General features: G+C 49.3%; 4 protein-coding genes, 3 long non-coding RNA genes and 1 other non-coding gene across 16 annotated transcripts; 4 read left to right on the top strand and 4 right to left on the bottom strand.

Annotated features, from left to right (window-relative positions):
- Positions 1-7505: 7505 nt before the first annotated feature.
- Positions 7506-22868, top strand: Dpf2 (double PHD fingers 2). Of its 2 annotated transcripts, XM_005333444.5 has the most exons (12): positions 7506-7849; positions 11635-11795; positions 12412-12519; positions 12817-12980; positions 13888-13980; positions 14077-14155; positions 14650-14691; positions 15697-15834; positions 16194-16322; positions 16472-16584; positions 17918-17999; positions 21591-22868. In XM_005333444.5, the coding sequence occupies exons 1-12, from the start codon at positions 7818-7820 to the stop codon at positions 21665-21667; spliced, it is 1218 nt and encodes a 405-aa protein (XP_005333501.1). In that variant the 5' UTR covers positions 7506-7817; the 3' UTR covers positions 21668-22868. The 2 variants fall into 2 exon arrangements, with proteins under 2 accessions (XP_005333501.1, XP_005333502.1); XM_005333445.3 differs by lacking the exon at positions 14650-14691 and having other exon boundaries at positions 7511-7849.
- A 145-nt stretch (positions 22869-23013) lies between these two features.
- Tigd3 (tigger transposable element derived 3) lies at positions 23014-27567 on the top strand. Its single transcript, XM_005333443.4, has 2 exons — positions 23014-24872; positions 25770-27567. The coding sequence occupies exon 2, from the start codon at positions 25786-25788 to the stop codon at positions 27199-27201; it is 1416 nt and encodes a 471-aa protein (XP_005333500.2). The 5' UTR covers positions 23014-24872; positions 25770-25785; the 3' UTR covers positions 27202-27567.
- A 1327-nt stretch (positions 27568-28894) lies between these two features.
- Slc25a45 (solute carrier family 25 member 45) lies at positions 28895-48926 on the bottom strand. 3 transcript variants are annotated; one of them, XM_078045627.1, is made up of 7 exons: positions 47843-48923; positions 46785-46828; positions 46505-46576; positions 46022-46207; positions 43379-43637; positions 43149-43288; positions 28895-33545 (listed from the first exon to the last, which is right to left on the bottom strand). In XM_078045627.1, the coding sequence occupies exons 1-7, from the start codon at positions 47877-47879 to the stop codon at positions 33471-33473; spliced, it is 813 nt and encodes a 270-aa protein (XP_077901753.1). In that variant the 5' UTR covers positions 47880-48923; the 3' UTR covers positions 28895-33470. The 3 variants fall into 3 exon arrangements, with proteins under 3 accessions (XP_077901753.1, XP_077901752.1, XP_005333623.1); XM_078045626.1 differs by lacking the exon at positions 28895-33545 and adding an exon at positions 41703-41942 and having other exon boundaries at positions 47843-48926; XM_005333566.5 differs by lacking the exon at positions 28895-33545 and having other exon boundaries at positions 41703-43288; positions 47843-48921.
- Positions 48927-51530: 2604 nt separating this feature from the next.
- On the top strand, positions 51531-72084 carry Frmd8 (FERM domain containing 8). 3 transcript variants are annotated; one of them, XM_078045625.1, is made up of 11 exons: positions 51531-51714; positions 52031-52115; positions 53774-53941; positions 57775-57876; positions 58172-58230; positions 58341-58507; positions 61492-61719; positions 63182-63305; positions 64127-64270; positions 67836-67879; positions 68146-68289. In XM_078045625.1, the coding sequence occupies exons 2-11, from the start codon at positions 52031-52033 to the stop codon at positions 68153-68155; spliced, it is 1131 nt and encodes a 376-aa protein (XP_077901751.1). In that variant the 5' UTR covers positions 51531-51714; the 3' UTR covers positions 68156-68289. The 3 variants fall into 3 exon arrangements, with proteins under 3 accessions (XP_077901751.1, XP_077901750.1, XP_077901749.1); XM_078045623.1 differs by lacking the exon at positions 67836-67879 and adding an exon at positions 70360-72084 and having other exon boundaries at positions 51533-51714; positions 68146-68350; XM_078045624.1 differs by lacking the exons at positions 67836-67879; positions 68146-68289 and adding an exon at positions 65491-66213.
- A 579-nt stretch (positions 72085-72663) lies between these two features.
- LOC106145130 (uncharacterized) lies at positions 72664-80876 on the bottom strand. The gene is made up of 2 exons (XR_001230002.4): positions 79389-80876; positions 72664-73135 (listed from the first exon to the last, which is right to left on the bottom strand). It is a non-coding gene; the product is annotated as an uncharacterized LOC106145130 (long non-coding RNA).
- Positions 75063-75135, bottom strand: Trnaa-ugc (transfer RNA alanine (anticodon UGC)). Its single transcript has one exon. It is a non-coding gene; the product is annotated as a tRNA-Ala (tRNA).
- Positions 80477-104071, top strand: LOC101970270 (uncharacterized). The gene is made up of 3 exons (XR_005733441.2): positions 80477-80491; positions 80575-88897; positions 90184-104071. It is a non-coding gene; the product is annotated as an uncharacterized LOC101970270 (long non-coding RNA).
- Positions 103950-105757, bottom strand: LOC144376974 (uncharacterized). Of its 4 annotated transcripts, none has more exons than XR_013437419.1 (2): positions 105054-105757; positions 103950-104069 (listed from the first exon to the last, which is right to left on the bottom strand). It is a non-coding gene; the product is annotated as an uncharacterized LOC144376974 (long non-coding RNA). The 4 variants fall into 4 exon arrangements; XR_013437416.1 differs by lacking the exon at positions 103950-104069 and adding an exon at positions 104125-104283 and having other exon boundaries at positions 104750-105757; XR_013437417.1 differs by lacking the exon at positions 103950-104069 and adding an exon at positions 104125-104283 and having other exon boundaries at positions 104808-105757.
- Between the last annotated feature and the right edge of the window lie 10419 nt (positions 105758-116176).

Genomic DNA, 116176 nt, shown 5'->3' with positions numbered 1-116176 from the left:
GCAGGCCACAGTGGCCCCATTCTTTCCTTCTCCATTCTTATTTATTCTTTCCGCCCTTGAGCCCAGACCCTGACTTAGCTCCCACCCTTTCTTGCCTCCAGGAAGCAACAGAATTTGACCAGGAGACCAGAAATTGTTTGCACAACTCTCTCTCTCTCTCTCCCCACCCCCTCTCACTTTTCCTGGTTCCTTTCGGCAATGAGAATTGAACCCAAGGGAGCTCTACCGCTGAGTCACATCCCCATCCTTTTTCTTTTTCTTTTTTTTTTTTTTTTTAATTTTGAAATAGGGTCTTGATAAGTTGCTTAGGCTGGCCTCAAATTTGTGATCCTCCTGCCTCAACATCCCAAATTGCTGGGATTACCGGAGAGTGCCACCATGGCTGGCTGCATTCTTTTTTATTTGTTTTAATTAGTTACACATGACAGTACAATGATCTTGACAAATCATACATTTGAATCAGATGGGATATAATTTCTCGTTTTTCTGAGAGTACAGGTTGCAGAATTACATTGGTCATGCAGTCACAGTTATACCCACAGCAATAATAATGTCTATTTGCTGGCTGCATTTTTAAAAAAATTGTGGTAAAATATGTGTAATGTAAATTTTTTTTTGAGGTGCTAAAGATGGACCCTAGGGCCTTGTGCATACTATAGGCAAGTGCTCTATCACTGAGTTACATCCCCAGCCCCCCAAAATCTACCATTTCAAGTGGTCATTTCAGTGGCACTGAGTACATTTACATTACTCTGCAACCATCACCACCAATCATCTCCAGAACTGTTTCTGTTTTCCCAGACTGAAACTCCATCCCTCCAAACACTAACTTCCCTGATCCCATAGACACCCCATTCTACTCTTGTTCTCTGTGAATCTGACTATTGTAGATACCTCATATAAGAGAATCATACACTGTCTTTTTGTGACTAGCTTATTTCATTTATCATAAATCCTCGAGATTCATCCATGTAGTAGCTTATTTCCGAACTTCTCTCCTTCTTAAGGCTGATTAATATTCTGTTGTACATACATGCCTCAGTTTGTTCATTCATCCATAGATGGACACTTGGATTACTTCCACTTTTTTTTTAAAAAAAATAAATATCCCAGAAATTTATTTGATGTTTTCTTTAATACATTTTATATAGAAAGATTGGGATTGTTATTGTTTGCTTTGGGGGCTCTGGATTACTTCCACTTTTTAGCTACTGTGAATAATGTGGCCATGAATGTGGGAATTCAGGTATCTGTTCAAGACCCTGCTTTTAGCTCTTTCAGGAATACTGCCAGAAGTGGAATCGTGAAATCACAGGGTAATTCTATTTTCAATTTTCTGAGGGAACCCCCTGCTGTTTGCCATGGCACCTGCACCATTATACATTCCCCCCCAAGCATTTTATTTTTCATTTGAAAGTTTTGCCCTCATTCAGAGGTTAGGGATTCACTCTCTGGAGTGGGATTTGACCCCTGGTCAGTGGGACTCATAGCCTGTTCTTGACTGCAAACCTCTGCCCCACAGGGCTCTAGCTGAAGGCCCTGGTGAAGTCTGTGAAGGCCAAGGGTCGGGGGGAGCCACAGGACGAGCACCTTCTCACCTGCAGCCCTCTTGGTGCTTGAGGGGCCTGTCCTCTTCTGCCTGGGGACCTCTTCTTGAGTGCCTCACCCAGCCAGCCTCACCCTGGACCTGAACTGAGACCAGAGGATCCATGGAAGGAGAGGACATTGTCTTCCTGTGTCCCTAGAAGTGCTCTTGACTCATCTTGCATCAGGCACCAGCACAGGAAAACCACTCAGGGCTGCCATGTTGGAGTAATGACCTGAATTATCAGATTTACCTGATACCTCCTTACAGGTAGCTGAGGATAGAGAGAAGAAAGACTTGCCCTCTTCAGCTTGTCTGGGCACCATGTCCCACAAATACGATGCTCAAGAGGACTTCCCCGAGAAGGGAAGAAGTTGTTGAGCAGACAAAAAAAAAAAAAGAGAGACAAATGTCCCTACATTCTACTGTTTTAGATGCTCAGCCTTGATGCATGTTCTTATTCTAGTATTTATTTTTAAAACAACAGCAACAATGAAAAACATATTAACTGGACCTCATTGTCCAGTTATTTCCAGGACCCCTGAAGAGCAAAATCCTTTGATGCTCAAGTCTCTTAGGTAAAATGGCATAGTATTTGCATATAATCTACACACACACACACACACACACCACACACACATGCATACCCCTCTTCATACTTTTTTTTTTGTGTGTGTGCCAGGGATTGAACCCAGAGGTGCTTCACTACTGAGCCACATCCCCAGCTCTTTTTATGTTTTGTTTTGAGACAGGGTCTTACTAAGTTGCTCAGGATCTCCTTAAATTGCTGAGACTGGCTTTGAACTTGAGATCCTCCTGCCTCAGCCTCCCAATTCACTGGGATTACAGGCGTGCACCATCACACCTGACAGTAGCTACAAACTTTTACTACAACAAAACTATAACTGGTTTGAATACTGCTCCTTCATAATCCAGATTTTGTTCCCTTTGCTTTCAGCCTGTGCTTTGACTGTTAGCAGTTGGCATGACTCAGAACTTCATTTAAAAAAAAAAATGGGGGCTGGGGTTGTGGCTAAGAGGTAGAGCGCTCGCCTAGCCCTCGTGAGGCACTGAGTTCAGCCCTCAGCACCACATAAAAATAAAATAAATATATTATATCCACCTATAACTAAAAAAAATATATATTAAAAAAAATCTGAGCCCTTGATGACTCTCCCTGTTTAGAGTTAACTTTATTCCAAAACTTTTTTTCAAAAGATTTTGAACTTACAGAAATGGAAAGAACAGCACAGAGACCTTTTATGTGACTTTCATCTAGATTTGCCAATTATTATCATTTTGCCTCTTTGCTTTCTCTATCACCACATAAAAACTTTTTCCTGGCCTTTTGAAAGTATGTTGCAGATGTTGTGTTATTTTATATTAAATGTACTAGCACTTATTTCCATTAAGTCCTGTTTTATTTATTTTTAATGGACACATAAAATTGCACATATTTAAGGGGTACCACTGAGGTTTCAATACATGTATACATTGTGTAGGTTCAAATTAAGGTAAACATATATATTTCCTCAAACATTTATTATTTATTTATGGTAAAACATTCAAAATCCTTTCTTCTAGCTTTATTTGAACCCTACAGTACATTATTATCTGTAGTGCAATAGAATACCAGAACACATTTCTCTTATCAAACCATAATTAATACCCATTGACTGACCTTCCATTAACTCTTATTTAGTTTGCTTGTGCTTTATTGGGCTTTTTCTATTTGTGGACTGGTGTCTTTCATTATTTTGGAAAATTAGTAGTCATTTTCTTTAAATATTGCCTCTGTCCTTTCTCTATTTTACCTTCTAGGACTCCAGTTAACATTTATTAGAGCTCTCATTGTTTCCTCTTTGTCTCTAATTCTGTATTTTCTGTTATTTTGTCTTTTCATGCTATATTGAATGTAATTTCTTTCTCTCTTCTATTTCATTCATTCTCTCTTCAGTTGTGTCCAATCTGCCTTTAACCCATTCATTCATTGTGCTCTTTATTTTGGTTACTGTATTTTCTGGTTCTAAAAGTTCTATGTGGTTCTTTCAAAAAATGTCATGGCACTTTTTAATACATACTTGTTCCCTACATATATTTCTGTGTTTGATTTTAATTTCTTTAAGTAGGCAGTGTTATTTTATGGTTGGTGCCAGACAATTCCTATATGTTAATTTTTTGTGGATTAATTTATATTTTCTATTGTTTGTATTGGTCCTTGTACAAGGTTTCTTATTTGTGTGATTGATCATTACTTGCTTTTTTTTTTAAGTTATAAGTGGACACAACGTCTTTATTTTACTTTATGTGGTGCTAAGGATTGAACCCAGTGCCTCATGCATGCTAGGCAAGTGCTCTACAACTGAGCTACAGCCCCAGCTTGATCATTACTTGCTTTTTAATATGGGTTGGCCATTGTATCTCAAAATATATTTTTAGAAAGGATAATATTTATTTAGGATGTTAACACATTCCTTCAGGAAGGAAGTAATTTCTTCCTGCTTGCTTTTGCCAGGTAAGTGGGAGCATTATAAGAAAAAGTTCACATTAATCCAAGTTCAAGGCTTGACCTTTCCTGAACCACCCAGATAATGGAAGTCCATAGATGTTGGGGTTCCCTCTTAAAGTGCAGTGGAAGAGCTTCTGACTTCTCATCTTGGGCAAGTTCTGGGTTTTGATTTTTGTTCCTCCCCCTAAAGACAGACAAAAGAAAGCTAAATTTCAAAGTTCTATCTTTCAGATTAGTAAATGCCCCAGGACTAAAATTGTTTTGAATACGGGGCTTACTCCCTAGGTTTTAGCCTCCACCAACCATTCCTGTTGGCCCAGGAATGCTTCACTGTATCTCAGGGGATTCACTTTGTTTCATTTTTATTTCTCCCTGCCTCCTAGATTACAGAAATCCTCTTTCCCCTTGACAATCAGAATCAATCACCCCAGCCAGCCCTGGACTCTCTTTTATGTTCTTCCCCAGTGGCATGTGGAACACAAAATGGGCCATTGACAAACTCAGCTCATGATTTAGAGAAATCGTTATTGTGCTCCCTGGTGGAAACATTCCTCCCTCAAATCCTAAAGACTAAGTCAGCCAGAGTCCACAGTTGCAGGAACAGGAAATAAACATTTTGTAAAAGAGTCATAGTTGAGATTACAAGAGACAGCACTCCTATGTTCACTTCTTGCTGTAAGAGAAATACCGTGGATTCTTGTTCAGAGCATGAAGAGTAACTATTACTGGGCGATGTAGCATTTCTTAAAAGAAGCTGGGTATGGTGGTGCACACCGTAAATCCAGCTACTCCAGAGACTAAGGCAAGAGTATCCTAATTGAAGGCCAGCCTGGGAAAATTAGTGAGAAACAAACAAAAATAACAAACAAAAAGTTTTTCTGTTAGCAGGGCATAGTGGTGCACACCTATAATCCTAGAGACTCTGGAGCCTGAGTCAAGAGGATCCCAAGTTCAAAGCAAGACTCAGGCACTTAGCAAGATCTAAACAACTTAGTGAGGCTCTATAGATAGATAGATAGATAGATAGGACTATGGATGTGAATAAGCACCCCATATTAAATCCCCAGTATCACACACTCACATACACCTACAACAAAACCCTAAAAGAACTGAAAGCTATTGATGCTGGGTTCATCAGCTGTTTCAAACTTTTTATTGAAATATGCACACAGAGAAGTACACAAACCTGTGTGGCTCAATTAATTTTTTAAAAAGAACAAACATGTGTAACCCTGAAACAGATGAAGAAAAAGAACATAACTCAGTAGCCAACTAATGCCCCCTCTCCTGACTTCTACCCCCATAGATTAGTGTGTCTGTTTGTGTAACTTTACATAATCATACATTATGTCCTCTTTGAAGGATACTTTGCTTCTTTTGTTCAATATTGTTCTTGAGATTTATTCATGTAATTATAAATATACACTATACATACATTGCTGTTTTTGTCTTTGGTGTTTTGGATGGAACCCAAGACCTTGTCCATGCTAAGCACACACTCTACCACTGAGCCAAATGCTATTTAATCTATTCTACCATTGATTGGCAGCAGAGTTTCCAGTTTGGAGTTATTACAAATAATGTCGCTGTGAACATTCTCTCACGTAGTTTTCTGGTGTATGCATCAAGAATAGACTTGCCAAGTATGTTTATGTTGAGCTTTAGGGCTAGTATACTTTTTTTTTTTAAAGGTTGTACCACTTTGATCTTTATTTATTTATATGTGGTTCTGAAAAATAAACCCTGTGCTTCACATAGGCTAGGCAAGCACTCTTCCACTGAGCTACAACCCAAGCCCATGGGCTAGAATACTTTTGATTCCTGCTTTGGAGTCACCTCTGATATCCCTCATCTGCATAATCATTTGGTTCCCTGGGGTAAAAAAGTGCACCAATGTCATCTCTGGATTATTCTTCCCAACTCCTGACACCCATTCTGAAAGTTTTGATGCTGGTACAGAGTCAGTATTGACAAATACCTCAGAATTCACTGAGCACGGTGGCACATGCGTGTAATCCCAGCAGTTCAGGAGGCTGAGGCAGGAGGATCAGCAAAATGAGCAAAAATGAGGCGCTAAGCAACTCAGTGAGACCCTCTCTCTAAACAAAATTCAAAATAGGGGTGGCTCAGTGGCCAAATGTCCCTTGAGTTCAATCCCGGTACCTACCCCCGGGGGGAAAAAAAAAACCCTCAGAACTCTGACCTTCCAAAAATGATTTTAAAGTACAATGATAGTAAGATGCATCCTGATTCGGAAATACAACAATGTGGATGGGGTATGTGTGCATCTTGGGATTGGTAGAATATGGAACATTTGGGAAATGAAAAGGACCAAGGACCAAGTCCTGGGGATCCTGGCAAGTTGAACAGGGGAGAGAGGCTGAAGGAACTGCCAGGGCAGTAGGACAGGTGATAATGCTCAGCCATGTCATGTGGATTGACAGACTCATGAGGACAGTGAATTGATCTCCAAACCTGGTGAAACGGAGATTGTGATAACTTTGTAAGCGCTGTTTTAGATAGACAGGTGAGAACAAAATCCCTATTAAATTGGGTGAAAGAGAGATTGAAAACAAGGCAACAGAGAGGGGAATATAAGCAGAAAATCTGCTTTGAAAGGGTGAAGAGAAATGAGGTGACAATCAAAAGCTGAATTGGACATAAAAAAGGGTTTTTGAGTTTCTAAAAGGGGATATTAGCCATGTTTGCACTCAGATTTTCATGAATCAATAATGAAGGAGAAATGAAAGGTACAGAAGAGAGAGACATAGTTAGTAGCATCAGGCAAATTCTTCAAAACCTCAGGGAACGGAATGAGCTTAGATAGAAGTAGGAGGCAAGGGAGAGGAGGTAGGTATCAGTGAAGTTGGGTGAAGGAGCTTAGTGGCGGGAAAGTAAGGCATCTTTTCTCAGCTCGCAAAGGTCAGACCAAAAATGCCTAGATCTGGGTGTTCACGTTCCTGTCTAAAATGGGCACATGTGCTTGCCTAGCAGGTGCGGGGCCACCGGGTTTGATCCCCAACCCAAGAAGTTTATCTTTGCCAGTCGGTGGCACACACCCCAAATCCAGCTTCTCAGGAGGCTGAGGCAGGAGAATCCTAAATTCAAGGACAGCCTGGGCAACTTAGTGAGACCCTGTCACCAAGTAAAAAGGACTGGGACTGTGGCTCAGCGGTAGAGCACTTGCCTAGCATGTGCGAGGTCCTGGCTTCAATCTCCAGTACCACTAAATAAATAATTAAATAAAATAGGTACACGCTTGGGAGCACAGGTGGACTTTAGCTACTCACCAGTCCCTCCCCTGGGAGTGAGATCAACAACCTGGCTAAAGGTCAGAGAGGAAGGCGCTTGCGTTCCAAACAGCCCATCTCCGGGCCTCCCAACTTTCACTAACCCTTGCTTTCTCATTTTAGCGCTAGGTCAGACCCTCCCTCCTTTCTCCGGCTTCCCTAATTGGGAGAGGCGAGGCACCAGCTGTAGTTGCCTGGTGCGCGGGGGCCTCCAGTTGCGCCTGCGCACCGCGCACCCCATTCTCTACCCGACTTTTCCCTCCCAGCGCCGGCGGATAGAAACGAAGCTGGTCCTCCAGTGCTCGCTCTCGTGCGCGCTCACCCACGGCTTGCGCCTGCGCAGAAGGACGGGGAAACCGTGCCTCTTGCGGTCCTGGCGCTTGCGCGCAGCGGGCTCCGGGGCCTCCCGGCCTGAGGGAGAGGAACAGGGAAGATGGCGGCTGTGGTGGAGAATGTAGTCAAGCTGTGAGTGGCCGTTTCTTTCTCTTCTGGGCCGGGAGGTCTTGTAAGGGTCCCCGGAAGGGCGGTACGGGAGACAAGATGGAGAGGGGGACATGCCCGGGAACGCCACGCTGCGACTCCCAGTGGGGCTTGCCACCGGAGACTCCGGAGAAGACGTTGCGCTTCTTTGGAAACTTGTGGAGGCCCTGAGGGGGGCACTCGGGGCCCGGACCGACGGCCTCTTGCGGGGCTGGGTGGCGGGCGCTGCCCAGGAGTCGCGGCTTCCGAGGTGGCGCCTGGCTGCTGGTGACTCCCGGTCCCGGCCCGTCTCCCCTACGCCCGGGTCGGAGGAGCCCGGCGGTCCCCTCCCCACCGCGGCCCGCGGCGCCCGGGGCCGTCCGCCCGGCCTCCCCTGCGGGGTTGGAGACCGCCGCTTGCGTGACGTTTGGGGGTCGGGGAGCGGGCACCCAGGATTAGAAATCATTCTTGGGAGGAACTGGCCGAGGAGCACGTACCGAAGGGAAGGGACTGGGGGGAGTGGGCCTTTGCGCCGTCCAGAGCCGGCAACGGGACCGAAGCCGTCCGGGGCGACTTAATAATAGCCCACGGGGCCTCGGGTGGGCATTCCCCGCACCCTAGACAGCGTCGTGCTGGTCAGTTTCGAGCAGAGTTAGTTACTGGTTGTTGGGAACACGGAGACTGGTTTTTTAGCTGCTTCCTGTAAATTAAAGGTGTTTGGGGACTTCGAGGTATTCCCAGCTGCTCTCTTCCTGGAGAACCCAAATGCATTTTCAGATGGATTGGTTCATTAATGCCCGCTGGGCAAATGATGCAAGGGTAGGAAAATCCTAGAGTTGTCTAGATGTCCAGTCAGGGCTTTTGGTTTGAATGGATGATAAGGCGAGGTTTGGAATCCATACTCAGGGACTCACAGCTTCTTATCTGTCTTTGTCAGTAAACTAAACCCCACTCTCCCAAGAGCCTTTTTTTTTTTTTAAGGTTAAGTTGCTTCTTCCCCACTGCCTGGAGCCTTTTTCTTCTAGAATGCTTTCCCACTTCCATTAAGCTAAGTGCCTTTTCCTCTTGTGGGTTTTTTTTTTTTTTTAAACTTGCTTTTTGCTCTATCCTGCTCTTTCAACCACCCCTCCTCCCAGCACTATTATCTTTTTGATCTGCTCACTTCAGTTTCCCCAGCTCTCTTCAGGCTGACGTTTTCCTCAATTTAGAAATGATGCTGTGGATCTACCATTTTTATAGTTATCCATCCTTATTCAGATGTTCTTTGTTTCCCTGCCTTTCTCTTTGTTGACTTTCCCCATCCCATTGTAAGGGGAGGATTTCACACAGATTTCATGATTGCCAGAAAAAGATCAAAGCTTCTAGGTTTTGAGAGTTACATGTAATGAAGCTCCTCATGTTGAAAGACTTTCTTCAATAAAATGGGTTGTCAACCTTTTCATGGAGTGTTATAAGTTACTGGTTGCCTATTTAAATAGAGTGTGGCTTTTCATTTCTCTTACAGAGCTGTGGAGATTGTGGGGGTCACCAGCCACTGACTCTTGAGTATGAATAATGAGAAAGCAGCTTTCTCTTCAGTTGTAGCTGCAGAGGACTGTGGGCCACAACTAATACCTTCTCCCACAGAACTTTTGCTTTAAGAAGGGGGCTTTTATTTCTCTTGTACCATTCTTGCCATGGAGAGAGATGCTTTTCTGAAACTTCTCTTGATTATAATGTGACTAGTTTTCTGAAAGTTGAGGGTTATGTGTTGAGGTCAGGGCTTGCTAGCTCATCTTTTCCGACTTTCATCTTGTCCTGAGAGAAAAATTTTTGTATTTGCGAATTTTCTATCCTTCCCAAATGAGATGTCAGAATTGAAAGTCTTTAAGGAGTCTTACTAGAGTAAGATACTAATGTAAAATAACCGATGGCCGACTAGTTTGGGAACTTTTCAAGTTAGGTAAGAAGATCTAGAAAATAGTGTTAGCCTGAAATTTCTTCTTATAGCAGCTCTGAGTTCATAAGAGCTCTCTCATTCTCTTATCAGACCCTCCCCCAACACATTTAAGTATTTCATTTCCAGCCCTCTAACCTAAATGATTGCTTATCCCCCCTTACTTAATAAGAGCTCTGACAGAAGAGCTCTCATCCATTCCCCCAAACCACTTCCAGCCTCCTTGCTCTGATTTTGCAGTCTTCATCCCGCCTGGCCTTTCCTTCCATTTGACTTCCAGTGTCAGTATCAATTCCCATCAGCAGAAACAAAGGAGCTGCTGCACTCAGCCTTGTTTATCCAATTTCCCTGTGTGATGAGGACGTGGCTGCCTCCTAAAGGCGAGCAAATGTGAGCCTGTTTCCTTCTCCACTTTGCTCTCCAACACAAGATTCATGTCTACCTCAAATTACAGTCATTACAGCACTTCGAATCAAGCCAGGCTGTGCTTGGTGTTACTGACTGTGTGGGGTGTTTTTTTCACTTGCTGGGAACGGGCTAAACTGTGCAATGCTCTATTGCAGCCACACAATGACAACCCACTCAGATATCAGAGCAGGATTTGTAGATGTAGCTTAAGTTACAGACAAAAGCCACGGAGCCTTACTCTTTCCAGCTTCTTAAGCCTGGTTCTCTCCCTCAGAATCCTTATAATGTTAGAGCTCATCTAGTCCAATCTCCCCAATCCACAGAAGAGCAACAGAGATCCACATAAGTTGATGAAGTGTGCACATTCATGACTTGTAGCCAAGCCAGGTCTTTTTACTCCCAAGTTCAGCCTGATGTGTCCCAGACATCTTCATGGGTAATGAAGACATGATGGGAAAGAAATCACCTCTGCCCTCAACAAAGATTGATTGAATATTGGACTGGGGGGTGTAGCTCAGTGGTAGAGCATGTGCCTACTGTGTGGGAGGCCCTAGAAGATTGATTAAATATAAAAATGAATTTTTGCAGTTAGTTTACTCTCTCAATACCAAAGTAGTTGTTAAGCCCTGAAGGACCAGAACAAGATTGATTCATTGTTCGTACTTCTTAGAACCACATAATTCCTGGCAATGTACAATTTTCCAGCTTTTTAAGGCACTTATGGATTTCCCCTTGCTTCAGCTCTTATGTTATGTCTTAGTGTACTTGTCAGTAGTGTGCTCAGTAAAAGCTTCCAGGAACTTCAGGTGTTGAGGGCCTGGAGGCCTGCAAGTTCTTATCTACTTCTTGGTTACACTAAAGGTAGCATCTTGTGACACCTCAACACTGTAACTTGCTTTTTCTTCCTAGTTATCTTCAAAATTGTTTAATATCAGTACATGAAGAGCTTCTTTTATATGGCTAAATAGTATTTCATGGGGAGCATTTTGATAAGTCCACTAGGTCTTGGTAAATTCACTTCCCCATTTGTAAGATGGGCTAGCATCTATTACTAAAGTCATGAGGGTTAAGAGAATTAGCATCTTAGCTAGCACAGGGCTGGATGTATTGAGAAGCATAAGAACATTTTATTTCTCCTTCTTTCTTTTTTCTTCAGTGCTGGGGCTTGAACCCAAGGCTTTGCACATGCTGGGCTAGTATTCCACCACTGAGCAACATCCACTAACCCCATTTCCACTTCTTGTTGGTTAAGATTTAAGTCTGATTAATTTGTAAAGTACCTTTCCTCATGATAACTTAATGAAGGGGCTTGGTTCCCAAGAAGCAGAGATGGAGACAAAAAGAACTGAAGAGGTAGTCTCCCATTCTCCTGAGCCTTTTAGAAAGGCATTTGCAGGGGAGAGGATGGCTTAACACCCCATGCCCTTGCTTTTTGTCTTTCCTGCAGCCTTGGAGAGCAGTACTACAAAGATGCCATGGAGCAGTGCCACAATTACAACGCCCGCCTCTGTGCTGAGCGCAGCGTGCGCCTACCATTCTTGGACTCACAGACTGGAGTAGCCCAGAGCAACTGTTACATCTGGATGGAAAAGCGACACCGGGGTCCAGGTGAGAGTACAGACTCGGGAAGGGAACTCAGGAATGCAAGGAGGAAGAATTTCCCTTCTCTTAGGTGATGGGGTAGTTGAGAGTTCCCACACTGCTCCCTACCTGTGTATGAACATGGTCTTCCCATCATTAGAAACCAGGCAGGATGAAGCAGATGGGTTTATACCAGCACCTTTGTTTTCTGCCCTGCCAAAGTCATTATTTGGGTTTTGGAGAATGATATATTAGCCAACGCCCCTAAACTTTTTTTTTTTTTATTTTTTTAATACTGGGGATTGAACCCAAGGGTACTTAACCCCTGAGCCACATCCCCAGCCCTTTTTTTTTTTTTTTTTTTGAGACAGTGTCTTGCTGAATTGCTTAGGGCCTTGCTAAGCTGAGGCTGGCTGGCCTCTAACTTATGATCTTTCTGCTTCAGGCTGCTAGGATTACAGGCATGGACCACCACACCTGGCTTACATCTATTTTTTTTTCCCCCTTAATATTCTGCCAACCTTGCACTCCTGCTATCAGTATTTCTCCCTTGCTGTAAAAGTCAAGGGAGCCTACTCAAGTGGAAAGTATTTAGTGTTTTCTAGGACTGGGTTAGGGCATAATTTTTGTCTTCCTTCTATAGGATTGGCCTCTGGACAGCTGTACTCCTACCCTGCCCGGCGCTGGCGGAAAAAGCGGCGAGCCCACCCACCTGAGGATCCCCGGCTTTCCTTCCCATCTATTAAACCAGGTAAGGGACACCTTGCCTGAACAGGAGCATGGTTTGCTGTATGGCAAGAGGCCTGCTAATCAGCTGTCACTACCAGGCCCTGTGCTAGGATTTGCAGAGGTTAAAATGAACTTGAGTATGATTTCTTCCTTCAGAGAATTTAGTTTAGTAATAGAGACAGGTAAACATCTAAGTTGCAAGCCAACTAGGGTGTCTTGATTCCTGGGCAGCCAGAGAATAGAAGACCATAGGTGTCCTTTTGTTGATCCTGGCACTATGTATCCTTCTGAACTTTATGTCATCCTGACCATGTTTCAGACACAGACCAGACCTTGAAGAAGGAGGGACTCATCTCTCAGGATGGCAGCAGTTTAGAGGCACTATTGCGCACTGACCCTCTGGAGAAGCGAGGCGCTCCAGATCCCCGAGTTGATGATGACAGCCTGGGCGAGTTCCCTGTGACCAACAGTCGAGCACGGAAGGTATGAGATTAACCCTATTTCTAGGAGAGCTTTTATGAAGTCCAGCCTCCTCTTCATGGGAGGAAGGAGGCATCTAGTTAGCAGAACTAAAGTAGATCAGCGGTAGAGTGCTTGTCCAGCAAACATGAGGCCCTGGATTCAATCCCCAGCACTATAAAAACAAAGCAGAAGCTGAAGCAGCCTCTTCAGTTCTATTCTTATACTCAGTGGATTCTCTGTTGCCATCTTGTCGTTCCTATTCTTTCCGTTTAAGTATGGATTTGCACTCATTCATCCTCTTTTGCACAAAAGTTTCTGTCAAAAAGTTTTTTGGCATCTGGGGTTAGATAGGTGAAGCAGACCTGGTCTCTGCCAACTGGGAAGTTAACCCTAAGTTTAGAATTAAGAAGACCTAAAGATAATGCCAGGTACCATGCTGAGTGCTTCTCCACATCCTTTCCCTTTAACCCTGTACAGCTTTATGAGGTAGGTCTAGTAATCCCCATTTCGTGGATAGGGATGCTGAGGCAAACGTGTTTTAAATTTTACCACAAAGTCACACAAGTAAGCAACAAAGTTCTCATTTAAAGTAGGTTGTGAGTGCCAGAAAGGAACTACCAACAGTGTTCTCCCATGGTAGCCAATCAGAGACAGGCATGGCAGGGAAGCTTTGTGGAGCATGACATTTAATTTGGCCAGAGATGGTGGGGAAAGGCATTCTGGGTAAGAGAACAACATGAAGTGGCACAGAGGAAGGAAAACATTGAAGGGACCAGGAGTGTAATTGTAGGGAGAGGAACAAGGCTGGTATGAGTGGGGCCAGGTCACAGGGGAGGTCTTGGGCAAGGCCATGAGTGGCCAGTCCTTTGGTGAGGGAGCTTTAAAATGTGTGCTGTTTCTGCTCATTCTAATTTTCCTGTGCTCTCAGCGGATCCTAGAACCAGATGACTTCCTGGATGACCTTGATGATGAGGACTATGAAGAAGATACTCCCAAGCGTCGGGGCAAGGGGAAGTCCAAGGTGAAAGGCCAGTGTAGGGCCTGCAGCTTGGGACAGTGTGGCCTCAGGAGGTCCAGGTTTTATTTAGTAAGGCCATCATTTTTCTTTTCTTGGCAGGGTAAGGGTGTGGGCAGTGCCCGGAAGAAGCTAGATGCTTCCATCCTGGAGGACCGGGACAAGCCCTATGCCTGTGATAGTGAGTGCCTCATGAGTGGGTGGGTAGTCCCTGGACCCAGCACCTGCTCTGGATGTCAGAGGGGGAGGGTTATGTTCTTGCCTTGAGTGGTAAAACAAGCCTGGGCTTTCATCCTGCCTGCTGACTGGTTCCCCCCAAAACCCCAGGGAGGCCTGGGCCTCTGATGATGGGTGGGACCTGCATGCTCTGGGAGAGATTTCTGCTGTCCCCTGGGATGGGGGAGTGGGGAGGACTCCAGCAGACAGGATTGGCCTCTCAGTGGGAGGCATCCAGATCTGCTGGCCCATCAGGCCAGGGTGCAGGGGGCTGGCCCTGAGGTCTTCAGTGTCTGTTCTCTTTCCTTTTGCTTTGGCTCGCCCCACTTCATGCCTCCACCCTGGAGCACCATCGCTGCTGGGGTTCTCTCTCGCTTGCTCCGCTTTCCTGCTGCTGCTGCCGCCCCGTCTCAAGTGTGTCAAGGCCTCCTCCTCATGACTTTTCTTTCTGTCTTTCAGATAGTTTCAAACAAAAGCATACCTCGAAAGCGCCCCAGAGAGGTAGCTCTCTCAACTTTTCAGACTTTTGGTTTTCCTATCCCTTTTTCCCTCCTCCCTTGTTTCTCCTGCCTTTCTCATCTCCTGTGATGCTAGTTTTGAAATGTCTGGAGTGGCATGGGGGCAGAAACCATGGAACTGCAGTTGTGCTCCACTTCTCAGAATCCTGGAAACTGCCTTTACCACTGCTTGTGACCCACAAACTTATTCCTGGGGCCCATGGGCCTAATGCATGGAGTAGCTTCAAAAGCATTTAAAGAACCCATTACAGAGAGATCCATCTGTTCCCCCTTTCCCAACAGGTGCTCGGTGGTCAGCTAATGTTCCCACCATCCCTGCACCTCCTACTCCCATCCTCTTCATTCCTTCCGGCTGGCCCCTTAACCTTCTGGTGTCACTACTCAAGATTATAAGTTGCCTTGTGGGGATCTGCTTTCCTTGTTGAACAGACAGGGCACTGATTGGGAGTTTGTTTCAGTGTGTTTGGGGACCAGCTACCTCAGCCGGTTTAGTTGGTAGGTTGTCCCCAAAATACCCACTCCCAATCCTTTGTCCATTCAACAGGTGTGGACTCGATGGTACATGTGGGGTAGCATGAACCTCCCACATTTACTGAGGAGTGAGAGTTTGAAGTCTCTTCCTTGCCTTTCCCCTTCTTGTCATAAAGCAAGACCATAGATACTTTTCTTCCCTTTCCTAACTTGAAGCTTCCCAGACTGTTACTATTCCCAGGACAAGTAGTGATGCAACAAGGGCTGAGCCCCTGCAAAAAAGCCAACATGGAAGAGTAATAGTGACCATGCAGTTGGTTTTTAGTGAGGGAGAAGAGTGCCAGAAGTTGCAGAGCTTCAGGGACTGCTGTTCCTGACTAAAGGTGGGGGTGGGGGTTACTGTCAAGGTTTGTCCCAGAACAGAGCTGCTGGCTCAGGGGTGGTTGCCGTATGTTTCAGGGGTAGGGATGTGGCACTCTTGTATCCTAATACCTTTCCCTACAATCTTCTCACTTAGTTTGTGGAAAACGTTACAAGAATCGACCTGGCCTCAGTTACCACTATGCCCACTCTCACCTGGCTGAGGAGGAGGGTGAAGACAAGGAAGACTCCCAACCACCCACCCCTGTTTCCCAGCGATCTGAGGAGCAGAAATGTAAGCTGAGGTGTCAGAGGAGGTGGGCAAGCGGGAAGGGGAAGACTGCTTATGATTGCTCTTCGTTGCGGGGATGCTGAGCAGCTCAGCACCCTCATAAGCATCATCAGAATTCTCTCAGCCCCACGTGGTGGTGCACGCCTGTAATCCCAGCAACTCAGGAGGCTGAGGTGGGAGGATTGTGAGTTCAAAGCCAGGCTCAGGAAAAGCAAGGCACTAAGCGACTCAGTGAGACCCTGCCTCTAAATAAAATACAAAATAGGGCTGGGGAGGTGGCTCGGTTGTCGAGTGCCCCTGAGTTCAATCCCCAATACCCAGAAAAAAAATAATTCTATCTCTTTCTTTCTCTCTCTGTCTAGCCAAGAAAGGTCCTGATGGATTGGCCTTGCCCAACAACTACTGTGACTTCTGCCTAGGGGACTCAAAGATCAATAAGAAGACAGGACAACCTGAGGAGCTGGTGTCCTGTTCTGACTGTGGCCGCTCAGGTACCTCTACCACCAAGGAGAGGGCTGCCACAGCACCCATTCCCTGTGGGGCTCTTGGCCTGGTGACTTCCAGCACTATCTTAGTCAAGCAGCTCATCTCGCTTCTCCCCACATTTCCAGCCACCTGTTTCACTCACCTCCCCCTACAGGGCATCCATCTTGCCTCCAGTTCACTCCTGTGATGATGGCTGCTGTGAAGACCTACCGCTGGCAGTGCATCGAGTGCAAGTGCTGCAACCTCTGCGGCACCTCCGAGAATGACGTGCGTGTCCCACCTGCCCCAGGGTGGCTCTTCCCAGGCCTCTGCTGCTCTCCCCACAGTTCCCTACAAAGCGAGCTTTCGTTTCAAAGGAGCAAGATCCCTCCCACAGCCCCTACCCAGCAACCCCATGGAACTTGGATTTGTCAGCAAATTCAAGTTTCTTGAGCTCCAGCTTTAGGTCAGACACTGTTCTAGGCTCCAAGGATACTAAACAAGACAGACAAGATTCCTGCTTTCATGGAATTTGTGTTCTTGTGGGAACAGCAATAAGCAAGGAAATGAGAGCTTTTTATGATGTGCCTTGAAGAAAACGAAACCAATGATGTGGTGGCGAGTAACTGGATACTGATTTAGATTTATAGTCAGAGATGACTTTTCTGAGGGGGTGAGGTTGGTGTTGAAATTTGGATGATACCAAGGAGCCAGTCCAAGAAGGTTTGGAGGTAGATCATTTTCTTTCTTTTTTCTTTTTTTTTTTTTTTTTTTTGTGTGTGTGTTTTTGGTACTAAGGGTTGAACCCAGGGGCACCTTACCATTGTGCTACATCCCCAGCCCTTTTTGACTTTGAGACAAGGTCTTACTAAGTTGCTGAGACTGGTCTCGAACTTGTGATCATCCTGAATTGCTAGGATTACCCGTGTGTATCAGTGTACCCGGCAGGAGTTAGAGCATTTTCAAGGAAGCAGCAGCCAATATGAGGCCTTCAGTCTGACAGATTGGGTATATTCAGAATCTTGATGTGGCTGACTGGAACCTTCCTGTTCCAAGGGAGAGCGTGGGAGAAGATAGATCAGAGAAGTAGGCACTACCAGACCTTGGGACCTCAGAACCTTGGGCTCTTTTGAGGGTGGTGGGGATGTTCTGGAGGTTGAACCCAGAGCCCCTCATACTTGCTAAGCATGTGCTCCACTACTGAGTACCCAGGGTCCTGGTCCTCATATTCTAATCCAAATACAGTATAATGATGTTAAAGGCTTTTAATTGGAAATGACGTGTTCTGTTTTATGTTTTAAAAAGATAACATCAGGTACTTTGTGGAGAATAGATTTTATGGGAAGGGTGGAGGCCATTTGATCAGTTAGAAACCCTGATAGGATCCAAGTGAGGGATGACTGAGTTGACCTGGGTGGTGATAGACAATATTGTTTTCTACCCAGAGATTCCCACATCTATTCTTTCTTATCTGCCACTTCTCCCTGTCAGAATTAGCAGCAGTATTCTCAGAAGCCCTCTTCCTGTCCCTGCCTCTGTTCTCCCTCGACTCACCCCTCCCCACCTTACTAAGGCACATAAATCATTGAATCCCCTTCCTCTTCCTTCTTGTCTTCTGTAGGACCAGCTGCTCTTCTGTGATGACTGTGACCGTGGCTACCACATGTACTGTCTCACCCCATCTATGTCTGAGCCTCCTGAAGGTAGGCAGTAAGATATTTTATTCAGAAAAATCATTTTATTAGTAACTTAAAAAAATCACCTGTATAGTAAATACTGAGTTCTGTTTCTTTATGTTATTAGTTATTTATTCTTCCAAGTTAAGAAGTAAGGAACTTTGCCATGACTGAGTTCAGGATGTTTTCCTAGCATTTCAGCCTGAATGGTTTAATGTTTGAACATTATCATCAGTTACATTTACAAATAGCAACCCATGAGAAAACAGCTGATCAGAAAATAGTCACCCAGAAGGGGAGCTTGGTCTTCCAGCTAGTCCAGAAATTGAGTTGGTAGCTTGTCTAATGTGAAGCTTTTCTTTCATCTCTCTGAACTTGACAGATTTGAGTGTTTGCTCCCCCCTCCCCCAGTAGTTTATTTTAATAATGCTCCAAGTTTAATGTTTAATAATGTTGAGAGTTTATGTAAGCTCCTCACTGAAACTAGTGGCCCTAAGAAGCAGCTACTTTTCCACTAGTCCCCCTCCAGCAGGATTTCTGTGCCTAAACCACCACCTATGTAGAAATTCAGGAGCTTACTGAGAAAAACACTACTGCCCAGTAGCTGCACTGTGCACAGAGGATGGGAGCCAGCATATAGGCAGTAGAAGTGGTTCACTGTGTGCTGAAAGCAAACTTATAGGTCAAACTGCTGTCACTTTATAGAAAATGAGGCTACTAAGAGTCCTTTAGTAGTGCAGGGGAGCATTCAGCTGCAGCCATGCCTAGTTTATAAATTGACTTGGGAGGAAGTAGTGTTTTTTGTTTTGTTTTGTTTTGTTTTGTTTTGTTTTAGGAATAGATGGACACAACACAATGCCTTTATTTTTATATGGTTCTGAGGATCGAACCCAGGTCCCACCTGTGCTAGGCGAGCGCTGTACTGCTGAGCCACAATCCCAGCCCCTGTTTTGTTTTTTTAACCCATCAAATAACATATTTCAGATGAAGTTTGCATTAACCCCAAAAGGACTTTCCCATTGACACCAGGTAGTGGAGAGCTGCAGCTGAGTGTCCTCTGGAGTGTCCAGGCCACTGAGTGACAACTCTGAAGGACACATACCCCCAAGCCCCTAGTTTTTACATTTTTTTTTTTTTTTTAGTTGGACACAGTATCTTTATTTATTTTTATGTGGTGCTGAGTATCGAACCAGTGCCTCACACATGCTAGGCGAGCGCTTCACCACTGATCTATAGCCCCAGCCCAGTTTTTACACTTTTTAAAAAATATTTTTTTAGTTGTAGATGGACACACAATATCTTTTTTATTTTTATGTGGTGCTGACGAATCCAGTGCCTCACACATGTGAGGCAAACACTTTTCTACACAGCTCCAGCCCCTAGTTTTTACATTTTTAAAGGGAATTTCAAAAAGAAATGGAAGATGGGAGTGAAACTGTGTGGCTCAAACAGCTTAAAATTACTAACATTTTTGCTCTTTATAAAGAAGTTTGCCAACCTCTGCTCATTGACCTTGGGGTTAGAAAGGACTCTCCTATTTTAACTTTTTTTTTAAAGAGAAATTTTTTTTTTAATATTTATTTTTTTTAGTTTTTGGTGGACACAACATCTTTATGTGGTGCTGAGGATCGAACCCAGCACCCCGCTCAGGCTAGGTGAGCGCTACCACTTAAGCCACATTCCCCTCTTTAACTTTTAAGTCACATATCTTTGAAGAGTTAATAAAATCTGTGAATCCTCTCCCCCAGAATAATGTCCAAATTCACACATGTACAGTTACGCTTATAATTTTAAAACATTAAGGGCTAATTTTTTGTCCCCCTCTTTAAAAAAAGAATAATCCAGCCATAGCAAATAGATATTTTTTAATATTTTTAGTTGTAGATAGACACAATATCTTTATCATTTATTTTTATGTGGTGCTGAGGATTGAACTCATGCCTCACACGTGCAAGGCAAGTGCTCTACCACTGAGCTACGGCCCCAGGCCCTTAGCGAATATTAGTAACAAGATCTGAGACTTTTTTTTCTTTTTTTTTTTTTTTTTCTTGCATGAGACAATAATCTCCTGTTTTTATATGAACTTAGTCTTGGGTCTTAATGTTTGAATCATCAGAGTTTACCCACTTTTCACAGAAAGCTGTTTTTTGTTTGTTTGTTTGTTTGGGGTTTATTTACGTGTGTGTGTGTGTGTGTGTGTGTGTGTGTGTGTGTGTGTGTGTGTGTGTGTGTTTAGTACTGGGGATTGAACCCAGGGCCTGGCATGCACTAGGCAAATGCTCTACCATTGAGGTACATCCTAGCTCTTTTTTATTTTGAGACAGGGTCTTGCTAAGTTGTGCGGGCTCTTTGAAATTGTGATTCTCCTGCTTGAGCCTCCCAAGTAGCTGGGATTACAGGTGTGTGTCAACACACCTGGCAGAAAACTATCTTTTTTTTTTTTTAATATTTATCTTTTAGTTGTAGTTGGACACAATACCTTTATTTTATTCATTTATTTTTAAGTGGTGCTGAGGACCGAACCCAGGGTCTCGCAGGTGCGAGGCAAGCGCTCTACCACTGAGCTATAACCCCAGCCCTGAAAGCTATCCTAATGTGGAAATAGAACTGGTTTCTCTGAAGCCTTTTTATTTATTTATTTACTTACTTATTTTTTGGTACTGGGAATTGAAACCAGGGCCTTGTGCATGCAAGGGAAGCACTCTACCAACTGAGCTACATCCCTGGCCCTATCTATCTATCTATTTATTTATTTATTTATTTTTGAGACAGGGTCTTGCTAAGTTGCTGAGGGCCTCAGCCTCCTGAGTTGCTGGGATTGCAGACATGTACAGTTCTGCCCAACTCTGAAGCCTCTTTTCATGACTTTTGTTCTACTTTTGGCGCCATGAAAACCATGTCTGATTATTCTGATAATAATACAGCTAAAGCTGGGGCACTCTATCTGTCTGTCTATCTATCTATCTATTTATTTATTTATTTTGGTGCCAGGAATTGAACTCAGGGGCACTTGACCACTGAGCCACATCCCCAGCCCCATTGTATTTTATTTAGAGACAGGGTCTCACTGAGTTGCTTAGTGCCTTGCTTTTTTTTTTTTTTTTTTTGCTTTGAAGTTGCAATCCTCCTGCCTCCGTCTCCTTAGCTGCTTGGATTACAGGACTGCGCCACCTTGCTTGGCAAGCTGGGGCACTTTGAAAACTTGTCTTTGCCAAGGCTCTCCTGCTATTCCCAGGGCATCTGATTTATCAGGGCCAAGAGGACCTGGGCATCTGTATTTGATCCTATAGCTGATTGTTACTTTCATCTTCATGAAGAATTTTTTCATGGTATTGAAGACCGAGAGGGTCATCATGAAACTGCTGCTGCAGAATTACTCTTATCCCACCTAGAGATGAGGTGTAAAGAGTGGAAGGACAGGGCTGGGATTTTGGCTCAGTGGTAGAGCGCTTGCGTAGCTTGTGTAAGACACTGGGTTTGATCTTCAGCACCACATAAAAATAAATAAAGATATTGTGTCCCATCTGCAACTAAAAAAAAGAATTAAAAAAAAAAGTGGAAGGACAGTAGATACGGGTTTTATGGGGCCCACCTTGACTTCATTATGCTTCTCTGCAGGAAGTTGGAGCTGCCATCTGTGTCTGGACCTATTGAAGGAGAAAGCTTCCATCTACCAGAACCAGAATTCCTCCTGATGTGCCACCCCCAGCTCCCCCACATATCTAAGGCTGTTTCTCTCCTCCACCTTGTTTTTTCATACCTTTCCTTTCCTCCTCTCTTTCACAAGTCCAGAACCTTGGGGTGGTCATGCCAACCTGTCTTTGGCAACAACAAGCAGAGGTGGCAGCTTGACCACCTCTGGCCCCAGGCCCTCAGGGAGAAAGGAGCAGCACGCTGCCCCAAGGTGTACCCGTGGGCCCAGCTTCTCTCTGCTCTCCATGAAGTGCATTCACTCTGCTTGCCTTGGGCCCAAGCCTTGGTGATCACAGGGTTCAAACCGTATCCTCCGAGAAAGAGTGGGAGAGCAGCTCACTTCTCTTGGCCCAGCTTCTGCTCTGGTCTCCAGAGTTTCCTCCCCAGAGATGAGCCAGGCCGGGCCTGCTTGATGGGAGCAGCTGAGAGTCAGCAAGCTGAAGCTACACACCAGGAATCTTCCATGCCCTTTGTGCTGCTTAGCTTTGCCTCCTCTCTCCAGGGTGGCCCTGCTACAAGGGGTCTTTTGCCTGAGCCAGGATGCTCTTGGTCACCTTCCTGGCTTTGCTCTATCCTGCCTCACCCCATCCAGGGGAGTAGCAGCTTCACCTGTCCTTCCTGTGCTTGCCTGGCTCACTTACCAGTGGTCTCTGGAGACCCAAGCATTCCCCACCCTCAGAACCTCCTGTCTTCTGCCTCCCTCTTTGTTCCCTTTGCTTTTGTGGGGAGAAGGGACACATCAGGGGGCCAGACCAGCAGTTTGGGGGCCACAAGGAGACGTTGGATAATGTGCCTGTTTTTTAACTCGACAAAAAAGCCTACCTCCAAAATCCCCTTTTTGTTCTTCCTGGACCTGGGCATTCAGCTTCCTGCCCTTTACTGAATTGGGAGCTTCTGCCTCCTGCCTGTGTATCCTGACTCCTAGGTCACAGGAATGCATAGATGTCCCCTTCTTCCCTTGCACGCTCGCTAGCAGCTGGTAAGGTCTTCATGCCCTGATTCCTTGGTTTTCTGCTTAGTGGCGCTGACGCTGACATTAAGTAGAAGGGGGATGGTCCATGCCAGGACACCCTGGAATGACCTTCCTTTGCTTGTGGGCAGGCCCTAACTCACTGTCGCTTTGGAGTTGTGTCTCTTCTCCCCTCCCCCTTTCTTTAGTTCCTGTATTCTAAACATTAGTAAAAATAAACATTTTTACACAGAGCCCTCTCTTGGATGGTTTATCTCCTAACTCTCCTGGTTAAGAAGGCCATGTTATCTAAAACTTTATTCCTTCAGTGTTTTTTTGGTTTTTTTTTTTTGTTTGTTTGTTTTTTTATCGTTTTATAGCTTTTTTTGCCCAAAATCCAAATTTTTGAACATGTAAGCCGATAAAAAAAATTAGTTGTTTTGTTATGTAAATTCAAGTTTATAACAACTTCTTATAAAAAACAATGAAGCTGTTTTCATCAATACAAAATTTGGGTTGAAATAACTAACATCCTGTTTATTTCTGTGCTTTGGTTGGTTGAGAATATTCTGCTAGACTTGGATAGAAGTGGTGACAAGTTTATAATAGTTTACCTTGAAATCTCAAAGATACTTAAAATGGATCCAGAAGTTTGATTATTATATAAATTTAAGTGACAGTAACATAGGACATAAGTAACATCACCATGGGGCACATGAAAGCATTTGCATAAATAATGAGGGCAACCTCCTTCAGAGGGGCCTTAGTCTTGGTCTCAGCCCTGTCATAATGTTGCTTCCCTACAGTATTCCTGGGGCAAGAACTGTCCACAATGCAGCTCTGCAGTCTTTCCCAGGATACATTTATATGCACAAAATTAATCTCTTGCAACAAAGTAAACATTTTGATGCTGTGTAGAGGATCTTGTTATGTCTCACTTGAGTGTGTGTTGAAGTTTTAAATTTTGTTTTTGTGGTGCTGGGGATCAAATGCAGACCCATGCAAATGGTAGGTAGGCAAACACTCTAACCACCGAGCTACACCTTAGCCCTTAAATACTTTAGAGAAAGATTCATTTATTTATAGGTCCTCTGAAGTCTTCTTTGGTTTGGTTTTGCTTCTGGGTCATCCTGAAAGTCGCCTTTTGGAAGACTGAACTCTGGACTGTTCTGTTACAGTAAATAGGGTGTTCTGAACTGGGATGTGAGGAGCTGAGCACGTACATCCTTGAGTACTTAGACTAAAGAGGCCAGGAATAGAGGGAGGGAGTGGGGCCACTGTCCTTGGCGGTTGAGTAGCCAGGGCTGGAAAAGAAAGGTGATAATGAGAACACTGAAGCCGGCATGAGGGAATGTGAGAAGGGTTTGCAGGACTTGGAGCGGTGGACAGCAGCTGGTAGAATGCAGTGGTACGGAAGCCTATAAGCTAGGCAGGCTGGGAAGGGGGGAAGCTGGGGCTGCAAGTTAAAATACCCAATTTTGTTCGGTTCTGAAAGTTAGCAAGGAAAGGAATATTAGATCTTGAGTGTAGGAACTTGGATTTTGTCAAGAGGTACTAAAACATACAAACGAGTTCTTACGCCTTGAATCAGAACTGGATCCAGGCAAATAATTTTCGGTAGCCGGATTGTTAGACGTGAGTCCCGCGCTGTCCATGGTAACTAGCTTTTGTGTGGCTTAAAGCCAGCATCCATTTTCTCCTTTCATCATTCTCTCAAAACAACTCCGTGAGGGGCATTCGCTCGGTCTAGTAGAGGAAGGAGCCAGGCTGTTTCAGGTGACGGCCAGGAAGGTCTAGGACGCGCGACTGCCGGAGGGCTCACCTGGCTCCTGGGCTGGTCCCGCCCCGGGTAGCTCCAGGGGAATCCCGCCGGGTGCTGGCTCCGCCCCCCGCGCCTTCACTCTGGGAGCCCCGCCTTCAGGGGGCCCGGTGAACCGCCACTTCTGCGGCCTCCAATGAGACGTGGTTAGGGGCGGGAAGGGGCCCCGCTGGGGGCCAGTCTGATCGGTCAGGGGCGGGGCTACGGCGGGTGGGAGCGGAGGAGCCGCACCGCGGTCTTCCCAGCCGGGAGAGAGCCCGGCGCGGGCGGCGCGCGCGGAACCTTGGTGTGCGCGCGCCCGCCGCCCGCGCAGCCCCTCAGCCCGCTCCGCCCTCGGGGTCGTGGTGCCAGTCCTTCACCTGCTGTGCACTAGCTCCCTGGACAGGGGCTGGGGAGCCGGGTAGGGGCAGAGGCGCGAGCCACGGGACTAGCGCCTGAGGTGGGTGCGGAGCGGGAGGCCCGGCGGGCGGGCGGGAGGGTCGCGCCTGGATCTGCGCCTGGGTCGATCTGGCCGACCGACTGTGGGTCGAGGTGGGGAGAGGCCGGCCAGGGCGCAGAGCCGGCTTCTGGCCTGCCTGAATCTCGGGAGCAGGTTCTCGCTCCCTGGTACCCCTCCCAGACCACCACCCTCCCCGCGGTGGACCCCCGCCCCTCTCGCTGCCTGCAACCTCCTCACCCCTATCGCCCTTTGTCGCCTGTGCACCTGCACGCTCCCTTGCCCTTCCACTTCCCTTCTAGGCTGGACCCTCTCCCAGCCTTACCCCTCTCCTTGCCTTCCCACACAGCCCCAAATTAGACTTGCCCCAATTTGTTCCCTAGATCCATCTTTTTCCCCCTTTGTCGTCTGTACACCTGTCTGTCTCAGCTCTGCCCATTCACCCCACCACCCTGTCCCCTAACATCATCTGAGTCCAGCCCAGGCCATTGTCCTCATCTCCCTCCCATGGTACACACACACACACACACACACACACACACAGCCCTGATTGTCCCCTACACCTGCCCCAGCCTCAGGCCCTCTCCAATCCTCACTCCTTTGTTGTCTCAGCAGCTGTCCCGAACTCTATTCATCCTTCTCCCCCAATGATGCCAGACTCTCCTCTCCCTCTGACCAGAGATGCCCCCTCCCAGCTCTGTTCTGGCATTTCCTGGGGTGGTGTCCAGCCCACTCCTCAATCAGCCAGTTCATTTCCTTTCCTCTTTCAGCTGGTCCAGTCTCCCCTGGTCTCCCATACTCCAGCCCATTCCCCTATCCTCATGTATCCTCTCTTCCTTTCTGCACTCTTCTCCCATTCTTCTGGTCGCAGCCACCATACCTTATCTTCTGTCTCCACAGGTGCTCTGGAGGAACCATGGAATTGAGTAGCAAGAAGAAACTCCATGCCCTGTCCCTGGCTGAGAAGATCCAGGTGCTGGAACTCCTGGATGAGTCTAAGATGTCCCAGTCTGAGGTAGCTCGGCGCTTCCAGGTGTCCCAGCCACAGATCTCACGCATCTGCAAGAATAAAGAGAAGCTGCTGGCAGACTGGTGCAGCGGTACAGCTAACAGGGAGCGCAAGCGCAAACGGGAGTCCAAGTACAGTGGGATTGATGAGGCCCTGCTCTGCTGGTACCACATTGCCCAGGCCAAGGCCTGGGACGTGACAGGACCCATGCTGCTCCACAAAGCCAAGGAACTGGCAGATATCATGGGGCAGGATTTCGTGCCCAGCATTGGCTGGCTAGTCCGCTGGAAACGCCGAAACAATGTAGGCTTTGGGGCTCGCCATGTCCTTGCCCCTCCATTCCCCCCTGAACCACCTCCCCCAGGGCTCACATCTCAGGCCCAGCCGCCTCTTTCCCTTAAAGACTTTTCCCCAGAGGATGTTTTTGGTTGTGCCAAAGTGCCCTTGCTGTATCGGGCAGTGCCCGGCAGAGCAGTTGCTTGTGATCAGGTACAGGTACTGCTATGTGCCAACAGCAGAGGCACAGAGAAACGACGGGTATTGGTTGGCGGGCTCCGGTCAGCTCCAAGATGTTTCTTTGGGGTCAGCAGTGAAGCGCTGCCTGCCTCTTATTACCCAGACCCAGGCATCCCCTGGTCAGAATGGTTAGCACAGTTTGACCAGGACATGGGTCAACAGGGCCGACAGGTAGCCTTGCTGCTGGCTGACCAAGTGATGGAGGAGTTGGAGGGCCTGCCTGGGTTCCACCACGTGAGGCTCTTGCCTCTGTCTGCCTCCAGCACCACACCTTCCCTGCCTGGCTCTGTAGTCTGGGCCTTTAAGGCCCACTACCGACACCGACTGCTGGGCAAGCTGACTGCTGTCCAGAGCGAGAGGGATGGCACCTCACTGGCTGAGGCTGGGGCCAGCATCACAGTGCTGGATGCTCTGCACATGGTGGCTGCTGCCTGGGCCAAGGTGCCTCCTCAACTCATTTTAAGCAGCTTCATTCAGGAAGGGCTGGCCCCAGGGAAAACACCCCCATCCTCAGACAAAGATTCTGAGATGCCACCAGTCCCCAGTGGGCTGAGCCAGGAGGAGTTTTCCCGCTTTGTGGACCTGGAAGGTGAGGAGCCAGGGCTTGGAGTTTGCAAAGAGGAGATGGGCACTGACAATGAGGAGGGGAGCAAGATGGACAGCTTTGAGCCCTTGCCCACCAAAGCTGACGCCCTGCGGGCCCTGGGTACCTTGAGGAGGTGGTTTGAGTGCAATGGCACCTCCCCAGAGCTTTTTGAAAAATTCTATGACTGCGAGGCAGAGGTGGAACGGCTCTGCTGCCTGTGAGGGTGCTCGGCTGCCACCAGAGCCCTCCTGCTCTGTTTCCCATGGAAACGCCTCTCCAGAAGGCAGATCGGCCCTTTCCTGTGGAAATACAGTGTGTGGAAGAGAGGACTTGCGACTTCAGGTCTAAGTTCAGAGCCAAAGTGCCCATGCCCTGAGAAGAGGCTCTAAAGGTGGGGCCTGGAGGTTGGGAGTCTGGCCTATATAGTTTCCAAACTCTGTGAGAAGGTTCTAGAGCCTAGGGAAAGAATTTGGAGGAGCTGGGGCTTGGCAAGATAGGACTTGGGCTTTAGAGACAGTGGCTGTATTCCTTGAACACTATGTTAAAAACAGTTCTGCTTCTGGAATAAAGTTTTTAACTAGAAAAAAGGCCAGGGTGTGATTTTTATCAGAGGAGGGTAAAATCTTTCAATTCAAATTTTATTTTAATTTTTTAAAAATATTTTTAGGCTGGGGATGTGGCTCAAGCGGTAGCGCGCTGGCCTAGCGTGCGTGCGGCCCAGGTTCGATCCTCAGCACCACATACAAACGAAGATGTTGTGTCCGCCGAGAACTAAGAAAAAATAAATAAATGCTAAAATTCTCTCTCTCTCTGTCCCCCTCTCTCTCACTCTCTCTCTTTAAAAAAAATATATATATATATTTTTTAATTGTAGATGGACACAATACCTTCATTTTATTTATTTTTTAAATTTTTATGTGGTGCCAGGGACTGAACCCAGTGCCTCATGCACGCTAGGCAAGCACCCTGCTACTGAGCCACAACACCAGCCCTCAATTCAAATTTTAAAAACCAACTGCTGACAGTTGCCCCAGTGAAGCTGTGGGTGGGGGGCTAGTTGGATTCCTCCTTTTGGAGGTCCAGCAGCCAGGATTCCTAAGTGTGGACAGTCCTATGGCCCACCCTGCTAAGAAGTGAGGCTTGAGGACAGACAGATCTGGAGGATTGTCCCAGACATTCTATAGCTCTGATCATTTTGATCTGATTGCATATGTCTGGAGTGGAGGTGGGAGGTAGGCCAGGGGTGCAAAAAGGAGACAGAACTTAAAATAATAAATATTGATTGATTTTTTTTATCCGTTTATTCATTATACAACATTCTTCAGCAAGGCCTCCTGTGTGACAAGATTGCAGAGTTGTGTCACAAAAGCTTGTGCAAAGTGCTGTGGAGACTCCTTCCTGGTGGAGGTGAGCTTTGAGCTGCAGCTAGAGGGGCAGACAGAGGAGTGGGAAGGATGTGCCAGATCAAGGGACAGCAGGTACAGAGGCTGATTGTGAGTGAGGGAGCTCGTCAGAATGTGGAATGCATGGGAAGGAAGGGGGTTCTGGGAGTCCCCAGGTAAACTGGGGTTCTAGTAGCAGAGCAGCTAGCAACTCTGTCCTAAAGGGAAATGTAGGGGCTGGATGTGGGTGTTTGCTGTGTGGCTTCATGGGACACTTCACCTGGCAGACTGCCTAATGCCTAGTTTCCAACCCATGACCAAGTGTTTCCCACTTACATGGGAAATTGTTTATACTGGCAGAAGCTCTATGGCTTCTTGTCTGACCAGTGTTCATTCATGCCTGCCTGATTATAGCTCTGGTGCTGCAAGCTAGATCTGTGGTCTCCACAGTGTCCCGGGGAAAAATCTGCCTGGAGCCACCCTGGTTCATGAGATGAAAGGTACAAATTCAATATACCACCACAAGAGGAAATAAGTTCAAAAATTTATTATTTTCAGATGTTGGGCAGGGAGGACACAGTGAGTAGGGAGGGCAGTTCTCTGTCTCTACATCACTTGAGGCAGGAATTAAGAGATAGACTCACAGGGGGAGGGGAGAAACTAGCATTATATATAGTGAATTAGGTGTGGGTCACTTTACTTTTTATTTTTGTTAAGAGTTGGGGTCTCTCTGAACATGTTAGTGCACACCTGTAATTTCAGTGGCTCAGGAGGCTGAGGTAGGAGGATGGCAAGTTCATAGCCAGCCTCAACAATTTAGCGAGGCCCTAAGCAACTCAGTGAAACCCTATTTCAAAATAAAAAATAAAAAGGGCTAGGGATGTTGCTCAATGATTAAGTGCCCCTGGGCTCAATTCCTGGTACCAAAAAAAAAAGAGAGATGGTCTCCCTGTGTTGCCTAGGCTGGCCTCAAACTCCTGGGCTCAAGAGATCTGAGGCCTCAGCTTCTCGGGTCACAGGGACTGCAGTGTGGAATTGTACTTCTAATGGCAGGCAGTGACCTGAGCTGTGCTGTTCTTGTAACATGGCAGTAGTATAGAGGAGACCCCAAGAGTAGGAAGGACCTTTATAGCCCACCAAGTTTACTGTTGGAGCACCATCGAAGAGTCTTAGGGAAGAAATGAGTCATTCTTGGGACTATAGGATGAAAATGGAGACAGTGCAGTGTGGGATCGAGAGGCAGAGAGACTCTCATGGAAGCAGGTAGGAGATGGTGGAGGCAAGGCAGATCCCCAGCAGCAGGATGAGAGGATGTGGTTGGCCCTGGAAAGGACAGGGGCTTTGGATGCAGGCAGGCTAGCTGGGGAGGATTCTGGCTCCAGCCCAAACCTCCCAGTGACCTTTTGGCCTGGACCTTAAGCAAGAATTTGCCAGACAGGACTGGTGGGGGAAGCTGTCCCCCATCTCTGGCTAAGTACTAGGTAGGCCCATGTGGTGCATTTTTCTGAAAGGAGTTACAGTCAAGGCCTCAGGCCTAGCCCATGTCAGCCCTGCATCCCACCTAGGGACCTCCTCCTGAGGCCTCCTGTGGGAACCTAGCAGAGCACTTTCCCAGCCTCTACCAGGACTTCCTTACTGAAGGACATTGAGGTGACCTGGCTCATTCCTTTCTCTCCAGCCCTTCTCCCTGTCTCCCAGCCCACAGGTTCTTAAAGAGGCAGGAGCACTAACTGGTGCTCCTTGATGGTGAGATAGTCCCTTTGCTCCTCATCTGTCCCTCATCCAGTGCTGTTTCACGAAGGAACAAGAGACCCAGAGGCTGTTTCTGCCTCTTGCTTGCAGGCTTCAACAAATGAGGAAAGGCTTTGTAGTTCTATCTTTCGGCTCAGCTTCTTGTCCTAGTAGGTCTGGCACCTGTCTGCTCTGACGATAGGACTCACTTTTTTGGTTGTTGATACTGAGTTTTGAACCCAAAGGCATTTAACCCCTGAGCCACATTCCCAGCCCTTTTTTATATTTTTATTTAGAGATAGGGTCTTGCTGAGTTGTTTAGGGCCTCACTAAGTTGCTGAGGCTGGTTTTGAACTCGTGATCCTCCTACCTCAGCCTCTAGAGATGCTAGGATTACAGGCAAGGATTCACTTTTAAACCATTTTGAAACTGCCTGTGAACCTTCCATTTTCTGGCTTAAGATCCCAAATCATGTAGCTTTCCTTGTATTCTGTTTTCCTTACCCTGTGTTCATTTAGATTGTTCTTTTCTGAAATCATCCTAGTTCTGACATAATTCTTAAAATGTTGAAGTCCAGGGGCTGGGGATGTGGCTCAAGCGGTAGCGTGCTTGCCTGGCATGTGTGTGGCCTGGGTTCGATCCTCAGCATCACATACAAAACAAAGATGTTGTGTCCACCGATAACTAAAAAATAAATATTAAAATTCTCTCTCTCCCTCTCTCACTCTCTCTTTAAAAAAAAAAAAATGTTGAAACCCAGACCTCTAAATATCTGTCCAAAGCCAACAAAGGGGACAGATTAGCCCTCTCTTCTCAGGTGTCATATTCCAGCTGTACTGCTAACTTCTTCCCAGAGATTTTGCTTATTTTTATTTTTATTATTTGTTTTAATCTGTTTATTTTGCTGTGCTAGAGATTGAAACCAGGCCCCATGGATGCTAGACAGACACTGAGCTACATCCTGAACCCTTTAAATAAAAAATCCACAGTTCCTCTATTCCTCCCTCTGAGCCTTGTTATAATATATCATAACTTTCCTGTCTGTGATTTTGTTTGCTAGTGTAAGCGGGATTTACAGGACTCTTGGCTGGTGGGTTGGGCCCTGCTCTAGGACTCCAAAGCTAGTGCTAGAGGATCCCTCCTCTGCAGGCCCTCACCTCTTGAAAAAGGAGATAAAGAATAGGTATGAACACAGTCATTTTGGATGGCGTTAAGTAACGAGACAAAAATCAAATAGTGATGTCAGAGAGTGATGGGGAGGCTAGTGGGGGAGTGCAGTTCCCGATGTGGATGTGTTGGGACCTCCCCTGCTCCTGCTCTTTATTTCTCTGAGTTTACCTTTTTAGGTCTCACATCATAGGTGAGATCATACTGTATCATCACCCAGCTTTTCAAAGCAAGAGTATTCTCTGCAAAGGGAAGAGCAGTTCAAACATCAGAGGTTAGCCGGGCAAGGTAGAGCACACCTGGAAACCCAGCTACCCAGGAGGCTAAGGCAGGAGGATCACAAGTTAGAGGCTGGTCTGGGCAACTGAGCTAGATCCTGTCTCAAAAACTAAAAAGGACTCTGGTAAAGTACTTGCCTGGCCTGTGCCAGACCCTGGATTTAATCCCCAGTACCAACCAAACAAATATCCATCAGAGTTTGGGCTGGGTTCAGCAGTGCACACCTGTAATTTCAGCAACTCTGGAGGCCAAGGCAGGGGAATCATATGATCAAGAGCAGCCTGGGCAACTTACTGAGACCCAGTCTTGAAAAATTAATAAATGAGGATATAGCTCAGTAGTAGAGTGCCCCTGGGTTCAATCTCCAGTACCACCCCATGAAAATCATAGATTAGGAGTAGCTTGGCAGACTGAAGGCATGGAAATCAGTTCCTGAAAGCAAGAGAGGCTAAGGAAGGGAAAGCGTGGAAAGGTGGGCAGGGGCCTGGGGCTGGGCAGCATTCAAATTTAAGTGAGATAGGAAGTCTTTTTCTTTGGTGGGGGGTAGTTTAGACAAAGGGACAACACATGTTGTATGTTTTTTTTAAATCTAATTCTTGCCAGGCACGGTGGTCCACACTTGTAATCCCAGTGACTCAGTAGGCCAATGCAGGAGGATCACAAGTTCAAAGCCAGCCTCAGCAACTTAGGGAGGCCCTAAGCAACGTAGTGAGACTGTGTCTCAAAAAAATAAAAGGGGCTGAGGATGTGGCTCAGTGGCTAAGTGCTCTGGGACTCAATGCCTGGTACCAAAAAAAAAAAAATCTAATTCTCAGGCTGAGGGTGTGGCTCAGTTGTAGAGCACTCATCTAGTATGCGTGAGGCCCTGGGTTCAATCCTAGCCCTGCAAAAAAGAAACAAATCCAATTCCAGTTGCTTTATGGAGAGCAGTGGGGGAGGTCAACACAGGAAGACCAATTAAGTTAGGAAGCTACTAAAGGAGCGCCCAAGTAAAGGTGATATCCGCTCTTCCCAACTGATCTTAGACCTTTCTTTTTTCTCTCCTGGTACGGGGGACAGACCCCAGGGCCAACTGCAGATAAGCACAGACCCTACCACTGAGCTATACCTCAGATCTAATTTTTTATTTATTTATTTTTTAGCTTTAAGTGGACACAATGTCTTTATTTTATTTTTATGTGGTGCTGAGGATTGAACCCAGTGCCTCACCCATGCCAGGGGAGCATGCTGCTACTTGAGCCATATCCCCAGCCCCCAGATCTAATATTTAACAAGCTCAGGCAGCCCTGCCCCCTTTATTTATTTTTATTTTTATTTTATTTTTTTTAGAGAGAGTGAGAGAGGAGAGAGAGTGAGAGAGAGAGAGAGAGAATTTTTAATATTTATTTTTTAGTTCTCGGCAGACACAACATCTTTTTTGGTATGTGGTGCTGAGGATGGAACCCGGGCCACACGCATCGCATGCCAGGCGAGTGCGCTACCGCTTGAGCCACATCCCCAGCCCCGCCCTGCCCCCTTTAGAAGGGGTTGCTATGTGCAAAGTCAGGGGAGGGGACAAAGAAATGAAGTGCTTGACTTCAGCTCATTTACAAGCCCAGAATGAATGTGCTCTGTGTCCAGAAGGCTCCAGGGCAGCAAAGGCAAATAAGAGGCAGTCCCTGTTCCAAAGATGATCTCAACACTGCTAGTCACCTGTAATGCAGGTCAGAGAGCAAGACGGCCAGCACCCTGCCTCGAGGCCCGTCCAACAAATTGATATTTATAAAGGGTTTACTATATATATAAAATTAGATATTATGTATTAGATATTCTTGGTAAATTATATGATTAAACATGTAGTAGATATTCATTCCATTAGACACAATTATTATCATCATCATTAGTCTTGACAAGATGATGATCTGGATGCAGAGAGCTCAAAATAAGAAAGATTAGTTTCCAACTTCATATAATCTCTTCATTGCACTTTGAGTAGTTTCTTCCCATTGGCGGTGGCTGGGGTTGTTCTTTTTTTTTTTTTTTTTTTTTTAAAGAGAGAGAGAGAGAGAGAGAGAGAGAGAGAATTTTTAATATTTATTTTTTAGTTTTCGGCGGACACAACATCTTTTGTTGGTATGTGGTGCTGAGGATCGAACCCGGGCCACACGCATGCCAGGCGAGCGTGCTACCGCTTGAGCCACATCCCCAGCCCCGCTGGGGTTGTTCTTTGGTTGGTTGAATGCTACCCCTAAACTATCCTCCCAACCTCCATTTTTTTTTTTTTTTAGTTATAAACATTTTTTTTTTCTTTTTCTGTACTGTGGGTTGGGGTGTTTTCCCACTGAGTTTTATCCTCAGCCCTTTTCATATTTTAGTTTGAGACAGTCTCACTAAGTTGCTGAGGCGGGCCTCAAACTTGCCATCCTCCTGCCTCAGCCTCCTGAGTTGCTGGGATTACAGGCATTAAGCTCACCTGGCTTATTTATTTATTTATTTTTTAAATTCTGTTGTATATGTCAATATTTCATGAGTAGTTACTTTTTACATTCTATATCTATTATATCTAATATCTGAAATCCTTGAGGAACTACATCTTTTGCTTTGGTTTCTACTGATACTTTCATGTTGTTTCCCCCCTGCCCACTGGGGATATAGCTCAGTTTATTATTGTGGAAATTTAAAAATATATTTAATTGACAAAAAGTAATTGAATATATTCAAGGTGTACACTATGATAATCACATATATGGGTACATTGTATCACCTCCACAATCAAATTAGTTAAATGTCCATCCCTGCCAAGCATTCGATCCCAGAACTTATCCGTCTCATAACTGTAAGTTTATACATTTTGACCAACATCCCTCGTTTTCCCCGCCCCCAGCCCTTGGTAACCACCATTTTGCTCTCTAATACTGTGAGTTTTACTCTTTATTTATTTTATTTTTTTAATATTTATTTTTTAAGTTGTAGTTGGATACAATGTATTTATTTTATTTATTTTTATGTGGTGCTAAGGATCGAACCCAGGGCCTTGCACATGCTAGGCAAGTGCTCTACCTCTGAGCCACAATCCCAGCCCAAGTTCTACTCTTTAGAGACCTCATGTGAGTGAGATCATACTGTGTGTCTGGCCTCATTCACTTAGCATAAGGTCCTCTGGGTTCATCATATTGTTGCAAATGGCCAGGTTTCTCTTTTGCTAGTTGAATAATATTGCAATTTTTGATCCTGCGTGGGTGGATGGCATTGAAGATATTTCCGTATCTTGGTTATTGTGAATAATGCTACAGTAAATGTGGGGTAGATCAACAAATTCCACTAATACGCATAATTATGATTATCTCTTCAAGATACTGCTTTCATTCCTTTGGACATATACCCAGAAGTGGGATTGCTGGGTCATGTGGTAACTCTATTTAAAGTTTTTGAAGAAACTTTATACTATTTTTCATAATGGCTGAACTAAGTCCCTTCCCCACCAACAGGATATAAGCTTTCCCTTTTGATCTCCATATTCTAGCCAACACTTTAAAACTTTTTCTTTTTTCTTTTTTGTGGTTCTGGGGATTTGAAGCAAGGGCCTTGTTCAGTCTAGGCAAGTGCACTACCACAGAGCCATAGTCCAGTCTTCTTTTGTCTTTTTGATAATAGATATGCTAAGGTGATAGCAAGGTGATAGCTCATTATGGTTTGTTTATTTTTAAAAATATTTTTATTAGTTGTTGATGGACCTTTATTTTATTTACTTATTTATATGTGGTGTTGAGAATCCAGCCCAGTGCCTCACACATGCTAGTCAAGCGCTTTACCACTTGGCCCCAGCCCCTTATTTTTATTTTTGAGGTGCAGGGGATTGAGCATAGGTTCTTGTGCATGCTCTGCACCCCCAGGCCTCATCAGGTTTCCATTTTAATTTTTCTGATGATAATGATGCAGAACACCTTTCTGTATACCTGTTGGCCACTCCTTTGTCCTCTTTGGCAAAATGTCTAGTCAGGTTCAGGTTCTTTACCTTTTATTTATTTATTTATTTATTTGAAACAAGGTCTCATTAAGTTGCTTAGGGTCTCACTAAATTGTAAGGCTGACTCTCCTGTCTCAGCTTCCTAGGATTACAGGCATATGCCACTGCACCGAGCTCCTTTGCCCATATTAAAAAAAAGTTTTTAAGTTGTTGATGGACCTTTATGTGGTGCTGAGGATTGAAGCCAGTGCCTCACACATGCTAGGCGAGCGCTCTACCACTGAGCTACAGCCCCAGCCAATCATTTGCTCATATTTTAACCAGGATTTTTGGGGTTTGTTTTCCTTTTGCGGTCAAGCGGTGATTTTTTTTTTTAAAGGGGTTGAATTTAATCCCCAGAACACCTGACTTTGCTGATTTGAAATGTTCAAAAGAAAGAAAGTCCTCAGAAAATGTGCAGTTACTCCTTCTAGGCACGAGGAGGCGCTACTAACATGATAAATTAATTTCTCAGCGACAGACTGCCTGGAGCTGAAGGGAGCAGGGATATGGTTCCTAGCTCTCTGGGGAGCCAGATCTCATTAAAAATTTTTTCCCACCACAAGGGAGAGATTCCCTTTGCTGACAAGTGTAGGTTTTTTTGTCTACCCATTCACTGAAGTTGCAGCCCCTTTCAGGATCTTGGCCTAATTTATGAGAGTTGGACTCGCCTCCCACTGGACAGTGAACTCAATGTCTGCTCAGTGTCTTCTGTTCCTTGTAGTTCTTTACTGTCCAAGGTCATGGAGTCAGTGTTTTCCCCATGGTCAGCCCCAGCTCCTACACCTTGGCTTCCACTCACTATTTTTGGTTTTCAAGGGACCTATGAGAAGTTCTCTTACCTCTTGCTAATTTAGCAAAAGATTTATTAGTTGTTTATTGATTGAACCCAGAGGCACTTTACCACTGAGCTACATCCCAGCCTTTTTAATATTATTTATTTATTTTGAGACAGGGTCTCACTGAGTTGCCCAGGTTGTTCTCAAACTTGCAATCCTCTGGGGGCTGGAGATACAGCTCAGTTGGTGGACTGCTTTCCTTGCATGCACAAGGCCCTGGGTTCAATCCCCAGCACCAAAAAAAAAAAAAAACCCAAAAACAAAAACTTGCAATCCTCTTGCCTCAGCCTCCCACACAGCTGGAATTAAAGGCATGAGCCACCAATACTCAGTTTTTGTCAGTCCCTGGGAGGTCTCTGGTCATTGTACCTCTCTATATCTGGTCCTCCTGGCATGGCCATGCTGGCTAAAGACCTTTCCTGCCCTTTAACACTGTTCAGCTCTTCAACTGGCATGGTGAGATGGGTGGCCGAGCCTGGTCTACTGGGACCTCCAGGACCTTTGCTCAAGCCTGCTGGTAATAGTATGAGGCTCCACATAAAATCTAGAGCACTAGCCTGCCAGAAAAGAAGTCTGGAAAACCAGCTTCTGTCATTCATTCATTCAACAATTTTGTTTGTTTATCAATTTATTTATTTATTTATTTTTGGTACTGGGGATTGAACTCAGTGGTGCTTAACCACTGAGCAACATCTCTAGCCCTTTTTATTTTTTTATTTAGAGACAGGTCTTGCTCAGTTGCTTTGGGCCTCTCTAAGTTGCCAGGCTGGCCTCCAACTTGGGATCCTCCTGCCTCAACCTCCAGAGTTGCTGGGATTACAGACATTCGCTACTTCCCCATGGCAAATTATTGAATAACCCTGCCTGGCAGCTAGTTTTGATTATAGAGCAAAAAGAAGCAAGGTCTCTGCTCCCTGGAGCTCACAGTTTAAAGGAGAGACAGATATAATCAAAGAGCCACACAGAGGAGAATGTGTAATTACAGACTGGGGGGTGGTCATGAAAGCACGTGCTTTGGTGGCTCACACCTGCAGCATTAGCAGCATCTGGGAACTTCATGAAATGCAAATTTTGGGGCCCACCACAAATTTACTGAATCAGAAACTCAGGAGTAGGACTCACCAATCTGTACTTTTTTTTTTTTTTTAAAGAGAGGGGGGGTGGGGAATTTTAATATTTATTTTTTAGTTATCGGCAGACACAACATCTTTGTTTTTATGTGGTGCTGAGGATCAAACCCGGGCCGCACGCATGCCAGGCGAGCGCGCTACCGCTTGAGCCACATCCCCAGCCCTCACCAATCTGTACTTTAAAAAAACTTCTAGGTAATTCTGAACCTCTGACATAAGCCAAAGGAATCTGACTTAGATAGAGGAAGCTATATGGAACTTAGAGCTGAAAGATGAGTGGAAGGTCCGTAAGTAGTGAGAAGAACATGTGTAAATGTCCTGTGGTGGGAGGAAGCCCAGTATTAAGAACCCAAGACAAGAGCAAGTAGAATGTATGTAGGCTCTGCAGGCTGGGGAAAGGAGTAGACATGATTCCTTAGAGCAAAGGGAAGCCACTGAAGAGCAGGGTGACTTGATCAGAATTCCATTTCAATAGTTATTTGTTCAGATTCGGGACAGGACTGGAGCTGTGATATTAGGATTGGAAATGAGGGAGTAGACCCCAGAAAACTTCAAAGTACAATCAGCAGGAGTTAGGGATTCTGATGTGAGGGGAGAGGAGAGAGCTGCTGGGGACAGCAGGCTGTGCCCTGCCCTGAGTTACTCCACAACTTATGGAACAGCAGTTTTCAGGCTGTGCCTAAACCTCAGCGACTCCACTTTGTAAAGCAGTCGTTTGCTGTGAGCTTAAGTGCCAAGGGGGAAGGACTCCACACCTTGTTTGTATAAGTAGACAACCACCATCTGCCTAGCACAACCAGAGGCATAAAGCAATAAATAAGTTAATTGTGCTAATAGAATGACCTAGTGAGTTATCAGAAGCACAGGGATGCATGGGTGTGTCAAACTCATATTGGAAAAAAACAGGCTCCCGAGCTTATTGAACACACCAGACCACCAAAGGAAGGAACCCCTTCACCTGAGGCCCATAAAAAAGGAGAAGCACCCCGAGACTGGACATCAGGAAAATCACAGTGATGAACCTCTGAATCTCTGCCCTTGGTCTCTTTAGCAGAGTGTGGTTCCTTCTGCCTGTGGCCACGCGTGGCCCACTCCAAACTGACTTGGAAACTGCCACCTGGTCTGTCCAGACCTTGGCCTAGAATAACTTCCTAAGCTTCGACTGCTCTGAACCAGCTTTTGGCTGCTCCTAATCTTATCTGACTACCTAGGGATGCTTTGCCTTGTATCTGCTCTCTGCCTTCTGAACCCTGTGGCTCCCTTGACCCTCTCTTAGCCTTTCTGAATCCCACCCACATCATTGTGTGAGGTGTGGGGTGACTTGAGTGTTACAGATGTTAGAAATTAAGATGGGAATAAGAGAACTTGTGATTGCCGGGCTTATGAACCAGGTGACCCACAAGGATTCAGTGAACTGCCCCTTGTGGAAATGGTGTAGCCTGTCAATGAATAGTGACATTGTGGAAAAACACAAATGTGTCTGGTCTGTGTTGATGACAGCTGCTTTGGGACACCTGTGACTTTGAGCTCTGCAGAAGGGCCAGGCTAGGGGTGTAATTCGAAGCACCTCTGGGATACAAGAGGCACCAGGATGGACCTGGTGCAGGTTGGGGACAGGCTGGGGACACCAATGGAGTCATATCCAGAGACTGAATCCTCTGGGCCTAGCTGTTGAGTGAGTGTGGTAAACTTAAGCCAGTCACCCCCAGCTGTGCCCTCTCCCCTTTATTTTATTTTATTAAATATTTTCTTAGTTGTAAATGAACACATTATCTTTATTTATTTTTATGTGGTGCTGAGGATCGAACCCAGTGCCTCACACGTGCAAAGCAAGCGCTCTACCACTGAGCTACAGCCCCAGCTCCATCCCTCTCCCCTTTATATGTAGCCACTGTAGCACTCCATGCCTGAGTCTCCCCTGGAGCTCCTCCGCCAGTGCTATAAAACTAAGTATGACATCTGACAACACAAGTCCTACGGGACTCTACTTAACATATTGGTCTCAGTTGCCAGCTCTGTACGCCAAGCCTCCCTGCCCCTTGGTAACCTGAAAGCCACTTCACCAAGAGTCCTATTTCTTAGGGATTGCTCTCTCAAGAGTTCCTGAACTTAACGGCCACCCCGGCCTGGGGGGTAGCTCAGTAGTCACTGACTCTCCCGGCACAGAGAAGGCCCTGGGTTCCATCCCCAGCATGAGAAAAAGAGAATGAAAAAACTTGAGTAATTTCCTGCCTGATCTTTGTTGGTTTTTCAGTTTTCTAACAGTGCCTGACTCTCCCTGCGCTCCTCCATGCAAGAGGAGCAGTTTTACCACAGATGGCCCCGTGCTTCACCCTGAGGACCTCACAGCCCAGCTAGCAGCCCTGCTGTGCGTGAGTGGAAAGGACCCGCACCTGGAACTCGGTGGCCCCTCCTGCACCCTGCCATGTCCCCCTCTCGTTTTAAATTATGAGTTCAGGCCCTGCCAGAGAGGCCTCTGGGTAGAACCAGAGAAGAAAGATAGAAGCCCAAATGTACAGGCACAATTACTACTCCAAAAGGATTTTTTAAAAATAAGGATTCCTTGATTTTACTCTTGATAGCTGTCATTTGGTGAGAAATTGCAAACTACAAAGGGCCACTCAGGTTCTTCTGTCCCCTCCTGGCCATTTATAAAAGCCATCTGCTCTTCCACGTGTGCGGTTTACTTCCCTAGAGCAGCCGACTGTCCCAGTGGCCCAGCGTCTGCTATGCCCCCACTACCCTGTCCAGCCTGAAACTCCTGGTACTGCAGTGGCACTGTACCAGCCCCAAACTGCCTTACCCGAAGGGAATCTCAAGAGAGAAAACTGAGGCAGAAAGCAGAAAGGGCTGTGCTAGTCTCAAGTCACCTGAGAACTGGTCTCAAGGTGACTATTTTTTCCAAAAGAGGAACAGAGATTTCTAAAAACTAGTTCAAAGGCTCCTACCATACAACTTTCTCAGCTTGACAGGGCAGCACATTTCTGTTCAGGAACACCTGGAACACTGATTCTTAAACTTTCATGTGAGTAAAAATCACCAGGAAAGCTTTCTATAATACAGATTCCTGGGCCCTGTCCCCAGAGATCTGGATTGGCGGGTGTGAAGTGGGCAGGACCTTCTTCCTGGCTCAACTGCCCCCCACACAACACACTTGGATTAGCATAGACTATATACTCATGGCCCCTTACCCTGGCTTAGCTGGGGTGAAGTGGAGAGGTGGGCTGTGGGCCTCACCCAGGTTCTAGGCCAGCAGGGTACCTCCTGCATCTTTGGCAGCAACCTTCTAGGGTCAGTCTAGTCACTTCTACCAACTGGAAGGATTTTCCTTTGGAGCCAGTGAGGGGAAATTTGCACACATCGCTTTGTTTCTCTAACAAAATACTAACCCTGCCGGGCATGATGGCACACACCTGTAATCCCAGCAGCTCGGGAGGCTGAGATGGGAGGATTGCCAGCCCCAGCAAAAAGTGAGGCACTAAGCAACTCACTGAGACTCTGTCTCTAAATAAAATACAGAAAATAGGACGGGGGATGTGGCTCAGGGGTTAAGTGCCCCTGAGTTCGATCTCTGGTACCCCCTGCCAAAAAAAGAAAGAAAGAAAGAAAGAAAGGAAGGAAGAAAGGAAGGAAGGAAGGAAGAAAGGAAAGAAGGAAGGAAAGAAGGAAGGAAGGAAGGAAGGAAGGAAGGAAGGAAAGAAAGAAAGAAAGAAAGAAAGAAAGAAAGAAAGAAAGAAAGAAAAGAAAAGAAAAGAAACGAAACCCTAGCTGCAAGGGAGGCTAGAAAATGCAGCCCTGCTCAGGGCCACCTGCCCAGCCACGCTCTGAACATGGGAGAACCTTCAAGATGGCTGCCAGCATACAGGCATGGAGGAGGGTTCCGATGAGCACATAGAGGGTCAGTCCTGGCAGGTGTGGCCTACGTCAGTTGGAACTTAGGTGACTCATGGAGATAGCCAAAGTGCTAGGTGGAGCAAGGTACAAAGGAAATGGGCTCTGGGATTGGAGGCTCAGATGCATCCAGGCAAGTTGTGACTTCGAGCTGTGTGACCTGGGACAAGTTGCAAAATATCTCTGAGCCAAGGCCACCTCCTCTGTAAACTGTGACAGTTACATGGGATAGGGTCTACAGGGGGCACCCAATCAATGGCAGGAATTCAGTCACCACAGGGTGCCTCAGGTTGATTGCAGACCAGATTAGGACATTAGTGAGGGTACAGGCTATGTTGAGCTTTATTGTCAACGAAAGGGATCCTCTTAGCCAATTCTTAATTCCCACCTGGCAAGTGAGATGGGAAAAGAAGATGTGGGATGGTGTGGATGAGGTGGAACCCCAACCTCTGCACTCCTTCCCTGGAGATGACTTGGAGAGGTCAGGGCATGCAAATAGAGGTTGGGAGGCACAGGAGCCAGCTGTGTGTGGCAGGACCGAGGGAACAGGTGTGGTGGCTGGAGTTGGGAGACAGGTCAGGGGTGCAATCAGCATTTCATTTAATGAGCACTTAGTGAATACATCTGTTCAAGCATCGGGGTTGTGCTGAGAGACACAAGGCGCTCACACACCAATGGAGAAGCCAAGTAGCAAATCAAACACAGAGCAGTGCAGGTGGGCTGGGGCCCTGGAAGCTCAGAGTCAGCGTGGGCAGGGCAGGAAGTACCCTGGAGACAGTGCTCTGCTGTGTCTTGGAGGACAGTGGGGTCAGCTGAAGAATCACTGCCCCCGATGGCCAGCGGGGATGAGCCTCCCAGGCCTGGGCCACAGTGAACACAGCTTGTTCATGTCCACGAAGTGACCAAGGGAGAGGAAAGCCTAGTGGGGAGGGACGGCCAGGTAGTGGTGGGGTTTGGAATTTTCCCCAAGGTAATGGAAGCCCTTGAAGGATTCTGGATGGGGATGGACAAAAGGTCACACCACGCTACAGTCATGGGAGGAGAGCTTTGAAAGGAGTGGATGGGAAGAAGAACTCAGTGTGCTGTTACTGGACCCCAGGGGGAGGGTGGCGTGGAAGCCACCTCCAGTTTCTGGGAGCTCCTGAAGAGGGGACATGGCAGCCAGACACGGTGGTGCCCACCTGAAATCCCAGCAACTCAGGAGGCTGAGGTAGGAGGATCACAGGTTCAAAGCCAGCCTCCACAGCTGTAAGCAACCTACTGAGACCCTGTCTCAAAATGAAAAATAAAAAGGGCTGGGATGTGGCAGAGGTATTAAACGCCCTTGGGTTTAATACCTCATAAAAAAAAAAAAAAAAAAGACGGGACCTGGCAGAACTGGGCTAGGCTGTCACCAGCACCACTTGTGCTTCCTGGTTCAGGGAAGAAAAGGAGTCCAGGTGAGTGGTGCTGGGTAGAAGCCAGGATCATGGCTTTCTGCTCAGGTGTCCTGCAGCCTGGTCTGGGTGGTTGGAGGTGCCGGGCCTCAGAGAGGCCAAGCCCCTTGCATTTGAGTTCAAGCTGGGTGCTCTCAGCTTGGCTTCCCGTCTTGCCCTCAGGGTCCTGTGGGGGAGCTGCTGGCAGTGCCCGCCAGGCTCATCCCCGTGAGTGCAGGAAATACTCATAGCTGAGGAAGGTGACAGCATTGACCGGAAAGGCACGGGCACTGTTGATGGTAAGCCCCCGGAAGAAGACCCCCAGTCCCTCCTGCCGGAAGCTGCTCACCGTGCAGTCCAGCAACCCCTGGTAGGCTCTGCGTCCCAGGCCATCCATCTGCATCCGGGACTTGATCACGTCGAAGGGCGTGGCTGTCACCCAGGAGGCAATGCCTGCAAAGCCCCCGGCCACCAGCACTGTGGCTGAGCCTGGGGTAGAGGAAGCCCAGGGTGGGGTCAGATGGGAAAAAGAGCACCCCCTCCCTCCCCAGCCCCTCACCCTCTCTCCACTTCACTTACTAGGGGTCTGGCCATCTGGAGTGTACTGGCGACAGAGCCCTTCATAGGTGACAAAGTAGATTCCCAACGTGGGGGTGTCCCTCAGCATTAGGGCCCAGGCTCCTCGGAACAGTCCCCGTGGACCCTCTTCCCGGAAGATGGTGGCTGCGCAGTGCACGGGCCCCTGGTACCGGGGTCGAGGACTCCCTGGCTGCACCCTTGACTCCGTCTGGTTTTGTAGTCGGACTTTGATGAGGTCAAATGGGGCCAGGCAGTAGGACTGTTGGGAAGGAAACAAGCAGGGCTGGGGCTGGTAACTGTCCCTTAAGACAAAAGAGGAAGGATGGGCAGAGGGGCTGCATCAGCCTGTGGGGACCACACTGGGGCCTCTCCCACACATGGCTGGGCATGGGCCAGGGCCTTCTGATGCAGGAGGACAGGCCACCTCCCTGGGTATCAGGCTTGGTCCCTGCCTCATGCAGAGCACCAAGCTTGCCTGGCAGGCACCAGGCCCGAGAGGACAAGCCCGGATTGTTTTTCCAGGAGTGGGAGTGAGTGTCTGGCCTCCCAAGATCCAGGGATGTGCAGGCATTTGCAGTAACTGGGCTGAATAAAGGGTTCAGTCTGTGACCATGAAACACCAAAGAACAGGCCCTCCCCAGGGTGAAGGAGGTCACCTCAGTGTCATTGTTCTAGTTACAGGGCCCAGCTTCACAGCTTCTCCCCCTTCCTCTGTGTGTCACCTCTCAGAGGCCTGAGGCCACCACTGGGCAGCCCTTCCTGTCTCTCACCAAGCCCTGTGATGGGTGGGATTCAGCAGGTCATAGAATTCTTGTCATTGTCTTAGGTAGACAAGAAAGATTTGGAGTAGAAATGGGACAGGGCCCCTGGTGAGGGTGGGCACTGAGGGGACACAGAAAGGAGGCGGAGGGGTGGGGTTGGGTCAGGGACACAATTGTTCAGATAAGCTGCTGAAGTTCAGGTGAGAGCTGGGTCCAGGCTGAGGGTGGCATGTTGCTGGGGACATATGTGGGGTTTTTTTGTTTTGTTTTGTTTTTTTGGGGGGGTGACGGGGGATTGAACTCAGGGGCACTCGACCACTGAGCCACATCCCCAGCCCTATTTTGTATTTTATTTAGAGACAGGGTCTTACGGAGTTGCAGTTAGTGCCTGCTTTTGCTGAGGTTGGCTTTGAACTCGCGATCCTCCTGCCTCAGCTCCTGAGCCTATGGGTTTGGAGGCGTGCACTGTGGTTCCAGGCTCAGGCGCATATGTGTCTTGAGAGGAGCCACCTGAGCCCAACTCCTCAGCTTTAGACATGGCTGGTGGTGGAGGGGGCTGGAGATCAGCCCTGGAGGTAGGTTTTGATAAACAGCAAGCCATACTTTTAGTTTTGTCTCAGCAGGCAGGGTTGTGGGCTGGGGACCCCCTTTGTGAGACAGGCCCTAATGCTGCCCTCCAGAGCCTGTTGGCTGAGCTGAGCCCTTGGCCAGGGTGGTTTCCTGAGCCTGGTCTCCTGAGGGCTGAGGAAAGTGCTGTGTGGTGGGGGCCACGGAGCACCAGGTGTTCTTTCCCCAGTGAGCCGTCAGCCTCTGCCAGGTCGAGAACAACGTCCGTGCGCGTCAGAGGCTGTTGGTGTCTCCCTCTTCCTCCCACCTGCTCACTAAGACACAATTCTGCTTCAAGACCTGTTATGCCAAAACCATAGGCTTGACATGAATCCCAGGCTCCAGTCAGCCCTTGGACCCAGTCTCTATCCATGGCCCTGACTGTCCTCTATTTTGCTTTCTAGACACCTGAGGAGCAGGGCCTGACTGGGCCTAAGTCAGGCCACTTTCTGAGTGCCTCGGTTCTCTTTATTGTTTTTGCAGAGTATAGAGCTTGGGGCTTAGAGATAGGTAGTCATGGCTGCCACACAAGAAGGGACAGAATCGTCAAGACTTCTGGGGGTCTCGTTAATCATTAATTAACTTAATATGCAGCTTGACTTTGTCCTCAGGTCTTGCTCTCTGCTCCATGAAATGTGTCAAGGGCATCAAGGCAGGTGACCAGCTGGGGTGTGGGACAGAACCAGTCCCTCTGCCTCTTTCTGTTCAGATTCCCTCTTGCCTCCACCCCACCCCTCAAAAGCCCATGAACTACAGTGCTGAGAACAAAACCAAATGACTGCAGCGACTTAATGATTAATATCCTGGGCCTCTCCCAGTGAGATGTGTGGCCTGGAGCCTCAGGTGAGGCTCCCAGATAGTGGCCACCAGTTGCTGAGGGCAAGGGCCTCAGCCAGGCAGGGCTGGGCTTTGAGCTCTGTGGGGACTAATTGTTGTTCAGGGTCGAAGGTCACCATGGGGAGTAGTCTTCCCACAGAGCTGGGGTTGGCAGACCCCTCTGGAGGTGGACAAGTCCTGTCAGCTCGAGAGCAGGCTCCAGCTTGTCCTCTATGGCCTCCTCTTGGCACTGCCAACCAACTCTTTCTGCCTTTTGCCCGCTCTGTTCTCCACCCTCAGGTGGGCAGCCTGGTTAGGCCACCAGGAGCAACAGCACCACATGGCCTTCAGCAAGGCCTGCCCATCTGTAGCTCTGAGTCATCAGAGGGTTAGGGAGGAGACAGACCCCTCTGGTCAGCACAGTACCACCTGTGTGTATGTCCACGTGCCACCCACTCACCTGCAGGACACCACCAGTGCACCCTGCTATGAAGACATGTGTGTAGCTGGGGGGCTGGGCCCGACGCTCCTGGTGGGAGGTGGCTGTGAGTGCCAGCAGGGTGTTGCTGTAGACCCCGAACAGGACAGAGTTGACCACAGGTATGCTGGCGATGGGGAAGCTCATTCCCTTGAAGAAGCCCAGGAGCTGCGGGGCAACATGGTGGCACTGAAGTAGGCACGGCGGGCCTACCCTCTCCCCTTACCAGCCCAGCAAGGTCTCCTCCCTCCCCCCCACTCCCCACTACTAAGCCCTATCCCAGGGAGGTGGGGTGATGAGGTTGGGAAGGCCTGGCTCTATCCTGAAGGGGCTAAGCTACCACCCAGTGCTCACAACGAGCCCAAACGTGGTCTTTTGTTTCGGAGGGCAGAGCCCTGCTGGGAGGAAAAGGAAACCTGTGCCACCTGCCCCAGAGCCTCCACCCCAAAGAGCTGATTCACCCACCGACTCATGGCGGTAAATCTTGACCGTACAGTCCATGATGCCCCGGTAGCTGGTCTGGGTCTGAAGTCGCACCTGCATAGGGAGGACAGGGCAGGTGGGGCAGGTGAACCAGTCACGGCTGCATCCATGCCAGGCAGCCAGCTCTGCCCTCGGCCCCTTGGAGCAGGAAGCCAGTGGGTAGGCGAGGCAGAGTGAGCCCCTCTCAGCCAGGCCTGATCTGGGCCACATGATGTTCTGTTCAAGTGAGACAGTCCAGTCCTCAGTACCTCTCCTGACTCACCTTCACAGTGTCAAAGGGATGTCCCAGGACCAGGCCCAGAGCTCCTGTGGTGACAAGAAGGTGCTATGAGTAAGGGCTCATGCCAGGCCCAGGAAGCAAGTCTGTGTGAGAGGAAAGAGGGATTCAGGCAGGAAGAAGGAGGCTAGGCCTTCTCAGACTGTCCACCTGCCCTCCAGACTTCAAGGAGACTCCAGCTGGCGCTGCCCGACCCTGCCATGCTATGTGCTGGGCCAGGAAGGTTGAAGGACTGAGACCCTGGGCCCCACCTGAGGAGACACATGCAGAAGGGAAGGGCCCACTGCAGACGCTGTTCACACTGACTATAGAACACAGGGTCTGGAAGGAATCTCCACCCGGCACCTTCCTCCATCTCACAGTGTTGTGGCCTTGCTCCAGAGATCCTGCCTCCCTGGCACTCGCTACTCGGGCTGCAGTGCAGAGCTGGAGGGTCCCTCCAGGAATCTGGCTGGCACCTGGGGAGGAGACCCCACCTCCCACTTCCCAGCCTCATCCTGCACAGCTCAGGCTTGCTCTGGAGCTTGAGGCTGCCTCCCCAGCAGGTGGGTTCAGAATGTCCTTCCCTTTCTCTCAAGAGGAATGTCATCTAGAATCTAGGTTTGGGTACACAAACCGCCATGTCAGGCCTCAGAGCCCAGGGGTGCAACCCATTGCCAGGTAGGGCAGAGGCCCAAAGGGGAACTCAGGACAGCAGGGTAAGGTCAAAGGTGAATTTCCTTTTGGGCCCTGCAAGATGGATCTGGCCCCATTGGGGGGACCTGTGGTACAGGGTGTTCCTCGGCTCTCTGCTGTAGTGGGTGTCAGGCGGAGAAGCCTTGGGATGCAGGGCTTGTACCTCTGGCCTGTACCTTCTTCTCCTCTCCTCCTTCCCCGGGACTCCCAGGAGGCTCTGGGGACAGCTGGCTTTCGGGCCTCCAGGGGGATCAGAACTTTAGCCTCGGTTCTTCATATGTCACCCACATCCCTAGGAAGTGACCCACCCACCATCCCTAGGAAGTGACCTACCCTTAGATGTGATAGAAGGAAGAAAAATGTCTCACCAGAGATCCAGCCAGCCATGAACTCCTCCACAGGCATTGTCTGGGCTCGGGCAGGAACTGGTGCTCCACACGGGAGACTGGTGAGTGTGATTCCCCTGCCCTCCCCAGAGACGGGCAGACAGCCTCCCACTAATGTTTAACTCTGGCTGGAGGGTGAGAAGTGGCCCAGTGCCCAGACCTCAGGCAACTAGGAGTGGGGCGTGAGCCAACTTCAGTGACCCTGAGACTGGAGGAGGTGTGTGCAGAGCAGGGAATCTTCTGGGGCAGGAAGATGGGCCCACAGGTCTGCGGAACGTCCTTTCTGGTCAATGACGCCTTATTGAGTGGCCTGAGATGGCAACTGGGTTCTAGCCCCGGCCAGGCCCCTCTAGGGCTGCCTCAGTTAGCAAGAGACAAGGCCCGTCCCGCCTGTCCATGCCAAACTCCTACTCATGCCCACCGAAGCACAGGCCTTGCCCACCCCAGACCAACATCGAGGCCTGGTGGAGGCAGAGTATAGCCACTAGGTGGCAGGCCCAGCTCACAGTGGCCTGCAGCAGCCACTCACACCCGACACGCTGGGAAGAACCCAGGAAAATAGAAGAACCAGCCCTAGAAGAGGCTCACCAGGCCCTTAAGCCCGTCTACTCTCAGTCAGGGATGCTGCCTCCCTCAGCCTCCTGTGCCTCAGGGAAAGCTGACGGTTCTGACTAGGTAAAGGACTGTGTGTCTGTGCAATGGTACGGTGCTGCTCTGGGTCAAAACCAGAACCTTGCTGTGTGTCTCGCCCTCCCTCACCCTCTTGCCTCCTCCACAAGAAGATGGAACATGAAGGTCGCAGCCAGATGCCCACGCCTAGATATGGGACTTGCCAGTCTCCAAACTGGGAGAAATAAATTTCTTTATAAGTTGAGAGAGAGAGAGAGAGAGAGAGAGAGAGAGAGAGAGAGAGAGAGAGAGATTGAATCCTTTCTGGGTTCTCTGAGCCCTCAGGGCCCACCCATTCTCCTCTGACCTCACCTCCGGCCACCCTGGCCTCTCTACTCTTTTTTCAAACAAGCCCCCGCCTCCAGGTCTTTGCATGGGCTGTTCCCTCTTCCTGGACACCCTCTCCCTGACTTCCTCCAAGCTGGGGCTTAAATGTCACCTCCCAAGGGAGGCCTCTCCGAATCATCTCCAGTAACGTGGATCTGCCCGCCCACCCAGGGGCTGGTGCCCCGCCCTCCCACTCTTCCTCTTATTTCTCGAATTGCGCCTGTCACCGACTTGGAATGTCTGGGCAGACTAGCTCTCCGGCTGTTTTGTCTATTGTATCTCAAAGGCTTAGAACAGAGCCTGGCACAAAGTAGGAACTCAATAAATCCTAGCTCAATAAATGAATGAATCAATGAAAAAATCCGGAAAAAGCATCAGTGGCCAGACCTGGGGCTCTAGATCTCTCTCCCACTGCCAAAGGACCCCCAAATATGCCAATCTCCACTCCAGGCCCCCTTGGTTTCCTATTGGATGCCCAAGGACTGGTCTGGCTCGCCTTTCTCCTTTCTCTGAGGGTGGGCAAGGCTCCAGGACTGGCCTCTCAGGATGGGTGGGTGGGGCTGCCCTTCTTCGGCCACCTGTTCTCCCAAGTGACATCGGCACCCATTCTGTGGGCTTTAGGGTCCTTTAACACTTGCCAGAGTAGGGCATCAGCCCAGCTGATTGCTATGTCCAAGCCTCTGAGCCCTCAAGGGCCATGGACTCTTTCCCCGACTTCAGAATGGGCCCATTCTCTTTCATTTCCACCATCCCACCCCAATTCATGAGAGCCATTTCTTCTCTCCACTTCTGGGAGCCTCACAGAGGGAAATCCACCCTGGCTGTTGCTTTCTCAGTCTTCCTGCAAATTTCACCAGGTTCATCCTCTTCACAGCAGAGCAGGACTCTCATCTTGTCACTTTCTAACTCACAACCTCCACAATATCCTTGATGCCTGACACCTTCCTCACTGGCCATGCCCCTCACCCTGGGGTTCAAGAACCACCACTACCTGATGTACCCAGGGCTTTCCTATAACCTAATGGTCTCACATAGCTGCTTGCCTTCCTCATCCTGTCAGCCAGCCTTTCACTCAGCCTTCTGGATTCTTCAACGGCCCTGCTTGGTTATTGCCAGGTTCCAATCTCCCCACTGCTGCCACCACACGCACTGCCAGAAGTCGGTCTCCTTGTTTAATCTTTTCAGTCCTGTTTTCTCATTCATAAAATGGAGATATAATACTCACCTCTCAGTATGCGACAAGGTTTTAAACACTTAGAAAAATGGCACATAAATAGTAGCCGCTAATGCTCATATTTCCACTCCTAGGATCCATGAGGACATGAAGAAATACAGTGTGCAGCACACAGTATTTGAGCAGGAACTGAAGACCTTCCTCTTCCTACTTATGGTATTTTGTAGCTCTTATGGCAACACTGTCATCATCTATAGTTTTATTTATTTTTCAATTTTTTCCAGCATTGATGATTGAACTCAGGGGTGCTCTACCACTGAGCAACATTCCCAGCCCTTTTTACTTTTATTTTGAGACAGGGTCTTGCTAAATTGCTGTCAGCCTTGCTAAGTTGCCCAGCCTGTCCTCAGACTTCCAAGTAGCTAGGATTACAGGCATGTGTCACTATACCTGACTATAATTATTCTTTATATTACTAGTATAATACTAGTTATTAAGATAGGAATAAAAGAACTGGTGATTGCCCAGATTATGACTATCAGGTGACTTGCAAATACTCTGTGAATTGCAACCAATGAAAGTGGTGTAGCTTGTGAATTTATTACTATTTAATACATTTTGACATAATGGAAAGACATAAATGTGTTTGGTCTATGAATTGACGTAGCTCACTCAGAACACCCACAGTCCCTTTTGGCTGATCCCCAAGCCCATTGTTGTCTCAGAACAAGTTCCTCTGACTTGGGCAGATGCCCATGGACTTGTTTTTCTCCCTGTGTTCTGCATCTCATACACACATACCCATGTTGCCAGGAAATGTTGGTGACCCTAAGTTGGCAGATAGGTGGTTTCACACCTGCCTCTTCAGAGCTCCAATGTCTGGGAATATCTCAAAGTCTCAGAGGCTGTGTGTCTCAGATAGCCAAGGCTCATGTGACTGTGCCCTGGAAAAACTGTGCCTGACCTCAGTTTTTGACATACACAAATACATTGAGAATGAGAATGGAGTCCAAAGTCGTTTTACAGATGAGCAAACAGAGGCCCAGAGGGGAAGGGACTTGACTGTCTCATGACCACCACCCTTTACGGCCAGAGGGCTCTGCGGTATAGGCCGCTGCCTGCGACACCTCTGCCCAGCGCTCAGCTGGCTGACCAGTCCACCCAAGCATCTTCATCTCTGAGGAGGGAGTGCGACCCCAAAGTCACAGGCGAATGGAGTGAATGCCTACACTCGCGCCCACTCCCTTTCTTGAATCTTTGCCACACCCTACAGCAGATCAATGGTCTGAGACTGCGGGTAGAGAAACTGGACCTGTGTCACTCGGGTCGCCGACCCTGCCGGTTCAAGTCGCGGCCACGCCAGGGGCGTGACCCACCCAGGGGCGTGGCGGGACCCCTGGGGAATCTGGGCATGCGCGGCCCGTGGGGCGTGGTCCCTCTGGCGCCAGCAGAGAGCATGCGCAGCGGCCTCAGGCTCCGATTGGCTCCCGCGGCCGGGGAGGCGGAGTCTGACTGCGGCGCTTCCTCCTACCGCCGCTTCCGAGTCGCAGCCCCAGGGGCGGGAACGCCTGCAGCAGCCCGGATACCGAGCGGTGGTAGGCTTAGGGGGTCCTGGAGCCGGAGCTGGGAGCCAGAGTCAGTGCTGAATCCTGGCCTGAGGCTGCGGGCTCTGCGACCCTTCGAGGTGAGAGCGCGGCCACTCCCTGCCTGGGCCCCCGCCCCGGCTTGGGGCTCGCGGTGCCCTGCCTGGACATTCTGGCTAGCGAATTTCGACCCTCCGCCCCTGTCACTGCCTTGACCCCTTTCACCAGTCCCGATCTCCAGTCAGCCGAAGGGCACGGTCCACCTCCAGCCTGCACAGTTGGTCTCTGCCAGGCAGGTTGTTCAGCCTTGTAGACCCAGGCTAAGACCCCTTCTCTTACTCGTGAAGAGCTAAAGGAGACCCTCATTTCTCCCACCTCTGGCCCCCCAGTAACTGCTGCTTCTCTTTCCCTTTGCAGATGGACGGGCCAGAAGGCAATGCTGGTCAGCCTGGCCCAGCTGAGAGGTCCCACCGGAGCAGCGTGTCTTCAGTGGGAGCCCGAGGTGGGTCCTTGCTCTGCTCCTCTCTCTGCACCCTCCAGGAGATGTGGCTCTGCCTTGTCTTTTTACTAATCTTATGTTTTAAGATATCAGGTGTTTATGAGATGTGGCAAACTTAAACAAGCCAGAGGCAGAGCACCTGGGCTTTGTGACTAGCTTAGTGATCCAGTTGGTACTGTCCTTGAATTCCTGCTCTCCTCATTTATAGAACAGGCAAGTCTCACCTGGTTGTGAAATTCGAGTGGGAACACATGAATGAAAAGTGACACCTTCACTTTCTTTGTTCCTTTTCTTTCTCACAAACAGCCTTCCAAAGGCAGGGGTCATTATCTTCCTTTTATAGGGAGAAAATTAGGCCCTAGAGAGGTCAAATCACAGGCTTTTGGAAACCTCCAGGTGATCATGATCTTGAGCTTCTCTTCTTTGCCTCTGTTTTCCCTCCCTGTGAGTTGGAGCTGAATTTTTTCCCTCCCTGTAAGTTGGAGGTGCCAGGAGATGATTTTTTTGATCTCTCAAAGTAGCTGTAGAGACAGAAGAGACTGGGGATCCAAGAAGGACCTTCACAGTTGACTCTGAAGTATGCCCTTCCCTTTCACTGGCTTTCTTCATTTGGTTCACAGCTAGTCTTTGAGGGAGGGATATTATCTCTGCTTTTGCAGATGGGTCAGCCAACATTCAAACTGACTAGCCAAAGTCAGCCAGTTAGCCCTAGAGAGCACGGGAACCCTGGGGTGTGGGCCTCCAAGCTCAGTGTTCCTTTGCTGCCTGTGGTTCCAGGGATGGGAATTTGAATCTTGCTACCCTGCCAAGGGTCTCTCTTTGGCTTTATGCTCCCGATGGAAATCCCCTAGCTTGTAACAAGGGAATGCTCAGCTCTTTGGGTTGTCCTTTCCTAGACTGCTTTTTTTTTTCCCCCTCCCCTTTTGCAGCACTGAAGGCTGAACCCAGAGGTACTCTACCACCGAGCCACATCCTCAGCCCTTTTTAGTTTTTGAGACAGGGTCTCATTAAGTGGGTAAGGCTAGCCTTAGACCTGAGATCCTCTTGCCTTAATCTCCTGAGTCCCTGGGATTACAGGTGTGGCTCCCTAGCCTGCTTAAGGCTTTCTTGAAAGGCCACAGTACTGATCCCTGAGGCTTGAAGAGTCCTGAGGAAGCAGAGACATAGAACTTTCTTTGTCTTGGGGTGGCCTTAGGAATCCTCATTCCCTTCCTAGGCAAGACTCATTCTCTCTTTAGTCCAGGCTAAGGGAAACTGTGGGTCACCATCCCTCCTCCCAGCCTCATAGGCTAACTGCTGTGTGACCTCAGGATGGGGTCAGCTTATGTGCATAGTTCCTCACCTGTGGAATGTTCTTCAGGGCAGAAATGCAGCAGTGCTTGGGGTTGCCAGAGAGCTGGAGGCAGGGGTTTATCATGGCCAGCTCTAAGTTAAGGTGAGGTAAGGCTGGTATCAAGGCCCCAGTGCTGGGTTTCTGGGTGGTTTGAGGGTCTCATGGAAGTCCTGATAGGCAGCACTCCTAACAGGGTCTTTTGGAAAGATTGTTGAGGCTCTGTTTCAGGAGTGTAGCCTGGGTCACCCCCAAGGGGTGTAGGATTGTGAAGGGTGCCTGGTCAGCCAGGCTGTGGGCCTTAGCTGACCCTGCCTGGCTTCTATCACAGCTGCTGATGTACTGGTGTACCTGGCCGATGACACAGTGGTGCCCCTGGCTGTGGAGAACCTGCCCTCACTCAGTGCCCACGAGCTGCACCGGGCAGTCCGTGAAGTCCTGCAGCTCCCAGACATTGCCCAAGATGCCTTTGCACTCTGGCTTGTCTCCCCGCTGCTGGGTAAGTCTTGATGGTGAGCAGCCCTGGGCAGGAGGGTTGGAAGGGCACTGACTAGTGCTGCTTTGGGAACCTCTGGCTACTTACTACACATCAGGAGTGTGTCCTGGAGCTAGCTACCCCTTTGGGGATCCAGAGCCCTCGGGAGACTCCTGACTCCTTTATCCCCACTTTTATTTGGCTGGTGGCAGAGGAAAGGCCTGAACCAGGACTCTGGGGGAGGGAGGGAAGGGCTTCCTGTTCACTGAGCACACCTTTTGTGCCACAGCTAGGCCTCACTCTGAGAGCACAGTTTCCCATCCTGTGGCCTAGACCTGTTCTGCAGTGAGGAATTCGCGGTCTCCCAAAACAGAAGGGAGGTGCTGGTCCCTGGACTGTGTTCTGTTCCTTGGGGTTAGGGAGGAAAGTGAGGTGTAACCCAGGAAGCAGCTGCAGTGATGGTGTGGCCTTTGTCGAGGGTGGAAAGGACAGGAAGAGGAAGTACATGATTTCTCTGGACAGGGGTCTCAGCCCTGCCTGGTTTCTGACCCAATGGCTATGCACATCCTGCCCTTTCATATTGGGACCCCAGGGTGGGGTGGAAGTGGGGGCATTGGCTCTCTAGACCCTTACCCAGGAGTCCCTGGGTGAATAGGGTCCCTGGACCTGCTACCTTGGACAGGAAGAAGGCCACAGGACAGAATGCCTCATGTCATCATCTGGGAAAGTAAATTGGTGCCAGGACCAGGCATGTTTCCTGACCTTGAACATTCCCTTTGTTATAGAGGAACAGGGTAGGGAGGTGACTAGTCCCACTGAGAGGGTGAGCAGGATAGCCTGAGTCCAGCCCCAGGCTACCGCCTCTCCTGAGGCCACTGGGGTTTGTGCCTGTCCCCCAGAGGGAGCATCCCAGTGAGTTAAGTAGAAGAAAGGGAGCTCCCAGCACTCCCACCCCCACGCCCCCGCCAGCTTCCTGCACAGCTGCTGCTCTAGGGCAGCCGCCTACCCTCTTCCTGCTGACCCGTGTCTGGCCATTCCACACCCAGCCCAGCTACCCCCCTTCACCCTCAGAGCTTCTGATCAGGACTGGGGCCCCTTGGCTGGATCTTTGGAAAGCTGGGGGTGGTGAGCCTGAGTGGGTATCCCGTGCCTGCCTTGGGAGGCTCCCAGTGCTGCTGCCAGGCAGATTGCTCCCCTCTCCACTTCCTTCACCCCCTCCCTCATCACATTCCTTTCCCCGGTGGCAAGAACTGAATGGGCTGCCTGTGTGGCCTGGCCCATCCAGGGGGAGGATGGCTGAGGCCACTGCAGAGTCAACACCCACCTTGTTCCCAGGCTGGTTTTGGAGGGTGAATGCTACACTTCAGCTTTGCCTCAGGCCCCAGAACCTCTGAGCTCCCCCACAGCACACTGGTGAAACAGTAGCAGAGACCCCAGGGCTAGAGTTCCTGCAAGGCAGGGATGGGGTACCGTCTATAGGAGCCCCCTTGCTCATTTTGGTAGAATTTGGCCTCCTAGATGCCACTGTTGTTGCATGAGGGCAGGGCTCCAGGGACTGTCAGTCTTATTTAGGTGACAGCCTCCAGGCAAGAAGCCCATCTGGAAGTCTGAAACCATGGGGTTAGCATAGTCCTTTTCTGATAATGGGATCCTCTGAGCTTCCAGGACCTGTAGTGAAGACAGGAGGATGTCCCTGTCCCCAGGTCTCCCCTTCCCGCAGTGTGACCAGTGGACCCCAGCTAGTGGGTTACTTTGTTTATTCCATAAGAGGGCACAAAGCACTCTGGCCTGGGGAGTGTTCTACATGCTGGGGGTATAGCAGGATGATGGAGTCCCTACCCGTAGTGAACTCAAAGTTGGTACTTTCAAGTTGAAAATGTAGAGAAGTTTGAAGAACAGAACTCTACTCCTGACTAACTCCTTTTGGCTTTGGCAGTCCCCATCCCTCTGAAAATGATCTTGATGCCCTCGTAGCCCTGACATCCTGTGAGTCTCCAGATAGAGCAGGAAGAGGGACTGATCAGGCAGGAAGGTGGCAAGGGAGCACTTCCAGGAGGGGAGAAAAACGCAGCTGTTGAGGCATATTCTCTTGCTTGGAGTGTGTGTGTGGGGTGACATATGGGTGGAACTAAGGATCTAAGCAGGAAATGAGGACTGTGGAGCCTCTGGGAATCTGGATCTGAAATGATGGGGTAAGAAAGGACTAGAGAAGCTGGATGGAGGGTTAGATGGAAGAACCTGGAGACGGAGGCCAATTTAGAGGCTGTGGCTCCTGTTTGAGATCAGGATCAGGGTTGGAGCTGGGTGTGGTGGCATGACCTGTAATCCCAGCTACTGGGTAGTCTGAGGCTAGAGGATTGCCAGTTTGAGGCCAGCCTGGGCAACTTAGCAAGACTCCGTCTCAAAAGTTTAAGAAAGTTGGGCTAGGGTTGTGGGTCAGTGGTAGAGCGCTTGCCTAGCATGCGCTAGGCAATGTGTGAGGCATGTGTGAGCCACTGGGTTTGATCCTCAGCACTGCATAAAGACAAATAAATTGTGTCCATCTACAACTAAGAAATATTTTTTAAAAATTTTAAGAAAACAAAAACCTGGGGATGTAGCTCAGTGGAAGAGTACCCTTGGGTTTAATCCCTAGTACCTGAAAAAAAGAAAAAAGGAGAGATCTGGGTCCAGGTGGAAGTTCCAAAAGGTCCAAAGAATGGAAATGAGGACTCTTGGCACTAGGCTGCGGAGAGGGGGAGGGGGAGAAGAAGGCCATGTGGGGTAGACGATAGAGGGCAGGTGAGTGACAGGTGTTTTGCTACTCCCCCTCCTGCATCCTCAGCAGACACTTCAGTTCACCTCTGAGTGAGCTTGGAATCCCTCACACCTCTCAAAGGGCAGCACCCCAGGTGACACTCTGGTCTGTGAGCTGAAGATGCTTGTTTCCTGGTCGGAGGGGCTGATAGCACAGAGGTTGAGGCGCTGTGAGTGAGTGTTCAGTCATTGTGCCAGTCCTTGTTGGGGCCCTGTGTGCACAGGATCTACTCCTATCCACGTGTCACTCAGTCTAAAGCAGGCTGAGGCAGTGAGAGCTTGTCAGGTGGTGGAAAGTGCTGGAAAGGCAGGCAGATGAGGGCACAGATGGAAGGTTTTGAGGAGATGCTGCCTGAGTTAGGAGTCCAGGGCAGATGACCTTGAACTAAGATCTGAGTTGTCCAGTCATGTACAGATCTGGGAGACAGGAATCCAAGGCAAGAAGAGCAGCAAGTACAGATTGTCCCCAAGACAATCAGGCTAGGAGTGTTCACGTGATTTAAGGCCTGTGTAGCAGGAGCAGAGTGGAGGGGGCGAGGGAGGTAGCGAGGTGAGAGCCAGGAGGGAGCTGGGCGGCATCGCCTTGTGTGCCATGGAGGCGAAAGTGGAGCCTGGCAGTGGGGAGGCCCAGGCCTTGCCAAGGGCAGGGAAGGCAGCTTCTCTGAACTTTGGGCCCTCATCTCCAGCCTCAGAGTCTGCTTCCTGGTAGTTCTGGGTCTCTCTGCATGGCCGCCCCCAGCCCCTTCCATCCACCTCAGCCTGCCTGGGGCTGGAGTGAGCAGGGGTCGGCTGTCTCTGAAGCCCAGTACTCTTTGTGACTCTGGACAAGTTGCTTAACCTCTCTGAGCCCTGTTTTCTCTGAGGATGAAATGGACAATAGAGTTATTAGGGTAAATGCATAAGAACCACTTGAATTGGTTCTGGACACTCTGTACCTACTCAGTTACTGATAGATGTGACTGTCCTTGTTGTTGCCGTGAGTGGGCAGTTATGACGGGGGTGGGTGGGCACCATCAGCCTGCTCCTGAGGCTGCATGGGTGCCTCTCCTCTCATCTTGCAGAAGTGCAGCTGAAGCCCAAGCACCAGCCCTACAAGGTGGGCCGCCAGTGGCCCGAGCTGCTACTGCGCTTCACTGACGCCCCAGACGACGATGTGGCCATGGGTCAGTGCTGCTTTGGGCAGGTGGAGTTGCCCTAGCTGAAGGCAGGCCCTGCATCTCCCCCAGGTTTGGGCAGCCACTCCTGATGGGAGATCAGGTGCCTAGGGGAGGCTGAATAAGGGCAGCTGGGACGCTTATCAGGCGAGGCGGTGAACTGTGTAGTTCTCTCGGGGCCCTTGGCATGAGGGTTTCGTAGTCAAAGTGGGTGAGTTTTGGAGCTGGGCCTGAGCCAGCCACAGGGAAGGGCAGTGCTGGGCGGAGCAGGGTGGCTGGCCAGTGACACTGCTTCCCTCCCCAGATGAGCCTTCCCTGCAATTCCGAAGGAACGTGTTCTTCCCAAAGCGGCGGGAGCTCCAGGTGAGGCGTGAGCCCTGGCAGAGTACCCAGACCAGGCCGTGCCAGCTCCCCTTCTCCCTTCATGCCTTGCCCCAGCTGGCTGAGCAGTCCTCTGCCACACTGGCCCACAGATTCACGATGCCGAGGTCCTGCGGCTGCTGTATGAGGAGGCCAAGGGCAACGTGCTGACCGCTCGATATCCGTGTGATGTGGAGGACTGCGAGGTGCTTGGCGCCCTGGTGTGCCGTGTGCAGCTTGGGCCCTACCAGCCTGGCCAGCCTGCTGCCTGCACCCTGAGGTGAGGGCAGGTGACCCAAGGCAGGGGCACCTGGTAGGGGAAGTTGCCCTCACTTATGAGTGGTCATCGGTCCTGCAAGGTGGGGCACAGTCCTGGAGTTTGGAGGCCTCAGTCCTATCACACATGCTCACTGTGTGGCCTTGGGTGAGTCGTTCCACCTCTCTGAACCCCCTTTCCCTCATCTGGGCAGAGGAAACCAGGGCGAAGTGCTATCTAAGAAGACTCCATAGCCCAAGAGGCCCTAGGAAAGTGTGAGGGTGGAGGCTGGCCTCTGGCTGAAGTCAGGAGGGAACTGGCCTTGTTCATTGAAGTCACAGCCAGGGACTAACCAATACTGATTCTTCAGTGGCCAGCAACAGTCCAGCTTAATTCCAAACCCAAGGAATGGAACCCCCTTCCCCAGACACTCATCCAGCCAGCTGTGTGCTTCCCAACCTTCTTGGGGCTGCCTCTGCCATGTGATATGCAGGCCTTGGGGTGGGGGCGGGGACAAGGACTGAGTCTGCCCTGGCAGCACACCAGGCCACGCTCTCCCCTCCACGGAGGATGCCACTGAGGTTTAGAGATACTACCCTGTTACAGTGGATGAGGCAGGAGAGAGTTGTGTAGGACAGGGACCCTGTGCTGGGCTGATGACTGGGGCCCAGCAAGGGCCACCCCAGTCTGAGTTGAACTGGAGGGCTGTCAGCTGAGCTGGTCCAAGGCTGGTGGCTGTGGGGCCCAGGCCCTTGCAGTAGGCACATCTGTTCCTCTTGTAAGTGACAACAAACCCAGCTCAAACTGTTGGCACACCTGAGTCCTTGCTCAGGTCACATTCAAGTATGGTCAAGGAGCCTCGGCTGAGCTCAGTGCCAGGGCTCAGCTGGGCCCCAGCCCCGTTCTCACTCTCCTTGCCTAGCCTTCATCCTCCTGCCCCTACCAGCTCAGGCACACTCATGCCATGGGCCCAGTGGTAACTTGCTCTTCCCTTGTGTGACCAGAGCCCTTGGACTCATTCTGGTGACTAGTGAATTGGTCCCAGGTCCACCCAAAGGAAGCATCATGACATGAGCAGCCCAGGTCCTTCCGTGGGTCCCACCACAAACCCAACAAACCACATGAGCTGAGAGCAAGAAAGGCTTTCTCATGGCAAGTGGAAGCTGTTCCTGAATGAAGGGGTGTAAGGGGACAGGTGACAAAATGTCCATAGCAGCCCTCTGGGGTCCCCTCCTCATGCCTGCTGGGCCTGGGCCTCCTGAGCCAACATAGGTTCCTTCCCTCTGCCCTTCTTCTGGAGCATCTGCCCCTGCCCTCATGGCCTGGGGTATTTGGGGCTCCAGAATCCTCAACAAGACCCCTCTGCTCTGGTGAAGATGGCAGCACAGTGAGATCTTTTAGCACTGACCTCAGCCTGGGCCCATGCCCGCGCCCCAGCCTTCTATGTTCTTTGGGATTTGTGTCCATTTTTGTATATAGGGAAGATGGATCCCTGGAGCCTCGTAGACCAAGAGTTCTGGCCTTATTTTATTTGAAAGAGAGAATTTTTTTTAATATTTATTTTTTAGTTTTCGGCGGACACAACATCTTTGTTGGTATGTGGTGCTGAGGATCGAACCCGGGCCGCACGCATGCCAGGCGAGCGCACTACCGCTTGAGCCACATCCCCAGCCCCTGACCTTAGTTTATTGGAACAGCCAATCCATGGCCCCCAGAATCCTTGGGTGGCCTAAGATGCAGAAGTAACTGCATTTATGTCGAGATCCTTTCCTGCTTTGCATGTGTGATGGGGCGCCCTGTTGTTCATGAACCTGATTCTAGGCTGGTGTTTTGGCATCTTTATCTGGCAGAAGAAAGCATCAGGCCTCTTGCATAAGTTTTTGGTTAGAAAAGCTCCCAGTTCAGAAATGCCAGTCGTCCTTCCTTGTGACACAGACATTGCTCTGAAACCCTCCTGTGGATCTGGTTCCCGATAGGGCCTGCTCTGGCTCTCTTCTTGGGTCCCAGCCTTCCTTTGTCCCTTCCTGCACACCTCAGTGCCTCCCAACTTCCTGTACTCACCTGACCCTGCGTGTCAGCGAGCCCCTCGCAGGACCCACTGGGACACCCTCCACAGAGCCTAGCACACCACGGTGCTCTCACTAGTGTATCTCCTCTCCTGGGGTGAGAATGGGCCTGGTGGGCCCTGAATCTGTCCCCTCTGCCAGCTTGGTGGTGTTTCCTTGGGTCTCCTGGGTGGGGAGCTGGTACTGAGGGGGAAGCAGGCAGGGCCTGCCGTGTGGAGGATCTTCGCAGCGTGAATGGTGCCACAGACTGGGACAGGACTCAAGGGACAGGCATGTGTCCAGGGCTTCTGCTCGTGGCTACGTGGGCTGGCTCCTAGAGCAGTAGGAAAGAGCAGGATCAGAGTGGATGAGACCTGGGCTGCCCTCGGGGTGCTCCCACTCCAATCCTGGGCCTGGGCCTGGAGTCTTACATGTTTAGGGTGGCGGTAACTATCACTGGTGCCCTTGGTGGCAGTACCGTCCTCATTCTGCAGATGAAGCAGCACAAAGCAGGGAAGATACCTCTTGCCAGTTGTGCAGCTGGTCATGGCAGAGGCAGGTCCAACTCCAGAACCTGCCCTTTGGAGGGGCAGATCTGCCCCCCGCCATGGCTGTGCCTACCTGGGCCTCTTACCCAGTGTCTGGCTTGGAGGTCACTTCCTCTGGTCATCCTGTTTTTCTTACAGGGGAGAGTACCCCACCTGCACTTGACAGGGGCCCCTCCTGGCCAGGATGGGTTGGCCATTGAGCCAGGCTCAGCAGGCCCTGGCTGAAATGGAACAGTGGGGTTCCCTCTAGCGGTCCATGTCCAGGGCAGGGGAGAGCCCTGGTGAGCACATATGCCCTGTGGGTCCCCAACCAGGCACTAACCAAGCCCTTTCTTTCCCCTGGGTGTGGCACCCACACCCTGAAGTCCTTGGCACGTCTGGTAGGGCCACCAGCACCCACTTCCTTCCTCCACAGAGAGAAGCTGGACTCCTTCCTCCCTGCCCATCTCTGCAAGCGGGGCCACGGCTTCTTTGCTGCCTTCCGGGGCCGCAGTGCCAAGTCTGGGACGGGCGAGCAGGGCTTGCTGAACGCCTACCGCCAGGTGAAGGAAGCAGTCAGCAGCAGCGACAGCGGCCAGGAGGCCGCCCTGGCCTCCCACTACCGTGCCTACCTCCTCAAGTGCCACGAGCTGCCCTTCTACGGGTGAGCAGCCTCGGCCCTGGCGCCCCTGCTCACAGCCCGGCAAGCTTGTCCAGGCAGCTGCCCGTGAGCCCCCGGAGCTCCAGCTGCTCCCTCCTTCCTGTGAAGCGCGGTGTTGGCATGAGCGCTGGGCCTAAGCCGGGTACCTGTGCTCCCTGCTCCTGTCCCAGGCCAGGACACCTGGATGGCTCTCCTCCCACCTGCCATGGACACTTAGTCACTGGCCTGGCCAAGCACCCACACTCAGCTCTCTGGCTCACCCGGTCAATGTATCACAAATAGCTGCCGCGCATACTGCACGGTGGGCACTCTGCACTGAAGGGACCTCACGAGCCAGAGGCTCTGTGATCCCTGCCTAGTGAAGCTCATGTGCGAGGCAGGGGGGAGAGGGGGTCACCTGCAGGCAGGCATGGCAGCCAGGCAAGTAGGGGAGGGTGTGGCAGTGACCCACAGGCTTGGCACAGGCCCAGTGGTAATGACGGAAACCTAAGACAGATATAGTCAGGTCTGGAGGGTCCCTAGAGACCAAGCACCGCATGCTGCAGGGCTGCAGCTTCGAGTCCTGTGCGCGTGCACTGTTGGGCTCGCCCTCATTGTTGAGGCTGGTGATGGGCATCAGCCTAGCTGAGGTGGGACAGGTGGGAGAGGGAGGAGGGCTTGGCAACCAGTGCCACTGGCTTCCACAGTTGTTTTTTTGTTTTTTTTTTTTCCCTCCCACTGTGTGTTGGGGATGGAACCCAGGGCCTTGTGCATGCTAGCTAGGCAAGCACTCTATTAGCTCTACTACTGAGCTACACTTTACTTTTTAGGTACTGGGGATTGAACCCTGAGGCTCTTTATGACTCAATCACATCCCTAGCACTAACACCCCTTCTCAAGTCTTTTTTTTTCTTAATATTTATTTTTTAGTTGGATACAATATCCTTTTTATTATTTATTATTTATATGTGGTGCTGAGCATCGAACCCATGGCCTCCCACATGCTAGGCTAGCGCTCTGTGGCTGAGCCACAATCCCCACCTGCTTCTCAGTCTTAAGCCTAGAAAGTTGTTCCCGGGGCAGCCTTCACCTTCTCTCTTGTCCCAGCAGGTCCTTGCTGCTCAAGCATCTTTGTCCTGGACAGTGGGCAGCAGGGCTCTGTGGCTACTTCTAATGACCTTAGCCTTGACCCCCAGGCCAAGTCCCAGGCTCCAGCCATTCCTGAGAACAGCTTGCTTTGTCCCCCTTCCTGGGTTCGTGCTCTCTCCTGTCTCTTCTGCCCTGTGCCACCCAGTCCCTTATGTCCTGCACTGCTGGCTTATATGCCACCACCCCCAGGAAACCTCCCCTCACCCTGCTCAGGTCTTCCTCCTCCAGGGCAGGCTTCTGTTTAACCCAAACAGATTAAGCCATCTTAGAGCATAGAGCGGTCCTCCCCAGTGTGCCAAGTGCTGGAAGGAGCGGCTGACCCCCGTCTCCTCCCCAGGTGTGCCTTCTTCCATGGCGAGATTGACAAGCCAGCCCAGGGCTTCTTACACCGGGGCGGACGCAAGTCCGTAACTGTGGCCATCAGTCTGGAAGGCGTGCATGTCATCGACAGCAGGGAGAAGGTACAGCCTCCAGTCCCCTGGGGTGGGACCTTAGGCCACCTCTGTGGGTCAGAAGGGAGTAAGGGTCTTGCCCAGGCATTCCTAGTTCCCCTGGGCCTATGACAGTGAGTGGACTGTGCCTCCCGCTTGTCTCTGGAGGCCTGCTTCCTCAGGTCTGCTCTGGGTCAGCTTTTCTGCCTCAGGTACTGGGCTGCACTGCACATGGCCAGAGCGGGGAGGAAGCTGCAGTGGGGATCTTCCCTTTGAGCTTAGGAAGTCAGGGTGCCTGGCTGCTCTGCTTGGCCAGTGGTGGAGTCCAGCTGCTGGCGTTCCAGAAAGACCCTAAAAGACCCAGGGGTGGCCCAAGGCCCGCTGTTCCCTGGTCGTGGCTGGCTTGCCTTTGTCTGCCAGTGTAGGCGTCTGTGCCAGCAGCTCTCCCTGTGCAGTGACAGCTTCCCTGCAGTTGGGCACAAGTACCCTCCCAAACTGGCTGAAGAGTTTTGACTGACATCCCTTTGTCCCCAGCAAGGACTCCAGCCCTTCCTGGCTGGCTGGTCTCATGACAGAGACCTCCCTGTCCCACTGCCTCCTCCCTGAGGTGACTCAGCAGTCAGGGCCCTTGCCCCACGAGTGGGAGCCTGAGGAATAAGGTTCTCGGCCTCCCTGGACCCCAGCCCCCAGGAGCATGATGGAAGCCGGCTCCTCTCCTTAGAGAAACACATGGAGGAATTTAGACAACCCAGAGAGACAGACACCCCAGCAGGAGTCCCCTCCCAGCTGAGGCTGAGTGGGACAGGGTGGGGTGGCCACTGCCAGGTGAGCAAGCCTCGCTCCCCCCCCAGCACGTCCTGCTGGGCCTCAGCTTCCAGGAGCTGTCCTGGGACCACACCTCCCCGGAGGAGGAGGAGCCTGTGTTGTGGCTGGAGTTCGATGGGGACAGTGAGGGTGTGCCTGTCAACAAGCTGCTCAGGATCTACTCCAAGCAGGTAAGTGGGGAGCATGTAGTGGTGTCACCCCGCAGGGCGGGCTCTGCTGGGCCGGGGCTGGCAGGGAGGACTGCCCTGCAGCTCTCGCAGCCCGAGATGGTGGCAGTGGCAGCTGCCCTTGGAGCAGCTGTTCCTCGAGGCTTTTGCAGTTCCGCATGAGCAGCTGCACCATCTCCTTCTGTGCTCAAGGCCCCATGAGGTCAGCGCTGTGGCTACTCCAGGTCTCAGATGAGGAGCACAGACATTAAGGTTCAGCCTTCAGTGAGCTTCTGTATGTGGCCTGTCCATGTACCCAGCGAACCTTTGGCCCCAACCTCCATTCCCCTGCGCCTCCTCCCACCCTGTTTGTCGGAGCCCTTGAAGGGTTGTTCTTGCTCCTCCTCTCCTCTCTTGGCACATAGACGAGTTCAGGGACTCCCATCTTTAAAAGCACATGTCCTCTCCCGCAGGTGGCATCGTAGGTCTTACCAAGAGGTGGGAAACAACCAGTGTCCCAACACGGTGGATGGGTCAACCAGTTGTGCTCCACCCTTCAGTGTAACGGATGCAGCCTTCCGAGGCTGGTTCTCTGCACTGAGGAGCATGATTCTGAGGCTCTTCCATACACTTGGTTCTCTTTGGGGGAGGGGGTGGTGCTGGGATGGAACCCAGTACCTCCAGCCATGCTAGGCAAGCAAGCACCCTAACACTGCCCAGCCCCGGTTCATTCCCCTTATTCTCAAGTGGGTTTCCATTGTCCAACGTACAGCAGTTCACCCTCTTACCCACTGGGGAGATTTGGGTTCCCATATTTTGCTTTTATTGGTAAAGCTGCTCCAAACATTTATGTATAGGTTTTTATGTGGGCATAGGTCTCCTTTTGTATAAAAACCTGGGAGTGAGATTTCTGGGTTGTGTGATAAACACGAATAACTTTAGAACCTCCTAGAGTGGGTTCAGTGCCACATGCCTGTAATCTCTGCAGTTTGGGAGGCTGAGACAAGAGGATTACAAGTTCAAAGCCAGTATTAGCAATTTAACAAGGCCCGAAGTTACCTAGTGAGACCCTATCTGAAAATAAAAAAAGAGCTGGGGATGTGGCTCAGTGGCTAGGCACCCCCGTGTTCCCAGGTACAAGAAAACAAGTTAATGGATTTCAGATTTTCACAAAATCATGCTCAACCTACAGTTAAGTCTTGAAATTTTAGAACTTTGATTTGTTTGTTTTTGCTTTTTCAAAGTTGTTTTGGGACCAGCCATGGTGGTGTACACCTGTAATCACCAACTTGGAACGCTGAGGCGGGAGGATCACACCTCGGCAAGACCCTGTCTCAAAAAAATAAATTAAAAGGACTAGGGATGCAGTTCAGCGGTCAAGCACTCCTGTGTTTAATCCCCAGTACGAAAACAAATTTATTTTGGCTATTTTAGTTCCTTTGCAATTTCAATATGAATTTTATTTTATTTATTTTATTTTTTTAGTTGTTGCTTGATCTTTATTTATTTACTTATATATGGTGCTGAGGATCAAACCCAGTGCCTCGCATGTGCTAGGTGAGTGCTCTACCGCTGAGCCACAACCCCAGCCTATTTATTTATTTTTAAATTGGGGGTTGGGGTATAGCTCAGTTGGTAGAGTGCTTGCCTCACACGCAAAAGGTGCTTGGTTCAATCCCCAGCACCACACACACACACACACACACACATACACACACACACAAATTTGTTGTAAATAGACAGAATGTCTTTATTTTGTTTTATTTTTGTGTTATGTGGTGTTGAGGATTGTACCCAGGGCCTCACACATGCTAGGCAAGCGCTCTACCACTGAGCCATGGCCCCAGCCCTCCATATGAATTTTAGAATCAGCAGGCTGATTTCTACCCTTCTCCTGTCCGCCCCCAGCCCAAGAATACACTACCTGGGATTTGTTTTTGTTTTTTGGTACTGGGAATTGATCCCAAGAGTCTACCAATGAGCTACATCTCTAGTTCTTTTAATTCTTATTTTTAAACGGGATCTTAGTAAGTTGCCTTGAACTTGGGATCCTCCTGCCCCAGTCTCTCAAGTAGCTGGGCACCACCTGGATTTTGATTAAGATTGCATTGACAACTTTGGAGATAACTGACTGGCTTCAGTCCACTCATTTCTACTTTGGGGTGGGGGGGGGTTCTGAGGATGGAACCCTGGGCCTCATGTGTGCTAGGCAAGTGCTGTACCACTGAGCCACACCCCCAGCCCCCACTAATTTCTGTGTCTCCTCCATTTAATTGTCTTTGGTTTCTTTCATTAGCATTTTGTTAGCTTTATGCCCTTTTCTTTTCCGTTTTTTTGCCCTCTGCTCTGTGTCTGGTGGTACTCTTGACATTTTGATTTCCAGTCATTCGCTGCGGCACATGGATGGCAGCCATGTATTCTGCAGCCTTGTTCAGCTCACTCACCTAGTCTGGTAGTTTTCCTGCAGGCCATTATATTGTTTGTGAATGGGGACAGAGTTGTCACCTTCTGATTTGTCTGCCTGGCGTTTGTCCTGCCTGGCGTTCACAGACTGAGCGGACATCCCAGCCTGCCCTGGTCTGTGGGAAGGCCTGGTTTTGCCCAATGTGAGGGCGGCCTTAGCTCTAGGCTCCTCCTAGCCCCTTCATGGGGCCGAGGAGCCTGGCATGCTGGTCATCCCAGGGCCCGGAGAGTGCAGTTCTGTGAAGGGGTGTTGTGAATGGGGGTTGCATTGTGACCCCCCAAGCATTAAGCTCTGCCTCAGCTCTTGTTCCAAGGAGCTTAGGGTGCTCCTCATTGTGTTTGCAGTTCAGGTAGGACTGTCCCCCCCAGCTGCCACCTGTGCACAAGCCCACTGCCCACTCTTGGACAGTGAGAGAAGAAGGCCCCTGTGGACATGCCCAGAGGGCAGTACGGAAACTCGGCCTCAGCTGCTGCTCTTCCTCTGGGGCCAGGGAACTGCCCACTCTCCCACTCCTCCCGAGGGCACGCTGTGCTGTTGCTGAGGCCTCAGGCCACACTGGGGATAGTTGGGCTGGACCAGTACAGGGGCTACCAGCAGGTACCCAGCCCATCTCCACAATCAGTTCTTGGTCCTGGGGGCCTCTCCTCGGAAGCACAAGAGCTTGACTCCCCCGACCATTTCCCAGTCCCTGCAGCAACACCTGGCTCACAGTAGATGCTCAGAAGGGTACCACCCTTGGACAGCCTTCTGTCTGTGACACCCTGAGAAACCGAGGTCTCTGTATTGTGCCCAGCTATGGCCGCAGACATCTGGCTACCTCACCTTTTATGTCAGTGTGCATTCTGTTTTCAAATCTATTAGAAGATGTCACTTTTGAAGAATGTGCTCAGAGGGAGCCACCCCCACCAGTGACAACACCCCACTTCCCCAGGCCTGCAGGTGCTCCCAGCCAGCACACAGTGGCTTTCTGTAGCCGAGTGCCCCCTCCCTTCCTCACCCTCTCTGGAGCTGCTGAGTTTCTGGAAGCCCAGCCGGGCTTCTCCTCCTGCTCCAGCCCACACAGGCAGCCTTCCCAGGCTGCGCCTTCTGACTGGAACGTTCTTTCTTTTCCACATCACCTCCCAGACCAGGGGACCCTGCCTCAGCCTCCTGAGTCACTGGGATTACAGGTGTGTGTCACCATGCCCAGTGCACCTGGCCTCACCTCTGGAGTCTTCATGTGGGACACCTCTCCTGCCCCCTGGTCCCCAGAGCCCCCACTGCAGCCCTCCTTCCTGCCTTGGGAATAGTGTGGTTCCTAAGTCCTCCCACCTCCTCGCCACTGCCCCCACCCTCCAAGAGGGCAGGGCCTTGGGTCTGTATATCTGATGTCACTTAGCCATGGCCATGGCAAGGCTGGGCCACAGGCCTCACGCTGGCCCTGCTCCTCTCCCAGGCCGAGCTGATGAGTGGCCTCATTGAGTACTGCATCGAGCTGAACCTGGCCTCAGAGCCCGCTGCTCCCCAGGAGAGCTCATCCGGTCCCCGCTCGGCCGAGGGGCCCTCACCACCTCCCACTCAGCGCCCCAAACTGCGGAGACAGGGCAGCGTGGTGTGCAGCCGGATCCAGCATCTCTCCACCATTGACTACGTGGAGGACGGTGAGCCACCCATCGCATCCATGCACGCACACTCACGCATGCCCCAGGGACTCCGTGGGTGGAAGGCTCTGGAGCCATGGGTTAGCCTGCATGCACTGCCACACCTAGGTTCTTTGTACATCTTGGTAGCATTTAAATTTCTTTCTTTCTTTCTTTCTTTTTTTTTTTTTTTGTTACTGGGATTGAACTCAGGCACTCGACCACTGAGCCACATCCCCAGCCCTATTTTGTATTTTTCTTTTAGAGACAGGGTCTCACTGAGTTGCTTAGCATACTACTATTGCTAAGGCTGGCTTTGAACTTGGGATCCTCCTGACTCAGCCTCCCCAGCCACTGGGATTATAGGTGGGCACCACCATGACCAATCCCAGCCCTTGTTTTATTTTATTTATTTATTTATTTAGAGAGAGAATCTTTTTTGTAGATGGACACAACACAATGCCTTTATTTTTATGTGGTGCTGAGAATCGAACCTAGGTCCCGTGTGTTGCTAGGTGAGCACTCTACCGCTGAGCCACAATCCCAGCCCCCCTCGTTTTATTTTTTGAGAAAAGTTCTAAGTTGCTTAGGGCCGTGCTAAGTTGCTGAAGCAGCTTTGAACTCGGATCATCCTGCCTCAGCCTCCTGAGTTGCTGGGATTTCAGGTGTGCATCACCATGCCCAGTGCATTTAAATTTTTTAATGTGAAGCCAGGCATAGTGGTGCACACCTTAATCCCAGCATTTTAGGAGGCAGGAGGCCAGCTTCAGCAACTTAGGGAGACCCTGTCCCAAAATAAAATTAAAAGGGCTGGGGACATAGCTCAGTGGCAGAGTACCCTAGGTTCAATCCTCAGCACCAGAAAAAATTTTTTTTTTTTTTTAACCAACAAGCATGTTATTTCGGTCTTATTTCCAAGTCGGTTGTCATAGACAACTTACCTATAACTGATTTCTTCCTTGGATTCTGAACTGTCTCCTAAGAGTAAATTCCTGGGAGTAGACTTCCTGGGTCCGAGGGTGTGCAGGGTAAGACTTTGGATACCTGCCACCTTCCTGAGAGGCTGGGACCATCCGTGCCCTGCCATCAGAGACAACAGCCCTCTCCACCTTCACCCACACTGGCCATGTCTGCCTTGGAGAGAATCTTGGTGTCCGAGCACCGGTGAAATCGGAGCATTTTCATGCACCTGTACACATGTATATTCCCTTCATGAATGACTGTTCATTTCTTTTGCCCATTTTTGTTCTGTTGCTTTTTTTTTTTTAACGTCTTGATCAGTGGACCCTGGGCTCTGACTCCAGCCCTGCAAAGACAACACAGTGAACATCTTACGCGAATAGGGGACGTGTAACAACTAGATTTTGATGTTATTGTTAACGGAAGCTCACACTTCGTTCTGATTTCCTTGGTTTTTGCCTAATGGCCTTCTGTCCCAGGGTCCTAGCCAAGAGACATCACAATTAGTTGTCCCACCTCCTTAGGCTTCTCTTGGCTGTGACAGTTTCTCAGACTTTCCTTATTTGGTGACCCCGCCTGTGTCATATCAGTTGAGTCTTTGGTAGAAAGCCCGGGCTGGGGTTGGTCTGTCGCCTGGGCTCCTGAGTTCCAGGGGAGGAAGACCACAGAGGCCAGTGCCGTCTGTATCGCTGTCAGAGGTGCCCACGGTCTGCGTGCGGCTAGCCGTCGACCTTGATCGCCTAGCCTGACGTCAGTAACTTGAGAGAATTCTTTGTTTCCTGGGTTTGCCTTTAGTCACTTGTGTCTGTGGCAGGAATTTGGCTTCTTTGGTCAGTTGAAAAGGTTTAGGGCAGGTTCCTCGGACAGCTCTGCTGGCCCATGATAAAGCACAGGGCCACTGCCTGGGATTTGGAGCCACGTGTCCCCCCGCATCCTGTTACCTGTGGTAGAGCTGGAGGGTGGATGGGCCTAAAGTGGGTGCTCAGTCCAGACAGGCCCCAGGAGAGCCGTCCACTGGAGACAGACACGGCTTCCTGGGGCCTCAGCACGTGCCTCTGGCTTCCCCGTAGGCAGGGGCATCAAGCGGGTGAAGCCGAGGCGCACCACGTCCTTCTTCAGCCGGCAGCTCTCCACGAGCCAGGGCAGCTACACCGTGGTGCAGCCCACCGACAGCCTGGAGCAGGGCTGAGGGCAGCCGTCCTCCCAGGCCAGGGCCAGGCCGCGTCGTCTCCAGAGCTGAGCATATGGTAGAAGCCGCCTTGGCCATTCAGGGCCTGATGTGCCAGACCGTGGAGAGGTGGTTTCTGTGCCTGGGATCATACTGGACTGCAGCGCTGGCCAGCGGCCTCCTCGGGTCCCTATGACAACCTGCCCTCCCTTGCCTGGACTCTGGGCTCAGCTGCTGTCTCAGGACCACCTGATGGGGCCCCAGCTGCCCCCTCATACCCCAGACACACCTTCATGCCCATCTCAAGGTGGACAGTGTTTTCCACTCTGAAAGTACTGCTGGCAGCTTTGAGGGCCGAGGATCAGGGCTGGACCTGCAGGTTTTCCCCTGGACTTGGGTGAGCATGTCTGGCATTCCTTCTGCGGCATTCCACCCACACCAAGGGTGGGCTGGCACTCCGAGGAAGTGGGAGGGCCTCCTGGGACTGGACCATGCCAAAGAAGGCGAGGTCCCCCTGGCACCCCTGCCTGGCTGAATGGGACTGGCAGGGTGCCCTCTGCACTCAGGTGACCCTGTGGGCACACAGGATACTAAGTCTTTAATGTCACTGCTGGGAAGTGGCTGGCTTGTCCAGCAAGCCCCCCAGACCCACACTCCACACTGGGAACATCTCCTGAAAGCCCTCTGTCACTCTCCTAGGCCCAGGCTGTTCCCCCACCCCGGGGCCAGGCGTCTGCGGCAGGTGGGTTCCCCCTCCCCTGCTTTGGTGAAGCCTGTGAACCTTGAAGGCACCGGGAGGCGCCCTCTGCTCCTCAGAGCTGAGAGTGCCTTTAGCAGTGCTGGGGTTCCCTGGGGGACAGTCCCTACAGGAGACCTGCTAGCTGGTCTCTTCCCCTCCAAGGACGTTGACAAGGGGACTTGGATACAGGTGCTGCCTGCTGTCCCGGTTTTGTCCTCCTGGCAACAGTGGCTTTGTGATGGGAGGAGCCAGGCTCTAGAGGGAGGGCTTTCCGGGCCCTTGGGCTTGTCTGTGGTCTGTGGCTCTCAGTGCCAGGAGAGCAGGCCTGGGTGGCACAGGGCTTGCTCTGCAGTCCCTTCCCGGGGGACAGCGAGGAAGTGCACACCTCTCGTGCTACAAAAATGAGATCCGCTCACCTCCCTTGGTAGCTTGTGAGGCCCCAGATGTTTCAAGGCGGTTCTGCCTCCCACAGCAGGGACATTATTGTCATAGTGAATAAGTGGAAAGAGGAGGCCCGGGAGGCTTCTTCAGCCTGTTGGGGTGTCCCGGCTGTGGGACAGTATGAGCTGCTGTGTCCTGCTGCCCCTCCTGGAGTCATGTGACCTCTTGGAGCTGCCAGCTGTCCCTCAGCTCCAGCCCTCTGGTCACTTGGGACCCACTGACTGTCACTGCACTGTATTCTTATCTGATGGCCGAGGGGCGTGGCCGGTGTGCATCCAGGTGCAAACACTGCATGTTTCCCTCAGCCTTTCTCACTTCCTAAGCATCCATTGTGCCTTAACCTTCTCTGCTTGCCCTTTGGGACAAAGCAGTATTCTACTAAATGTCCTCCGAATGTCCTCATTCTTTTGTATCATGTGACGTATTAATAAACCCATTTCTAGCAAACTTTGGAGTGGTTTATGAAATACTGAGGGTGTGTTATTGCAGCCTGGGATTTGATTACTCGCTGCCTGTTTGGTTTTTACTAAGTGTGTGTCAAGCCCTCAGGGCCGCCCCACCAGCCCTGGTGGTCCACTGGCGCCCCCAGGGAAGGGTGACTCAGGTGGGCTCTGCAGAGTCCCATACCCTGCCTTGGGCTCCTTGTACCCTGGGCCTAGCCAGAGGCCATTTGTTCCCCTCAGATCCTGTTAGCAGCACCCAGTTTGGAGGGCAGGGACAGTGTCACACCCACCCTGGAGCACAGTGGGCCTTGCAGGGGTCTGCCCAGCAGTGACACAGGCCTTGACACAGGCTTCTCCAACAGGGAGGGGTCCTAGAGATGGGGGGCACGTGCTCCCACAGCAGTGTGGTTCTGAGACCAGGGCTGTCTCCTGGACATCCCTGACAGTGAGTGGTGCCTTGTGCACTGTGTGGCCTCTGCCTGATCCAGACACAGGATGCCATGACCACAGGTACTGCATGAGCTCCGAGTTGGGACTGTTTCTTGGATTTTCAGTTGGAAATAATAATAACAGTGCCCACCTCGAAGGATTGTCGGGCACTTTAGTGCTGGCATGGGTGGGCGGGCAGCAGGGGTCAACTCTTCCACATTTCAGTTCTGTGGGAGGTTGGGAGGGAGAAGAGGGCCACAGGAGCAGCCCAGGCCAGTGGTAACATGGTGTATGACCCCAGACCTGCTGTGTCCCACCCCCAGTGTCAGTTTCCTGTCACTTCTGTGAACAGTCACCACAGTCTTAATGGCTTACACCAGGACATCCAGGATCGCAGTTCTGCAGGTGAGAAATTCAGCATGGTCACGAGGGACTGGACTGACTCCCGAGGCTCCAGAAAACGGTCTTGGCCAGCTGCTGGGGCCACTGTATTTCTTGGGTGCTGGCCCCTTTCTCATTAGCTCTCAAGGCTAATGACAGCTGAGTCCTCACGTCACACATGTTAAACATCCACCCTCACATGTCTTCCTCCAGGTGTTCTGGTCCCTCTTCAGCCTGTAAGGACCCTGTGATGACATAGGATCAATTTAAATAATCCAAGATAATCCTCCTGTTGAAGTCAGCTGATACCTGCTGTAGTGGCACATACCTATAATCCTAGCTACTCTGGAGGCTGAGGCAGGAGGACCACAGGTTGGAGGCCAGCCTCAGTAACTTAGACTCTATCTCAAAAAGGACTGGAGATATAGTTCAATAGTAAAGCACCCTGGATTCCTGGGTTTGATCCCCAGTGCTGGGGTGAAAAAAAAAAAGGTAAGTGTGAGGCCCCACAAGTCCTGGCTTGGCCTCTGCCTAGTAAATACACTAAATCCATTTGTTTCTAGAACAGACTTGCCTTCTCCTGCCTGGGGACCTTGGCTCAAGTAGGCTCCTCTCTCTCGAATGTCCATGCGTCCTCTTCTTCCTTCCCTGCCTTGGCTTCCTAGCGCACCCCAGCCCACAGCTCCTTACCCTCCCCAAAACCTGAACCTGTCAGGCTGGACCCCTGTCCGCCCTCCATTCTTGCAGGGCCAAGACCCTGCTCATTGTCTCACAGCCTCACTGCTGTGTGGCCTTGGGTGAGTCACCTCACCTTCCTGGGACTCCTTTTCTCTTCTCTAAGATGGGAGCAGTCGTCCAGCTGCTGTGTGTGCAGGGCGACAGGTTCCCCTCCCCAAAATGCCACTCCACTCCCGGCTTCCCGAGTTTCCTAGGGCTGCCCTCATAAAGTCCCACTCACTGGGTGGCTCCACAGGACAGAAATTAAGTCACAGTTCCAGAGGTCAGAATCCCATAAACAAGATGCCAGGTAGAGGTGACCTGTGTGGGTTGGTGCTAGAGCACTTGCCTAGCACGTGTGAGGCTCTGGGTCCCTTCCCCAGCACCCCCACCCCAAAAAGGTGTGGACAGGGACCTCTTCAGTTCCTGGTCCCCTTCCTGGGCTTGTGTAGTCTCTGCTCTTGAGGTCATAAGGCATTTCGGGGGTTTCGAGGGGGGATTGAACTCAGGAGCACTACCACCAAGCTACATCCTCAGCCCCTGTTAGTTTTTATTTTGAGATAGCCTCACTGAGTCGCAATCCTCCTGCCTCAGCCTCCTGTCCTGAGTTACAGGAGTGTGCCCCCAAGCCCAAGCCCTGCTGGCTGCGTTTCCCCTGTGTTCCCACTTGCATCTACACACACATGCAGCATGTGACAGAGGAGCTGGCCACACCCAACACAAGACAACCAGGAACGGTAATGGACAAGGAGAGGGTTGGGGATGAAAGAAGTCTTTCTGGAGGAGCCTCCAGGCTCAGCAGGGTGGAGGCAAAGGCACAAACCGAGAGGGCTTTAGGAAAGCCTGGGCTGTGACCCTGGAGCCTGACACTGACCGCCTGACTCAGGGGAGGAGCAGACCCCAGGACAGACTCACTGCTTGTCCTTCTCCTTGGCAGGGAAGCTTCTGAGCCAACGGGCACTTCCCTGCTCCAGGACAGCCCGTATCTCAGCGAAGGCTGCCAGCTTACCAATGTATTTGTTTATTTATTTTAAAAATATTTATTCTTCAGTTTTAGGTGCACACAATATCTTTATTTTACATTTATGTGGTGCTGAGAGGATCGAACCCAGTGCCTTGTGCACTTTACCACTGAGCCCCAGCCCCCAGTTTACCCAATTTAACCCAGAATGGTTGTGCAGGGTGGGCTGGGTCCCAGACCTTTAGTCTCTCTCTCTTTTTTTTTTTTTTTTTTTGTTGGTGTGTGTGGGGCTCGGGATTGAACTCAGGGCCTTGTGCATGTGAGGCAGCACTTTACCAACTGAGCTACATCCCCAGCCCTAGAACTTTAGTACTCTTAAGCAGCAAGTCTTAAGTTGTTTGGGTTTTTTTGTTTTGTTTTTTTAACCAGGGATTGAATCCCAGAGTGCTTAACCACTGAGCCACATCCCCTTTTATTTATTTATTTATTTATTTTGGTGGTGCTGGGGATTGAACCCAGGGCCTTGTGCATGCAAGGCAAGCACTCTACCAACTGAGCCATATCCCCAGCCCCCCTTTTATTTTTTGAGACAAGTTCTCCTAAGTTGCTTAGGGCCTCACTAAATTGCTGAAACTGGCTTCGAACTTGCCATCCTCCTGCCTCAACTTCCTAAGCAACTAGGCTTATAGGCCTGCGCAGAGACCCTGTTCCTCTTTAACTCAAGGGGCTGACATTGTGGGGTCAAGCACACCCCTGGTTTTGTGCTGCTTGTGCTGCTCTGACTGCAACCAGCAGGGGGCGGCTGAGCCCGCCCTTTCCTTCTGCTTGTCTGCAGAGGGCACAAGCCTGGCACCGCCCTGCTCAGTCAGGGTCCTACCTGGTACAGATTCTGAAAGCGCTGCCCTCCAATCCCCTAACCACGGCAGGTCCCTGACTTCTGACCTCCCAGAACCCTTCTCCTGCCATTGGGTCCATAATGGGGACAGGGGTCCTGGCCCTCCAAGAACCCAGATAAGGGGCTGGGGATGTGGCTCAGCGGTAGCATGCGTGCTTAGCATGCGTGCGGCCCGGGTTCGATCCTCAGCAGCACATACAAACGAAGATGTTGTGTCTGCCAAGAACTAAGAAAAAAATAAATAAATGTTAAAAATTCTCTCTCTCTCTCTGTCCCCCCCCCCACTCTCTTTAAAAAAAAAAAAAAAAAAAAGAACCCAGATAAGAGGCTTCCTTGGGTGTCCACCAGGAGGGGACATGAGTTTTCCAAAGATCAGGAGCCATGTTCTAGAAATAAATTCCACTTTGGAATATTTTTGTTTGTTTTCCGTGAAATGGCAACTTAGTCAAAGTGTTTATTTATTATTATTTTTTTTTAATCTTTATTTGTTAGTTCTCGGCGGACACAACATCTTTGTTGGTATGTGGTGCTGAGGATCGAACCCGGGCCGCACGCATGCCAGGCGAGCGCGCTACCGCTTGAGCCACATCCTCAGCCCCTAGTCAAAATATTTAAAGTCAGGGCCATTTGGGGAAACCGGGGAGGTGGGGTGGGCCCCTAGTCAAAATATTTAAAGTCAGGGCCATTTGGGGAAACCGGGGAGGTGGGGTGGGCACACCCTGGCGCCAGTCTCCCTCCTTTTCCTCCCAGTGCCCACAGGAGCTGCCACCCCAGGGGCCTCCCCAACAGTCCCTGTCCTCCCTCACAGCTGTCCTCTTAGAAACCTTCCGTCCCCCACACATACTAAGCTATTTTAAACTTCCACCTATTTCTTTCTCTCTCTTTGGTGGCCTTGAGAATGCTAGGCTAGCGTTCTACCACTGAGCTACATTCCCAGCCTGCATTTTAAACAATTTCACACAAATATAACTTACAACAGGGACATAATAGTCCCGGCTCTTTTCTAGACTTCTATGTCCCCTGCCATGCAACCTTAATTATTTGGTGGGGTTGGCAGTAACTGCTGATACTCTGAGCCAGTGAGCACAGGCCTCCCACACAATGTCAAGGTCAGCAGCCCCACAATGTTCCCACTTTACCCCCAGAACTCTGTCCCCAAGGAAAGACTTGCCCACAGGCTGTGCCCAGTTAGACCAATGGGGGGGGGGCAGAAAGGATCCTGCAGAGAGGTTCAAGGACAGTCTACTGCTCCAGTGGAGTCACTGTTAGGGCAGTTAGGTCCTGGCCTAAAGGTTCCTATCAAGAGTCACCCATGTGGAAAGGAGGACTGCCAGGGGTCACGGAAAAAGGAGAGGTTTTCTTGGGGGCTTTGCAAACCTAGAGGTGGGAGCTGGCAGGATGTCCTGGGGCACCCTCCCGGGATTCCTGGTGGGTGATTTGGGGAGGAGGCTGGAAAGAGAGGACACAGTGCAATGTGGGTGGTATAGAAAAGTTGGGACTTGCTGGGCTCCGTGGTACTGGCTTGTCATCTCAGCTTCTCAGGAAGTGGAAGAGGAGGATCATAAGTTCAAGGCCAGCCTGGGCAATTTAGTGAGATCCTGCCTTAAAATGCCATTTTGAAATGGTGCTGGGGAATGAACCGCAGCACTCCTGGGTTCAATCCCCAGGATCAAAAAAAAAAGAAAAAAAAAAAGTTGCTTCTCCATAAAGTCTAAAGAAGCCCCCTTCAGTGGTAGCGTGCTCACCTGGCATGCGTGCGGCCCGGGTTCGATCCTCAGCACCACATACCAACAAAGATGTTGTGTCCGCCGAGAACTAAAAAATAAATATTAAAAATTCTCTCTCTCTCTCTCTCTCCCCCCCTCTCTCACTCTCTCTTTAAAAAAAAAAAAAAAGAAGCCCCCTTCAGATCTGCCCCCTCAGTGGCCAAGAAAGGGTCTCAGGAACCAGGTGCCCACAGGTAAGATGGTCAAATCCGAACACGGGGGTGACACCTGTAATTCCAGCGACTCTGAAGGCCACGGCAGGAGGATTGCAAGCCTGAGGCCATCTTGGGCAATTCAATGAGGGCTTGTCTCAAAATTAAAAAGGTTGGAGATTAGCTCAGTGGCAGAGTGCCTCGGGTTCAAGCCCCAGTACCTGGGGGGTGGGGGGAGGCGGCAGACAGGCCAGTGCGTCCAGTCTACTTTGCAAACAAGGACAAGAGCTTCTGCCTCCATTTGATGCCCTCTCCCTCAATACCTTCTGCCACCAGTGAAGAGAAGCTGCCCTGAGTCCCCTGGCCACCCATGTGTTCTCAGTTCCCATGCTGCCCTCTTCCTTCTTCTGTGCCTTTGCATTTATGGAGCACAGGTGACCTGGAAACAGCCTCCTGCCTTCAGTCACTCTACAAATATTTATCTGGAGCCTTGCAGTGGTCAGAGTGACCTTTACAGAATGTCAACTGTAAAGTCCTACCTTCACCAAGGCCTGCTACAGGGCAGGACCCTGGGGACACAGAGATGTCAACACACCCCACGCAAACCCCTCCCCTCAGGAGATCAAGTTCTGGAGGAGGGGTGTTGGTCAGAGTTGAGAGGTAACCTCAGGGCCCAGGCTTGTGATCCAGGCAAAACAATATGCATCAGAATAATGAAATGGGGTCAGCCAGCTGTGAGCATCCAGAGCCTGCCCTTGATCACCTGAGGGGGGGGGGCAGCCCAGAAGAGGCCCGGGGTGTGGCGTTGTTTTCCACTGGGGCTATTTCAAGGCAGGGTGAGGCAAGGCAGTGACAGGAAGGCTCCTGGCCAGCACAAGGTGACTGTGCAGTTTCCTGATGCAGACTGAGTCAAGGTGTCTCGGGGCTCAGCAGGAAAGGGTGAGGGGCTCTGGCACCATGAGGAGCCCAAGGTGACCCAGAAGGCCACAGCTCCCAAACTGGATCCTTGGAGGATGGGGGCTGAAGTTCTGGCACATTCTCAAGTAGCAGCAGCAACACTGTCATGGTCCTGCCCTTGGAGTAAATCGGAAGCACCGTCCTTTCTGAACCCTCTTGTCTTTTCCAGGGGTTCTTGTGGAAAATACCAGGGTCTCTCCCTGGGCTGGTGTGGACACGTTCAGAAACAAGAGCTGAGCTGTCTTCAGAACAAGAGTGGTAGGCGTCCCGAGGGAGGCCTCTGACCTTTATCCTCTGTGGCCAAGGTCTTGGAGAGGGGACTCTGACCCTGGAATGTGGATGTTGCAAAGTCCCCCACCCCTATCCTTTCCCCTCCAACCCAGAGCCCCTAAACCAGCTGCCTGGGTGGGTAAACTGTGGCCACCCCCCCCCAGGCAGAGAGGGCCCCCACCACTCAGCCCCACCCAGGGGCCTGAGGTTCTGTTTAGGGCAGTTCTCTGAAACAGCTAGTTTTGATCTACAGAGATCTGCTGACGCACTGGCTACCCCTCCTCCCTCCTGCATCAGGGTGGAGGTATTTTTAGCCTCATAGTAGAGGAATAAAGAACACAGGCCCACTGAAGCCAGATTTAAAATTAGGTAGCCAGTGTAGTTAGGTAAATCGGGTCTAATATCCAGTGAAATCTAAAATGGAGACCATGCTGAGAATGACTCAGGGAAACAGGACAACTCATGGAATGTTAATGAAGTCCCAAAAAGGCCCTAGGCCAAATCCACCAGGAAGAAGTATTAATGAATAGCCCCCAGCAGATTTGAAGATAGCCCATCCCAAAGAAGTGTTAATGAAGTCCTTCCTGCTCAGACTACTTCTTTGGCCCACCTGTGTCCCACCCCTCGGGCCTTCCCACCTACATTCCATCACTGAAAGAACTATAAAAAGGGGAGACAACCACACTTCCGCGGATTCCACCTCTTGGGTCCCCTTCTTCCTCCGGGAGAAGGGAGAAGTCTTTTCTGCTGTCCTTTAATAAACTTCTAATTTCTACTGACCTTTCCTCGGTGTGCTTCTTTGGTGTTATTCTTCAGCATCGGGGGAAGCAAGAACTCGTCACTGGTCAACAGCGGTAACATCACCATACTGTGGGCACAGCCCTGTGACCCCAAGGCAGGACAGGGCACCTCTGTGTGGTTTTGAAGCTTCCACTCACCTCTCCTCAGACACATTCCTTTTCTGAGGAAAATGAGCTGCGTAGAACTAGTTGGCCTGGACAGTTTCCAAACACCAACTCTGAAACTGTGTCACTTTGTCCTTGGAAGAGGGTGGCTGGGGCAGCTCCAGAGGAGAGGGCACAAAGGAGCCTAATACTGCGTGGAGGGGCCTGGGCTTTGAGCATTGCCAGTTACCCTCCTCCTACTCTTTGGAAAAGTCTAAGAAAGCTAGTGTCTGGGATTTGGGAACAATGTGTATGAACCAGGGAGAGTTTTGAGAAGAGAAACAGAGAAAAACAAGACATCAACTTGGGCCCTGGAAGCAGCCAACAGTAGTGACTATGCATCTCTCAGATGCTAGCCGGTAAGAGCTGATGCCACAGCCTGGTACTGGGAAGCAGCAGGGTGATGTCACTTTCTTGGTTTCACACACACCTCTCAGCTTTCTAGAACATTCTGACAGGAATGTCAGAATGTTCTTTTAGGCCAAGTCACCCACCCCTGGGAAGGATGCCAGGGCAAGACTGATGGGCATAACCTGGAGAAAGGCAAGCAGAGCCTGGGGACTCTCCATGGATAAGCCACCAGCCAACAAGCCTGGGCTTGCCACATACTCAGCCTTCTGTGTTGACAGTCACAAGAGAATGAGTCACCAGTTTTCCCAGAAGCAGGGGAGGGGTGCAGCCGAGCTCCACCCTGCCTGCAAATGCCATCTTGCAGAGGCAGGGGAAAATTTCTATCTGGATTCCTCCCTTCGTTGTCAAGGGAGCCAGTTGTCACAGGGTGGTTTGTTTGGGGTGTGGGCGGTTGGCCTGGGAGGAGACTTCCTGGCAGTAATTCTGCCCGATGAGACTCTTTCTACCACCTACTTCAGGGGTGGGCCTTGAACCAATAGGTGCCCCATGGGGGTCTTCTCGGCCTCCTCCTCCCCCTGGCCCCATAAGGTACTGGAAGGCCAACTATTCTTCTCAAAACCCTCAGAAAATCCTTAGCCCTGCCAGCCTTTTGACTAGGTTGCTTTTGGCAGGCTGGCATCCATGTCTGGTAGGCAGCCGGCCCGGTGCCTCCAGAAGCCACTAGACCCACTCCTTGGGGCCCATCACAAGCCACAAGCTGTCCCGGACCAGTGCTGAGGTTTTTGGTTGGTTTGTTTGAATCACTTTTCTCCCCCCACTCTTCACCCCAAAAGCAAAGTGAGTTTTAAACCTACACCCACCTGGTCTCGGGCCCTACAACTGCCCATATTGTTTTCTGCATAAACTTTTGCCATTAATACGTCACTCACTTATCTCGCTAAATATTCTACCCAGCGGCCTAATTAACTGCTGTTAGGAAATGCTTCAACTCCCCGGGTCCCTGCTGACCCGCAGGGCCAGGACCAGGGACACGGCTGCACCCACTCGCCCCCTGCCACTTAAGCAACAAAGCAGGGCGTCTCGGCCACGCGCGCAGCCGGTACAGTCTGCTGCGCCGGACACCGCGTTTCCCTCGAGGGGGTCGCGTCCTCCGGGGCGTCCCCGCCCCCACCGCGAGCTCCGGGGCGCTGACGTCACCGGCCGAGCACGCGGCGGCGCCGCCCGGGAGTCACGCGCTGCCGCCGGGACAGTGCTGCGCCGCCGCAGAGATCCCTCCGCCGCCCCTGGAATTTTCCAGACGCTCTGCCGGCCCTTCTTTCGGGCCTCTGCTGGGCGGGGTGACCCTAGGCGACCCCGCAACTCCCTCGGTGGGCTCCGAAGCGCGGCCCCTGAACGGACCTCCCCCCCGCCCCACCTGAGGAAGGGACTTCTCCCCGCGGCCACTGCCTCCCAAATGTGACGTTGGGCTCTGTCCCAAGAAGGAGGGATAATTAGGGAGTGGCCACCAGAGGGAGAGGCCACCAAAGGGAGACCGTGAACCGCCCCTGGTTGGCTTCTTGGGCGGGGTGGGGAGGGACTTTTTTTCCGGTGTCAGTGGAGGAATCGTCCCGTTGAGTAGTGTCTCGTGACGCGACCCGGGACTATAAAAGCAAAAGTTGTGGCCCATCCAGCAGGAGTTAGCGACAGGCAGGGCTGGCGCCTGGGTGTAGTGGTGGGGCGGAAGTGACCAGTTCAGGGTCTCAGGGGACACAGGCAGGAGATGGCAGAGCTAGAGGGGGTGGGGGTGGGGGTGCGTGGGGAAGGAGGGCTGAAAAGGAGCTTAGATGTGGGGGGCTCTGCAGTGCGAAGGCCCACAGCACCCCACGAGGCCGCAGCAGCTCTCGGGCCTCGCTGTGCCTTCTGCTACTGCTGCTGGAGGGGGGATTGGACTTCCAGGAGGCCGAGGTCCTTCCGTGGGCCTAGCTGGCCCCAGTGGCCTGGTTAACGTGGAGGAGGAAGGCAGGCTGAGGCGGGAAGAGGTGGAGACCGGCCTAGGCGGTGGTCGGTCGTTGGCAGGCAGGCCCGCAGCTGGGCGGGGAGGGCCGACTTGAAACTTGTCAATACCAGCAGCCCCCGTTTTTTTCCAGACAAAGGGTTGTGAACCTGCCTGGGGATGAGGCCTGGTCTTAAGGAAACTGGACTTGGCTTCGCGGGCCTGACAGCTCTGGGCCAGGGTGGTATGTAAACAGGGCTCACCTGGTGGAGCCCAGGAGGTGAAGGGTGGCCTGTGGAGTGATCACGATCCAATGTGCCATTGCCAACTGTTACTGGGGGCTGCTGAGGCAGGCTGCTTTTGTTTGGGGACAATATTGACCAACCCTTTATTTTCCAGGTGGCAGTACCCTCCCCTCTGGATTTCCCTAAGTTCGATGCTAAACTCTTCTGTGAGCTCACTCTACCCCTCCTCCTCCCTCTAACTCTCTTGAGGTTATCCCTTCACTTAAAACCTTGCCTCTGGTCGTCTGGTAAGCCTGGTGAAGTCGCAGGAGTGTTCTTGGACTCGGTATTGTTGGTAATGGTGCAGAAGGAAAGGCCTTCCCGGTGGAGCCTCTGGGGGGGTGGGTTGGTGTTGCTTTTGGAGAGGGTGGGGATTGAATGTGCTCCCCTGGGTGGGGCTGCAGCAGTGGTTCCAGCAGAAGTCACCCAATGCCTCATGGACCTGGTTTGTTACTGTAGTGTTCATCATGGCGAGCAGATGGCACCAGGACAAATGGAGCCCCAGCCAGTGTGAGTCGTAGCAGTGCAGGAGGGGAGACCCTGAAGGAGACAGCCCGCTTAAGTTGATGCCTGCAGATTGAATTCCAGAGGCTTAGGAGGAGGAGCAGTTCTCCAGTGCCTTGTATCCAGGCCTTGCTCAGGAGGCCAACCGTTAAGGTTTTCAGATGAGCTTGTGGGGGGCAGTTCACAAGTCCAAAGCAGATGCATCAGCTTGAGGGGCCTTCATCTTTGAATGTTCCAGCAGCACCATCCTCCAGGCACAGGAATGCCAGCAGGCACCCCTCTTGTCCTGGGGGTAGTTTTCAGATGCTGCATCTTCTAAATTGAGCCTCTGGTCCTTCTAGTTCTGTGCTATGAACTTTCCTTCCAGAAGATTCTTAAGTTATAGAACATTTTAAAGTTGATCCAACAACCAGCCCGATGCCTTTTAGATGGCACTTGGAGATGGAGCCCAGGGACCTCTCACCTACTCGCCTGCTTACCTGCCTTCCTGTCTGCACATTGGCCGAGGAATTCTTAGTGTGATGATAAAGCTTTTGATTGTTGGGGGGCCGGAGCTGTTCAATTTTAAATGCTTTAGGCAGAGAGAATTTGTTAGATTATCAAACTGTGGGGGCTCATGTGTTGAGCTAAAGTGGGAGGGGACAAGCCGGTCATGCCCAGGAGCTGTGTGTTGGTAGGGGGTCTTGTCTGGCCATTCTAATGGCATAGAACCTTTCCAGAAGGGAATGGTAGGCCCACCAGTAGTGGGTGGGTCATGGGTGTTTTGTTTTCTGGTGCTGCAGATTGAACAGGGCCTTGGGCATTTTAGGCAAATGCTCCGCCATTGAGCGACAACCCCAGCCCAGTTATTTGATTTCCCCCTCCCCTTTTTTTTTAACATCTCAGTAGTATTATTCCCTCTGGGGGCGGGACAGGGGGGCAAGGGCTGGTGGGGATGCAGTGCTGGGAGCATGAGGGTGTGGGATGTGGGTTGAGAGGAAGTCTCTGGAAAGAAAAGTATGGGCAGAGATCTGAGAAATTTCATAGAATTTGTGAGTGGAGAAAACACTAGTTAATGGTAAATTATTGGTTAAATGGTTGCATATAAGCAGTGAAAGTTGCTTGGAAATTTTTATAAAAGTGCTTAGAACTTCAAGGAAAGTTCAAGAAAAAAAAAGCAAAATTGTTTTGCTCTAAAGTGGGAAAGACTGAGAAGGTATAACTGAAAACAAGAATATTTAGTTACTTGAAAAATGACATGGAACTTGGTGTCAAAACTATGAGTTTTTAAACATTTTAAGTATACACTTACGATGAGATTAACATGGACTTTTCTGGGTTTGTAATTCATATTTTGTCATGGAGATCTCAGTGATTCAAAATTCTGAACAAAATGGAAATGCTTTTGGAGAGGGTGGGGATTGAATGTGCTCTTCTGGGTGGGGCTGCAGCAATGGTTCCAGAAGTCACCCAATGCCTCATGGTCGCGAATTGTTACTATAGTGAGACAAATGGAAATGCTTTTGGAGAGGGTGGAGATTAAATGATTTTTAAGGGAATTTCATAAGAAGTGCCTTATAGATTTTTTCTGTGTTTGGTCAAAACCATAATAGCAAAAGTTTTGCTTACTTAACTATAGTCTTGAAATCACTCATTGTAACAAGGAAAACCTTTTGTGGTTACAGTGAAATTACTGTATTTGGTAGCAATCAGAATTATTAGTGAATAATCTATTGTATTTTCAGTTTAAATGATCCAGGACTGGGGGGGGGGAATGTCAATCAAAACCAGTTTAGGAAATAAAAGCAAACTGGGCAGAAGGGGCCAGCTTAACAGGCAGGCTGTAAGATCTCCTGTGAAACTTTGATTTGCTTCTGAGCTGATTTTGTTGAATTGATAAGAGTAACTCCAATGGGCTTTATCCTGTTTTTCCTCTAAATTTGAACACTTTAAAATATCCAATACCTTTTATCCTTAGGACTTTTCCTGTGTTCTGGGTTCCTTTTTTTTTTATGCTTAAAAATACATTGGTGTGGTAATTCAATTCTTAGTTGGTGACTTGGGTGTGATACAGTTACTGTCATTGGAACTTAAAGTGTATTAGTCATGCTTGTGGGGAAATATTTCTGGGTATGCTGTTGTGTAATGAAAGCTGTAAAAACAGGTGGTTAAAGTACTTGTTTGTAAGGCACGCGCTGTTCTGTTCTGTGTGTGGTTTCTAACCATTTTTCTTCCCCTTTACAGCACAAATAAAGGTTTGAGTTCCAAACTCCTTAGAATGGTCTTATTGCTGTTATGTTGCCCGACTGTCCTGTCACCTCTGAAGGTGGATGTGTCCCTGTCCTCAGATTGTAGACTGAGGCCTAGATTCATGTTCACTGGTTAGCTCCAAATGTAATCTTCATTGAAAGGGAACTGGTACGTCCTGAGTACAAACTGGTGCCTCAGGAGGAGGGGTGTGCACTGTTGAGAGCTGGTAATGTTTGTGCAAATGTGATCCTGAACCACATGAAGATGAGTGTGTAGGTGGGAGAGTACTAAGTACTATAATCTAGAACATTCTCTGGTCATATTTTCAAATGACATCTATTTTGTTTGGGGAAAACATTGTAAATAAGAATAAAATGGACATGTAATAAGTGTTTATTCAGTTTGCATTCTTTGGGAGGCTGGCACGTATCTGTTGAAGCACATAATTCTCATGTTCTCTTTTGGTACATGACTAAAAAGTTTGGGCTTATGTGAGTGCTCTATTGAGCCAGCAAGGCTTTCTGATGGGTGGGGAGGAATCTTGAGTGTGTGTCATGTAAACTGATCTGCATCCTGGGTGGGGAAGTGGCAGCAGTGACTCATCCTGACACTTGTATTTTTCTGTGCTGTCCTGTGTACCAGCTTAGAATAGTTGGAATGGAACTCCACTGGCCTTCCCTGAGGAAGTGTCCAAGGGAGGGAGAGGAAAGCTGGGACCAGATCACAGGGAGTTGAGAGCTACAGGTCAGCCACTGTCTACCTAGTTCCTGAGGGTCTCTTGGTGACCCCTCCCTTGAGCACTACTGAGAACCCCCAGGAGAGAAAGGCAATGTGCCACTAGAAGGCCTTCCGTCTGGTCTCTTGGCACTGCCAGTGGGGGCCACTGCTGTGAGCAATAGTGGTGTCTACAAATAGCAAAGTTGAACTTGAAGTTCTTTTATAAATAAAAGTAGCCTGAGGGCAGGTATGGACTGAGTCCTGGGCGCCAAGGCTGGAGCCCCCCCCCCCCCCAGAAGTGGCCTGTTACAAAAGGGGAGACAGTCACTGCCCCCAACACCACCCTGTTGGCCACCCTCTGTTGGTCTTATTGATCCTGAGGGACTGCAAGGACCTCTAATGCCAGGTGCGGAGGAAGGCTAGCCTCTGGCCTGCCTGGTGCTCACTGTGGTGTGGGATTGTGTCGCAGGAGGAGACGCTAAAACAGGTGCACAGATACCTGTGGAGTGTTTTAAATACAGTACATACCAGGTGCAGAAGAGCAAGGGGAAGCAAAGGGTGTCCTCCGCCCTGCCTACTGGGGCCTCTGACCTTGGCCTGCACCTTCCCTATTCCTGACTCGCTGTTCGCACATCAAAAGGATTTACCATAAAGTTGGCAAAAAACAAATTGAAAATCTTCAGTTAACAGGTGTTACTGGTGTATTTGCATCTGGGTTTTTGTTTATCTTTTTATGTTGTCTTTATGCATCAGATATCTGTGTTTTATTCAAAAATGGGATTATATATGAATTCTGTTTGACTCTTTCCTTTATTTGTAGTGGACCTGGAGTCGTTTGAAGCATCGTTTTCATTGTTGACAATGTTCTGGTTCTTGCAAGGCTGTATTAACTTAAACAATCTCATTTAGATGACCTTATAGATTACAGATTACGTCCCGGGGTTTTGTTTTATTCCACTCAGGAAATAAAAAAGTTTTGATGATGTTCCATGTAAATCAAACTCTATCACATCTGTTGTTACTTATCCAAGATGAATACATATCTAGAAGGGAATGACTGTTACTATACTTCTTAAAACTTTAGGTTCATGTTGCTGAGTTGCCCTCCAGGGAGGCATTTTCTAAATCAGTGTTCTCACAGCCGGAAACCAACTCCTCCACAGAGTGCATTTATGGTACTAAAAACCTTTGCTGCTTGGGTGGATCCAGATTATGTTACCTTTGGACATGAGTGTTGTTCTGCCTGTTAGTGAAATTGAACCTTTCTCACATGTTGACTGGCCTTTGGCAGTGTGTGAGTGACCACTTGAAGAGTGACCATTCTTCAAGCACTTGTTTTCCTGTTAGTTGTTTTGTAAATACTGTTTACATATTAAAGATATCGATGATCTTTTGTTTGGTACCAAAAAAGTTCTGGTTACTAGATTGACTTTTATTTCAGATATAAAAAAAATTTCTGAGGTTAATCAAATCACTGTGATTTCTGCACTTGTTATGCTTAGATCTGTTCTACCGTGAGTATATAAATATTAATCTGATTTTCCTGTGACAATTGAGTGGTTTCATTTTTACATTTAAACCTCTAAGTAGAGTTTTTGTGGAGAGCTTCCTTCTCTCTGGAATCAGAGGGATAATGGAGTAGCAGAGAGGCCTGTCAGCTTGTCAAAGAATTCCATGACCTCAGCATCATAAAAGAGCAAATGAATTCTTTTCTCCTGTGTTCTTATCCTGTATGATGTTTACCAGTCTCCCAGGCTGGTAAACAGTGTTTTGACTGATTTAAACTGTGCTGCCATTGGCATTTCCACAAATTTGTTGTACATGTGTCGTCTTCTCCAGAGTGGTGCAGCCTGGTCCTTGGTGATGTGGCTTTACAACACTCTTCACCCTTTCTCTTGTCAGCATGTCTGTTTCCTTACATAGTTGCCAACATCAGGTTTTTAAAATTTTATATTGATTGCTACCTTAAAAAATTTTTGCTGTAAAATGAACATAACAAAATATATTGCCTTAACGATTTTTAAGTGTACAGATGATATATTAAGTGTAATAGAGTTGGGCAGTTACAATGTCCAGAACTTTCTCATCCTGCAAAAAATGGAAATTCTGTACTCAGAAAGCAACACGAAACTCGCCACTCCCTCTTCCCCACAGTACTGGCAACAGCCATTCTTTCTGAGCTTGACCACTGTAGATTCCTCCTGCAGGAACTCGGTGTTTGTCTTTTGTGGTTGGTTTATCTCACTTGGCACAGTGGGCTCAGGATTCGTCCAGAACGTGTGCAACGTATGTGAGAACGTCCTATTTAAGAAGCTGGGTGATGTCTGTGCGCATCTCCTGTTCTGTTTGTTCACTCGGCTGGCTATGTCTTTCTTTGGCTATTGAGAATAAGGCTGCTGTGGACGTGGGGTGCAAGTTTTTCTTCAAGATCCTGCTTTCGGTTATTTCAGTAAATGCATGTGAGGTCGTACTTTATTGTGCTTTTGATTTGTATTTCCCTAATGGTTAGTAATGTGAGCTTCATTTCATTTGCTAATTGGCCATTTATCTTATTTGAAGAAATGTCTATTCAAGTACTGTCCATTTTAAAAATTTGAGATATTATAATTGATGACTTGCCAGAATTATCTGTGTATTCCAGGTATTAACCCCCTATCAGCTGTGTGATCTGCAAATATTTTCTTTCATTCCATAGTATTGCCTTTTTGTGAACCCTCTGATGCACAGCTGTTTTTAGTTTGTTTTGTGGTGCTGGGGAGGAAACCCAGGACCTCCTCGTCTAAACACGGGGCTCTGCTGCTGAGCCACACCCCAGCACAGAACTTTTTAGTTTTGAAGTGATCAGATTTACCTTACTTGAGTTTTACTTTTGTGGCCTGTACTTTTGGTGTCACATCCAAGAAATCATTGCAAAATTCAACGTATTTGATGCTACTTTAAAAAGTATTTTAATTGTCTTCATCTGTATTTCTGTAATTCCTGGCTAGTCTGAGTTTTTTACCACTTGATACACTGTCTCCATTTTTTGACTACTTACTGTGAGATTTTCATAAGGATGGTGAATTCTTATAGTTAGGAAGATAAGCAATTGCCAGTCATGATTGTCAGACTTACTCTCAATTTTTCCTTTTTGTTGATGCATAAGTATATATACTTTAAAAATGTTTCTTTAGTTGCAGACGGGCACAATACCTTTATTTTATTTTTGTGTGGTGCTGAGGATCCAACCCAGTGCCTCGCATGTGCCAGGCAGGCGCTCTACCACTGAGTACAACCCCAGCCCTAAAGGTATGTATTATACAAAAACCTGAAAACGGTCTGATAAGTGTAGTACTAACCGAGTCCAGATTTGCTGCTCATTACTTCCGTTTCAGTATCTGAGCACAAACACAGCGCCTTGAGCCCTCTGCTCCATCTCTTCAGTTATTTATGATGCTAAAATTGACAACGAGCTTGTACTGAGTAGCTCCAGCTCTCTCTGCCCTTCTGCCCCGGGTTGACCAGCATGAGCCTCTTATGGCTGAATCTGAATCATATTTGGAAATTTTAGGCTCTGTTTTTTGTTGTTATGTCCAATAAAATAGAACAAATCCCAGCGACTATTACTGTTGGTTATGTTTTAAACTCTAGTAAGCATTCCTCCCTAAGACAGGGACGTTGTCTCCCTTGTTGAAGCTGAGAACACACAACTGGGTTATTCGGAGTCTCTGGTTCATGACATGATATGGCTCTCTTATTTGCTTCCTTGATTATTTCTAATAATGCAATATTTCTGAACCTTCTGCCAACACAAGAGCCAGGATGGTAAAGAAAGCAGCTTCCTCCTGCCCTCGTGTGTCCTCCTCACAGCCCCAGGCTGAGCAATCAGCATCTGAACCCTGAGTTCATCTTCCACTTGCTTGTTCCACTTGGTGTGATATCGTTTCGTGTGGTTTCCTTGCTGGGCAGAGCCCATCTTGTGACTCTACAGTTAGTTCCTCTGTTCTATTGATGGTGACAGTTACTCCTTTTCTGTTAAGTGTCATTAGAGGAATGATACGCGATGCCTTCTTGTTTTACAGAATTAAAACATGACATGATTCATGAGGTTGGCACTCCCAGTTACCCGTTTGCTGGGTTTCCAGACCTTTCTGTTCCTTTACAATCAAAGTGTCATAGAGTCATACGAGCACAAAAAGAATTGTCCTCATTCTTTTGAGCTATGGCATAACATTCCTTGTCCTGGTCATACTATGAGTTATTTAGCTGTTTGGCCATCTTTTGGTATTAGAAGCAGTGCTGCGTGCTCACCTTCACAACCCCTTTGCATCATGCCTGAATATTTCTCAGGGCAGCATGATAAAACATGGAATTTCTGGGTCACTGGCTGGGTCTGTCCCTCTCCAGAACAGATATACAAATTTGCATACCTGAATAAGAGAGTATCTGTTTTTCATATCCTCTTTGGCACTCAGCATACAAAACCTTTTTGTTTTTTTTTAAGACCCTGCCAGTTGCCCTCTTTGATCTGTCATGGATGAACGGTGACCTTTGGAAACTAATTGTACACTCACACTTTCTCCACTTTCCCACAGATGCGCGGAGGGTTATTTCTTCTGGCCATTGCAAGCAGTGCTCCGTGATGCACTCTGAATTCCTTGGGGTGCACCGGCTTGGGCCTCCCCAGCACAGTGCGTGCAGGAGGCCGTGGGGTCTGGGCCGGGCAGCCCCAGCATTCACACCCACTCCAGCTCCTTCTGGGTCTGGGACCCTCAGTTTTGTGAGAAGGGTCGGAACTTGCAGACCAAGTCCAGAGTCTGCTGCCTGGAGCTCTTGCTTCAAAGTAGGTTAAAAACAAAAACCAGACTTTCTAAGAAAGCGGCTGTGACCTTTCCAAAAGCAGGATCAAATTGTGTCATTTATCTTTTCCGGGGCACTCCTGCCTCTGCTCAGCAACTGCAGCGGCTTTCTGAGTTAAGGACACTCTCCTCTGAGAGGGCACAGGCGCTCTGGCTCTCCTCGCCTCACAGGTCACAGGGCCTGGACTCCGGACAGCAGGGCACTCTCGGGCAGCCTGGGCCTGGCGGCCTTACCGTCTCCAGAAGTAGATGCTGGGGCTCCTCAGCCTCTAGCAGCTGGCTCTTCTACGATGTGACAGCTGTGTGTCAAAACAAGGCCCTTCCTCCGCCTCTGCTCCTGTGTTGACCCCACAGGCAAAACTCGCTGGTTTCCTCCAGTTTATTTCACTTCTATGTGTAGAAGATGTTCAAAGTAATCCTTGCTCATGTTAAAACTTCAAGCCCTGTAGGTGACAGGGATGTCTTTTTCTAATGTCTGGCCGCCTTCCCCACAGAGGCAGCTGTTGTGGCCTATCGCTGAAGCTTCCAGAGAATTCTGTGTTCACATAAAGCTGTGGAGGGACAGGCATAGCACACAAACTGACTTGGAATCGGGTGTCTACCGGCTCTCTCTTGGTCCTTCAACACCCGTGTGAACTGTGGCCACCCCTTTTAGGGTGCAACTAGGTTGTTTCCAGCATTTTGAGTGTTTCTCAGCTTTACAGAATCTGCCTACCTGCCTGCGCCTTCATGTATTTTTTTTTTTTTAAGAGAAGAGTGAGAGAGGAGAGAATTTTTTTTTTAAATATTTATTTTTTAGTTCTCGGAGGACACAACATCTTTGTTGGTATGTGGTGCTGAGGATCGAACCCAGGCCACACGCATGCCAGGCGAGCGCGCTACCGCTTGAGCCACATCCCCAGCCCCGTGCGCCTTCATGTACACGGGCAAGTATATCATTGGGGCAAAGTTTTCTCTAGGAGGAATTCTGGGGCCTGGGCCAGGTGCCTTTCCAGATATGATGAATGCTGCTAGGGAGGTGGTTCCAGCTGATACTTCCCCACACTTTACCAACTCTGTGCTCTCAAATTTGGTTTGTGGTGCTAAAAATTGGTATTTAATTGTAATTCCTATTTGTGTTTCTACTGGATTATATACTTATTGGTTTATAAGAGCTCTCTATATATTAAGGAAATTAAAACCTTTATCATTTGTGCTGTAAATACTTTCCTATTCTCACTGATATTTGAGTTTTATGGTATTTTGCTGTCCAAAGTTGTAAATATGTATACGCTCATTTATAGGCATCTAATGGCTTCTGCACAAGATTTTTCTTTTATTTTTATCGGACCTATCTGGACTTAATTTTGGCAATAAGTGACTCCAAGTGCTTAGCCTTTAGTCTCCATATCATTTAGTGATTGACACAGCTGGTGGCCATTGATCTATTCATGTGCAGTTCCACATAAGTTTAAATATTGTACTCTATGCTTTAATATATGGTGGGGGTGGCCCTGTCTCTTTACTGCACTTTCCTGAATATTCCTGGCTAGACTTGCATGATTACTTGAACCTTCCCTATGATGTCTTCCTGATATTCCTTCTATGCAAGAGTAAGGTATGTCTTTCCCTGTACTCGCAGTGCTTTAGTCTGCCTTCCTATTATGTGGAAAGCTGTGGTGAGTGATATTGGCCTTGGTCCGTCTGCCTCCGGGACCCTTTACTGATAATTCACACAGACCACTTACGTGTTTATTTTGGGTAATGGTTACTAGTGCTGTTAACACTGTCAATATCTTGAGTGGTCTTTGCAGTTGAAATGCTCCTATTCACGCTGTCCTGCTAAAAATGCCTGTATGTTTATGCCAAGCCAGAAATTGTACCCAAGGTCACATTCAGGGAGGGTTTGCCTTCTGAACCTCTGCCCCGCGTGGCTGGCATGGCCAGCGCTTCTCCTCCTTTCAAGGTCGAGCCTGTTCTATTTCGGATAGGATTTCTTTTTTTTCTGATAGGATTTCTTCTGACTTGGGGATGAAATAGGGAAGATGGCCTCTTGCTTAGCAGCGCAGTCCCAGGTCCAGATGGTCTGAACAGTTGGGAGGTTTTCGCCAAGCGCCCCACAGAGGGTTTCAGCCATATCCCCCTGCCTACCCTGTCCTTGTGTTTATCTTCTCTGGTTTTAAGGCAGAAATAACATTAGCATTTTGTCTTTCTGTTTTGTTGTGGTGCTGGGGGTGGAACCCAGGCCTTCTGCGCATGTCTGTGTTTTAATTTGCACTTTTTGATTCTGAGAAGCGGTGAGTACCTGGTGTGTGGGCCTGTGCTTTCACTGCTGGGCGAGAACTGTGTTGGGGACCCCGTTAGCCTTGTATACTACAAAATGTTTCTCGAGTTTGTGTTTGCCTTTTAATTTTGTGTGTTGGATCTGGCTAATTTGTTAAATTTTGTAATCACATTCTTCAATTTTCATGAGAATGGTCTCCTACCTTGTGTTCTGCCATATTTCTTCTGGTTCCCTTGGACACTAACCTAATCCATCTGGAAGTTGCTTGGAGCACAGGATGAGGTAGGAACCTACTTTGGTTGTTTCAAAATGACTGATTTCCCCAGCACTGTTTATTGATAATTCTACTTTGTCTACTGATTTGAAATGCCGCTTGGTAATCATTAGCAAATTAATACAATTAAGTCTGTTTCTGGACTTTCAAGTCTGTTCCACTACAGCTGCCTTTCCCTGTAGCAGACCAGTGTTTCACTAATTTTCTTCACTTGATTTAGTTATTGATGGACTTTTATTTATTTTCTTATATGTGGTGCTAAGAATCGAACCCAGTGCCTTACACATGCTAGGCAAGCGCTCTACCACTGAGCCACAACCTCAACCCCCTATAAACATATTTTGATATTAAGCATATGAGCCCCCTTGGCCTGTTTCGTATAGCCCAGAGGGTGATTGTCTTGTTGGTCCACAAATGAGTTGCCATCTGCTCATAGTTCACATGTTAATGTTTATACATTTATGTTAATATACCTTTTTGTTTATGATGTTAATATAAAGTTTCCTTTTCAAATAAATTTTGTTTTCCCTTCTAAAAATCAGGGTATAATCTACATTACCATAGAGCTCATGCCCCTCAAGTGCCCCGTTGGTGGGTCTTGGTCTGCTCACTCCCTAGGTTGTGCAGCTATAGACCTCCTTAGCCCAGGCGGAAGCTCCACACCCTGCTGCCCCAGGCCCTGGTCGTCTTTGTGCTACCTTGTCTCTAAGAATTTGCCTGTTCTAGGAACCTCATGTAAGTGGAATCATGCATTGTTTATCTTTCTGTATCTGATTATTTCACGTAGCATGATATTTTCAAGGTTGGTCACGCCTGTAGCATGTAACAGGACTAATTTCCTCTTCATAGCTGAAGGATACTCCATTATTGATAACTGCATTGTGTTTTTCCATTGGACTTTGGACGGTTTCTTCTTTTGACCATTATGAACAGTGCTACTGCGAACGTTTGTGTAAAGTTTCTATGTAAACATGTGATTTCAACTCTCCTTGGTACACAGGTAGGAGTGGGATTGCTGGGTCACAGAGTAACCCTGTGTGTAATTTTGAGGCACTGCCAAGCTGCTTTCCAGGGCCACTGCACTGCTTTGCGTTGGCAGCAGTCGTGTGAGAGTTCCATTCCCCACATTCCCATCAACACAGGTTATTGACTCTTTAAATATAACCATCGTAATGGGCATGAAATGATATTATGTAATTTTGATTTGCATTTTTCTGATAACAGATAATATCAAGCACCTTTCATGTGCTGTTAGCATGTGCATATGTTCTCTGGAGAAGTGTCTGTGCTGAGCCTTGGCCCACCTTCTAATTAGGTGTTTGTCATTTTATCATTGAATTATAAGAGCTCTTTATTAACTCTGGATTCTAGACCCTCATCAGATACATGACTTGCAAATACTTTGTCCCATTCTGTGGTGATCCTTAAACAGGATGGAAGAGAAGTACTGCTCAGGTGTGTCCTTTGTCTCTGATGTCACCGATGTCACCTGCACTCTTGCTGGATTACGGGACAAGGTATCCATTTGTTTTCTAGATTGCTCTGGAGTTTTTTATTTGTTTTTAAATCATAAGAAATATTGAATTTATTCAAAAGCCTTCCCTGAGATAAAGGGTTTTTCTTTCATCCTCTAATGATTTTAATTCAACTAATGAACTATTAATGATTTCATTAATACTAATGGAATAATAAGCCCTCCTATGACTTCGATCCAAGCCACTCCTGGACCTGGAGGTTTATAATGAATTACAAGGTCCCCTTGGACTTCAGGCTGCTGTTGAGCAGGCTTTGGGATCAGGACATCCAGAGAGATAGTCCTAAGAGCAGCATCTACAAACTCAGGTTTTGGCCAAGCAACTAGGTTTCTTTGCCATTTAGTAGCACAGGACTTGGGCTAAATCCTTTTGTTTTAAGGGATAAAGTCTTGCTAACTTTGCCCAAGCTGTTCCCTAACTCCTGGGCTGAAGCCTTCTTCCTGCCTCAGCCTCCTGAGTAGCTGGGCCCATCTGAATTTCTTATTCTTGAAGGTTTCCTCAGTGATGAGGTGGGGAGAAGAATAGCAGCTAGGTCTGTATGAGGCTGAATTGTGTGATGTAGATACCCTGCTTGAGCGGCGGAGGCAGCAGCTATCTCTGTCTCTTTGTGGCAGGTCCCCAGCCTTCCCTGCAGTCCACACCCTGCAGTGTCCGGGAACAGTGGCCAACACTGTGGAGGTTCAGTGGCTCTCTGAAAGTAGTTCTAGGGCTCTTGGGCTACTCAGTATTTCTATTTCATCACAAGTCAATTTCTCAAGTTTTGTTTTCCAAGAAAATCGCCTTTTTTCTTTTTTTAAATTTTTTATTTTATTTTATTTTTTTTATTATTATTTTTTTAATATTTATTTTTCAGTTATCGGCAGACACAACATCTTTGTTGGTATATGGTGCTGAGGATCGAACCCAGGCTGCACGCACGCCAGGCGAGCGCGCTGCCGCTTGAGCCACATCCCCAGCCCAAAAATCGCCTTTTTCATGTATGTTAGTGCAGAGTATCTTTTTCTACTTTAATATTCTCCTCAGGAATAGCTTTTTCAACTTTTTTATGCCTAGTTTTTGTTAGTTTGTTTGTTTTTGGTCTGGAATAGACTTTCAAGAACTCTATTTTATTGGCCTTTTTGAAAAAGCTGCTTTAGATAAAACAAGCAGCTCTGCAGCTCTGCTTTTCTTTGGTAGTGTTGGCAGCTTGGTTTGTCATATCCAGGCTTGTGACAGTGCCAGAGGGGAGTAAAGGCTGGTAGTGGAGTTTGTGGTATAGGCAGCCTTGCATCAGCCCACCACACCCTCAGTCCCATGGTGGCAGTCAGGGCCCCTGTCTAGAGCGTGAAGCATCCTGAGGGAACTGCTGAAGCCACCCAGGGCATATAAGGTGTCCTCTGGGTGGCAGGCCTTCGAAGGCATGCAGAGCACCCAGCAAAGGAACAGCCAACTGTAGTTGCCTCAGACCAGTTTCATCTTTATTTTTTTTTTAATATTTATTTTTAAGGTTTAAGTGGACACAGTATCTTTATTTTACATTTATGTGGTGCTGAGGATCGAACCCAGTGCCTCATGCATGCTAGGCGAGCGCTCTACCACTGAGCCACAACCCCAGTCCCCAGTTTCATCTTTAAATGGTCACTCCATCTGTGTCCTTCCTGGCTACACTGGGCTGGTGCCTGTTCTCATGGTGCCTAGGCTCAGATGTTGATCACACAAACCAGGAGTGAACAGCAGCCAGGACATTGGCACAGGCCTATCATCCCAGCTACTTGGGAGGCTGAGGCAGAAGGATAATCAATTTGAGGCCAGCCTCAGCAACTTGTAAAATTAAAAAGAAGCTAGAGGTATAGCTCAGTGGTAGAGCACCCCTGGGTCAATCCCAGCCAAGAACGAGAACAGAGCCCTCCCCACGGCAGCCCTTGGACCCTCGCTGGAAGGAAGAGTATTTCAGGCTGAGAGCAGAGCCTGAGCAAGCCGGTGAGCTGTGAGGGGCTCGCTGGAGCCAGAGGAGTGCAAGGTGAGGTGGACTGGGGCTGGCCAACCCTCAGCCTGTGGCCCCTATGAGATCCAGGTAAACCCACGGCTTCTCCTCTGTATTTAGTAAGATATTTTGTTGTTCTTGTGCCTGTGTTTGGTATCAGTGCTGATGTGAGCTTGGCCTTATTAAGTGCATACTTTAAATCTCCAAGTGTTTGGTAATTTTGGGTTTTTCACATTATAGTCCATTTCTGCTTAATGACTGGTTATTGGAGGAAGCAGCCTGTACAGTTTCTTCTGCTTTAAACATGGCTTCTTTTCTTCATTGCTTAAGATATGATAAGTTTTATAAATGTTCTGTGGCAGTTGAGAAGGTATTCTCTGTCACAGTCCACTCTGGATCAGTTTTTGGATCAAATTCCATTTCCGCCATCTCCTTGTGTAAGGGATGTGCGGCTGCGCCCTCCACCTCCTCTGGTCGCGCCTCTTCCCGAGGGGGCTTTCTCGTTTGCTCCCTGTGTTCTGACACAGCATTATTGGTCCATCAAGACTCCCAGCAACACAAAAGATGTCCCCTGTGGAGTGCTTTCTGTTTGGAGGTCACCGCATCTGGCGTTGGTGGTATAAATTGGCACCTGCTCACGCACACTCATGCGCGCACATGCATAACACCCACGCGTGGACACACACAGAGGACTCATTATATTGGACTGAAATACCTGCAGGGGTTATTTTCAACTTGAATTTTGTAGCTGTAACTAACTTCTTTCTGTAAGTGTGTTTGTTTTACAGTCATGATTGGTAAGATTTTGGGGTTTTTTTTGTTTGTTTGTTTGTTTGCTTTTTTCTACTTCAGGTAGGAGGCATATGTTGGGGACCCAGTTACTCATCCTGAAATGGCCTACCTTTCTGATTGAGGGCACACCAATCAGGGTGTGGACCTATCACTGCCACCATGGGGCAATGAGGGCCAGTGCCAGCACTCTGTGATTACAAATGGTGCGGTCACAAACCCCTTTGTATATGGAAAAGCCTGCTCTTGGTTTGGGCTCTCCACTGGCCAGAGGAAAGGGGCAGCTGCCGGGCTCTTGCTGGCTTCCCTGGCCCCTCTGATGGTCCTGAGGGGCTAGGGGTGGAGGTTGCTCTTTTTGCCTGGCCTCACCAGTGCCACTGTTCCCTTTGCCCAGGGACTGAGTGTGCAGTGGTTTCTGGGGCCATTTCATTCTGACCCCTCAGCTGTGGCCTGTCTCCCTGTGTAGATCCCCTCGGGGTTTCTGCGGGACACACCTGAGGGCTGTCACTAACCTGTTGAACTAATTCTTTGCTCATCTTTCAGAGTCCGTTCTAACCCCCATTTCTGAGGCCTTGTTAGGCCAGAGCTTTTTGCTTCATCAGGTTGGGACTGTCTGGCTGTGCTCGTTTCCTCTCTGCCGCTGCGATAAGTAAGTGCCTGTGTTTCGTGGTGTGTTTGGGAGGGAGGCTGCGAGGGAAGATGGGGCATGAGAAATAGGGAAGGGAGGCCGGGCCTGCAGGTTCTCAGCACACCTGGCAGGCCCCAGACCTTGGCACCCATGTGTGGGAGGGCGGGAGGGAGAGGTGGCCGACTGCCTGGATTCCTGGGGAGGAGTCGGAGCCAGTTCTCCAGGCCTGACCACGGTGTGCCCCGGGCAGGTTACAGCCCCTTGGAGCCTCCCCTTCTCATCTGGACCTGACTGAGACACAGCTTCTGATCTCCCCAGGGCTCACCGGAGGGGATCCTGCCTCCGAGTTGACAGGACTGCAGGGCTCATGGGGGTGCTCTATGGATCCGCTGTGGGCGGCAGAACCTGCGCTGCGGCAGTGGGTGCCGATGCCCTGGACTGCCAGGGTGGCCAAGGGTCCAGGGTTGGCTTTGTGTAACTCTTGGCTCTGGGGCTCTGGTGACTTGAACCCATCCTCCCCAGAACTCATACTCCAGGTCAGAGCCCAGTAAGAGGAGAGAGTTGGTGGGGACACTGTGCTTCCAACTTCACTTTCAAATGATGGCACTTCCGGGAAGGAATCCGCAGCCGACGATGGCCGAGAGCTCAGGATGGAAGGCAGGTGGGCATGTCTGTGTGACCTCAGGTGGCCAGGGCCCAGCAGACCTGGAGGACCGTATGCATTTGATAGTGCTGGAAGTTTCCCTTAGCTCTTAGATTTCCTGATCTGGGGATGAAAAGATTTTTGCCTTTAATTCTGACCATCAAACCATGAAGAAGGTGTGAAATGAAAGTAAAATCCCTCTCCCCTCGCCTACCTCAGTCCCACCACAGTGAGTCTCTTAGGCTCTTTCTGGAAACATCTGAGTACATATACAACCTTGTCAGTGCTGAGGCAGTCCCGCGATCTGTGGTTCACTGCTGGTCTAACTTCATGTGCTCCTCAGTTGGGATATGCATGTGGCTTAAGGCTGGGGGACAAACGTGCCCTGGCTGCGCCATCCGAAGGGGTATCAGGACAGGCAGCAGGTGGGCCTGGGCGGGAGGAGGCGCAGAGCCGCCGCAGGTGTTTCTTTTACTGGCCGCGGCTCATTGCCGCGGTCAGGTTTTGCTTTTCACCTTTCAGTCTGTGAGAAAGTGAGCAGGAAAAAGCAAAAGGCGCTGGTGGTGGCACGCCCACGAGCTGGGCCGGGGTTCAAGTCCCCGTGGCGTCCCTGCTTCCTCCCGGCTCCAGCTCCAGGCCCTGCTGCCTTACCCACAGGGACATGGTTCCCAGGGGAGGCAAAGGTAAGCACAGGGCTTCTTCAGGCCACCTGCTCCTTCTGTCCACCCTGGCCCTCCTGGGGCCTAGGCTGGGCTTTCAAGGGCTTTAGTGGCTGCAACCTCGTTGCCCAGGGCCCCAGCCTCTGGTGACCTCTAGTCGATCGATCTTCCTGTTCTAGGTCCTTCACGTAAGCAGGATCCACAGCAGTCACCCTTTCATGTTTGGCTTTTCACTTAGCATCGTCTTCCCAAGCCTCACCCACGGGGACGCGTGTCAGTCCTTATGCCGTTGGCCATGTAGACCACAGACAGTTAATCCACCAGCTAGTGAACCCTGGAAGTGCCTGCAGGTTTGGGTTTGGTTTGGTTTGGTTTTTTCAGTTGTAGATGGACACAATACCTTTATTTTTATTTATTTATTTTTATGTGGGACTGAGCATCAAACCCAGTACCTCACACATGCGAGACAAGCGCTCTGCCACTCGCTACAAACCCCGCGCTGTTCCCACAGTTTATCCTGAACAGGACATCTATGGGCATTCATTCACAAACATTGGTTCCAGTCCCTGTTTTCAGGTTGGAGTGGGGTTTCTGGGTCATATGGTAATTCTATGCTGCCCCCGTTTCTGCACCACCTGGCTCTTCCCACAGCAGAGTGAGGGGCTTCCTCATGTTGGCCAACAGTTGCAATTTCCCGTTGTTGGGTGTGGCAGCCTGGTAAGTTGAAGTGTTATCTCAGCTTTCAGAGTTTTTTACCTGAATTTTTTTACCATCATTCAGAAGATGGGGATTCACTATCTGGAGTGAGATTTGAACCCAGTGAGATCCATAGCCTGTACTGCAATCCTCCTCCCCACAGGACCACAGCTGCAGGCACTGGTAGTCTGTAACAGCAGAGGGTGGAAGAGACGAAGGACAGCCCCCTCAGCACTTGGGTCTGCCTATTGCCTGGCAGAAGGTAGTTCTAGAACCTGTCCCCAGCTCAGAAGCACCCTGGGCCTATCTAAGGGGACGCTAGAATGCAGGCTGCTTGACCAAACTTTAGAAGCCATTCTCTAGCAGACAGGATGTCGCTTCCCTTGGCCAGCATAGCCCCCATCCCCTCAATGGAGAACAGTGGAGAAGCCCTCTGTGTCCTGCTTGACCAGAGGGAAGGAGGCCCAGAGGGCCCTGCCTCATCCCTCCAGAAGACAGGGAGAACAGCTGTGTCATCCTTAAAGAAAAGAAAGAGCAACAAAGGGACACCACGTCCCTGAGCTGTGCCTTCGTTCCCAGGACCGTAGGCAACTCAAGGAATGATGACAGTGGCCCTAGGAGGATGTCTACATAAGTATTATCTTGAAGGCCACTGCCTTTGAAGGCTAGCTGTAGAAAACTGCTCGCTGGCACGTATGCCGGAAGCAGCACTCCTCGGAATGCTGGCCATACAAGGAACAAAGCACACAAGCCAGCTAGCGCTGATGAGGTCATCCCTTCTGCAACTAGCCCGTAAAACTCCCTTCCTGTGGTAACTACAGAGTTGAGGGCTCTAGAGAAGGAACATCAGCCAGCTGCCACTGGACAAGGTGCCAAGAGGGATGGAGGCACTACTGTCTTGGAGGAGTGTTCTTAGGGGTGGAGGCACTGCTTAGCAAGACACCATGAGGGACAGAGCCTCTCACCACTGAGTCTTCCTTGTAAGCTGTTTGAATAAATTATATACTTGTATATATATATAATTATACTTGTATATATAGATTAGATTTATAATCTAAATGTATGTGTGTACACACACACACACATATATATATATATATATATATATATTATATATATCTTTTTTTAAGACAGCATGTAGGCTGGCTTCAGACTTGCAATCCTCTTACCTCAGTGTCCAGAGTAGCTGGAAATACAGGTGTGTACCACCATGCCTGGCTTAATCTATGCCTTGCACACCCTCTCCAGGTACTTTTTTTTTTTAATATTTATTTTTTAGTTCTAGGTTGACACAATATCTTTATTTTGTTTGTATGTGGTGCTGAGAATCGAACCCAGTGCCTCACGCATGCTAGGCAAGAGCGCTACCACTTGAGCCACATCCCCAGCCCTCCAAGTACTTTTTTAGGTCACTTGACAGCCTACTCCACTTTCCTGGCACTATTGGGCTGTGTACCTGACAGCAGCCCAGTCTAGAGTCCCATTCCCTCATCCACCAAAAGGCAAAGATCAGAGTCTGATCCATCCGACTATGCCCAGATGTCCCCGCTCTGCTCCTCTGGTAGTTGCTGTAGGTGGTCCTCATAGACCAGGCTAGAGATGTGCATCTGGAAGCATGGCACAAAGTGGGGCAGGTTGGCTGAGGAGTCTGCAAAGGGTAGAGATGGTAACCCAATCCCCCAGGCTTCGTCCCCCCGACAGCTGAAGGCCAAGTCCAGAGGTCATTGCACCTGCCTGGCTAAGGCACCTCCAAAACTCCCCTTTCACTAAGTTTAGAGCTAGGACCAGCTTGTTCACCTGGCACCCTGATCCCAGGACAGGACTAGGCACTTGGTAGGTGCTCAGTGCATGTGGAATGAGGGAAGGAATGAACCCATAAATGAAGAAGCCAGGCCTGTGGGTCTTTGAGTGACCCTCTGAGGCTGGTCTTTCCCTTCTTTACTCTGGGAAGGATCAGCTAACCTTTGAAATAAGGAATGGGGTCCTATGGACTTCAGGTTCATTTTCATTTTATTCTCTCACAGCTGTCTGGGGTCAGATGTGGTACATCTATGTTGCTAAAACTGAGGAGATTGTGAGAAGCCAAGTGACCGACTCAAGGTCACACCGGCAATGAGCGGCAGAATCAAACCCAGATCTGCAGGCTCCGCAGCCTGGTTGTTCTCACACTACATGTCCTTGAGTTAGGAAACCTCAAGGAGGTGGGCTGGGGCTGGAGCTCAGAGGTAGAGAGTGTGCTTAGCATGTACAAGGCCCTGGGTTGATCCCCAGCATCAAAAAACAAACCAAACCAAACATCAAAAGAAAAAAACACCACAAAAAGGGATGGGAAAAGGGGGGGGGCGGTCAGTGCCAAGAACACAGGCCTGGGGGGGGGGGGACATCCACAAACCTGGTCTTCCCTGTACTTAACACTACTGCCATCTGGGAAGCCCCCACCAAACAGTGTGGATTAGCTCCACAAAGACAGAAGCCCCTATCTTGGCCCCATTGCAGGCTTGAGTCACATGCCCTCCCCGAGAGTCTGTTTCCACTGGGCAGACCACAGCTGGAGCTGAGGCAGCCACCATCCGGTGTGGGGGCAGGGCTCTTTGAAAATGCCAAGGACCAAGGTGGTTGTCACTATAGCCCTCACAGTAGGCCTGGGGATTACATGGGTAGGATGGGGGGGTGAGGATGGTGGGGGGAGCCACTCAAGGTGAGACACTGAGCATGCTATGGGAGCAGCAGAAATCACAAACCACTGGGTTTGTGGCACATACCTATATTCCCAGTGGCTTGGAAGGCTGAGGCAGGAGGATCCTGAGTTTCAAAGCCAACCTCAGCAATTTAGCAAGGCCCTAAGCAACTCAGGGACACCTGGTCTCTAAATAAAATATTAAAAAGGGCTGGGGATGTGGTTTGATGGTTAAGTACATCTGGGTTCAATTCCTGAAATGAAAAAAAAAAAAAAAAAAAAACTCCACAAACTGGTGGTTTGCTTTCTTGTTGTTTGTTTCAGTTGTAGATGGACACAATATCTTTATTTTATTTTATTATTATGTGGTGCTGAGAATTGAAATCCATGCTAGGCAAGTGCTCTACCACTGAGCCACAACCCCAGCCCCCCACAAACCAGTTTTTTATTAATTTTTATTTTTTTAGTTGCTGATAGACCTTTATTTAAATAATTTATACGTGGTGCTGAGAATTCAACCCAGTACCTCACACATGCCAGGCAAGTGTACTACCGCTAAGCCACAGTCCCAGCCCCCACAAACCAGTTCTTTTTTTTTTCTTTTTTGAGAGAGAATTTTAATACTTATTTTTTAGTTCTTGGTGGAGACAACATCTTTGTTTGTATGTGGTGCTGAGGATCGAACCCAGGCCGCACGCATGCCAGGTGAGAGTGCTACCTTTTGAGCCACATCCCCAGCCCCACAAACCAGTTCTTAATCACAGACCCCACATTAGGGCAATCAGGCAGCCTCGGATCTGTGCCTCAGGCAAAAAAGTCACTACCTTCCCTTCAGCTCCTGGCCTCTAAGTATGGGCAGAAACTCAACAAGAGGAAGAAAGAGCATTTCTGGTAGGGAGTAAAGCAGAAGTAAAGGCCTGGCCAAGGGTAATGGCACAGGCTTGTAAATTCATAGAGGTGGGAGGCTGAAGCTGGAGGATTGCAAGTTTGAGGCAAGCCTCAACTTAGTGAGAGCTTGTCTCAAAAATAAAGGGCTGAGGGCTGGGGATGTGGCTCAAGCGGTAGTGCGCTCGCCTGGCATACGTGCGGCCCGGGTTCGATCCTCAGCACCACATACCAACAAAGATGTTGTGTCCGCCAAGAACTAAAAAATAAATATTAAAAAAAATTCTCTAAAAAAAGAAAACAAATATTTTAAAAAATTCTCTTTCTCTCTCTCTCCTCTCAGTCTCTCTTTAAAAAAATAAAAAATAAAAAATAAAGGGCTGAGGGTGTAGATGTGGTAGAGTGCCCCTGAGTTCAACCCCCAATACCATCCCCAACCACACACACACACACACACACACACACACACACAAGCAACAGCAGCAAAAGCTTGGCAGTAGTAAGCATTCAGCTAAGTTTGTCTGACGTCCAGGACATTAGTGAGGTACAAGGCTGGGACTCTGAGCTTCTCCGTGTAGGAGGCTCAGTCAAGGAGATGCATTTGGAAATTCTTTTTTTTTTTTTTTTTTTTTAAAGAGAGAGTGAGAGAGAGAGGGGGACAGAGAGAGAGAGAATTTTAACATTTATTTATTTTTTCTTAGTTCTTGGCGGACACAACATCTTTGTTGGTATGTGGTGCTGCTGAGGATCGAACCCGGGCCGCACGCATGCTAGGCGAGCGCGCTACCGCTTGAGCCACATCCCCAGCCCCGCATTTGGAAATTCTGAAAAAAAAAAAAAATCTGAATCACAAGTTTGACTCAAAATTGTGCTTTGCCACTGTTTAAATTTCTTTTCCACAAAAGGTGCTGCTTTAATACATTTTTGACAGTAATTACACATATTTAGGGAGTATAGTGTGGTATTTCAATACAAGTATACAATGTGTAAGGATCAAATCAGGGTAAAAATTTGATGTAAGGATCAAATGTCAGTGAAGACAAATGTCATTTCTTTGTTGGAAATACTCAGAATCCTCTCAATTGTTATCAGCTGCCCTGTTGTCCTACTGTGCAGCGAACATCAGACATCATTCTTCCTATTCAATTGTACTCACTAACTATCCTCTCTCCCTCCCTCCACCACACCCTTGTTCTAAAGGCTTCATAAATACATTAACTGAATTCTCACGTCAATGAGTAACCTCTATTATTTCCATTCTCAGATAAGAAAATGGTAGTACAAGATTACATAGTAAGGGGCTGGAGGTGGAGCGCCCAGAGTGTAAGTTCTGCGTTGAGCTGCAGACCTGGCTTCCTTCTACCATCTAGGATGTGACTGTTCTGCCCAGGGGACCTTCACGTTTCTCTTTCCAACACCAGGCTGAGCTGGGAGAGACTGCAAGGCGGATGAGCTGCTGTCTGAGGCTTTGGAACATCGAGCTCGGGGTGTGATCCTGGACAGTCACAACCCCACTCCATTCCCGCAGCTCCTGGTTAGGGCGACCTGGACTCCTGCCGCCCAGTGTAACGACCGCTACACATCCGGGCCTCACCTGAAGCCCCGCCCCCACCTCCGGCCCCGCACGCCAGCCCTGTGCGCTCAGGCAGAGACGTCCACCTCGGACGAGGAACGGAGGTTCTGTCTGGCTGCTAGGCTCCGCCGCTGGCATCACCTGCGGCCCCTCCGTACGCGCTGCCCATCCCCGCGGGACAGACTCGGTGCCAGCGCTCTAGAGCAGTCCCCACCCGCGAGCCTCAGGACGTCGGGGACAGCGCCCGCGCCGGCGCAGTCCGAGAGGCGTGGTCAGGTGCCGGGGCCGCGGCTTGGCGGCGGCGCAAAGCGCCCCTAGTGGCGAGTGCGTTTGCGTCCTCGCTCGGTAGCTTCTCGGTTGGGTTTCCAGCGCGGCGGCAGCGTTAGGCAGCCAGTGCGAAGCCTGAGGCACCGAGGCCAGCAGAGCTGGGGGAAGCGGGAGTGACCCTGGCGTCGCGGTAGGCCTGGCCCGCCCCGCGCGTCCCGTCCCGTTCTTTCGGTCCTGGTCTCCTGTGTCCCACGGTCCCTTGGGATGCAGTCCCGCCCACAAGTGCCCTTGGGTCCCGTGAGCTGTCCGGGACCCCCCCTCCCCCGCACCCCTCCTCTCCATCCAGCACGCTTCTCTGTCCTTAAAGGAAAATTCCCAGTGAACTTGACTCTGACAAAAACTTTCTCCAGCTGCTGTTGGCCATTTGCCTTCGTAGTGACTCTGCATACAGATCTTAAGGAAATAAACTTCACATTTCAAAGTTTAAGTCCATGGTGTGTGTGTGTGTGTGTGTGTGTGTGTGTGTGTGTGTGTGTGTTGGTTGTTTTACTGGGGATTGAACCCATGGCTTCACAAATACTAGGCGATAGCAATACCACTGACCTGCATCCCAGTCCCCCTTATTATTTTATTTTGCTTTTCGGGGGTACTGGTCCCCTCTTTTCTTTAGTGTTTTTTTTTTTTTTAGTTGTTGATGGACCTTTGTTAATTATTGCGTGCTGGGAATCGAACCCAGTACCTCACACGTGCTAGTCAAGCGCTCTACCACTGAGTTACAGTCCCAGCCCAAGCTACGATCCCAGCCCCCTCTTATTTTTTAAGATTTTATTTTGAGCCAGGGTTTCACTAAATTGCCCAGGTTGGCCATGAACTTGCTTTGTGACTCAGCCCCCGAAGTAGCTGGGATACGAACATGCTGCATAGCACCTGCCTTCCCTTGGTGATATTGCTACAAAAATTTGACATTGTCTTCACAAGAATTGGAGCAATAGATTGAGGAAACACTTTTTTTTTTTTTAAATGCGACGGATTGAACCGAGGACTATGCGCATGCTAAAACACACACTACCAATAAACTACATCCTGGGACTGTGGCTCAGCGGTAGCGCACTTGCCTTGCATGTGTGAGGCACTGGGTTTGATTCTCAGCACCACGTATAAAATAAATAAAATAAAGATCTATCAACAACTAAGGGAAAAATATTTAAATAAATAAACTACATCCCAGCCCTTCCAGTGAGTTCTGCTCAGGACATGAATATATGGAAATTATCTGGAGACAGGGAAAGAGCCACCAGAAGGATTAGAAGGAACAATTCCAGAAGTCATGTGGGATTGAGATTCCATCAGTCTGAATGGGAAAACTCATAGTTCATGGGGAATCAGGTAGAGAAAAGGTTTTTACCAAGTGAGGCAAAATTAACTCTAAATGCTTCTCTAGTCTTACCTAAGAACGCTTAAAAACAACACCCAAAAGATCAAAATGCTTCCAGGCTTTATGAAGCTGTATCTTAGAACAAAGCTCCCGAGGGGCAAAATGGAAGCGTGCTATTATTAGTTTCTTATAGTTTACAATGTGTGACACAGCAGCTGTGATAAATTACATGTAGACTATAAATGCTTAAGGGAACCAATAAAGAACAAACTTTATTTGTTCTTTTTAGATATATATGACAGTATACATAGTAAGACAAAAAAGGAGGTAAGAAGGATTCATAAAAATAACCTAAAAGACAGGGCCTGGTGGCACACACCCGTAATCCCAGCATCTTGGGAGGCTGAGGCAGGAGGATCTCGAGTTCAAAGCCAGCCTCAGCAAAAGCCAGGTGCTAAGCAACTCAGTGAGGCCCTGTCTCTAAATAAAGTACAAAATAGGGCTGGGGATGTGGCTCAGTGGTTGAGTGCCCCTGAGTTCAATTCCCAGTACCAAAAAGAAAAAGAAAAAAAAAAATGCAGAGAAAAGAAGAGAGTAGAGAGACAAATAGAAAACAAATAGCAAAATACACATATAAACTTGAGCTGTGTTGGCAAATCACAATAAACGCAAATAGTTGCCATTGGACAGGGTGGCACATGCCTAGAACCCCAGCTAATTCCAGAGGCTGAGAAGGGAGGACCACAAATTTGGGTTTGTTTGTTTTTTTTTTTTTTTTTAGTTTTTGGCAGACATAACATCTTTGTTGGTATGTGGTGCTGAGGATCGAACCCGGGCCGCACGCATGCCAGGCGAGCGCACTACTGCTTGAGCCACATCCCCAGGCCCAAGGACGACAAATTTGAAGACAGCTTGGGTGATTTAGCAAGACTCTATAACAAAGATAATTTTTTTTCACTTTATTTGTTCTTTTTAGATATATATGACAGTAGAGTGTATTTTGACATATATACATGGAATATTACTTATTCTAATTAGGATCCCATTCTTGTGATTGTACATGACGTGGAGTTTCACTGATCATGTATTTATATATGAATATACAAAGATAAAATTTTAAAAGGGCCAGGGAGCAGGGTGTGGTGATACAAGCCTGTAATCCTAGCAACTCCAGAGGCCCAGGCAGGATTGCAAATTGGAGGCCCCCGTCAGCAATTTACTGAGACACTGTCTCAAAATTTTAAAAGGGTTGAGGATGCAGCTGAGTGTTTTTAAAGCCCCTGTGTTCAACACCCAGTACCTGAAAAAAGTGGGTGGGGTTTCCTGGGGCTGTAACTTAGTAAGAGCACTTGCTTAGCATATGAGAGGCCCTGGGTTTCATCCCCAGGATCATGGGGATAAAAAAGAGAAGAAAAAGAAAAAGCCCAATCTTGCTCATTCCTACCCGCATCTCCCATCGATATAGAGGGGCCAGAAGGATCCGAGAACATAGGAAAAACCCAAAAGGTCTTAGCAGGAAAATGGAAAACAGCTACAGGCAGGGATGCCATGCTCCAAGGAGCTTCTTCGCAGGCACATTCTGTTTATCATATAGATGGAGCCACTTTATCCAAGAGGTAGGAAAAGGCCTGTCACGTTAGGAAGCCAGGCCAGGGGTAACAAAGGTTCTGGAACCAGATCCTTGGAGAACACCTGGTCCCACCTGTGCAGGGAGGCAGAGGTCTCCTTGGGGACTTTTTAGTTATCCAATACAAATGCTGAGGTCATTTTGGAATGGGGGTGTGGGTTTCATGTGAAATTCAAGGAGATCTGGTAGACCTGGACCAGATCTAGTACACAATGACATTTCTTTTTTTTTTCTTTTTTTTCTTTTTTTGGTACCTGGGATTGAACCTAGGGGCGCTTTACCATTGGGCCGCATCCCAGCCCTTTTTATGTTTTATTTTAAGACAAGGTCTCACTAAATTTCTGGTGCTGGCTTTGAATTTTCCATCTTCCTATCTCATCCTCCCAAGTCCCTGGGATTACAGGCATGGGCCACCGTGCCCAGCGCACAGTGACATTTCTTAAAGAGTTTGGGACATGTCTTTTTTTTCTTTCAGTGCTGGGGAATCAAACCCAAGACCTTGCACAGGCTAGGCAAGTGCCCTACCACTGAGCTAATCCCCAGCCCAGCTGTCTTTGAGAGGAGGTCAAAGAACCGTCTGTGGAGCTGGCTCAGCTGGGAGGGGCAAGAAATCTAAATTCTAGACCTACTTCTTTTATGTCCTCACTGAGAGATCTTGGGCCAGGCCCAGCTCTCCTGGGGCCTCAGTTTCCCCTGATGCACTGTGAGCCCTCAGAGGATCCAAGGGGTGAAGTTTCTGTCTTTAGGACAGGTGTTGCTCTCCCCACTTGGCCCAGCTGCACCATCCAACTAGCTCCTCAGGGGCAGTGTGAGCCCTTCAAAAGGACCATCAGGGTCAGAATGGAAACCTCTGATTCCAGATATCCATTTGCCAGCTTATTAGGTGAGAGATGGGAGAGAGACCGAGGAGGCCACTGGTCCCACTGGTGCCTCTTGGCACCGGCAGAGCCTTGGTGGGAGCACCTGGGTATGGAGTCAGGGCTGCAGCACCAGGATTGGCCATTGCCACACATGCAAACTCCCAGGGCAAACCTTCTAGAAAGAACTTTTCTTGGTACTGACCTCCCAAGCACTCAGTAAAGAGAACTTCTTCGTGGCCCCCAAACTGAAGAGCACCTAACATCCTCAGCTTGGACCCTTCCTGTTTCCTGAAGGTGGAAATTTGGACACCAGTTCTAGGTATGGCCCTGGCTTCTAGCCCAGTTCGTCCTGGGGGCATCTCCACTCAGTCCCATGCTCCTCTATGAGCCCCCAGGCTTAGCCTTGTCGGGGTTCTGCCATTTAGAAGCGATTATCCCATCTCCCAGCCAAGTCCCCTGCCAACTCATCTACCAACTCATCCTTCCGGGCCAATTAAAGTCCCACCTCCTCTCAGAAGCCACCCTCACTGGCTTGTGACTGTCTCCCTGACGCAAGTTCCCGGGGGCACTTTTCAAGCTCTGATGAGCATCACAGCTATTTATAGACATGCTTCCTCCATAAGAAAGCTCCTTAGCTCAGCCGGAGCAGCAGCTCTAGAAATGCACCCTGTAGCTGGAAAAACACAGGCTGCTGCTGTGGGCAGTGTGTGGGAGGGTGTGTGTCTACTTTTGCTTTTTGCTTCATACCTCTCATTGTTTATAAAATGTATCAATGTTATAAGACTTTAAGTATAAGACTATGACTATTTAAAATAAATTCTTTCTTTTTTTTGGTTTTTGCTTTTGTTGTTGTTACTAGAAATTGAACCCAGCTGTGCTTTAAAACTTAGCTACATCCTGGGCCTTTATATTTTGAGACAGGGTCTTGCCAAATTGCCTAGACTGGCCTTGAATTTGTAATCCTCCTGCCTCAGCTTCCTAAATTGCTGGGATTACAAGCATGTACCACCACAATAGGCAAACAATAATATCAAATTCTTTAATACATAAAGAAGAACAATTCTTTCTATATGTAGTCTCAGACAATTCTTTGTTTTTTTCTTGGTACCAGGATTGAATCCAAGGGCACTTAACTACTGAACCACATCCCCAGCCCTTTTTTGTATTTTATTTAGAGATGGGGCTGAGGCTGGTTTTGAACTCACGATCCTCCTGTGTCAGCCTCCAGAGCTGCTAGAATTATAGGCATATGCCACCATCACGCCCAGCTCACACAATTCTCAAATCTATTCCTAGGTATTTGGTAGTTTGTGTTGCCACATTAATGGTTAAAAGAGTAAGGTAGGGCTGGGGTTGTGGCTCAATGATAGAGGGCTCACCTAGCACATGTGGAAGCCCTGGGTTCAATCCTCAGCACTACAAAAAGATAAATAAATAAAGGTATTGTGTCCATCTACTACTAAAAAATATATTTTTTAAAAAAATATTTTTTTAGTTGTCTATAGACCTTTATTTTATTTATATATGTAGTGCTGGAGAATCAAACCCACTGCCTCACACATGCTAGGCAAGCGCTCTACCACTAAGCCACAACCCCAGCCCAGGATATAATTTTTCAAAGTTAAAAATGTGACTCTCAACACAAAGTGAGTGTGTCAAAGATTATTTCACATTTTACTTATTTATTTTTTGTTTGTTTTGTTTTAGTCCAGGGGATTGAACCTAAGGGTACTTTACCACTGGGCTACATCCTTAGTATTTTACCTTTTTTTATATATTTTAAGATAGGGTCTTGCTAAATTGCGGGCTGGCCTCAAGTTTTCAATTCAACCGGCCTCAGCCTCCAGAGTCACTGGGATTAAAGGATACCAGTGTGGTGAAAAAGCTAGTGCAGTGGGCAGGTGGCACATGCCTGTAATCCTAGCAGTTTAGGAGGCTGAGGCAGGAGGATTGCGAGTTCAAAGCCAGCCTCAGCAAAAGCCAGGCGTTAAGCAACTCAGTGAGACCCTGTCTCCAAATAAAATACAAAATAGGGCTAGAGATGTGGCTCAGTGGTTGAGGGCCCCTGAGTTCAATCCCCAATACCAAAAAAAAAAAAAAAAAAAAGTTGGGGTGTAGCTCAGTGGTAAATTGCTTGCCTAGTCTGGGTTCAATTCCTAGTACTTAGAGAGAGAGAGAGAGAGAGAGAGAGAGGGAGGGAGACCGACTGACCCAAATATCCAGAGGCACTGGGGGGAAAAAGTGCTAGAACAACATGGCTGAGATCCTCATATACCAACGTCCTTATATACCTACTTCTCCACCTGGGGAAGTTGCTTCTGTCTCATCCTCACACCCAGAGCTGGGTCTCATCAATGGAATCAGAGGTACCTTCCCTAAGGAGTCCAAGGTCATCCTTTGGCCAGCCTGTTGGGACTGGCAGACTGCTTTTGGCCTTTTTCAGCTCTACTTAGGGAGAAGCACTTAACCCTTCTCCGAAGCACGTGACCCTCCGGGATTCTCCCTGACCTGGGCTCGCGGGGTGCCTGCTCCGGGTGGGCAGATGTGGGCGGGCCACGCTTGGGGACAGCGTGCTGGGCTCTGGCCCCGAGCCCTAGGGCCACTCGGCCCGCGGTCCCTCCCTGCCTCCCTCCCTCAGTCCCTTTGGTCCCCTCCCCTTAGTCCCTGGGAGCGTTCACAGCGCAGCCAGCGGGGGCGCCCTGCGCTGGGTCACCCGAGGGCTCCCGCGGGCCGCCAGGGGCAGCACCGGTCGGGTCTGCGGGCTCCGCGGTCCCCACCCTGCCGCGCCTCCCGCTCCCCGCCCCCGCCAGGAACCCGTGGGGACCCGGCCTCCTGTGGGCTGGGGCTGGGGTGACGCCAGGGACACCAAGGCCCAGGGGACGCTGCCGCTTTCCCATCCCCTCGGCTCCCAGCTGGGCTTTCTGGAAGCCAACGGAGGTGGTGGCGCCCAGGAGGAGGCTGGTCCAGCCCTCAAAGCCAGCATCAAGGACAGACAAGGCCTGGCGCAGGGAGCCAGTGCTTCTGCAGCCCCCAGAGCCCTCGCGCAGTCTCGTGGTCTCTGTCTCTGGGGTTCACCCTAGGACAGGGAAGTGAGGGGTGCGCCCACGAGGAAGGGCATGGGCATCTGTTTCAAGCAATGGTCGTTGGCCTCTGGAGGCAAGGGGAACCCACAAACAAAGGGCAGGTGGCTGGTTACTGGGAAGGAGGACATAGGAGGAAGGGAAGCCCAGCTCCCAGAGAACATCTTTGTGACCCTACTGAAGTGACCCAGACTCTGGCTTCCTGAGTGCCTGCCCTTCTTCCCTCTGACTGGAGTTTTCTTCTCATCCACTCGAATGTCATCTTCCTTGTCCTTCCTATCAAAAATTCTTCTCCTTTGGATTCCTTTCATTCCATCACCTAAAGTAGGTGATGCTGCTCATTTATTCGGGTTGTTGTCTGGCTCTTCCACTGGAATGTGAGCTACAGGAAGGCAGAACCCTTCCCTTTTTCCTGCCTTATTTTTACTAGCTGTGCCCTTCAGGCAGGGTGTTTTGTTGAGTGAAAGTCCCAGGTCATAGGAAGGGAAGCCACTCAGTTACTAGATTTGCTTGTGTGTTGGTACTAAGGATTGAACCCAGAGGCAATCCACCACTGAGCCACAAACCCAGCCCTTTCTATTTTGAGACAGGGTCTCACTAAATTGCTTAGGCCTTCATCAAGTTGCTGACGCTGGCCTTGAACCTTCAATCCTCCTGTCTCAGCCTCCTAAATCACTTGGGATTACAGAGTGATTCAGGATTGCAGGCATGTGCCACCAAGCCTGGCTTTGACTACTGGTTTTTGTTGTTGTTTTCTTTTTCTTTTTCTTTTTTTTAATCCACCTTTACACAAAGCCTTGGAGTCATCTTCTCCGCATAAAGTGAGATTAAAGTAGATAGATAATAATCGGGTGGAGAAGATTCATACAGTCTTCAAAGATAAAACCAGGGCAAAGGCCAGAACCCTGGATTATTGTCAAAGTTGCATAGCAGTTACAGCTTTGAACTTTCTGTGAGCCCACACAAAACAAAACAGAGCTAGTTGTGTGATCTTCTTGTCTCTAAGGAAAACACATCCCAGTTCCTCTGGGGAAGTAAGCTTTTTGCTGGAAGCCTTATGTAAGACAGGTCTAGCATAGATCTTCCCAGAGGGACGCGATGGCTGTGAGTCGCTGACAGCACTTTACTAATCAAGGCCTCCTTCCAGGGCTGGGCTGTGGCTGCAGCCAGCAGGGAGCCAAGGGATGACTCAACCTGCAGGGAAGAAACTTTGGGGGGCTCTAGAGGGACCCTCAGGATGAGGCCTAGAACCCAAGTGGAATGGGTGGATTGAACACCTGCCAGAGGGGTATGGCTCCCACTTTTGGGTTTACATGGCTAATAATTGAATCCCCACCCCACTCCAACCCACCCCCATGGTGCCAGGGATGGAACCCAGGGCTTCCCACATGCTAAGCAAGCACTCTACCCCTGAGCCACACCTCAACCCAGTAATTATATTTTAACCTAGATATCAATAAAATATTATTTTTTAAAAATGTGGGGGTGCTGCACACCTATAATCCCAGCAGCTCAGGAGGCTGAGAAAGGAGGATCACAAGTTCAAAGCCAGCCTCAGCAACTGCAAGGCACTAAGTAACTCAGTGAGACCCTGTCTCTAAATCTCTAAATAAAATACAAAATAGGGCTGGGGATGTGGCTCAGTGGTCCAGTGCCTGGAATTTAATCCCTGGTACAAAAAAAAAAAAAAAAAGTGGGGGCTGGATGTGTTGGCAAATGCCTGTAATCCCAGTGACTGATTCTAGAGGCTGAGGCAGGAATGCAAATTTTGTTTTTGTTGTTTTATGGTGGTACTGAGGATTGAACCCAGCTCTACCACTAATCTACATCCCAGCTCTTTTTATTTCTTGTTTTGAGACAGGGTCTCACTAAGTCGCTTAGGGCTTAAATAGTGAAGGCTGGCTTCAAATTTGTGATCCTTCTGCTGGAATTACAGGCTGCACACCCATGCCCAACAGGAGGATTATAAGTTTAAGCCTAGCCTCAGCAACTCTCAAAATAAAATAAAAAGGTCTGAGGGTGTGGCTCAGTGATAGAGGACCTCTGGGTTCAGTCCCAAGTACCAAATAAATAAATAACTGGGGACTTGAATTGTGTCACTAGTTTATAGAAATTACAGAAACAATGAAAGAGTATGTTACACTATGGGGATATGATCTGCAAAATCCACGTTTGAAATTTATCATAATCAAACCCTTTGTTGGGGAGCACAGGAGATTGAACCCAAGGCTTCCTATATAATAAACACTTTAAAACTGAATATACCAGGCTGGGGTTGTGGCTCAGTGGTAGATCATTTGCCTAGCATGTTTGAGGCCCTGGGTTTGATCCTCAGCACCCCATATAAATAAATAAAATAAAGACGTTGTGTCCATCTACAACTAAAAAATAAATAAATAAAAGACTGTTTTTTAGACCAACATAAAATTTCCTAAATAACAAAATAACCACCATCACAGGTGCCACCATCTTTACAACACTGATGTTGTAAAGAAGACTTTACAACATCAAAGAAACACAAAGAGCTTGATCTTTAAAAAGAGACAATCTTTTTTTTTTAAAGAGAGAGTGAGAGAGAGAATTTTTTAATATTTATTATTTGTCGGCAGATACAACATCTTTGTTGGTATGTGATGCTGAGAATCGAACCTGGGCCGCACGCATGCCAGGCAAGTGCGCTACCGCTTGAGCCACATCCCCAGCCCAAAGAGGGACAATCTTAAAACCTCATGTTTGGTTTTCTGGGAGAATCACTAACACAGAGGCTGCCCTGGTCTGTGGGCCGTAGCTCCAGGCAGCCTTTCCCCAGCCTCCTTGCTTTGGAGGCTGTCTGGTGGCAGGCCATCTCTGCTGTGACTGGAGCAGGATGCCACTTGCTTCTGTGGGTTGGTTTCTCTCAAAGATGGAAGGTGTTTACCCCATTGGGCCTTCTCTTCTTTACAGGAGGCCCTTGGTGCAGAGGGAACACTGATATCAGTGTGCCACCTCAGAGACCTGGTGACCTCTTAATTATAATGACCTCAGAGACATCTTATTTTGACAGATGGGAAAACTGAGGCCAAGAGAGGAAGATTTGTGACTTGCTGGGGGTAACAGACTCCATGGCAGAGCCTAGAACAGAACCCTGGGTTTCTGGTTGCTTGTCCAGGGTTCTTTCTACCCAGCATTTTACCTATTAGTCAACCCATGTTGTTTACTTCTTCCATTTCAGCGGGTGCCTGGAAAGATAGTTGCATGGACTTGCTTCCTACCCACCAGGCTTTAAATCTTGACCTTGCAACTCACTGGCTTGGGCAAGTTTACTAACTTCTCTAGGCCTCTGTTTTTCTCATTTGTAGAATGGGTAAGGTATTGTAATGATACTCTCCTTCCAAGATTTCGGAGCAGATTGAGCTACTGCATGCACAGAGCCTGTTGTGTGGCAAGGACTCTATGCAGGCACCTGCTCATAGTTTTGCTTTCTATAGGGATGATGAGTTTCCACAGATTTGTTACGAAAAGCAGGCAGGCCTTTGACTTAGCATCATGGGCTGGGGGGATTGCTCAATGGTAGAGCACTTGCCTAGCATGCATGAGGGCCTGGGTTCCATCCTTTGCACTGAAAAAATAAAATAGGTCTACTAACTTAGGATCATGGAAGGTCAAAGCTAGAACAGGCCTCCTGAGATATCTAGAGAGGAGTCCTTTTCCAGAAGGAAAATGAGTCCCTGGGGGCTATCTGAACTGCTGACAGTCCCATGGGCAGTTGGTAGCAAAACAAGAATCAGATTCCTGGGGGTTCTGGGCTTTATTGCACAAGTCATCTGCCACCTCCCCACCCCCACTCCATTCTGCCTTAGGCTAATGTCAGCACTGAGCAGTTAAAGACACATAGCCCATGCCACAGTTTATTTTATATTCTACAAGCTTGAAACTTTGCATTTGTAAGCTTGGGC

Source organism: Ictidomys tridecemlineatus, chromosome 4 (assembly GCF_052094955.1).
Source record: "Ictidomys tridecemlineatus isolate mIctTri1 chromosome 4, mIctTri1.hap1, whole genome shotgun sequence".
Lineage (NCBI taxonomy): Eukaryota > Metazoa > Chordata > Mammalia > Rodentia > Sciuridae > Ictidomys > Ictidomys tridecemlineatus.
Note: the sequence above shows the minus strand (reverse complement) of the source record. Positions and strands in the feature narration are given on the sequence as shown.

Excerpts from the sequence above, each read along its gene's own strand:
- Dpf2 (XM_005333444.5), top strand. The coding sequence starts at position 7,818 with ATGGCGGCTGTGGTGGAGAATGTAGTCAAGCT. Across the intron at positions 12,520-12,816 it reads CTTCCCATCTATTAAACCAG|ACACAGACCAGACCTTGAAG; the intron begins GTAAGGGACACC and ends ACCATGTTTCAG. Across the intron at positions 13,981-14,076 it reads GGGGCAAGGGGAAGTCCAAG|GGTAAGGGTGTGGGCAGTGC; the intron begins GTGAAAGGCCAG and ends TTTTCTTGGCAG.
- Tigd3 (XM_005333443.4), top strand. The coding sequence starts at position 25,786 with ATGGAATTGAGTAGCAAGAAGAAACTCCATGCCCTGTCCCTGGCTGAG.
- Slc25a45 (XM_078045626.1), bottom strand. The coding sequence starts at position 47,879 with ATGCCTGTGGAGGAGTTCATGGCTGGCTGGATCTCTG. Across the intron at positions 46,829-47,842 it reads CATGGCTGGCTGGATCTCTG|GAGCTCTGGGCCTGGTCCTG; the intron begins GTGAGACATTTT and ends TTGTCACCACAG. Across the intron at positions 43,638-46,021 it reads GCACTGGTGGTGTCCTGCAG|TCCTACTGCCTGGCCCCATT; the intron begins GTGAGTGGGTGG and ends CCTTCCCAACAG.
- Frmd8 (XM_078045623.1), top strand. The coding sequence starts at position 52,031 with ATGGACGGGCCAGAAGGCAATGCTGGTCAGCCTGGCCCAGCTGAGAGG. Across the intron at positions 52,116-53,773 it reads GTCTTCAGTGGGAGCCCGAG|CTGCTGATGTACTGGTGTAC; the intron begins GTGGGTCCTTGC and ends CTTCTATCACAG. Across the intron at positions 57,877-58,171 it reads AGACGACGATGTGGCCATGG|ATGAGCCTTCCCTGCAATTC; the intron begins GTCAGTGCTGCT and ends TTCCCTCCCCAG.